We start from the raw sequence: 137,981 nt of genomic DNA on the forward strand, positions 1-137,981 counted from the left end.
GTCTGCACCATTTAGCATAGTGGTAGTGCCACTGCTAAGATAAGATTTTCCCTCCACAAAGATTGTGATTTGGTCAATCCTACCAATACAGACAAGTTCTCCCTTTACATTAGAGACCTGAGCCAGAGACTATTGCACAGAGGAGTACCAGGGAACAGATCTCAAAGTTTGTCTATTGATTTATTTAGCAATACCACACTGAGTAGCCCTTCCAGCCCATAGAGCCCCAAGCTAAAATAGCATCACTCTACACTACCATGGCATTGAATCTCAATCCTCCTGCCATTTCTGCGACCAATAGGTTTTTACCTCTTGTTGATTCCTTTCAAACCAACAGCAAATACAATCTAGTAAATGCCTTTTGGTACTTGGTCAGCTTAGTCAAACGTGATGTGACAGAACCACTCACAGTGATGAATAATGATGTCCCTGACCCAATGTACACTGTGTGATGTGACTGAACCACTCACAGTGACGGATAATGATGTCCCTGACCCAGTGTACACTGTGTGATGTGACGGAACCACTCACGGTGACGGATAATGATGTCCCTGACCCAGTGTACTCTCTGTGACTTTGCCACTCTGAGAGTTTCCTCTAACTGGTGTTCCATATGGAGAAATACTGATTCATTTTTTTGAGGCAGAAAGTAAACATAATCAACAGAAGGTTTTCTTGCCCAAACCTTTCTCTACCTCATGACATTTCATGAAATCATGAGTCAGTGTTGAGAATGCCCAGTGCTGTTCCCTTCCAAAAATACACCATTGGTGCATTTGACTTACTTCATTAATTTCCTACTCAACAGTAATTGGCAGATAAAATTACAACTTTGGCAGGTAGAGATTGCAAAAATAAGTTGGCAAGAAATTCCCCTTTAGTCACTAACACCAAATACATGTGAGAGTATTGACCACCTGCTACAATCACAATTGGTTCCAAGATTTTCAGGACTTGTGGGCTATGAGACTTGGCAAAAGATTGGGATTGATAGATGTTTAATCAATTGAAGTTTGAGAAGGAAGGAAGATTGAGCATAAGAACATTGAATAGCTGATTGATGGAGTCATTGGGATATCCAAGAACAGCTGGGCAAAAGAGATGGTACAATGCTGCTGGAAGTATGTTATCTATTTGTTGCAGACAATATGAGATCACATGGTCAGCTAGGGTTCAGCCAAGCACTAAATTTGTGACTATTCTGCTCCAGTGTGGAAAGTGGACAAAGAGAACTGTGGAATATGTCATCAAAGCACAGCATTTATGGCTGAACATCATAAAAGTAGTTAGACTCTAATGTGAAGATGTTAATGGAAAGGTGCTAGCAAACATCTGTTACTGCCTGGAAAATAAAACGATGTTCCACAGAGGTAGCTGACTTGAATCTACTTCAGTGAAGAACAGTAGCTATCAATAGGGCTGCTGTGTGTTAACAACTTTCATTTCCTGACACTATACCAAATTGTCTTCAATATCAAATATAAATAAGGATTATTAAACTTTGAACTTGCTCTGCTCCTCCACTCATGTAAAATAAAGAGAACTGAAATTTCATTTCCATGGACATTGAAAGACCGATATGCCTGGGTATGTACTGATCAACAAATAAAGACTTAATAGGCATAACTGAAATGGACTGAGAAGAGCTAGAAAAGAAAAGCCTGCCTTAGTAGACAGTAGCTGCTTTAAACTGAGGACTCTGCCTGTTGTCAGATTAATTTTCCATGCAGCTAATTCAACAATTCTTGCAATGAACTCCAAGAATTCATGAAATCTGAGAAAGGTAAATCATAATTTTTAAACCAGTTATCTTGCCAAAAAATGTGCTGCATTATGGTGCACAATGGTTCAGTAATCTCTTTATTAAAACCATCAACCCATTTTCAAACATATTTCCATTTGCTGTCATATCCTATTATCAGCAGATGACTCATTTAGAATTCAGGCAAATACTGCAGACAAATGCAGAGATCCATTCCTTACCTGAATTTTTACTCTGGGAAACCTACCATAAATTCCAGAAATGGTAAAGTATGAATTTCTCCCACATTGCCATCCAGTAACGGTAACCATCATGCTATACGGCTATTCACCAGCAAACGCAATCCACATTTTATTTCTGCTTCCATTCACAAGTATTAGGTCAGCACTTCTCAATGGAAATCACAGACTTATCATGGAGAACAGTGGCATTTCTCTTGAAATTATATTACATGTCCCAACATTCACATATGATACATGACTGAATTTTCAATACAGTATTTTTCAAAAGGACAATTGGGAAGCATATGCCTCGGAGAAGACATTGACACATACAACAGACCTGCTGGTATTCTTCATCTTGGATCCAAAGCAGCTGGCATTGAGTTTCTCCACCCTGAACTCTATCTGGTATAACTTTGCCCGTTCGCTTTAGGTGTCTATATTTTGTAGTATTAATATATAATGTGCATTTTATTGCTTTACCTGATTTTCTGTGCAATTGTGTTGAATTTTTTAAAGTTTTCATCCAGTTTTTACTTCAAACATGACTGAGTGTGATCTTCCATGACGTGGTCATATCATCTACCTGTACTCATTGCTTCCTTCTGCAGTTTACAATGCCCAGTAAGTAGCATCTGCAAAACTAGTGAGAAAATTTTCTTTTAAGTGTACGATATACCTGCAATAGATAGGTAGATACCCAACAAGTAATAATGGAAATATTTTACAAATCAGATTACAATCTTTTCATTTACTATCATTCTTTTCTACCTCCCACAGAATCGTCACTTTTTTTTAGTCCAGAATATTACTGAATAATTGTCTGAATTCAAACCTATACCTATGTTATTTCCAATACAGATGATTTAACATTCCAACATGAATGCTTCAGATGGTTCCCACTGTTTGTGTTACTGGAGCAAACAACCACAGTGGAAGATTCAAGTAGGGAGACCTGCATCCAGGAAAGAAATATTGCAATATTTATAACAAAAAAAATTCTGCCAAAATTATCAGACTCAATGTCAGAAACATATATATTATCATTGACATTTGACATGAAATTTGTTACTTTGTGGCAGCAGTACAGTGCAAAGATATTAAAATCTATCAATTATGAAAATAAATAAAAGTGTAAAGGAAGGAATAATGAGGTAGCATTCATGGCTTCACGGACTATTCATAAATATAATGGTCAAGGGAAAGAAGTTGTTCCTAAATTACTGAGTGTGGGTCTTCAAGTTCCAGTACCTCCTCTTTGATGGCAATAACAAGACGATGGCATGTCTTGAAAGATGAGGGTGCTTAATTATGAATACTCTCTTCTTGGTCCACCGTCCCTTGAAGATGCCATTGATGGTGGGGAGGGCTGAGCCCAAGATGGTTGAGTCTATAACTCTCTGTAGTCTCTTGCAATCCTGAGAATAGGAGGCTCCATACCAGGCTGAGATGCAACCAGTCAAAATGCTCTCCATTATATAACTGTAGAAATTTACTACATTCTTTGGTGACGTACCAAATCTTCTCAAATTCCTAATGAAATATAAATGCTGATGTGCCTTCTTCATGATTGCATCAATGTACTGAGCCCAGGATAAATCCTCAGAGTTGCTGAGGCCCAGGAACGTGAAGCTGTTTACCCATTCCACTGCCAACTTTAAATGGGAACTGGAGTGTGCTCATCCAGCTTCCCCGTCTTGAAGTCCACAGTGAAGTCCTTCATCTTGTTGCTGTTGAGTGCGAGGTTATTTTCACAACAAACCCCAACCAGCCAATCTAGAGTATCTCACTCCTGTAAGCCTCCAAGGATTCTACCAACAACACTGGTGTTATCACTGAATTTACAGTATAGATGGTATTTGAGTTGTGCTTAACCACACAGCATAGAGAGAGTAGAGCAGTGGACTAAGTGCACCTTCTTGAGTTGTGCCTGTGCTGATAGTGAAGAGGAGATATTACTACCTATCCATAATGACCGCGGTCTCTCAATAAGGTTGAGGATGCTGACGGCTCAGTTTTGAAACTTGATTATTAATATCGAGGAAATGATGGCGTTGAATGCTGACTTGTGGTTGATAAACAGACACCTAATTATCTTCATATTTTTGCTTTTGTTACATGCAAAGGATAATTCCATTTGAAATTATCACTCATATTTACGTATAGGCACTTTAATTGAACAAATGTATGCAGCTATCTATATAAGCACAGCTTGTTTTAATTACCAAAGGAATATGATGTAAAATTCAATACTATTCTGCACTAAATAAGCCACACATTTGTAAAGATAATCGGTAAAATACATATTTTATTTCTACAGATATTTTGAAGGGAATCACTATATTGCTTTCAATTTCCATTGGCACGCATGACTTGAATTCTTTACATTACCAACGAGGCAAACTTGTTCAGTGATGTAGTGCTGGCTTTTCAACACAAAATTTACCATAGTGTATCAAACACTCCCACAGGTTTTTCTGGGCAACCGGTTTAATTGTTTTAAAATGCACTGCAGATTTGTCTGACCTAATTAAATTTTGCAAATTAGTATGATCTGCTGATGCATTGAAGAAAAAGGATATTTTGAAAAAGATAATGCAAGTTGAATTTCAAAACTTTCACAAGGTTACAATGAAACTGAGCTCTGTGGTGACTGTAGTTTAAGTAATACCGGATCAATTTGGCTAGAAAATCCATAAGATACAGCACTCGGCACTAATTTAACCATTGACTTAGTGGGAATTTCATTCACACTAGGAAATTTGTTCCAGCATTAAGATCTTCAAAATTATGTCAATAGCAACACATTGCCAAATATTAATCTCTGGCATGATTTTCAGTCTCATAGGTCTAAAATCTGCTGTCAATTTTAATTACAAAACACATCAGTTTTCATTAAATTTGTTTTCCTAGAAATAATGAAATTAAAAGGCCTTAGGTTCGAGCTGTATACCACAGTAGTGCAGTGGTTAGCACGATGCTGTTACAGCTCAGGGTGTTGGAGTTTGGAGTTCAGTCCTGGCATTCTCTGTAAGAAGTTTGTTTGCCTTTGTACATCCTCCCCATGGAATGTGTGGCTTTCCAAGCATTTACAGTTTAATGTGTTGATTTATCAGTGTAAATTGTCCTGCAATTAGACTAGGGTTAAATCAGTGGGTTGCTGGTGGCATGGCTCGAAGGGCTGTTCCAAGTTGTAAATCTAAATAAATAAATAAACTGGCTAGGCTGCTCCACAATTCTGTGGTCCCACTGCTTACTCTAAAATCTCCACAGCACAGCATGAGCAGGTAAATTCTACAATTTTATTCAGGGGAACTTGCAATAAGATTATGACCTTCATGGGTCTTTTCAAAACAATGTTGTTTTAGCCCAAGTAAAAGTAGAAAAAATGGCTAAACTTTAACCAAACTTCATTGTTGCCAGATGTGAGGCCTATGGTAGCCATTCTTCCAGGCCTTATACACAACAGGGAGAATAAGAAAGGAGCTCAGATCTTCATTCCACACACTTCCCTTGACTGCTGATTATCTCAGCATCTGATTGGCCACAAGTACTGAATATAAGACCACAGAAACCTAGCAATCAAATTTGAATCAACTAATCATCCTTTGCATCTGATTCCCTTGTGTCTTTGCTGCTCCTGAACATTGTTTCAGGAAGTCTGCATTCTGGCAGGGGGATATCTATTAAGTTGTAGTGAAGGAAGCTACAGTTGGTCTTTGATTTGACTCCTGGCATCCTGGATCTAAAAAAGAGATTGACTTCAGGCTGGTACTGGTAGCAGCATTTTGGGATGATTGGCTAACAAGACAGGAGAAGAGAGATCTTAATGGGATAATAAGCATTGCCATCTTGAGATGGGCAGTAAAATGATGTTCCCCAGTTGCTGATCCTCCTGAGACAAGTGACTTGGCACTCCTAATAATTACTAGGAGAATGGATAGTTCGTCTGCTGTGACACCTGCAAAGGACTTTAAAAATTGAGGTTCTGAACCATGTGGGTGCAGCCTAAACTTCACTAGAGGCTGAGCCTCCAATGCAGCATTCAGAAGGTGGTCAAATTCTGCCTGAGCTGTGATGAAGACTGAGTCAAAGGTGCCAGACAGATCCTGATGGGTGGGTCAGCTAGTTGTCAATGGAACTAGTTACCAATTTAGACATAGAAGATATCGTCTACAGGCTCAGCATAAGCTGAGGTGGCAGCTGAACTCCTTTATGCAGCTTGTCTTTTCATGTGTACTTCATTAGCTTGACAATACACTGTAGCAATGTAAAAGGTGGACAAAATTGAAAAAGGTGAATACAAGACCGGATGTGTTATACTTAAATGTGCACTGTACACAGAATAAGATAGATGAAGTTGTCATACAGTTCCAGATTGGCATGTATGATGTTGTAGGCATCACTGAATCATGGCTGAAAGAACATTATTGCTGTGAGTTTAACATCCTAGGATACACATTATATCAAAAGGACAGGTAGGAAAGCAGAAGGGGTGGCATTATTCTGTTGGTGAAAAATCAAATCAAATCATTAGAAAGAGGTGACATAGGGTCAGAAGGTGTTGAACCATTATGGATAGAGCTAACAAACTGCAAGGGTATAAAGATTCTGATGGGAGTTGCATACAGACAGTAGTAAGGATGTGGTTTGCAAATTACAACAGGACATAGAAAAATCATGCCAAAAGGGCAACGTTACAATAGTCATGGGGAATTTCAACATAAAGGTAGATTGGGAAAATCAAGTTGGTGCTGGATTCCAGGAGGGGAGGATTTCTAGAATGTCTATGAGATGGCTTTTTAGAGCAGCTCGTGGTTGGGGGGATCAGCTATACTGGATTGGGTGTTGTACAATGAACCAGAATTGATTAGAGTACTTAAGGTAAAAGAATCATGAGGGGAAAGTGATCATAATATGATCAAATTCATCCTGAAATTTGAGAAGGAGAAACTAAAGTCATATGTATCAGTATTACAGTGGAGTAAAGGGAATTAGAGAGGCATGAGAGAGGAGCTGGTCAGAATTGATTGCAAAAGAACACTGGCAGGTATGACAACAGAACAACAATGACTGGAATTTCTGGAAGTAATTCAGAAGACACAGGATATATACATCCCAAAAAGGAAGAAGTATTCTGATGGCAAGATGACACAGATGTTGCTAACAAGAGAAGTCAAAGCTAACATAAAAACTAAAGCGAGGGCATATAACACAGCAAAAACTAGTGGAAAGTTAGAGGATTGGGAATCTTTCAAATACCAACAGAAAAGCAACTAAAAAGTCAATAAGAAGTTAAAATTGGAATATGAAAGTAAACCAGCAAATAATATAACAGAGGATGCCAGAAGTTTCTTCAGAAACATAAAGCGTAAAAGGGAGTGGAGAGTGGATGTCAACCACTGGAAAACAATGCTGGAGAGATAGTAATGTGGGGCAAGGAAATGATGAATAAACTGAATAAGTATTTTGCAACTGTCTAAACCGTGGAAGACACCCCAGAGTTTTGGAGAGATTATGGGGGTATTAGTAATAATTTTTCAAGAATCACTGGATTTTGGACTGGTTCCAGAAGAGTGGAAAACTGCAAATGTCATTCCACTCTTCAAAAAGTGAAAGAGGTTGAAGAAAGGAAATTATTGGCCAGTTAGTTAGGCGTCAGTGATTGGAAAGATGTTAGATTCGATTGTTAAGGTTGTGGTTTATGGGTACTTGGAGCCACATGATAAAATAGGCTGTAGTCAGCATGTAGTTAGTCCTGACGAAGGGTCTCGGCCCAAAACGTCGACAGTGCCTCTTCTATAGATGCTGCCTGGCCTGTTGTGTTCCACCAGCATTTTGTGTGTGTTGCTTGAATTTCCAGCATCTGCAGATTTCCTCGTGTTTGCTGTAGTCAGCATGGTTTCCCAAGGGAAAATCTTGCCTGATAATTCTGTTGGAATTCTTTGAAGAAGTAACAAGCAGTTGTAATAAGAAATAACAAGTGGTGTACTTGGATTTTCAGAAGGCCCTTGACAAGGTGCCACACGTGAGGCTGCTTAACAAGCTACAATCCCATGGTATTACAGGGAAGACTCCAGCATGGATAAAGCAGTGGCTGACTGGCAGGAGGCATAGAGTGGCAATACAGGGAGCTTTTTCTAGTTGGCTGCTGATGACTATTGGTATTCCACAGGGGTCTGTGTTGGGACCAACTATTTTTCCATTATATATCAATGATTTGGATGGTGGAATTGATGGCTTTGTTGCAAAGTTTACAGAAGATGCAAAGATAGGTGGAAGGGCAGGTGGTTTTGAGGAAGTAGAGAAACTTCAGATAACTTGGATAAAGAAGTGGCAGATGGAATACAGTGTCAGGAAGTGTATGGTCATGAACTTCGGCAGAAGAAATGAAAGAGTTGATTATTTTCAAAATGGAGCAAAAATACAAAAAAAAAATACTGAGGCAAAAAGGGACTTGGGAATCCTTGTACAGGATTCCTTAAAGGTTAGTTTGCATGTTGTGTCTGTGGTGAGGAAGGAAAATGCAATGTTAGCATTCTCAAATACAACAAAAATTTCTAACTTCATCACCCTTTCACAGGTAATGATTTCCAGACATATATATCATTCTCTAGGTGAAAAACGTTTCCTGGTCTCCCCTCTGATCCTTCTACCTATTCACATATCTCCTCTGCTGTATAGGCCCTACAGGTTCGTATACTCACTATCACCCTTGTACTGCCATTTTTCCCCTCAAAATGCATTGCCTCTCAATTCTTGAACCAACAGTTCTAATCCATTAAATACTCTCTATTTTAGTAGTAGCAGCCTGCCTGAGTCTAGAGCAAGATGTTCACAAATCTGATGCTGGATTTCAAACCAAACTATTAACAATTCCTTTCCTGCACAGATGCTGAATTCCACCAACAGTTATTTTCACTTCGGATCTCAGCACCTGCAATCTCTTGTGTCTTCATTTACAATTTTGTTCCCGATTTTTAGCATAATACTTTGAGCAGATATTTCAATATAATTTCAATGGCAGTCTGTAAATGCGGATCTGACATTTCCCAGAGAGGATAATTTTAATTCCGAGAGGTCATTTATTAATCTATTAATATTATGACTTAACCTGTCAATTTTACTACACCAGTATTTAATTTAGCTACCTAAATAACTATATTGTTTGTTGTTAAAGTGGTGTGGAGTTATAGAAAATTATTTAGACTTTGGAATGAATAATTTATGACATACTAATTTTCAAGAAAGAGATTTCTTCAATGCTCTGATTGAAGATGAGCAAGGGATTAGTTCCCAGTGTCCTGACCAGTTTTTAGACGAAATAACAAGAGTCCAGTTCACAGGCTCATTATTGTTTTTGAGACCTTCTTTTGTCAGATTGACTGCTCAGTCATCTACATTTTAACAACTACATTTCTTAAAGTCATTTCATTTTGAATCCTACACAGCATCCTGAGATTATGCTGGCATTTCTTCCTTATTTGTTAAATATTGAAATAATGTAAGATTCAACAGCAGAGCAAGAACTTTAAAAATACATACAATCAATCCATATGTATAAAACAAACTAAACAAGACAGTTATAATAATGTATTCTATAATGATGCATATTTAAAATAAACTGATTCTTTTCATAATGACCTTTCATTTTTTTTTATGCTGGAAATGAATAGATGACTATAAACAATTCCATGTGATGTAATCTCTATAAATATCAATGTAATTATATTAATTTCCATTTTCATATACAGGATCTCCAAATTCACATCAAGAAAATTGATAGAATGATACTAATTCAGAGGTTCAGAGAATCATACAACATAGAAAAAAATCTCTCTTCATCCAACTCATCCATGCCAGCCAAAATGCCTATCAATGTTTTTCTCAACTTCCTGCATTTGGCCCCTATCCCTCTAAGTCTTTCCTATCCTCACACTTGTCCAAATGTCTTAAAGATCATAATTTTACCTGCCTCCTCTGGCAGCTTGTTCAGTATATCTACCACTTGGTGAGTGAAAAACCTACCCCTAAAATCCCCTTTAAGTCTTACCCTTCTCACCTTAGACCCATGACCTCTAGTTTAAATGTTCCTACCCTGGAAAAAATAATGTAACTATCAACTCTGTACATGTCCCTCATAATTTTATAAACCATTATAACCTCAGCTTTCTATCCTCCAGAGAAGACAGCCAAGCCCTCCTGATCAGGCAACTTCCATGTGAATCTTTTCCCAACTCAATGCCCAGCCAATAAAGATATGTGTATCATATACTTCTTCAGCACTCTTTTGCCCTTCAAAGTTGCCTTCAAGGAACAATGTACTTATACCCTGAAGTATCACTGTTCAACAATACTTCTCAGAGCCCTGTCATTCTCTATATCTGTCCTACCCTGATTTAACTTCCCAAAATGAATCATTTTTACTAGTCTGAGTTAAATTTCATCCACTATTTCCTTGCACGCTTCCCCTGTTCCTGTTGTAACCTTAGTCACCTTCTCCACTGTCCCTAAGCCATCGATATTGGTGTCATCTACAAACTTACTAACCATGGCACCTGCATTTTCTACCAATTTCATTAATATGTGATGAACCAGCACTGATCTCTGAAAAACATCACTGAGATACAGTCCTTTACAAGCACTCTCATCCTCCAACCATGAAGCCAAATTTGTATCTAATCTGTTACCTTACCCTTGAATCTCATATATTCTAACCTTATGGAACAGCCAACCCTGCAGGACCTTCTCAAATCTGGAGAGGTAATTTCATTGGAGAATGTTTGCTGGATCCAACAGAAGAGTGTAGATTGTTGTAAGCTGCTAATAACTGTATCTCTCAGCTCGCAGGATGTCATTCTTTCCATTCACTGATATGAATAATTAGTAAACTGTAATGTGACTAAAAATGTGGTCAATAATTTTGTTGAAAATGATATTTTACAAAGTTGTACATGGTCTCAAAAATATTAATTTTAATTCACAGTGTTACGTATTCAGACAACAATAAATATATGAGTTCGGCAAGGGTTTCTTATAACAGACAACACGTTTATTAAACACAGAAAACAAACCCCCCTAAAAGTAAACAAACACTACCGTAACCGGGAACAGCTGCTGAGCGGCAGCCCAAACAGTTCTTAAAGTGATATTGCAAAAACAGTTCTTAAAAGTGGCATTGCCAAAAACAGTTCTTAAAAGTGGTATTGCCAAAAACAGTTCTTTAAAGTGGTATTGCCAAAAGTTCGATATGCTCACGGTCCACTTTAAAAAGGAGAGACTTTATAGGACGATTTAGGTTCTCTTTCACGTCGCTTGGCTCCGATCCCCGACGTTGAACTTCCCACGAAGAATTTACGAAACAGAACGGCTTAAAGGCACTGACCTTTCCTTCCTCACTATCCTTAATCCTTTCTGGTAAACCCAGGGATTAACACGAAGATAGTCAACGAAATCCTTCCAAATAAGGATCAAACAAAGGTCGCCCCCGTTTCACCATAGAAAGCGATTCTCCTCGATCCTTAACTTCCGAACTTCCAATCTTCACTCTCCACTAATTTTCTTCGAACTAGCAGAATCGTAAAGAACTTGCTGGCAATGACCTTTTAAACTTTAGGCATTAAATAAAAACTTCATCCTTCAACTAAACTGCGTCATAACTTAAAACACGCAGTGGCATGAAGTCAACCTGGCAAATCCAGCCACGAACTGCCCCTCCTCACAGGGTGGGGTCTACCTTTTATAACCTGTAAAAAAAACCATCACATGATCTCTACTGGTGGGAAAATGACGTCATTCCACCATCACAAGACCATCACCTCAAGTCCAGTACAGCTTCAACCCCAGTCACATGACAAGGGCACCACTGTCATGTGTCACGAGTACGTAACACCTCCCTCCAAAAAAACATTTTTAGTCTGACAAGAACAAAAATTTTTAACAATTGCTTACAAGAAAAACAAAGGTATAAATTTTATAACATATACAATAAACAACACCATCATATAACAGCTTATAACTCACAATACAGTAGGAGTGTTACAATTGAAAAAAAACACTCCATTAAAAAAAATTACAGTGTACATTCAACATCGAGATAGACAATCAGCAACCACATTATCTTTACCTTTAATATGAGTAATCACAATATTGTACTCTTGTAACATCAAACTCCAATTTAATAATCTTTTGTTTTTGTTTTTCATCTTACTCAGAAAAACTAAAGGATTATGATCAGTGTAAACAATAAGTGGTTTTTGAGTTGTACTAACATATACCTCAAAATATTCCAAAGCTAAAACAAGAGATAACAATTCTTTCTCTATTGTCGAATAATTTCTTTGATGCTTATTAAATTTCTTAGAAAAGTAAGCTACTGGATGATCAACCTCATCACCCTCATTCCTTTGCATTAATACTGCTCCCGTAGCCTCATCACTAGCATCCACAGCCAATGAAAAAGGTTTCCCAAAGTCAGGTGCCTTAAGCACAGGTTGTTGACATATCATTGTTTTCAATTTTTCAAATGCTTCTTGACAAGGCACTGACCATACAAACTTCTCATTCTTCTGCAGAAGGTTAGTTAATGGAAGGGCAACATTAGCAAAATTCTTACAAAATTTCCGATAATATCCTACCGTTTCCAAAAACCTTCTGAGAGTCTTTTTCCCCGTTGGACTGGGAATCTCTAAAATTCCCTGAACTTTTGCCTGAACAGGAGCTACCTTACCTTGACCCACAACATAACCAAGGTAAGTCACAGTGGCATGTCCAAATTCACTCTTAGCTAAATTAATAGTTAAGTTAGCTTTTGAAGGCTTTTCAAACAATTTCTCCATCGCAATAATGTGTGCTTCCCAAGTATCATTTCCTGTCACTAAATCATCAATATAAGCATCAGTATCTTTCAATCCCTGAATCACAAAGTTAATCATCCTCTGGAAAGTACCTGGGGCATTCTTCATCCCAAATGGAAGAACATTATACTCATATAACCCAGATGGAGTCACAAATGCAGAAATCTCTTTACCTCTGTCCGTTAATGGAACACACCAATACCCTTTCAATAAATCAATCTTTGTAAGGAACTTTGCTTTTCCAACTTTATCTACACAATCATCTACTCTAGAAATTGGATATGCATCTGTTTTCGTTACAGCATTCACCTTCCTATAATCTGTACAAAACCTAATACTACCATCTGGCTTTGGCACCATAACACACGGCGAACTCCAATTCGAGTTAGAATGTCTAATGATATTATTCTCTAACATATATTCAATTTCTTTCTCAGCAAGTTCACATTTTTCCATGTTCATCCTATATGGATGTTGTTTAATAGGTTTGGCATCCCCAACATCTACATAATGTGAAGCTATAGTAGTCCTTCACGGAACATCTGGAAACAACTCCTTATATTTAAAAATCAACTCCTTCATCTGTTGTCTCTGCTCTAACTGTAAATGTGCTAATTTTTCATCAATATTTTCCGGAATGGTTGAATTTGGTAATTTAACAGAAACAATGTTGGATTTAGAAAGAAAGTCAGATGAATCATCTATCATGTTCCTAGTTAAATCAAACTCACTCTCACTAACCACAACAGTCACAGTATCAGATTGTTTCTCAAAATATGGTTTCAACATATTTATATGGCAAAGTTGTGTTGACCTTCTACGATCTGGAGTTTTTACCATGTAATCCACATCATTGATTTTAGACACAATTTCATAAGGACCATGAAATCTAGCTTGTAAAGGATTTGTCTGCACTGGGAAAAAAACCAACACCTTATCTCCAGGCTTAAACATCCTCATCCTAGCTTCTTTATCATACCAAGTCTTCATTTTCTCCTGAGCCAACTTTAAATTTTCCTTAGCTAAGCTACAAGCTTTATGTAACCTGTCCTTAAATTTCAACACATAGTCCAACAAATTAGTGTGTACTTCCTTACTAATCCACTGTTCTTTCAATAAAGCTAAAGGTCCTCTAACTCTATGCCCAAACACAAGTTCAAATGGACTAAAACCTAAAGATTCCTGTACCGATTCCCTTACTGCAAATAAAAGTAAGTTTATACCCTCATTCCAGTCACTTTCATTTTCCACACAAAATGTCCTAATCATATTCTTGAGGGCAGAATGAAACCTCTCCAAGGCACCTTGCAACTCTGGATGTATGCAGACAAAGTGATTTGCTTAGCTCCCAATTTATAAACTATCTGTTGAAACAATCCAGACATAAAATTACTGCCTTGATCAGTTTGTATCTCCTTAGGCAGTCCAAAATAAGTAAAAAAATTTATAAGGGCCTTTGTCACAGTTTTAGCTTTTATATTCCTAAGTGGTACAGCCTCTGGAAACCTAGAAGAAGTACACATGATAGTCAACAAATACTGATAACCAGTTTTTGTCTTTGGTAATGGACCAACACAATCTACAATAACTTTAGAAAATGGTTCACCAAATGCTGGGATAGGTTGTAATGGAGCTACTGGTGTAACCTGATTTGGTTTACCCACAATTTGACAAGTATGGCACGTTTTACAAAACATCACCACATCTTTTCTTAGACCAGGCCAGTAAAAATGTTTTAAAATCTTGTCCACAGTTTTCCTTACCCCTTGATGTCCACCTAAAGGCACACCATGAGCTAAAGTCAAAATCTCATTTCGATAAACTTTTGGAACAACTACCTGGTAAACAACATTCCAATCCCCACTTGCAGGAATTGTAGGTGATCTCCACTTCCTCATCAACACTCCTTTTTCCAAGTAATATCCTACTGGTACCTTATCAATTTCACTATCTAGTAAAACCTGCTCTCTTAATTTTATAATCTCAGAGTCTCTATTCTGCTCCGCTATCATCTCCTTCCGAGACAAAGATAAATCTTTATAGTCAGACTTACTCCCAGAATCTTGTTCAAACAACGAAGATAAGAAAGTCTCTGACACATCTTCAAAACTCGAATCCTGAGTTGAACAGTCCTGAGTAACAACCTCATTCTGCACATCAATCTTTTTAGCCATAGCTCTAGTCACAACACAGGAAGAACCTGTGTTAGAATTCAACTCTGGTTCCTCTGACTCCATTGTCAAATGCACTTCAGGAAAAACTTGTCCACCTGCCAAGTCATTACCTAACAATAAAGAAATACCCTTCACAGGTAAGCTATGCTGTAATCCTACTTTAACAAATCTTGTAACTAACCCTGACTTTAAATTCACTTTATATAAATGTACAGGCATAAAATCACTTCCAACACCTCTTATGTAATTTACCTCACCAGTATCAGACTCTTCATTAAACTTCAACACACTGTCTAACATCAGTGATTGAGAAGCACCAGTATCCCTAAGGATTTTTATTGGCACCAGAGTAGATCCTTCCTTCAAGGATACAAACCCTTCAGTTATAAAATGATCATATCCCTTTCTAACTTGGTCGGACTCTAACAAAGCCTCATTTGTGTTTATCAAACCCTGTAACTTTACAGGTGCTTCAGTATGTTGCACACAAGCATCTGGAACTGCTTCCTTCTCTTTCTTTTTCAATTTGAAACAGTTAGCTATTACATGGCCAGGCTTCTTACAATAGTTACAAGTAAGACCAAACTGTCTTTCCTTCACAGGCTTTCGTTTCTCATCAACTTTCTCATTAACCTCTGATTTAATTTCAGATTTACCTGGAATCTCCATGTTATTTTTCCTCTTAAAATTTCTGCCCTGAGGAAATTTATCCTTATGGATTAAAACATACTCATCAGCTAATCTAGCACAGTCCTGCAATTTATCAGTATCCTTCTCATTTAAGTAAGTCCTTACTTCAACAGGAATGCTTCTTTTAAATTCCTCCATTAAAATCAGCTCTCTCAATGTATCATAGTCCCCATTTACATTTTTAGAAGAAACCCATCTGTCAAAACACATAGCTTTATCATAGGCAAATTCCACATAAGTTTTTTCCACAGACTTTTTCAAACTTCTGAATCTTTCCCTATATGCTTCTGGGACTAACTCATATGCGTTTAAGATATGCTTCTTTACAATATCATAATCAATTGCTTGCGCAGCTGTTAAAGCTGTGTAAACTTGTCGTGCTTTGCCTTTAATTACACTCTGTAACAACACTGACCATTTATCTTTCGGCCACTCTGACATCCGAGCAATAGTTTCAAAATGTTGAAAATACCTTTCCACTTCTGTTTCACTAAATGGAGGGACCAATTTAATTTCTTGACTAGCAACAAACGGTTTTTTAGAACCAGAAGACTGATTCCCAGACTTTAATTCCTCCATTGCATATGCAAATTCTCTCTTCTTTTGTTCCATCTCCAATTTACATCTCTCCAAATCAGCTTTACTTTGTTCCAATTTCATTTGTTCGATTTGCAACTGCATCTCCAGATTACTTATTTGAAACGACTCTAAAATTGATTCATCAAAAACACCCGAGACCACATAGTGTGACGCGATTTTTCTCTGTATCACAGCCTTAGATGTAGTCTGCAAAATACCTTTAAGTTGCAATCTACTAGCTATCTCAAACACCTCAGTTTTTTTCGCCTTCGCCAACACCCCCACAGCTGGCGAAGCCAGAAACTCATCAATATTCATTGCTGCTGAATACCACAACAAGCCAAACAAAAGAACCGAGTAATCCCCGTTTCCAAAACACCAATTTAAAAGTTAGCAAGCATTTAAACTCAAATGATTCAATCCCAGACGAGCCCCCATATTTAATGTTACGTATTCAGGCAACAATAAATATATGAGTTCGGCAAGGGTTTCTTATAACAAACAACACATTTATTAAACACAGAAAACAAACCCCCCAAAAGTAAACAAACACTACCGTAACCGGAAACAGCTGCTGAGTGGCAGCCCAAACAGTTCTTAAAGTGATATTGCAAAAACAGTTCTTAAAAGTGGCATTGCCAAAAACAGTTCTTAAAAGTGGTATTGCCAAAAGTTCGATATGCTCACGGTCCACTTTAAAAAGGAGAGACTTTATAGGATGATTTAGGTTCTCTTTCACGTCGCTTGGCTCCAATCCCCGACGTCAAACTTCCCACGAAGAACTTATGAAACAGAACGGCTTAAAGGCACTGACCTTTCCTTCCTCACTATCCTCAATCCTTTCTGGTAAACCCAGGGATTAACATGAAGATAGTCAACAAAATCCTTCCAAATAAGGATCAAACAAAGGTCGCCCCCGTTTCACCGTAGAAAGCGATTCTCCTCGATCTTTAACTTCCGAACTTTCAATCTTCACTCTCCACTAATTTTCTTCGAACTAGCAGAATCGTAAAGAACCTGCTGGCAATGACCTTTTAAACTTTAGGCATTAAATAAAAACTTCATCCTTCAACTAAACTGCGTCATCACTTAAAACACACAGTGGCATGAAGTCAACCTGGCAAATCCAGCCACGAACTGCCCCTCCTCACAGGGTGGGGTCTACCTTTTATAACCTGTAAAAAAAACCCATCACATGATCTCTACTGGCAGGAAAATGACATCATTCCACCATCACAAGACCAACACCTCAAGTCCAGTACAGCTTCAACCCCAGTCACATGACAAGGGCACCACTGTCATGTGTCACGAGTACGTAACAACAGATTAAGATCATTTGAATTCAAATTGACATTTAAAAGATCAATATTTAAAACATTTGTAGAAGTGGTGAGAAGTCTGCTGCTTTAAGAGACTGAGAAAAGAAAGAAGTGAAATGACAGCTGAAATGATTATATTTGAATCAACAATTACATTGATCAACTGCCTTTAAATAAAATAGATGAAAGAATGATCAAATTTTAACCTTAGGTGTTCTAACTATAAAGATTCCTGTTCTTGCGATTCACTGAGATCAAACCCAGCATGAATTATTGATGAAAGAAGTCAACAGACTCTAACCCTTGCATGTAATACCCACCAGAACTCATGCTGTGACTGTACAACTATTCTCTAACATGCCATTCACTGTAAATTTAGTGGTAGTGGCAGTTACAAGTATATTACTTTGCATTCCAATATCCTTTGGCCTTGTTGTAGTGTCTGTTTTGTTATGTGTGGCAAATATTGAAAATATGTTAACAATCAGTGCATTTACAAAGCATAGTAATTCTCTGACTGTTAAAACAAGATTTCCCATTACACAGAACAACCAGAGTAACATAATCTGAAGAATAACTTTAATATCTATTTGTAAATGAGATCATTTGAAGTTTTCTACATTAATTTTACACAATGGTTCACTGAACCCACAAACATTTTGAAGCCTCTTCCAATTGAGTATAGCAATTTGTAAGTTATGACAGTCTACAATAATTTTTCATGTTATTTAATTCATTGTATCTGAACTACACATTAACTGATTGTAATCCCAAATACTAATAGTGTAAAAACAACAGGCAGAAACACGAGTGTTTGGGGGAATAGAGAGGAAAATTTTAAGTGGGGAGAAAACTGCTAAGATCCCAAAAAAGGAATAGTGATTTTATTGCATGGTTACTTTTGGCTATGATTAATTATAATGATAGTTAAATACACTTTACAGTATTGTTTGTTGGTTCTTACTTAAAGTCAATTTTGTTACTTAATAGTTACTCTGAGTCTCTGAAATGTGAGTTGTTTTGAATAGATACTTGGAAATTTACCCTTTGAAGAGAGAGGAATCACAGGCCTTTTATGAGAATGGTACTGCGACATATTGAAAGATAAATTTGAGCCTTCCTGATGCCTTCCTCAACATCTTGGAATATGTTAATTAGACCAGCTTGAAAAAAGCCTCTAAATAATTATCATCAACGTATCACTTGTGGAACCAGATGAGCAACACACTGGACCACTTTTGCAGCACCATCAAGAGTGCTTACCATGCCTGACCACACCCGCACTTTGGAAAATCTGATCACCTGGTTGTATTTCTACTCTTTGAGTACAGGCAGAGACTGACAACTGCAGCTCCAGTAGAGAAGATCAAGAAGGCATAGACAAGGGAGGCTCAGGCGAGCTTACAGGACTGCTTTGAATCAGTGGACTGGACTCTATTCAGGGATTCATCTTTGAATCTGACTGCATATGTCACAGCTGTCACTAACTTCATTGAAACTTGTTGGGATAAGTGTGTATCTATGAGAGCATACCCAAATCAAAAGCCATGGATGAACCGGGAGATACATAGTCTGCTGAGGGCTCAATCTGTGGCATTCAAGATCCAGATGATCCAGGACTATATAAGAAGGCCAAGCACAAATTATGGAGAGAGCAAAAAAACAATTCCATTTGAGATTAGGTGGATAATCTGATGCCTGTCTGTTCTGGCAGAATTTTCAGGCAATTATGTCCTACATAGCAAAATCCAACTTCATGAATGTTTCACTCCCAGATGAGGTTAATGTCTTTTAAGCTCACTTTGAAAAGGAGAATAAAACAACCGCTAAGAGGACCCCTGCAGCACCTGAAGACCCCGTGATCTCTGCTCAGAGGCCAAAATCAGAATGTTTCCAGAGTGTGAACCATCACTAGGCAACAGGGCCCGACAGAAGACCTGAAAGGATTCTGAAAACTTGTGCCCACCAAATGGTGGGTCTGATCAGAGACATTTTTCATCTCTCATTGCTACAGCTGTAAGTTTCCACCTATTTCAAAATGGCAACAATCATACCAGTTCCCAAGAAGACCAGTGTGTGCGGTCTTAATGACTATTGTCCAGTGGCACTGACATCTACAGGGATTAAGTGCTTGTAGAGATTGATCATGGCTAGAGTCAACTGCGGCCTCAGAAAGGACCTGGACCCAATGCAGCTTGCTTGCAACCACAATAGGCCTACATCGGATGTGATCTCATTGACTCTTCATGTGGCCTTGGATCACCTGGACAATGCAAATATTTATGTCAGGCTGCTGGTTATTGATCATAGATTAGCGTTTAACACGTGCTTTCCTACAGGTCTGATCAAAGATCCAAAAACGGGGTCTCTGTACGATGCTCCGCAACTGGATCCTCAACTTCCTCCCTGGAAGACCACAGTCTGTGCGGATCGGAAATAACCTCACTGATAGTTAACATCAAGTATGTGTGCTTAGCCCGTTGCTTTAATCTCTATATACCCATGGCTCAATCATCACCTATAAATTTGCTGATGACACGATTATTGCTACCAGTATTTCAGATGCTGACAAGAAGGTATACTGAAGAGAGATACATCAGCTAGACCAGGGGTCGGCAACCCACGGCTCCGGAGCTGCATGCGACTCTTTCATCTCTGTGCTGCGGCTCCCTGTGGCTTTGGAAAATAAATGATGAGTATTTAATTAAAATGTATTTTATGTTAGTTTGTTAGTTTTTGAAATGTAATTCGGAATTTGAAGATTATGGTGATCTTGTACAATCTAAATAAAACGTGTTTTTTGTTGATATTAATATACGTCACCACTGCCAATGCCTGACACCCGCCAGTGCGCGATTTCTTTAATTTTTTGATCCAAGGTAGGCTAACTATCAAGATTTCTAAAAAAAGAAAAGTGACTGAAGAAAACAGAATGTTTAATGATACGTGGGCAGATTCATTTGCTTTCACTGCTGACGAGACTGGTTTACCGGTCTGCTTAATATGCAATGAGAAACTAGCAAACAACAAAAAGTCAAAAGTCGCAAGACATTTCCAGAATAAACACACAGCCTTCGCTCAAAAATATCCGGATGGAGATGAGAGTAAAAAAGCCGTTTTGGAACTGATGCGGAAGTTTAATCTGAGCAAAAATCATTTCAAGAAGTGGATGATCTCTGGAAAATCAACGACATATGCTAGTTTTGTTGCCGCTCAGGAAGTAGTCAGGCACGGGAAGCAGTTTACAGATGGTGAATATATAAAAGAATCTTTCATTATGATTTCAGAACATCTATTCACGGACTTTAAAAACAAGAGTGAAATTGTGCAGAAAATCAGGGATATGCCCCTCTCTGCAAAGACTATCAAAGACAGAACCATAAAAATGGCAGAAGGCATCACAAGGCAGTAAATTAAAGACATCAATTCAGCTGTGGCCTACTTGATTGCCTGTGACGAGTCTAAAGACAAAGGTGATATTGAACAAATAGCGCTGTTCTACCAGTATGTAAACTCTGCTTGGAGTCCTGTCGATCTTGGATCCACATATGTATGTGAGAAGGTGTTCTCCAACATGAACTTTATTAAAAACAAACATCACGCACGCCTCACAGATGACAGCTTGCGATCCTGTGTAAAGATGAAGGTGACGTCGTACAGCCCTGATGTGCCGACGCTGTGCGCTGAGGTCCAGGAGCAGAAATCCCATTAACCAAGTATGATAAATATTTTAATTGCCTATTATTTTACGTATATTCATATTTTCTCATTGTTCAGTGAAATAGTCCTTTTATTTTCAGGTTGACAGCTGGCTGACGTTATTTTTGGTTTGCTGCTGGCGGAAAATTTAAGTTCGGCGTTTTTCATAAATACAAGAAGGACTCAAATAGACATTGAGTATTTTACCTTCAACCCAACGTCTTTTTTCAGAGTTCAAAATGTTTTTGTTGCATGCAGAAATGTAATTTTGTTTTCTCTGCAGGAGTTCATCGATTTCATAAATGCAACACATTATAGTTTGTTTATACAGAGTATAAAGGCAAAAAAAAAATGTTGTATGCAGTGTTATTTCATTTTAAATGTCAAACTTGTTTTGTGGCTCCCAGTGTTTTCTTTTCTGTGGGAAACGGGTCCAAATGGCTCTTTCAGTGATAAAGGTTGCCGACCCCTGAGCTAGACGAATGGTGTCACAGCAACAATCTTGCACTTGTCATCAGTAAGACCAAAGAATCAATTCTGGACTTCAGAATGGTAAAAAGAGAGAACACATACACCAGTTCTCATAGAGGGATCAGAAGTGAGTGGGAAGGGTGAGCAACTTCAAGCTCCTGGGTGTCAGCATCTCTGGGGACCTATCCTGGACCCGATATATCGATACAGTTACAAAGAAGGCACAACAGTGGCTTTACTTCGTTAAGTTTGAGGAAATTTGGTACATCAACAAAGACATTCACAAATACCTACAGAGAACATTGTGACTGGCTGCATCACCATCTGGTACAGCGGGGGTGGGGGGGAACTATGGAGAATTGAAATAAGCCGCAGAAAGTTGTAAACTCAGCCAGCTACACCCTGGGCTCTTGCAACTCCAGCATTGAGGACATATTCAAAAGATAATGCTCAAGAGTGCAGCCTACTTCAGTGAGGACCCCCCAGGACATGCTCCCTTCTCATTGCTACCATCAGGGAGGAGGTACAAGAGTCTGGAGGCACACACTCAATGATTCTGGAACAGCTTCTTTCCCTCTCCTATCAGATTTCTGAATGGACATTGAACCCATGAACATCACCTCACTATTTTTTCTCTTTTTTTACACTACTTATTTAATTTACCTTTAAAAATATATACTGTATATGTACTTACCATAACTCACAGCTTTCATTATTATGTGTTGAAATGTATTGCTGCCGCATAACAACAAATTTCATGACATATGCCAGTGATATCAAATCTGAATCTGCTCCTGATTCTGATCTGGGTAGCAAAGGTGGAAAGGGGCTTTAGATGGGTCTGTAAATGTACAGCAAGAGGTCAAAGAGTAGAGGTCATGAGCATCCTTGCCAGGAGTGCAAGTCCTTTGTGAATACAACTAGTTTATTTGCTACAGAACATTATTTCATTTGGTGATCCCAAGTAAATAAATCAAACTTTTTCTGGCCTGTTTTGAATAGGCTTTGTTATTTTGTATATCAGATCCTTATTTGAGGAAGAAGGAACTATTTAGTGGCACACCTCATATTGTTATAAAATTCTCTGTGGCAAACTGATGGAGATTACAGTCTATCCAAGACAATTAGGATGAGATTTAGATAGTAACATTTGACTATAATTTGTCTTTATACCCTAAAACCTTAACTTTAGATTTAACTTGGAATTATATTGTATTTGAGAAACTCATTTTGACATAGTTTTGGAGTCTGCTTTTTAATTGGTTTCCATTAGAAAGAAAGCTTTATATTCTGCAAGAAAGATATAATGAAGGAAAAGGAGTATGCCTATTTAAGCAGCTCTGCTGGTGCAGTGACTTCAAGATGGCAGTGACTAACAGCAGTAACTAGAGTTAAGTTTCTGTTGTTGGCAGATTTCCCCCTATAATCTATCCCTTATCAATTCAGATTGACATGGCAAACTCAGATGCAAGCCCAATAGTGGAAAAGAAGGCCATAGTGAAATGGACAGACAAAGGGAACGTGTAAAATTTGTGCACTCTTATCACTAAGCCACGCATCATGTTGGAGGTGTTAATAATGTTTCGCAAAACAATGTGCCTGTCGTGACCAGTTTGAAAGTTTGCCACTGAGAATATTGGTACTAACGCCACATGTGCCAGGCTCCTCCGACCTGTAATATCCATAAGGACCATGGGTTTGCTGGCCTTACCACCCAAGAGAAGTAGCCAGTACTGGAGGACTCTGTAGGATGACTTTATCCCAGAGAAATTTAAGGGCAATGTATGGAGGAACCATGAGAGTCTCCTAGCCCCAACTCTGACTCTTCACTGGATATTTTGATATGTTGGTGACTGATAAGCAGTAGTTAAATCCAAGGTTAGGATCACCAGGTTTATTTGGGAGGATGTTGCATATGTGAAATTATCAGGCAAGCAGGAGAAGCATATGATTTGTGGAGAAGAAATTTGTCCTTGGTTAAATGCATTAAACACACTGTCTTGGCTCCTCTTTCATAATTAGGTTCCACTGAAATGACAGAAGTGGTAAAAAATCTCATATAAAATATGCTTTCAGTGTATCTGCTTTGCATGAGAACAAGTTTCTAAATATGTAACCCAAGATCAGTTGATGATACTTACTTAATATGGCCCTGGTTTAATCAAACCAGGACGTGGAAATGCGACCTCTGATGTTAATTCCACATTACAATGTTTGGAAGTGGCACACCTCCAGTGAAGCAGCAAGGTCTGCTCGAGCACATGTTATGTAAAGATTAGTTTAAATAACACAAATAAGGGAAGATGATATTCAAATTAATGGCAAGGTAGTGTAGTGGTTAGCACAACGCTTTACAATACAGGTGACCCAGGTTCAATTCCCACCACCGCCTGTAAGGAGTTTGAACGTCCTCCCCGAGACCATCTGGGTTTCATCTGGGTGCTGCAGCTTCCTCGCACGGTCCAAAGACGTACTGGTTGGTAGCTTAAATGGTCATTGTGAATTGTCCCATGATTAGGCTTACATTAAATTGGGGGATTGCTTGTCAGCATTGCTCGTAGGGCCAGAGGCTGCCATTCTGTGCTGTACCTCAATAACTAAAAATAAATTAATTAATCTATTAAAACATCATGGGTTTAGTTTTACTTTACCAAAGATAAATGAAATTAGAATTCTCAATATGTTCCGTAAGAATATAAAGAAAGACTGGTAATGAAAGAAAAGAAAACAGAATTTTCTGTCAGGCAGCATCTATAGGAAGAAGTAGGGTTGACGCTTCAGGCCGAGACCCTTCGTCAGGACAAACTGAAAGAAAAGATAGTATGAGTTTTGCAAGTGGGAGGGGGAGGGGGAGATCTGAACTGATAGCTGAAGACAGGAGGGGGAGGGATGAAGCTAAGAGCTGGAAAGTTGATTAACAAAAGGGATACAGAGCTGGCGAGGGAGAGGGTCATAGGACGGGAGGCCTAGGGAGAAAGAAAGGGGGAGGGGAGCACCAGAGGGAGATGGAGAGCAAGCAAGGAGTGATTGTGAGAAGGACAGAGAAGAAAAAAAAGAGCGAAAAGAAGAAAAAAGGGGGGGAGAAATAAATAAACAAACAAACAAACAAATAAATAAATGGATGAATGAATGAATGAATGAATGAATAAGGGGATGGAGTAAGAAGGGAGGGGGGGCATTAACAGAAGTTAGAGATGTCAATGTTCATGCCATCAGGTTGGAGGCTAGTCAGACAGAATACAAGGTGTTGTTCCTCCAACCTGAGTGTGGCCTCATTTCAACAGTAGAGGAGGTCATGGATAGACATATCCGAATGGGAATGGGATGTGGAATTAAAATGTGTGGCCACTGGGAGATCCTGCTTTCTTTGGCGGACAGAACCTAAGTGTTCAGCGAAATGGTCTCCCAGTCTGCGTCGGGTCTCACCAATATATAAACGGCCACACCGGGAGCACCGGACACAGTATACCACACCAGCCGACTCACAGGTGAAGTGTCGCCTCACCTGGAAGGACTGTCTGGGGATCTGAATGGTGGTGAGGGAAAAAGTGTAAGGGCAGGTGTAGCTTGTTCCATTTACGAGGATAAGTGCCAGGAGGGAGATCGGTGGGAAGGGATGGGGGGGACGAGTGGACAAGGGAGTCGCGTTGGGGGCAATCCCTGCGGAAAGCAGGAAGTGGGGAGAGGGAAAGATGTGCTTTGTAGTGGGATCCTGTTGGGAGGTGGTGGAAGTAATGGAGAATTATATGTTGGACCTGGAGGCTGGTGGGGTGGTAGGTGAGGACAAGGGGAACCCTATCCCGAGTGGGGTGGTGGGCGGATGGGGTGAGGGCAGATGTGCCTGAAATGGGAGAGATGCGTTTGAGAGCAGAGTTGATGGTGGAAGAAGGGAAGCCACTTTGTTTAAAAAAGGAAGACATCTCCTTCATCCTGGAATAAAAAACCTCATCCTGAGAGCCGATACAGCAGACAGAGAAATTGTGAGAAGGGGATGGCATTTTTGCAAGAGACAGGGTGGGAAGAGGAATAGTCCAGGTAGCTGTGAGAGTCTGTAGGCTTATAGTAGATATCAGTAGAGAAGCTGTCTCCAGAGATAGAGACAGAGAGATCAAAAAAGGGGATGGAGGTGTCCCACCACCAAGCACATCTTTCCCTCACCTCTTTCTGCTTTCTGCAAGGATCATTCCCTATGCGATTCCCTTGTCCATTCATCCCCCCCATCCCTTCCCACCAATCTCCCTCCTGGCACTTATCCTTGTGAGCGGAACAAGTGCTACACCTGCCCTTACACTTCCTCCCTCACCACCATTCAGGGCCCCAGACAGTCCTTCCAGGTGAGGCGACACTTCACCTGTGAGTCGGCTGGTGTGGTATACTGCGTCCAGTGCTTCTGGTGCAGCCTTCTATATGTTGGTGAGACCCGATGCAGACTGGGAGACCGTTTCGCTGAACACCTACGCTCAGTCCGCCAGAGAAAGCAGGATCTCTCGGTGGCCACACATTTTAATTCCACGTTCCATTCCCATTCTGATATGTCTATCCATGGCCTCCTCGACTGTCAAGATGAAGCCACACTCAGGTTGGAGAAACAACACCTTATATACCGGCTGGGTAGCCACCAACCTGATGGCATGAACATTGATTTCTCTAACTTCCATTAATGCCCCCCTCCCCTTCTTACCCCATCCCTTATTTATTTATTTGTTTGTTTGTTTGTTTGTTTGTTTGTTTATTCCCCCCCCCCTTTTATTTCTTCTTTTCTCTCTTTTTTTCTCCTCTGTCCCTCTCACAATCACTCCTTGCTTGCTCTCCATCTCCCTCTGGTGCTCCCCCCCACTTTCTTTCTCCCGAGGCCTCCCGTCCTATGATCCTCTCCCTCTCCAGCTCTGTATCCCTTTTGCCAATCAAGTTTCCAGCTCTTAGCTTCATCCCTCCCCCTCCTGTCTTTTCCTATCATTTTGGATCTCCCCCTCCCCCTCTCACTTTCAAATCTCTTACTATCTCTTCTTTCAGTTATTCCTGAAGAAGGGTCCCAGCACGAAACGTCGACAGCGCTTCTCCCTATAGATGCTGCCTGGCCTGCTGTGTTCCACCAGCATTTTGTGTGTGTTGCTTGAATTTCCAGCATCTGCAGATTTCCTCGTGTTTGTGAATTTTCTGTTAACGGGCTATAGATTTTTTTTGACATGTATTGGTACTCATTGAGGTTCCCCTCAGGCCAAAGGGGATTTGTTGTATCAGACATTAAAGTTACAGAAACAATATAACATCTTATTCAAGGAGATACTGAAAAAAAAAGGCTTTCATGGCATGAGAGAGGGAAAGAAAAAATGTGCAATTAATATTGATTTTTTAAAGATCACAACACGTAATCACAAGAAAGGTATCTGTAGACTTCAGTGGAACAAGCCAACAAAGGAATAAGTCACTGTTCAAAGGAGAAGAAACTGCAGAATTAACGGCAGAAATGAAAATTAACTAGCAATAGGTTCAGCCGAGAAACTCAGTCACTCATCTCCTCTTGCTTGATCTTTAATGAGTCTCCTAAGTATAATGGGCAGGGAGTTTGTGCCCAATGGGTTGATTCAATGGAGTGGGAGGTGAGTAAAGCTGACATCTTTTATTCTCACGCATATGTACTCCAGAGTCTCAAAGACAAATGTATCAATTGATTTGATCTTGACAGCACAATCTGGCTGAAACTGACTAGAGAAAAACTAAAATATTGTATTGTGGAACATTACAGGCAGGCCAAAATGTAAATCAATATCTGTGATCAGAAATATGATGAAACATTAGGATGAAAACTGCCCTCATCCGCTGTGCTGTCCACTAGCCCAAGTCGTCAAAGTGGACATGTTGAAATTCCACGTACCACACCCCTTTGTGATTGCTGTTGGAAGACTGTCCAATTGATTGTTTCTTTTCATACACAAATCCTGCTGGGCACACTTTAAAATGCTTCATGTGTCAAGAAATGGCGACAAAATTAGTGAGTGTATCCTGTAAATTTGTTGGTATAGCATTTTTTATTACATTATTTCAGTGATTTAAAATTAGAGCTTTCACAGATGGAGAGTTGAGCGGTTTAATTAAAATTCCTTTTTAATGATAATCTCATTTCCAATTCTACAATAAGATTGGACTGGACACATTAATGAATATACGTTGGTACAGGAAAAATAAATTGCGCTCCTCAATTATACTAGTTTGTAAAAGAATTTATGTTTGCAATAATGCAAATGATTTCAGGGTGAATTATAACTAAATTTAGAAAAAAACATTGTAATTTAAGGCACATTGTACATCTAAACTGAAAAAATGGGCCCAGATGTTCTGGAGGTTTAGTGTTATACAACATGGAAACAAACCCTTCAACCCATCTGGTCCATGCCAAGAAAAATGTCCCATCTAAACTAATCCCATTTGCCAGCATTTGGCCTATAACTTTCTAAACGTTTCCAATCCATGTGCCTGTCCAAATACAGTTGTTTTTATTCCAGCCTCAACAATTTCCTCTGGCAGCTGATTCCACATAAAGTACATTCCATAATTAGTGTAAAAATGTGTAATAAATAAGGTGCTCTACTCTAAAATGTTTAACACACATTTTCTGAGTAAAATGCTCCAAAACATATTGAGGAGAGAGTGAGAATACCTTACAAAATATACCACAAATCAGAAACAGCATATAGTCAGCTGGTCAGGCAGCAACAAGGACTAGATAAATATTTTGGACTAATTATCTTGTATCAGAAGTAAAACTGGATGAATTTATCTTGTTTTGAATTCGTTCTGTTATCTAGTCACACTATTTTCTGTTGGTTCATGCTAATTACTAATTGAAAACACAGTAGGCCCCGCGCAACACTGTTCTTCTACTGTGAAGACAATTATATTGATTTGCACAACCGGAAGAGTTCGCAATACTAGCGCACTCTGAAACTTTCCTGTTCAGTAACATTTTGCTTTCTTATTCTACGTATATTCTAAAAGCAGAAGAAAGTGTCCTCTGTTAATAATAAAAGTAGTTTTCAGACAAGGATCTGAAATATAAGGATGAAGCTCAAGTTCAATGCTAATTCCTCAATCTATTTCATCAACTCAGTCAATTAAGGACAGATGCAACTGTAATCTAAAAATATGTATTCTTTTTAGATAAATTTGAAACTAGAAATTTAAATGTAAAATATCTGTGGTAATTTTAAGAAACTTCTTATAAATTATTAATCCATTTCTAATACTTTTTTACAGCACTCCTCCGCAGATGTCACCTGTCAGCCTGAAGGTTCTGCGTGCTTCTGCTCCCACTCTCACTCCTCCAGTGTGAAGAATCACATGGCAGTTACTGCTGAGCAGCATTGGCGTTAACTATTTCTCAACAGACCCAACGTTCTGCAGAACGAGTCAGGTAAGGATGAAAAGGTGGTGTAGGAGGTGAGGCTGATGATGAAGCGGTGAAGATGTGATAGTGCCTTTGCAACTGTAGTTGTTTTAAAGTGGGCCAACGTGATGCTATGATAAGAGCGTAGAAGCAACATGTTAACAAAAATAACATATTCACATTTGAAATATCAAAGAACCAAAATAGCTGAAGATCTAAAACAAGTAGCAATTTGGTCATCATCGGTGGGTGGTGAACATTTCAGACTGCTTCAGATGCACGGTTTATATAGGGAAACTGAGCAAGGAAAACAGGTACAGATGATTGGAGAGGGGCGGGTTGGTGGTGGGAGGGGAGAGGTAAAACAAGCGGGTGATTGAATAGAGAACAGAAATAGAAGAGCACCACAAATTTGGGAGATCTCCTTAACAACACAAAGCTGTTGGTTTTTAGGAAGCATAGAATAAGTGGGTACAGTTTAGTCTCAGACAACACATACAATTTTCATAAGTGCAAGGTTTATGAAATTCATCAACCAGTAAAATCCATTTGACCATCGATGACATCACAGCAATGAGTCATGACTGATCATAGTTTAATTACACTAATGATACTTACTTTGTGTATAAATGCTCAGAACAGAGATTGTGACTTTGATGAATAACTCTTTTCCTGATTCCTCATGCTCTCTCTAACATAATGTAACACAGAAAACCCATCCTTGCAACCACAATAATATCCAACGCCTTGCAGGGAGTTGCCCTGTAGATATCCGCCCTTTTCACTTGATCACTGTAACAAGCCCAGTAAGGGACAAATTGGACCCAAAGCCAGGAAGGACGCTGGGGCCTGCATCATGCAGTCAAAGAGCTACATCCAGGAGGACCAGCCCCCACCTTTGGGCAGAATCCTCTGCTGAAGGGTGACTGAAGACCCACTATAATGATCCTTCCTCCATAATGTCTCTGACAGCAGCTGCTGATGAATGACATTCAGCTGCCGCTGTCACCCCACAGGAGAGGAGGTGGGAACAGCAAAGGGCAGCAGAATTAAGGGAAAGAAAAGATGGAAGGGTTGGAGGGGAAAGAGAGAGGCAAGAAATGAGCATATGGGGAGGTTGGTGAGGACCTGCTAACAATCCTGTATTCTGATGGGAAATTGCTATCAGTACAGGAAATCCTTTCCCCGGTGTAATTTTCCTAAACAAGTGCCCATCCTGAAGATATTAATTCTGGAACAGTCCCAACTATAAACATTCCTAATTGTATGCTTCACCTGCATGGTAGCTTTCAGTGAATTATACATACAGTAAGAATGTCCAGGTCTCTTTTGCCATCAATATTTCCCACTCTGCCACCATTTAAGAAGTCTGGACTTTTCAGACTGTGCACTGATCTGCGTATTTCACCCATCCACTTAAATCATCTACATCATCGTGAAACCTCTTTACATTCTGATCACAACATACAATTATCAGCAAGCTTAGAAGCAAAACATAAAACTAAAACTACTTGATAATCTTCAATATCTTACCTCAATGCATCCTTGATTTCCTTAACTTGGAACACCCCAGCCAGTTTGGATTGGCAACAACATCTCCTCCACAATCTACATCAGCCCCCTATGCTACCCACTTTACAACTGTGTGGCTAGGCACAGCTCCAATACCATATTCAAGTTTGCTGATGACACTACTGTTATAGACTGAATGAAAGGTGATGATGAATCACTACATAGGAGGGAGATTGAAAATCTGGCTGAATAGAGCCATAATATTTAGGGTCAAGATGATGCCAGTGAACAATGATTCCTCAGGCGACATTTTCTAGATAGTCAATCATTTCAGTTTTTCTACATCTTCTACTCATTCTTTTCACCTTAATTTTGTCTTTGAAACTATTTGAGCTTTTGATTTACAGTCTGTGGTTTGATTGAGTGAGATAGCGGTCTGCTGTCCCCAAGAAACCGCCAGGAAAGAGATGTGAGCACAAGCTACCACAAGAGAAGATCAGTGACAAGATGGGGGGCCATGATCGACTACAGTTCCCGCTGATAGAAGTGTTGAGGAAGATTGAAACGTCGAGGAAAATATGAAGGAGAGTGAGTGGTTATTGGAGAGGTCGCTGCAATGAGGGGTCACTTATTCATGTCACTGTCTCAGAGAGGCCGCTGATTTATGCTGCTGCTGCTGGTGGAGAGGCTGCTGGTTAGTGTCGCTGCCGGTGGAGAGGCTGCTGGTTTGTGTCGCTGCCTTGGAGTGGCTGCTGGTTTGTGTCGCTGCCTCGGAGAGGCTGCTGGTTTGTGTCACTGCCTGTGGAGAGGCTGCTGGTTTGTGTCACTGCCTTGGAGAGGCTGCTGGTTTGTGTCGCTGCCTCGGAGAGGCTGCTGGTTTGTGTCACTGCCTCGGAGAGGCTGCTGGTTTCTGTCGCTGCCTCGGAGAGTCTGCTGGTTTGTGTCACTGCCTTGGAGAGGCTGCTGGATTGTGTCGCTGCCTCGGAGAGTCTGCTGGTTTGTGTCACAGCCTCAGAGAGGCTGCTGGTTTGTGTCGCTACCTCGGAGAGGCTGCTGGTTTGTGTCACTGCCTCGGAGAGGCTGCTGGTTTGTGTCGCTGCCTCGGAGAGGCTGCTGGTTTGTGTCACTGCCTTGGAGAGGCTGCTGGTTTGTGTCGCTGCCTCGGAGAGGCTGCTGGTTTGTGTCACTGCCTCGGAGAGGCTGCTGGTTTCTGTCGCTGCCTCGGAGAGGCTGCTGGTTTGTGTCACTGACTTGGAGAGGCTGCTGGATTGTGTCGCTGCCTCGGAGAGTCTGCTGGTTTGTGTCACTGCCGGTGGAGAGACTGCTGGTTTGTGTCACAGCCTCGGAGAGGCTGCTGGTTTGTGTCGCTACCTCGGAGAGGCTGCTGGTTTGTGTCACTGCCTCGGAGAGGCTGCTGGTTTGTGTCACTGCCTCGGTGAGGCTGCTGGTTTCTGTCGCTGCCTCGGAGAAGCTGCTGGTTTGTGTCGTTGCCTCGGAGAGGCTGCTGGTTTGTGTCGCTGCCTCGGAGAGGCTGCTGGATGTGTCGCTGCCTCGGAGAGTCTGCTGGTTTGTGTCACTGCCGGTGGAGAGGCTGCTGGTTTGTGTCACTGCCTCGGAGAGGCTGCTGGTTTGTGTCGCTGCCTCAGAGAGGCTGCTGGTTTCTGTCACTGCCTCGGAGAGGCTGCTGGTTTGTGTCACTGCCGGTGGAGAGGCTGCTGGTTTGTGTCACTGCTGGTGGAGAGGCTGCTGGTTTATGTCACTGCCGTTGGAGAGGCTGCTGGTTTGTGTCACTGATGGTGGAGAGGCTGCTGGTTTGTGTCACTGATGGTGCAGAGGCTGCTGGTTTGTGTCACTGCAGGTGGAGAGGCTGCTGGTTTGTGTTGCTGACTCGGAGAGTCTGCTGGTTTGTGTCACTGCAGGTGGAGAGGCTGCTGGTTAGTGTCACTGATGGTGGAGAGGCTGCTGGTTTGTGTCACTGATGGTGCAGAGGCTGCTGGTTTGTGTCACTGCAGGTGGACGGGCTGCTGGTTTGTGTTGCTGACTCGGAGAGTCTGCTGGTTTGTGTCACTGCAGGTGGAGAGGCTGCTGGTTTGTGTCGCTGCCTCGGAGAGGCTGCTGGTTTGTGTCACTGCCTCAGAGAGGCTGCGAGTGTGTGTCACTGCCGGTGGAGAGGCTGCTGGTTTGTGTCACTGCTGGTGGAGAGGCTGCTGGTTTGTGTAGCTGCCGGTGGAGAGGCTGCTGGTTTGTGTCACTGCCTTGGAGAGGCTGCTGGTTTGTGTCACTGCCTTGGAGAGGCTGCTGGTTTGTGTCGCTGCCTCGGAGAGGCTGCTGGTTTGTGTCACTGCAGGTGGAGAGGCTGCTGGTTGGTGTCGCTGACTCGGAGAGGCTGCTGGTTTGTGTTGCTGACTCGGAGAGTCTGCTGGTTTGTGTCACTGCAGGTGGAGAGGCTGCTGGTTAGTGTCACTGATGGTGGAGAGGCTGCTGGTTTGTGTCACTGATGGTGCAGAGGCTGCTGGTTTGTGTCACTGCAGGTGGACGGGCTGCTGGTTTGTGTTGCTGACTCGGAGAGTCTGCTGGTTTGTGTCACTGCAGGTGGAGAGGCTGCTGGTTTGTGTCGCTGCCTCGGAGAGGCTGCTGGTTTGTGTCACTGCCTCAGAGAGGCTGCGAGTGTGTGTCACTGCCGGTGGAGAGGCTGCTGGTTTGTGTCACTGCTGGTGGAGAGGCTGCTGGTTTGTGTAGCTGCCGGTGGAGAGGCTGCTGGTTTGTGTCACTGCCTTGGAGAGGCTGCTGGTTTGTGTCACTGCCTTGGAGAGGCTGCTGGTTTGTGTCGCTGCCTCGGAGAGGCTGCTGGTTTGTGTCACTGCAGGTGGAGAGGCTGTTGGTTTGTGTCGCTGACTCGGAGAGGCTGCTGGTTTGTGTCGCTGCCTGTGGAGAGGCTGCTGGTTTGTGTCATGGCCTCGGAGAGGCTGCTGGTTTGTGTCACTGCCTTGGAGAGGCTGCTGGTTTGTGTCACTGCCTTGGAGAGGCTGCTGGTTTGTGTCACTGCCGGTGGAGAGGCTGCTGGTTTGTGTCGCTGCCGGTGGAGAGGCTGCTGGTTTGTGTCACTGCCGGTGGAGAGGCTGCTGCTTTGTGTCGCTGCCTTGGAGAAACTGCTGGTTTATGTCACAGCCGGTGGAGAGGCTGCTGGTTTGTGTCACTGCCGGTGGAGAGGCTGCTGGTTTGTGTCGCTGCCTAGGAGAGGCTGCTGGTTTGTGTCATGGCCTCGGAGAGGCTGCTGGTTTGTGTCACTGCCGGTGGAGAGGCTGCTGGTTTGCGTCACTGCCGGTGGAGAGGCTGCTGGTTTGTGTCGCTGCCGGTGGAGAGGCTGCTGGTTTGTGTCAATGCTGGTGGAGAGGCTGCTGGTTTGTGTCATGGCCTCGGAGAGGCTGCTGGTTTGTGTCACGGCCTCGGAGAGGCTGCTGGTTTGTGTCACTGCCGGTGGAGAGGCTGCTGGTTTGTGTCACTGCCTTGGAGAAACTGCTGGTTTGTGTCACTGCCGGTGGAGAGGCTGCTGGTTTGTGCCACTGCCGGTGGAGAGGCTGCTGGTTTGTGTCGCTGCCTAGGAGAGGCTGCTGGTTTGTGTCACTGCCTCGGAGAGGCTGCTGGTTTGTGTCACTGCAGGTGGAGAGGCTGCTGGTTGGTGTCGCTGACTCGGAGAGGCTGCTGGTTTGTGTCACTGCCTTGGAGAGGCTGCTGGTTTGTGTCGCTGCCTTGGAGAAACTGCTGGTTTGTGTCACTGCCGGTGGAGAGGCTGCTGGTTTGTGTCACTGCCGGTGGAGAGGCTGCTGGTTTGTGTCGCTGCCTAGGAGAGGCTGCTGGTTTGTGTCACTGCCTTGGAGAGGCTGCTGGTTTGTGTCGCTGCCTCGGAGAGGCTGCTGGTTTGTGTCACTGCAGGTGGAGAGGCTGCTGGTTGGTGTCGCTGACTCGGAGAGGCTGCTGGTTTGTGTCACTGCCTTGGAGAGGCTGCTGGTTTGTGTCGCTGCCTCGGAGAGGCTGCTGGTTTGTGTCACTGCAGGTGGAGAGGCTGCTGGTTGGTGTCGCTGACTCGGAGAGGCTGCTGGTTTGTGTCACTGCCGGTGGAGAGGCTGCTGGTTTGTGTCACTGTCTCGGAGAGGCTGCTGGTTCGTGTCACTGCCGGTGGAGAGGCTGCTGGTTTGTGTCTCTCCCTCGGAGAGGCTGCTGGTTCGTGTCACTGCCGGTGGAGAGGCTGCTGGTTTGTGTCACTGCCGGTGGAGAGGCTGCTGGTTTGTGTCGCTGCCGGTGGAGAGGCTGCTGGTTTATGTCAATGCCGGTGGAGACGCTGCTGGTTTGTGTCGTTGCCTTGGAGAGGCAGCTGGTTTGTGTCACTGCCGGTGGAGAGGCTGCTGGTTTGTTTCGCTGCCTCGGAGAGGCTGCTGGTTTGTGTCACTGCCGGTGGAGAGGCTGCTGGTTTGTGTCGCTGCCTCGGAAAGGCTGCTGGTTTGTGTCGCTGCCTCGGAGAGGCTGCTGGTTTGTGTCACTGCCTGTGGAGAGGCAGCTGGTTTGTGTCACTGTCTCGGAGAGTCTGCTGGTTTGTGTCACGGCCGGTGGAGAGGCTGCCGGTTTCTGTCACTGCCTCGGAGAGGCTGCTGGTTTGTGTCACTGCCGGTGGAGAGGCTGCTGGTTTGTGTTCCTGCTGGTGGAGAGGCTGCTGGTTTATGTCACTGCCGTTGGAGAGGCTGCTGGTTGGTGTCACGGCCGGTGGAGAGGCTGCTGGTTTGTGTCGCAGCCTCGGAGTGGCTGCTGGTTTGTGTCACTGATGGTGGAGCGGCTGCTGGTTTGTGTCGCTGCCTCGGAGACGCTGCTGGTTTGTGTCGCAGCCTCAGAGAGGCTGCTGGTTTGTGTCGTTGCCGGTGGAGAGGCTGCTGGTTTGTGTCACTGATGGTGGAGAGGCTGCTGGTTTCTGTCGCTGCCGGTGGAGAGTCTGCTGGTTTGTGTCACTGATGGTGGAGAGGCTGCTGGTTTGTGTCTCTGCCGGTGCAGAGGCTGCTGGTTTGTGTCACTGCCGGTGGAGAGGCTGCTGGTTTGTGTCACTGCCGGTGGAGAGGCTGCTGGTTTGTGTCGCTGCCGGTGGAGAGGTTGCTGGTTTGTGTCACGGCCGGTGGAGAGGCTGCTGGTATGTGTCACTGCCTTGGAGAAACTGCTGGTTTGTGTCAATGCTGGTGGAGAGGCTGCTGGTTTGTGTCGCTGCCTTGGAGAAACTGCTGGTTTGTGTCAATGCTGGTGGAGAGGCTGCTGGTTTGTGTCGCTGCAGCAGGAGCGGCTGCTGGTTTGTGTCACTGCCGGTGGAGAGGCTGCTGGTTTGTGTCACTGCCGGTGGAGAGGCTGCTGGTTTGTGTCACTGCCGGTGGAGAGGCTGCTGGTTTGTGTCACTGCCGGTGGAGAGGCTGCAAGTTTGTGTCGCTGCCTTGGAGAAACTGCTGGTTTGTGTCACTGCCGGTGGAGAGGCTGCTGATTTGTGTCACTGCCTTGGAGAGGCTGCTGGTTTGTGTCACTGCCGGTGGAGAGGCTGCTGGTTTGTGTCACTGCCGGTGGAGAGGCTGCTGGTTTGTGTCACTGCCGGTGGAGAGGCTGCAAGTTTGTGTCGCTGCCTTGGAGAAACTGCTGGTTTGTGTCACTGCCGGTGGAGAGGCTGCTGATTTGTGTCACTGCCTTGGAGAGGCTGCTGGTTTGTGTCACTGCCGGTGGAGAGGCTGCTGGTTTGTGTCACTGCCTTGGAGAAACTGCTGGTTTGTCTCACTGCCGGTGGAGAGGCTGCTGGTTTGTGTCGCTGCCTTGGAGAGGCTGCTGGTTTGTGTCACTGCCTTGGAGAGGCTGCTGGTTTGTGTTGCTGCCTCGGAGAGGCTGCTGGTTTGTGTCACTGCAGGTGGAGAGGCTGCTGGTTGGTGTCGCTGACTCGGAGAGGCTGCTGGTTTGTGTCACTGTCTCGGAGAGGCTGCTGGTTCGTGTCACTGCCGGTGGAGAGGCTGCTGGTTTGTGTCTCTCCCTCGGAGAGGCTGCTGGTTCGTGTCACTGCCGGTGGAGAGGCTGCTGGTTTGTGTTACTGCCGGTGGAGAGGCTGCTGGTTTGTGTCGCTGCCTCGGTGAGGCTGCTGGTTTCTGTCGCTGCCTCGGAGAGGCTGCTGGTTTGTGTCACTGCAGGTGGAGAGGCTGCTGGTTGGTGTCGCTGACTCGGAGAGGCTGCTGGTTTGTGTCACTGCCGGTGGAGAGGCTGCTGGTTTGTGTCACTGTCTCGGAGAGGCTGCTGGTTCGTGTCACTGCCGGTGGAGAGGCTGCTGGTTGGTGTCGCTGACTCGGAGAGGCTGCTGGTTTGTGTCACTGCCGGTGGAGAGGCTGCTGGTTTGTGTCACTGTCTCGGAGAGGCTGCTGGTTCGTGTCACTGCCGGTGGAGAGGCTGCTGGTTTGTGTCTCTCCCTCGGAGAGGCTGCTGGTTCGTGTCACTGCCGGTGGAGAGGCTGCTGGTTTGTGTTACTGCCGGTGCAGAGGCTGCTGGTTTGTGTCACTGCCGGTGGAGAGGCTGCTGGTTTGTCTCACTGCTGGTGGAGAGGCTGCTGGTTTGTGTCACTGCCGGTGGAGAGGCTGCTGGTTTGTGTCACTGCTGGTGGAGAGGCTGCTGGTTTGTGTCGCTGCCTTGGAGAGGCAGCTGGTTTGTGTCACTGCCGGTGGAGAGGCTGCTGGTTTGTTTCGCTGCCTCGGAGAGGCTGCTGGTTTGTGTCACTGCCGGTGGAGAGGCTGCTGGTTTGTTTCGCTGCCTCGGAGAGGCTGCTGGTTTGTGTCACTGCCGGTGGAGAGGCTGCTGGTTTGTGTCACTGCCGGTGGAGAGGCTGCTGGTTTGTGTCACTGCCTCGGAAAGGCTGCTGGTTTGTGTCGCTGCCTCGGAGAGGCTGCTGGTTTGTGTCACTGCCTGTGGAGAGGCTGCTGGTTTGTGTCACTGCCTCGGAAAGGCTGCTGGTTTGTGTCGCTGCCTTGGAGAGGCTGCTGGTTTGTGTCACTGCCTGTGGAGAGGCAGCTGGTTTGTGTCGCTGCCTCGGAGAGGCTGCTGGTTTGTGTCACTGCCGGTGGAGAGGCTGCTGGTTGGTGTCACGGCCGGTGGAGAGGCTGCTGGTTGGTGTCGCTAACTCGGAGAGGCTGCTGGTTTATGTCACTGCCGGTGGAGAGGCTGCTGGTTTGTGTCACTGTCTCGGAGAGGCTGCTGGTTGGTGTCACGGCCGGTGGAGAGGCTGCTGGTTGGTGTCGCTGACTCGGAGAGGCTGCTGGTTTGTGTCACTGTCTCGGAGAGGCTGCTGGTTCGTGTCACTGCCGGTGGAGAGGCTGCTGCTTTGGGTCACTGCTGGTGGAGAGGCTGCTGGTTTGTGTCACTGCCGGTGGAGAGGCTGCTGGTTTATGTCACTGCTGGTGGAGAGGCTGCTGGTTTATGTCACTGCCGTTGGAGAGGCTGCTGGTTGGTGTCACGGCCGGTGGAGAGGCTGCTGGTTTGTGTCACTGCCGTTGGAGAGGCTGCTGGTTTGTGTCACTGATGGTGGAGAGGCTGCTGGTTTGTGTCACTGATGGTGCAGAGGCTGCTGGTTTGTGTCGCTGCTGGTGGAGCGGCTGCTGTTTTGTGTCACTGCCTCGGAGACGCTGCTGGTTTGTGTCGTTGCCGGTGAAGAGGCTGCTGGTTTGTGTCACTGATGGTGGAGAGGCTGCTGGTTTCTGTCGCTGCCGGTGGAGAGGCTGCTGGTTTGTGTCACTGCCGGTGGAGAGGCTGCTGGTTTGTGTCACTGCCGGTGGAGAGGCTGCTGGTTTGTGTCACTGCCTTGGAGAAACTGCTGGTTTGTGTCACAGCCGGTGGAGAGGCTGCTGGTTTGTGTCGCTGCCTTGGAGAGGCTGCTGGTTTGTGTCACTGCCTCGGAGAGGCTGCTGGTTTGTGTCACTGCTGGTGGAGAGGCTGCTGGTTTGTGTCACTGATGGTGGAGAGGCTGCTGGTTTCTGTCGCTGCCGGTGGAGAGGCTGCTGGTTTGTGTCACTGCCGGTGGAGAGGCTGCTGGTTTGTGTCACTGCCGGTGGAGAGGCTGCTGGTTTGTGTCACTGCCTTGGAGAAACTGCTGGTTTGTGTCACAGCCGGTGGAGAGGCTGCTGGTTTGTGTCGCTGCCTTGGAGAGGCTGCTGGTTTGTGTCACTGCCTCGGAGAGGCTGCTGGTTTGTGTCACTGCTGGTGGAGAGGCTGCTGGTTTGTGTCACTGATGGTGCAGAGGCTGCTGGTATGTGTCACTGCCTTGGAGAAACTGCTGGTTTGTGTCAATGCTGGTGGAGAGGCTGCTGGTTTGTGTCGCTGCAGCAGGAGCGGCTGCTGGTTTGTGTCACTGCCGGTGGAGAGGCTGCTGGTTTGTGTCACTGCCGGTGGAGAGGCTGCTGGTTTGTGTCACTGCCGGTGGAGAGGCTGCTGGTTTGTGTCACTGCCGGTGGAGAGGCTGCAAGTTTGTGTCGCTGCCTTGGAGAAACTGCTGGTTTGTGTCACTGCCGGTGGAGAGGCTGCTGATTTGTGTCACTGCCTTGGAGAGGCTGCTGGTTTGTGTCACTGCCGGTGGAGAGGCTGCTGGTTTGTGTCACTGCCGGTGGAGAGGCTGCTGGTTTGTGTCACTGCCGGTGGAGAGGCTGCAAGTTTGTGTCGCTGCCTTGGAGAAACTGCTGGTTTGTGTCACTGCCGGTGGAGAGGCTGCTGATTTGTGTCACTGCCTTGGAGAGGCTGCTGGTTTGTGTCACTGCCGGTGGAGAGGCTGCTGGTTTGTGTCACTGCCTTGGAGAAACTGCTGGTTTGTCTCACTGCCGGTGGAGAGGCTGCTGGTTTGTGTCGCTGCCTTGGACAGGCTGCTGGTTTGTGTCACTGCCTTGGAGAGGCTGCTGGTTTGTGTTGCTGCCTCGGAGAGGCTGCTGGTTTGTGTCACTGCAGGTGGAGAGGCTGCTGGTTGGTGTCGCTGACTCGGAGAGGCTGCTGGTTTGTGTCACTGTCTCGGAGAGGCTGCTGGTTCGTGTCACTGCCGGTGGAGAGGCTGCTGGTTTGTGTCTCTCCCTCGGAGAGGCTGCTGGTTCGTGTCACTGCCGGTGGAGAGGCTGCTGGTTTGTGTTACTGCCGGTGGAGAGGCTGCTGGTTTGTGTCGCTGCCTCGGTGAGGCTGCTGGTTTCTGTCGCTGCCTCGGAGAGGCTGCTGGTTTGTGTCACTGCAGGTGGAGAGGCTGCTGGTTGGTGTCGCTGACTCGGAGAGGCTGCTGGTTTGTGTCACTGCCGGTGGAGAGGCTGCTGGTTTGTGTCACTGTCTCGGAGAGGCTGCTGGTTCGTGTCACTGCCGGTGGAGAGGCTGCTGGTTGGTGTCGCTGACTCGGAGAGGCTGCTGGTTTGTGTCACTGCCGGTGGAGAGGCTGCTGGTTTGTGTCACTGTCTCGGAGAGGCTGCTGGTTCGTGTCACTGCCGGTGGAGAGGCTGCTGGTTTGTGTCTCTCCCTCGGAGAGGCTGCTGGTTCGTGTCACTGCCGGTGGAGAGGCTGCTGGTTTGTGTTACTGCCGGTGGAGAGGCTGCTGGTTTGTGTCACTGCCGGTGGAGAGGCTGCTGGTTTGTGTCACTGCTGGTGGAGAGGCTGCTGGTTTGTGTCACTGCCGGTGGAGAGGCTGCTGGTTTGTGTCACTGCCGGTGGAGAGGCTGCTGGTTTGTGTCACTGCCTCGGAAAGGCTGCTGGTTTGTGTCGCTGCCTCGGAGAGGCTGCTGGTTTGTGTCACTGCCTGTGGAGAGGCTGCTGGTTTGTGTCACTGCCTCGGAAAGGCTGCTGGTTTGTGTCGCTGCCTTGGAGAGGCTGCTGGTTTGTGTCACTGCCTGTGGAGAGGCAGCTGGTTTGTGTCGCTGCCTCGGAGAGGCTGCTGGTTTGTGTCACTGCCGGTGGAGAGGCTGCTGGTTGGTGTCACGGCCGGTGGAGAGGCTGCTGGTTGGTGTCGCTAACTCGGAGAGGCTGCTGGTTTATGTCACTGCCGGTGGAGAGGCTGCTGGTTTGTGTCACTGTCTCGGAGAGGCTGCTGGTTGGTGTCACGGCCGGTGGAGAGGCTGCTGGTTGGTGTCGCTGACTCGGAGAGGCTGCTGGTTTGTGTCACTGTCTCGGAGAGGCTGCTGGTTCGTGTCACTGCCGGTGGAGAGGCTGCTGCTTTGGGTCACTGCTGGTGGAGAGGCTGCTGGTTTGTGTCACTGCCGGTGGAGAGGCTGCTGGTTTATGTCACTGCTGGTGGAGAGGCTGCTGGTTTATGTCACTGCCGTTGGAGAGGCTGCTGGTTGGTGTCACGGCCGGTGGAGAGGCTGCTGGTTTGTGTCACTGCCGTTGGAGAGGCTGCTGGTTTGTGTCACTGATGGTGGAGAGGCTGCTGGTTTGTGTCACTGATGGTGCAGAGGCTGCTGGTTTGTGTCGCTGCTGGTGGAGCGGCTGCTGTTTTGTGTCACTGCCTCGGAGACGCTGCTGGTTTGTGTCGTTGCCGGTGAAGAGGCTGCTGGTTTGTGTCACTGATGGTGGAGAGGCTGCTGGTTTCTGTCGCTGCCGGTGGAGAGGCTGCTGGTTTGTGTCACTGCCGGTGGAGAGGCTGCTGGTTTGTGTCACTGCCGGTGGAGAGGCTGCTGGTTTGTGTCACTGCCTTGGAGAAACTGCTGGTTTGTGTCACAGCCGGTGGAGAGGCTGCTGGTTTGTGTCGCTGCCTTGGAGAGGCTGCTGGTTTGTGTCACTGCCTCGGAGAGGCTGCTGGTTTGTGTCACTGCTGGTGGAGAGGCTGCTGGTTTGTGTCACTGATGGTGGAGAGGCTGCTGGTTTCTGTCGCTGCCGGTGGAGAGGCTGCTGGTTTGTGTCACTGCCGGTGGAGAGGCTGCTGGTTTGTGTCACTGCCGGTGGAGAGGCTGCTGGTTTGTGTCACTGCCTTGGAGAAACTGCTGGTTTGTGTCACAGCCGGTGGAGAGGCTGCTGGTTTGTGTCGCTGCCTTGGAGAGGCTGCTGGTTTGTGTCACTGCCTCGGAGAGGCTGCTGGTTTGTGTCACTGCTGGTGGAGAGGCTGCTGGTTTGTGTCACTGATGGTGCAGAGGCTGCTGGTATGTGTCACTGCCTTGGAGAAACTGCTGGTTTGTGTCAATGCTGGTGGAGAGGCTGCTGGTTTGTGTCGCTGCAGCAGGAGCGGCTGCTGGTTTGTGTCACTGCCGGTGGAGAGGCTGCTGGTTTGTGTCACTGCCGGTGGAGAGGCTGCTGGTTTGTGTCACTGCCGGTGGAGAGGCTGCTGGTTTGTGTCACTGCCGGTGGAGAGGCTGCAAGTTTGTGTCGCTGCCTTGGAGAAACTGCTGGTTTGTGTCACTGCCGGTGGAGAGGCTGCTGATTTGTGTCACTGCCTTGGAGAGGCTGCTGGTTTGTGTCACTGCCGGTGGAGAGGCTGCTGGTTTGTGTCACTGCCGGTGGAGAGGCTGCTGGTTTGTGTCACTGCCGGTGGAGAGGCTGCAAGTTTGTGTCGCTGCCTTGGAGAAACTGCTGGTTTGTGTCACTGCCGGTGGAGAGGCTGCTGATTTGTGTCACTGCCTTGGAGAGGCTGCTGGTTTGTGTCACTGCCGGTGGAGAGGCTGCTGGTTTGTGTCACTGCCTTGGAGAAACTGCTGGTTTGTCTCACTGCCGGTGGAGAGGCTGCTGGTTTGTGTCGCTGCCTTGGACAGGCTGCTGGTTTGTGTCACTGCCTTGGAGAGGCTGCTGGTTTGTGTTGCTGCCTCGGAGAGGCTGCTGGTTTGTGTCACTGCAGGTGGAGAGGCTGCTGGTTGGTGTCGCTGACTCGGAGAGGCTGCTGGTTTGTGTCACTGTCTCGGAGAGGCTGCTGGTTCGTGTCACTGCCGGTGGAGAGGCTGCTGGTTTGTGTCTCTCCCTCGGAGAGGCTGCTGGTTCGTGTCACTGCCGGTGGAGAGGCTGCTGGTTTGTGTTACTGCCGGTGGAGAGGCTGCTGGTTTGTGTCGCTGCCTCGGTGAGGCTGCTGGTTTCTGTCGCTGCCTCGGAGAGGCTGCTGGTTTGTGTCACTGCAGGTGGAGAGGCTGCTGGTTGGTGTCGCTGACTCGGAGAGGCTGCTGGTTTGTGTCACTGCCGGTGGAGAGGCTGCTGGTTTGTGTCACTGTCTCGGAGAGGCTGCTGGTTCGTGTCACTGCCGGTGGAGAGGCTGCTGGTTGGTGTCGCTGACTCGGAGAGGCTGCTGGTTTGTGTCACTGCCGGTGGAGAGGCTGCTGGTTTGTGTCACTGTCTCGGAGAGGCTGCTGGTTCGTGTCGCTGCCTTGGAGAGGCAGCTGGTTTGTGTCACTGCCGGTGGAGAGGCTGCTGGTTTGTTTCGCTGCCTCGGAGAGGCTGCTGGTTTGTGTCACTGCCGGTGGAGAGGCTGCTGGTTTGTTTCGCTGCCTCGGAGAGGCTGCTGGTTTGTGTCACTGCCGGTGGAGAGGCTGCTGGTTTGTGTCACTGCCGGTGGAGAGGCTGCTGGTTTGTGTCACTGCCTCGGAAAGGCTGCTGGTTTGTGTCGCTGCCTCGGAGAGGCTGCTGGTTTGTGTCACTGCCTGTGGAGAGGCTGCTGGTTTGTGTCACTGCCTCGGAAAGGCTGCTGGTTTGTGTCGCTGCCTTGGAGAGGCTGCTGGTTTGTGTCACTGCCTGTGGAGAGGCAGCTGGTTTGTGTCGCTGCCTCGGAGAGGCTGCTGGTTTGTGTCACTGCCGGTGGAGAGGCTGCTGGTTGGTGTCACGGCCGGTGGAGAGGCTGCTGGTTGGTGTCGCTAACTCGGAGAGGCTGCTGGTTTGTGTCACTGCCGGTGGAGAGGCTGCTGGTTTGTGTCACTGTCTCGGAGAGGCTGCTGGTTGGTGTCACGGCCGGTGGAGAGGCTGCTGGTTGGTGTCGCTGACTCGGAGAGGCTGCTGGTTTGTGTCACTGTCTCGGAGAGGCTGCTGGTTCGTGTCACTGCCGGTGGAGAGGCTGCTGCTTTGGGTCACTGCTGGTGGAGAGGCTGCTGGTTTGTGTCACTGCCGGTGGAGAGGCTGCTGGTTTATGTCACTGCTGGTGGAGAGGCTGCTGGTTTATGTCACTGCCGTTGGAGAGGCTGCTGGTTGGTGTCACGGCCGGTGGAGAGGCTGCTGGTTTGTGTCACTGCCGTTGGAGAGGCTGCTGGTTTGTGTCACTGATGGTGGAGAGGCTGCTGGTTTGTGTCACTGATGGTGCAGAGGCTGCTGGTTTGTGTCGCTGCTGGTGGAGCGGCTGCTGTTTTGTGTCACTGCCTCGGAGACGCTGCTGGTTTGTGTCGTTGCCGGTGAAGAGGCTGCTGGTTTGTGTCACTGATGGTGGAGAGGCTGCTGGTTTCTGTCGCTGCCGGTGGAGAGGCTGCTGGTTTGTGTCACTGCCTTGGAGAAACTGCTGGTTTGTGTCACAGCCGGTGGAGAGGCTGCTGGTTTGTGTCGCTGCCTTGGAGAGGCTGCTGGTTTGTGTCACTGCCTCGGAGAGGCTGCTGGTTTGTGTCACTGCTGGTGGAGAGGCTGCTGGTTTGTGTCACTGCCGGTGGAGAGGCTGCTGGTTTGTGTCGCTGCCGGTGGAGAGGCTGCTGGTTTGTGTCGCTGCCTCGGAGAGGCTGCTGGTTTGTGTCACTGCCTGTGGAGAGGCTGCTGGTTTGTGTCACTGCCTCGGAAAGGCTGCTGGTTTGTGTCGCTGCCTCGGAGAGGCTGCTGGTTTGTGTCACTGCCTCGGAAAGGCTGCTGGTTTGTGTCGCTGCCTTGGAGAGGCTGCTGGTTTGTGTCACTGCCTGTGGAGAGGCAGCTGGTTTGTGTCGCTGTCTCGGAGAGGCTGCTGGTTTGTGTCACTGCCGGTGGAGAGTCTGCCGGTTTCTGTCACTGCCTCGGAGAGGCTGCTGGTTTGTGTCACTGCCGGTGGAGAGGCTGCTGCTTTGTGTCACTGCCTCGGAGAGGCTGCTGGTTTATGTCACTGCCGTTGGAGAGGCTGCTGGTTGGTGTCACGGCCGGTGGAGAGGCTGCTGGTTTGTGTCACTGCCGGTGGAGAGGCTGCTGGTTTGTGTCGCTGCCTCGGAGAGGCTGATGGTTTGTTTCGCTGCCTCGGAGAGGCTGCTGGTTTGTGTCACTGCCGGTGGAGAGGCTGCTGGTTTGTGTCACTGCCGGTGGAGAGGCTGCTGGTTTGTGTCGCTGCCTTGGAGAGGCTGCTGGTTTGTGTCACTGCCGGTGGAGAGGCTGCTGGTTTGTGTCACTGCCGGTGGAGAGGCTGCTGGTTTGTGTCGCTGCCTTGGAGAGGCTGCTGGTTTGTGTCACTGCCGGTGGAGAGGCTGCTGGTTTGTGTCACTGCCGGTGGAGAGGCTGCTGGTTTGTTGCGCTGCCTCGGAGAGGCTGCTGGTTTGTGTCACTGCCGGTGGAGAGGCTGCTGGTTTGTGTCACTGCCGTTGGAGAAACTGCTGGTTTGTGTCACTGCCTCGGAAAGGCTGCTGGTTTGTGTCGCTGCCTCGGAGAGGCTGCTGGTTTGTGTCACTGCCTGTGGAGAGGCAGCTGGTTTGTGTCACTGCCTCGGAGAGGCTGCTGGTTTGTGTCACTGCTGGTGGAGAGGCTCCTGGTTTATGTCACTGCCGTTGGAGAGGCTGCTGGTTGGTGTCACGGCCGGTGGAGAGGCTGCTGGTTTGTGTCACTGATGGTGGAGAGGCTGCTGGTTTGTGTCACTGATGGTGCAGAGGCTGCTGGTTTGTGTCGCTGCTGGTGGAGCGGCTGCTGGTTTGTGTCACTGCCGGTGGAGAGGCTGCTGGTTTGTGTCACTGATGGTGGAGAGGCTGCTGGTTTGTGTCACTGATGGTGGAGAGGCTGCTGGTTTGTGTCACTGCCGGTGGAGAGGCTGCTGGTTTGTGTCACTGCTGGTGGAGAGGCTGCTGGTTTGTGTCGCTGCCTCGGAGACGCTGCTGGTTTGTGTCACTGATGGTGGAGAGGCTGCTGGTTTGTGTCGCTGCCGGTGGAGAGGCTGCTGGTTTGTGTCACTGCCTCGGAGAGGCTGCTGGTTTGTGTCGCTGCCTCGGAGAGGCTGCTGGTTTGTGTCACTGCCTTGGAGAAACTGCTGGTTTGTGTCAATGCCGGTGGAGAGGCTGCTGGTTTGTGTCACTGCCGGTGGAGAGGCTGCTGGTTTGTGTCACTGCCTTGGAGAAACTGCTGGTTTGTGTCAATGCCGGTGGAGAGGCTGCTGGTTTGTGTCGCTGCAGCAGGAGCGGCTGCTGGTTTGTGTCACTGCCGGTGGAGAGGCTGCTGGTTTGTGTCACTGCCGGTGGAGAGGCTGTTGGTTTGTGTCACTGCCTTGGAGAGGCTGCTGGTTTGTGTCACTGCCTTGGAGTGGCTGCTGGTTTGTGTCACTGCCTCAGAGAGGCTGCGGGTTTGTGTCACTGCCGGTGGAGAGGCTGCTGGTTTGTGTCACTGCTGGTGGAGAGGCTGCTGGTTTGTGTCACTGCCGGTGGAGAGGCTGCTGGTTTGTGTCGCTGCCTTGGAGAGGCTGCTGGTTTCTGTCACTGCCTTGGAGAGGCTGCTGGTTTGTGTCACTGCCTTGGAGAGGCTGCAGGTTTGTGTCGCTGCCTCGGAGAGGCTGCTGGTTTGTGTCACTGCAGGTGGAGAGGCTGCTGGTTTGTGTCACTGCAGGTGGAGAGGCTTCTGGTTTGTGTTGCTGACTCGGAGAGTCTGCTGGTTTGTGTCACTGCAGGTGGAGAGGCGGCTGGTTTGTGTCGCTGACTCGGAGAGGCTGCTGGTTTGTGTCACTGCCTTGGAGAGGCTGCTGGTTTGTGTCGCTGCCGGTGGAGAGGCTGCTGGTTTGTGTCACTGCCTTGGAGAGGCTGCTGGTTTGTGTCGCTGCCGGTGGAGAGGCTGCTGGTTTATGTCACTGCCGGTGGAGAGGCTGCTGGTTTGTGTCACTGCCGGTGGAGAGGCGGCTGGTTTGTGTCGCTGACTCGGAGAGTCTGCTGGTTTGTGTCACTGCCGGTGGAGAGGCTGCTGGTTTGTGTCACTGCCTTGGAGAGGCTGCTGGTTTGTGTCGCTGCCTCGGAGAGGCTGCTGGTTTGTGTCACTGCAGGTGGAGAGGCTGCTGGTTGGTGTCGCTGACTCGGAGAGACTGCTGGTTTGTGTCACTGCAGGTGGAGAGGCTGCTGGTTTGTGTCACTGCCGGTGGAGAGGCTGCTGGTTTGTGTCGCTGCCTCGGTGAGGCTGCTGGTTTCTGTCGCTGCCTCGGAGAGGCTGCTGGTTTGTGTCGTTGCCTCGGAGAGGCTGCTGGTTTGTGTTGCTGCCTCGGAGAGGCTGCTTGATTGTGTCGCAGCCTCGGAGAGTCTGCTGGTTTGTGTCACTGCCGGTGGAGAAGCTGCTGGTTTGTGTCACTGCCTCGGAGTTGCTGCTGGTTTGTGTCGCTGCCTCGGAGAGGCTACTGGTTTGTGTCACTGCCTCGGAGAGGCTGCTGGTTTGTGTCACTGCCGGTGGAGAGTCAGCTGGTTTGTGTCATAGCCTCGGAGTGGCTGCTGGTTTGTGACTCTATCGGTGGAGAGGCTGCTGGTTTGTGTCACTGCCTCGGAGAGGCTGCTGGTTGGTGTCACTGCCGGTGGAGAGGCTGCTGGTTTGTGTCACTGCCGGTGGAGAGGCTGCTGGTTTGGGTCACTCCCTCGGAGAGGCTGCTGGTTTGTGTCGCTGCCTCGGAGAGGCTGCTGGTTTGTGTCGCTGTCTCAGAGAGGCTGCTGGTTTGTGTCACTGCCGGTGGAGAGGCTGCTAGTTTGTGTCACTGCCTCGGAGAGGCTGCTGGTTTGTGTCGCTGCCTCGGAGTGGCTGCTGGTTTGTGTCACTGCAGGTGGAGAGGATGCTGGTTTGTGTCACTGCCTCGGAGTGGCTGCTGGTTTGTGTCACTGCCTCGGAAAGGCTGCTGGTTTGTGTCGCTGCCTCGGAGAGGCTGCTGGTTTGTGTCACTGCCTGTGGAGAGGCTGCTGGTTTGTGTCACTGCCGGTGGAGAGGCTGCTGGTTTGTGTCACTGTCTCAGAGAGGCTGCTGGTTTGTGTCGCTGCTGGTGGAGAGGCGGCTGGTTTATGTCACTGCTGGTGGAGAGGCTGCTGGTTTGTGTCACTGCCGGTGGAGAGGCTGCTGGTTTATGTCACTGCCGTTGGAGAGGCTGCTGGTTTGTGTCACTGCCGGTGGAGAGGCTGCTGGTTTATGTCACTGCCATTGGAGAGGCTGCTGGTTTGTGTCACTGCCGGTGGAGAGGCTTCTGGTGTATGTCACTGCTGGTGGAGAGGCTGCTGGTTTGTGTCACTGCCGGTGGAGAGGCTGCTGGTTTGTTCACTGCCGGTGGAGAGGCTGCTGGTTTGTGTCGCAGCCTCAGAGAGGCTGCTGGTTTGTGTCGTTGCCGGTGGAGAGGCTGCTGGTTTGTGACATTGATGGTGGAGAGGCTGCTGTTTTGTGTCACTGCCGGTGGAGAGGTTGCTGGTTTGTGTCACTGCCTGTGGAGAGGCTGCTGGTTTGTGTCTTTCCCTCGCAGAGGCTGCTGGTTTGTGTCACTGCCTCGGAGAGTCTGCTGGTTTGTGTCACTGCCTCGGAGAGGCTGCTGGTTTGTGTCACTGCCGGTGGAGAAGCTGCTGGTTTGTGTCACTGCCGGTGGAGAGGCTGCTGGTTTGTGTCACTGCCGGTGGAGAGGCTGCTGGTTTGTGTCACTGCCTTGGAGAAACTGCTGGTTTGTGTCACTGCCTTGGAGAAACTGCTGGTTTGTGTCTTTCCCTCGGAGAGGCTGCTGGTTTGTGTCACTGCCTTGGAGAAACTGCTGGTTTGTGTCACTGCAGGTGGAGAGGCTGCTGGTTTGTGTCGCTGCTGGTGGAGAGGCTACTGGTTTGTGTCACTGCTGTTGGAGAGGCTGCTGGTTTGTGTCACTGCCTCAGAGAGGCTGCTGGTTCGTGTCACTGCCGGTGGAGAGGCTGCTGGTTTGTGTCTCTCCCTCGGAGAGGCTGCTGGTTCGTGTCACTGCAGGTGGAGAGGCTGCTGGTTTGTGTTGCTGACTCGGAGAGTCTGCTGGTTTGTGTCACTGCCGGTGGAGAGGCTGCTGGTTTGTGTCACTGCCTCAGAGATGCTGCTGGTTTGTGTCGCTGCCTCGGAGAGGCTGCTGGTTTGTGTCACTGTGGTGAACTATGTGCCTGTCGGGACACGCCCCTGCTGACTGCTCCTGTGGCTCCTCCCACAGGCCCCTGTATAAAGGAGACCTGCGGCCTGAAGATCGGCCTCAGTCTCCAGGACCTTGTATGATGGACACTCACTCCTGGTTCCTTCTTCCAGTCAATAAAAGCCGATATCTCGCCTACGTCTCAGTGTGAGTTATTGATGGTGCATCAATTTTATTGACTGGAAGTTTTAAAACATGGAACCCGTTTTGCGTCCGGACCGGTTGGATTTGGACCCTCAAGACCCTGACGCGGCTCTCGCTTTTGAACACTGGCTTGCATGCTTCCAATCGTACTTGGCGGAGCTTCGTGCGACTGAACCCGCCGTTATGCACAGAATCCTACTCTCGAGGGTCTCCTCCAAAGTTTACTCCTTTATCCGGGACCTGCCGACCTACGAAGGGGCACTGGACGCCTTCAAACGACAGTACCTGCGGCCGGTGAACACCGTCTACGCAAGACATCGCTTAGCTACCCGGCAACAGCGGCCTGGCGAATCGTGCGCTGAGTTTCTCCGAGCACTACAGACACTCGTCCGAGCTTGTGATTGCAAGACGCTCATGGCAGAACAGCATGCGGAGCTGCTGGTGCGAGACGCCTTTGTGACGGGACTGAGGTCAGTGTACATGCGCCAGCGGCTGCTGGAGAACTCGGATCTTACCTTAAGCTCGGCGATAGAGAAGGCCAACGCTCTAGAAGCTGCGTGGCATAACGCCGACGCTGTCCAGTCGCGTGATTCCCCGCCGGTTTCGTGGACGCCTCAGACCCCGCCACCGCCGGCTCCCGGGAGCGAATTCGCCAACGCCGCCGCCAGTCGCGATTCCACGAGCTCCCCGACCCAGACCACGGCTGTGGCCCGTAAGAAACTCGTGCTTTGTTATTTCTGTGGCCAAAAGAAACATCCTCGACAACGCTGTCCAGCGCGAGAAGCGACCTGCTCCAGCTGCGGAAAGCGGGGCCACTTCGCCAAGGTCTGTAAGTCTCAACCTCGAGCGGAGTGCAGCGCTGCGGGTGAAACGTGGGGGCCGCCATCTTGCATGCCGGGATGTGGGCGGCCATCTTTGTCGACGTCAGCACGCCCCGCCCCCGATCCTCGGATGCTGACCGGGTACCCCGGATGTGGGCGGCCATCTTTGTCAATGTCAGCATGCCCCGCCCCCGACCCGCCGATGCTGACCGGGTACCCCGATGATCCAACTCTGGCCACTGTGACTCTCGACCAAAGCGCCCCACACCAGCTTGCAAGATCCATGATGGACATCCAGGTGGAGGGGCATTGGACTGGATGCCTGTTTGACACGGGCAGCACTGGGAGTTTTATTCACCCGGACACAGTGCAACGCTGCGGACTTGCAACGCGGCCGGTCAGTCGGAGGTTCCATTTGGCCTCTGGGTCGCAGTCCGCAGACATCCGGGCGGGTTGTGTAGCGACGTTGGTGGTGCAAGGCACAGAATATCGGAACTTTGAACTGCTGGTCATGCCTCAACTGTGCGCACCTGTGCTATTGGGGCTGGACTTCCAGAGCCATCTCGAAAGTGTGACTATGGTATACGACGGGCCCCTCCCACCACTCACTGTCAAGAATCCTCAGTTTTGTGGGACTTCTTCACATACCCCGCTACTGACCACACACACACACGGACACACACATCCCATCCAGAACCAGGCCAACAGCTGCGCTACCGACACTTGCAGCCTCTCCACTCTCAAGATCCCTCCCCCACCGCTGTTCGCCAACCTGACCCCCGACTGTAAACCTGTGGCAACCAAAAGCAGGAGGTACAGCGCGGGGGACCGGGCCTTCATTCAGTCGGAGGTGCAGCGGCTGCTCAGGGAGGGGATCATTGAGCCGAGCACAAGCCCTTGGAGGGCCCAGGTGGTTGTTGTTCGGACTGGGCAGAAAAATAGGATGGTGGTGGACTATAGTCAAACCATCAATAGGTTTACGCAGCTTGACGCATACCCCCTACCCCGCATCGCGGATATGGTCAACCAGATTGCTCAGTATAAGGTGTACTCGACAATAGATCTGAAATCCGCTTATCACCAGCTCCCCATCTGCCCAGAGGACCGCCCCTACACCGCCTTTGAGGCGGGCGGCCGGCTCTATCACTTCCTGCGCGTCCCTTTCGGTGTCACGAATGGTGTCTCTGTCTTCCAGAGGGAAATGGACCGGATGGTGGACCAGTACCAACTGCAGGCCACATTTCCCTATCTGGATAACATCACCATCTGTGGTCATGACAGGCCAGATCACGACGCCAACCTCCAACGGTTTCTCCAAGTGGCCGCAGCTCTGAACCTTACTTATAACAGGGACAAGTGTGTTTTTGGTACCACCCGCCTTGCTATACTTGGGTATGTCGTGGAAAACGGGGTTATTGGGCCTGATCCCGAACGTATGCGCCCCCTGTTAGAACTCCCTCTTCCCACCACCCTCAAGGCCCTCAGACAGTGCCTGGGGTTTTTTTCCTATTACGCCCAATGGGTCCCCCATTACGCAGACAAGGCTCGCCCCCTGGTCAAGTCTACCTCGTTTCCCCTCTCTGCTGAGGCCTGCGCGGCCTTCAACTGCATTAAAGCGGACATTGCCAAAGCTACGATGCATGCAGTGGACGAGACCGCTCCCTTCCAAGTGGAGTGTGATGCCTCCGATTTCGCTCTGGCTGCTACCCTTAATCAGGAAGGCAGAACGGTAGCATTCTTTTCTCGCACCCTCCAAGGCTCTGAAATTCGGCACTCCGCGGTGGAGAAAGAAGCCCAGGCCATAGTGGAGGCTGTTAGGCACTGGAGGCACTATCTTGCTGGCAAAAGATTCACTGTGCTGACCGACCAGCGCTCGGTTGCGTTCCTGTTCAGCAACCAACAGCGGGGCAAGATCAAAAATGATAAGATTTTGCGGTGGAGGATAGAACTCTCCACCTACACCTATGATATCCTGTACCGGCCTGGCAGACTCAATGAGCCCCCTGATGCCCTATCCCGGGGAACATGTGCTAGCACACAGCTCGACCAGCTGTACGCCCTTCATGCACAACTTTGCCATCCGGGGGTCACCCGATTTTACCATTTTGTGAAAGCTCGGAACCTGCCGTACTCCCTGGAGGACATCAGGACGATGACCAGGGACTGCCAAATTTGTGCCGAGTGCAAACCGCACTTCTACTGTCCTGACACGGCACAACTTGTCAAGGCCACCCGCCCTTTTGAACGCCTGAGTGTTGACTTTAAGGGCCCCCTTCCCTCCACTGACCGCAATGTCTATTTTCTCAGTGTTATTGACGAGTTCTCACGGTTCCCCTTTGCCATCCCCTGCCCCGACACCACTGCCACGTCCGTCATAAAAGCCCTGCGCCAGCTCTTCACTCTGTTCGGGTATCCCTGCTATATCCACAGTGATAGAGGGTCCTCCTTTATGAGTGAGGAGCTGCGCCAGTACTTGCTAGCTAGGGGCATTGCTACCAGTCGGACCACGAGTTATAATCCCCGGGGTAATGGCCAGGTGGAGCGGGAGAATGCCACAGTGTGGAAGGCCACACTTTTAGCCCTTAAGTCCAAAGGGTTGCCGGTCTCTCGATGGCAGGAGGTCCTCCCTGAGGCACTGCACTCTATCCGCTCTCTGTTATGTACGTCCACCAATGCCACCCCTCACGAACGCCTATTCTCTTTTCCCAGGAAGTCTGTCACTGGGACCACCCTACCAGTTTGGCTGACGTCCCCGGGGCCAGTGCTGCTCCGGAAACATGTGAGGAGCAATAAATACTCCCCGCTGGTGGAGAGGGTTCACCTTCTCCATGCGAACCCCCAGTATGCTTACGTGGTCTTACCTGATGGGCGGGAGGACACGGTCTCCATCCGCGACCTGGCACCCGCAGGTGCAGCAGACCACTACCCTGAAGGCTCTCCGGTAACTGTGAACACTGCACCAGAGGTGACACCGTACTCACCAGGCCCTACACAGACTCCTCACGACACTTGTATACCGGGCGTTTCGTACGCATTTATACCAGGCGCCTCGCACATGCATGAGGGATCACCGGCGCCTAGTGGGCAAGAACACGCGCAACCCCCGTCCCCTGTGCAATCGCCAATGTTGCCGGCACCTATGCGGTCACAGCCGGTGCTACGTAGATCGCAGCGACAGATTCGACCGCCTGCTAGACTTGACTTGTAAGAACCTTCGCTACATGAGGACTTTTTCAAACGAAGGGGGGGTGAATGTGGTGAACTATGTGCCTGTCGGGACACGCCCCTGCTGACTGCTCCTGTGGCTCCTCCCACAGGCCCCCTGTATAAAGGAGACCTGCGGCCTGAAGATCGGCCTCAGTCTCCAGGACTTTGTATGATAGACACTCACTGCTGGTTCCTTCTTCCAGTCAATAAAAGCCGATATCTCGCCTACGTCTCAGTGTGAGTTATTGATGGTGCATCAGTCACTGCCTCGGAGAGGCTGCTGGTTGGTGTCACTGCCGGTGGAGGGGCTGCTGGTTTGTGTCACTGCCTGTGGAGAGGCTGCTGGTTTATGTCTCTCCCTCGGAGAGACTGCTGGTTCGTGTCACTGCCGGTGGAGAGGCTGCTGGTTTGTGTCTCTCCCTCGGAGAGGCTGCTGGTTCGTGTCACTGCAGGTGGAGAGGCTGCTGGTTTGTGTCACTGCCGGTGGAGAGGCTGCTGGTTTGTGTCACTGCTGGTGGAGAGGCTGCTGGTTTATGTCACTGCCGTTGGAGAGGCTGCTGGTTGGTGTCACGGCCTGTGGAGAGGCTGCTGGTTTGTGTCGCAGCCTCGGAGAGGCTGCTGGTTTGTGTCACTGATGGTGGAGAGGCTGCTGGTTTGTGTCACTGATGGTGCAGAGGCTGCTGGTTTGTGTCGCTGCTGGTGGAGCGGCTGCTGGTTTGTGTCACTGCCGGTGGAGAGGCTGCTGGTTTGTGTCGCTGCCTCGGAGGCGCTGCTGGTTTGTGTCGCAGCCTCAGAGAGGCTGCTGGTTTGTGTCGTTGCCGGTGGAGAGGCTGCTGGTTTGTGTCACTGATGGTGGAGAGGCTGCTGGTTTCTGACGCTGCCGGTGGAGAGGCTGCTGGTTTGTGTCACTGATGGTGGAGAGGCTGCTGGTTTGTGTCGCTGCCGGTGGAGAGGCTGCTGGTTTGTGTCGCTGCAGCAGGAGCGGCTGCTGGTTTGTGTCACTGCCGGTGGAGAGGCTGCTGGTTTGTGTCGCTGCCTCGGAGACGCTGCTGGTTTGTGTCGCAGCCTCAGAGAGGCTGCTGGTTTGTGTCGTTGCCGGTGGAGAGGCTGCTGGTTTGTGTCACTGATGGTGGAGAGGCTGCTGGTTTCTGACGCTGCCGGTGGAGAGGCTGCTGGTTTGTGTCACTGATGGTGGAGAGGCTGCTGGTTTGTGTCGCTGCCGGTGGAGAGGCTGCTGGTTTGTGTCGCTGCAGCAGGAGCGGCTGCTGGTTTGTGTCACTGCCGGTGGAGAGGCTGCTGGTTTGTGTCGCTGCAGCAGGAGCGGCTGCTGGTTTGTGTCGCTGCCTTGGAGAGGCTGCTGGTTTGTGTCACTGCCGGTGGAGAGGCTGCTGGTTTGTGTCACTGCCTCGGAGAGGCTGCTGGTTTCTGTCACTGCCGGTGGAGAGGCTGCTGATTTGTGTCATAGCCTCGGAGAGGCTGCTGGTTTGTGTCACTGCCTTGGAGAGGCTGCTGGTTTGTGTCACTGCCTCGGAGAGGCTGCTGGTTTGTGTCACTGCCTTGGAGAGGCTGCTGGTTTGTGTCACTGCCTTGGAGAGGCTGCTGGTTTGTGTCACTGCCTCGGAGAGGCTGCTGGTTTGTGTCTCTCCCTCGGAGAGGCTGCTGGTTTGTGTCACTGCCGGTGGAGAGGCTGCTGGTTTGTGTCGCTGCCTCGGAGAGGCTGCTGGTTTGTGTCACTGCCTCAGAGAGGCTGCGGGTTTGTGTCACTGCCGGTGGAGAGGCTGCTGGTTTGTGTCACTGCTGGTGGAGAGGCTGCTGGTTTGTGTCACTGCAGGTGGAGAGGCTGCTGGTTTGTGTCACTGCCTTGGAGAGGCTGCTGGTTTGTGTCACTGCCTTGGAGAGGCTGCTGGTTTGTGTCGCTGCCTCGGAGAGGCTGCTGGTTTGTGTCACTGCAGGTGGAGAGGCTGCTGGTTGGTGTCGCTGACTCGGAGAGACAGCTGGTTTGTGTCACTGCAGGTGGAGAGGCTGCTGGTTGGTGTCGCTGACTCGGAGAGGCTGCTGGTTTGTGTCACTGCCGGTGGAGAGGCTGCTGGTTTGTGCCACTACCGGTGGAGAGGCTGCTGGTTTGTGTCACTGCCTCGGAGAGGCTGCTGGTTGGTGTCACTGCCGGTGGAGAGGCTGCTGGTTTGTGTCACTGGCGGTGGAGAGGCTGCTGGTTTGTGTCTCTCCCTCGGAGAGGCTGCTGGTTCGTGTCACTGCAGGTGGAGAGGCTGCTGGTTTGTGTCGCTGACTCGGAGAGTCTGCTGGTTTGTGTCACTGCCAGTGGAGAGGCTGCTGGTTTGTCACTGCCTCGGAGATGCTGCTGGTTTGTGTCGCTGCCTCGGAGAGGCTGCTGGTTTGTGTCACTGCCTCGGAGAGGCTGCTGGTTTGTGTCACTGCCTGTGGAGAGTCAGCTGGTTTGTGTCATAGCCTCGGAGAGGCTGCTGGTTTGTGACACTACCGGTGGAGAGGCTGCTGGTTTGTGTCACTGCCTCGGAGAGGCTGCTGATTGGTGTCACTGCCGGTGGAGAAGCTGCTGGTTTGTGTCGCTGCTGGTGGAGAGGCTGCTGGTTTGTGTCGCTGCCTTGGAGAGGCTGCTGGTTTGTGTCACTGCCTCGGAGAGGCTGCTGGTTTGTGTCACTGCCTTGGAGAGGCTGCTGGTTTGTGTCGCTGCCTCGGAGAGGCTGCTGGTTTGTGTCACTGCAGGTGGAGAGGCTGCTGGTTGGTGTCGCTGACTCGGAGAGACTGCTGGTTTGTGTCACTGCTGGTGGAGAGGCGGCTGGTTTATGTCACTGCTGGTGGAGAGGCTGCTGGTTTGTGTCACTGCTGGTGGAGAGGCTGCCGGTTTCTGTCACTGCCTCGGAGAGGCTGCTGGTTTGTGTCACTGCTGGTGGAGAGGCTGCTGGTTTGTGTCGCTGCCTTGGAGAAACTGCTGGTTTGTGTCACTGCCGGTGGAGAGTCAGCTGGTTTGTGTCATAGCCTCGGAGAGGCTGCTGGTTTGTGACACTGCCTCGGAGAGGCTGCTGGTTGGTATCACTGCCGGTGGAGAGGCTGCTGGTTTGTGTCACTACCGGTGGAGAGGCTGCTGGTTTGTGTCACTGCCTCGGAGAGGCTGCTGGTTGGTGTCACTGCCGGTGGAGAGGCTGCTGGTTTGTGTCACTGCCGGTGGAGAGGCTGCTGGTTTGTGTCTCTCCCTCGGAGAGGCTGCTGGTTCGTGTCACTGCAGGTGGAGAGGCTGCTGGTTTGTGTCGCTGACTCGGAGAGTCTGCTGGTTTGTGTCACTGCCAGTGGAGAGGCTGCTGGTTTGTGTCACTGCCTCGGAGATGCTGCTGGTTTGTGTCGCTGCCTCGGAGAGGCTGCTGGTTTGTGTCACTGCCTGTGGAGAGTCAGCTGGTTTGTGTCATAGCCTCGGAGAGGCTGCTGGTTTGTGACACTACCGGTGGAGAGGCTGCTGGTTTGTGTCACTGCCTCGGAGAGGCTGCTGATTGGTGTCACTGCCGGTGGAGAAGCTGCTGGTTTGTGTCACTGCCGGTGGAGAGGCTGCTGGTTTGTGCCACTGCCTGTGGAGAGGCTGCTGGTTTGTGTCGCTGCCTTGGAGAGGCTGCTGGTTTGTGTCACTGCCTCGGAGAGGCTGCTGGTTTGTGTCACTGCCTTGGAGAGGCTGCTGGTTTGTGTCGCTGCCTCGGAGAGGCTGCTGGTTTGTGTCACTGCAGGTGGAGAGGCTGCTGGTTGGTGTCGCTGAATCGGAGAGACTGCTGGTTTGTGTCACTGCAGGTGGAGAGGCTGCTGGTTTGTGTCGCTGCCTCGGTGTGGCTGCTGGTTTGTGTCACTGCCTCGGAAAGGCTGCTGGTTTGTGTCGCTGCCTCGGAGAGGCTGCTGGTTTGTGTCACTGCCTGTGGAGAGGCTGCTGGTTTGTGTCACTGCCGGTGGAGAGGCTGCTGGTTTGCGTCACTGTCTCGGAGAGGCTGCTGGTTTGTGTCGCTGCTGGTGGAGAGGCGGCTGGTTTATGTCACTGCTGGTGGAGAGGCTGCTGGTTTGTGTCGTTGCCGGTGGAGAGGCTGCCGGTTTCTGTCACTGCCTCGGAGAGGCTGCTGTTTTGTGTCACTGCCGGTGGAGAGGCTGCTGCTTTATGTCACTGCCGTTGGAGAGGCTGCTGGTTTGTGTCACTGCCGGTGGAGAGGCTGCTGGTTTATGTCACTGCCATTGGAGAGGCTGCTGGATTGTGTCACTGCCGGTGGAGAGGCTGCTGGTTTGTGTCACTGCCGGTGGAGAGGCAGCTGGTTTGTGTCACTGTCTCGGAGAGGCTGCTGGTTTGTGTCGCTGCTGGTAGAGAGGCTGCTGGTTTATGTCACTGCTGGTGGAGAGGCTGCTGGTTTATGTCACTGCTGGTGGAGAGGCTTCTGGTTTGTGTCACTGCCGGTGGAGAGGCTGCTGGTTCGTTCACTGCCGGTGGAGAGGCTGCTGGTTTGTGTCGTTGCCGGTGGAGAGGCTGCTGGTTTGTGACACTGATGGTGGAGAGGCTGCTGGTTTGTGTCACTGCCGGTGGAGAAGCTGCTGGTTTGTGTCACTGCCTTCGAGAGGCTGCTGGTTTGTGTCGCTGCTGGTGGAGAGGCTGCTGGTTTGTGTCACTGCCGGTGGAGAGACAGCTGGTTTGTGTCATAGCCTCGGAGAGGCTGCTGGTTTGTGACACTGCCTTGGAGAAACTGCTGGTTTGTGTCGCTGCCTTGGAGAGGCTGCTGGTTTGTGTCACTGCCTTGGAGAGTCTGCTGGTTTGTGTCACTGCTGGTGGAGAGGCTGCTGGTTTGTGTCACTGCCTCGGAGAGGCTGCAAGTTTGTGTCACTGCCTTGGAGAGGCTGCTGGTTTGTGTCACTGCCTTGGAGAGGCTGCTGGTTTGTGTCGCTGCCTCGGAGAGACTGCTGGTTAGTGTCACTGCAGGTGGAGAGGCTGCTGGTTTGTGTCGCTGCTGGTGGAGAGGCTGCTGGTTTGTGTCACTGCCTCGGAGAGGCTGCAAGTTTGTGTCACTGCCTTGGAGAGGCTGCTGGTTTGTGTCACTGCCTTGGAGAGGCTGCTGGTTTGTGTCACTGCCTTGGAGAGGCTGCTGGTTTGTGTCTCTCCCTCGGAGAGGCTGCTGGATCGTGTCACTGCCGGTGGAGAGGCTGCTGGTTTGTGTCACTGCAGGTGGAGAGGCTGCTGGTTTGTGTCGCTGACTCGGAGAGTCTGCTGGTTTGTGTCACTGCCGGTGGAGAGGCTGCTGGTTTGTGTCACTGCCTCGGAGATGCTGCTGGTTTGTGTCGCTGCCTCGGAGAGGCTGCTGGTTTGTGTCACTGCCTCGGAGAGGCTGCTGGTTTGTGTCACTGCCGGTGGAGAGTCAGCTGGTTTGTGTCATAGCCTCGGAGAGGCTGCTGGTTTGTGACACTACCGGTGGAGAGGCTGCTGGTTTGTGTCACTGCCTCGGAGAGGCTGCTGGTTGGTGTCACTGCCGGTGGAGAGGCTGCTGGTTTGTGTCACTGCCGGTGGAGAGGCTGCTGGTTTGTGTCTCTCCCTCGGAGAGGCTGCTGGTTCGTGTTACTGCCGGTGGAGAGGCTGCTGGTTTGTGTCTCTCCCTCGGAGAGACTGCTGGTTAGTGTCACTGCAGGTGGAGAGGCTGCTGGTTTGTGTCGCTGCTGGTGGAGAGGCTGCTGGTTTGTGTCACTGCCTTGGAGAGGCTGCTGGTTTGTGTCACTGCCTTGGAGAGGCTGCTGGTTCGTGTCACTGCAGGTGGAGAGGCTGCTGGTTTGTGTCGCTGACTCGGAGAGTCTGCTGGTTTGTGTCACTGCCGGTGGAGAGGCTGCTGGTTTGTGTCACTGCCTCGGAGATGCTGCTGGTTTGTGTCGCTGCCTCGGAGAGGCTGCTGGTTTGTGTCACTGCCTCGGAGAGGCAGCTGGTTTGTGTCACTGCCGGTGGAGAGGCTGCTGGTTTGTGTCACTGCCTCGGAGAGGCTGCTGGTTGGTGTCACTGCCGGTGGAGAGGCTGCTGGTTTGTGTCACTGCCGGTGGAGAGGCTGCTGGTTTGTGTCTCTCCCTCGGAGAGGCTGCTGGTCCGTGTCACTGCAGGTGGAGAGGCTGCTGGTTTGTGTCGCTGACACGAAGAGTCTGCTGGTTTGTGTCACTGCCGGTGGAGAGGCTGCTGGTTTGTGTCACTGCCTCGGAGAGGCTGCTGGTTTGTGTCACTGCCTCAGAGAGGCTGCTGGTTTGTGTCACTGCCTGTGGAGAGGCTGCTGGTTTGTGTCGCTGCCTCGGAGATGCTGCTGGTTTGTGTCACTGCCTCGGAGAGGCTGCTGGTTTGTGTCACTGCCTGTGGAGAGTCAGCTGGTTTGTGTCATAGCCTCGGAGAGGCTGCTGGTTTGTGACACTACCGGTGGAGAGGCTGCTGGTTTGTGTCACTGCCTCGAAGAGGCTGCTGGTTGGAGTCACTGCCGGTGGAGAGGCTGCAGGTTTGTGTCACTGCCGGTGGAGAGGCTGCTGGTTTGTGTCTCTCCCTCGGAGAGGCTGCTGGTTTGTGTCGCTGTCTCGGAGAGGCTGCTGGCTTGTGTCACTGCCTCGGAGAGGCTGCTGGTTTGTGTCGCTGCCTCGGAGAGGCTGCTGGTTTGTGTCTCTCCCTCGGAGAGGCTGCTGGTTTGTGTCGCTGTCTCGGAGAGGCTGCTGGTTTGTGTCACTGCCGGTGGAGAGGCTGCTGGTTTGTGTCACTGCCTCGGAGAGGCTGCTGGTTTGCTTCGCTGTCTCGGAGAGGCTGCTGGTTTGTGCCGCTGCCTCGGAGAGACTGCTGGTTTGTGTCACTGCCGGTGGAGAGGCAGCTGATTTGTGTCGCTGTCTCGGAGAGGCTGCTGGTTTGTGTCGCTGCCTCGGAGAGGCTGCTGGTTTGTGTCGCTGCCGGTGGAGAGTCTGCCGGTTTCTGTCACTGCCTCGGAGAGGCTGCTGGTTTGTGTGACAGCCGGTGGAGAGGCTGCTGGTTTGTGTCACTGCTGGTGGAGAGGCTGCTGGTTTATGTCACTGCCGTTGGAGAGGCTGCTGGTTGGTGTCACGGCCTGTGGAGAGGCTGCTGGTTTGTGTCGCAGCCTCGGAGAGGCTGCTGGTTTGTGTCACTGATGGTGGAGAGGCTGCTGGTTTGTGTCACTGATGTTGCAGAGGCTGCTGGTTTGTGTCGCTGCTGGTGGAGCGGCTGCTGGTTTGTGTCACTGCCGGTGGAGAGGCTGCTGGTTTGTGTCGCTGCCTCGGAGACGCTGCTGGTTTGTGTCGCAGCCTCGGAGAGGCTGCTGGTTTGTGTCGTTGCCGGTGGAGAGGCTGCTGGTTTGTGTCACTGATGGTGGAGAGGCTGCTGGTTTCTGTCGCTGCCGGTGGAGAGGCTGCTGGTTTGTGTCACTGCCGGTGGAGAGGCTGTTGGTTTGTGTCGCAGCCTCGGAGAGGCTGCTGGTTTGTGTCACTGCCTTGGAGAGGCTGCTGGTTTGTGTCACTGCAGGTGGAGAGGCTGCTGGTTGGTGTCGCTGACTCGGAGAGACTGCTGGTTTGTGTCACTGCTGGTGGAGAGGCGGCTGGTTTATGTCACTGCTGGTGGAGAGGCTGCTGGTTTGTGTCACTGCTGGTGGAGAGGCTGCCGGTTTCTGTCACTGCCTCGGAGAGGCTGCTGGTTTGTGTCACTGCTGGTGGAGAGGCTGCTGGTTTGTGTCGCTGCCTTGGAGAAACTGCTGGTTTGTGTCACTGCCGGTGGAGAGTCAGCTGGTTTGTGTCATAGCCTCGGAGAGGCTGCTGGTTTGTGACACTGCCTCGGAGAGGCTGCTGGTTGGTATCACTGCCGCTGGAGAGGCTGCTGGTTTGTGTCACTACCGGTGGAGAGGCTGCTGGTTTGTGTCACTGCCTCGGAGAGGCTGCTGGTTGGTGTCACTGCCGGTGGAGAGGCTGCTGGTTTGTGTCACTGCCGGTGGAGAGGCTGCTGGTTTGTGTCTCTCCCTCGGAGAGGCTGCTGGTTCGTGTCACTGCAGGTGGAGAGGCTGCTGGTTTGTGTCGCTGACTCGGAGAGTCTGCTGGTTTGTGTCACTGCCAGTGGAGAGGCTGCTGGTTTGTGTCACTGCCTCGGAGATGCTGCTGGTTTGTGTCGCTGCCTCGGAGAGGCTGCTGGTTTGTGTCACTGCCTGTGGAGAGTCAGCTGGTTTGTGTCATAGCCTCGGAGAGGCTGCTGGTTTGTGACACTACCGGTGGAGAGGCTGCTGGTTTGTGTCACTGCCTCGGAGAGGCTGCTGATTGGTGTCACTGCCGGTGGAGAAGCTGCTGGTTTGTGTCACTGCCGGTGGAGAGGCTGCTGGTTTGTGCCACTGCCTGTGGAGAGGCTGCTGGTTTGTGTCGCTGCCTTGGAGAGGCTGCTGGTTTGTGTCACTGCCTCGGAGAGGCTGCTGGTTTGTGTCACTGCCTTGGAGAGGCTGCTGGTTTGTGTCGCTGCCTCGGAGAGGCTGCTGGTTTGTGTCACTGCAGGTGGAGAGGCTGCTGGTTGGTGTCGCTGAATCGGAGAGACTGCTGGTTTGTGTCACTGCAGGTGGAGAGGCTGCTGGTTTGTGTCGCTGCCTCGGTGTGGCTGCTGGTTTGTGTCACTGCCTCGGAAAGGCTGCTGGTTTGTGTCGCTGCCTCGGAGAGGCTGCTGGTTTGTGTCACTGCCTGTGGAGAGGCTGCTGGTTTGTGTCACTGCCGGTGGAGAGGCTGCTGGTTTGCGTCACTGTCTCGGAGAGGCTGCTGGTTTGTGTCGCTGCTGGTGGAGAGGCGGCTGGTTTATGTCACTGCTGGTGGAGAGGCTGCTGGTTTGTGTCGTTGCCGGTGGAGAGGCTGCCGGTTTCTGTCACTGCCTCGGAGAGGCTGCTGTTTTGTGTCACTGCCGGTGGAGAGGCTGCTGCTTTATGTCACTGCCGTTGGAGAGGCTGCTGGTTTGTGTCACTGCCGGTGGAGAGGCTGCTGGTTTATGTCACTGCCATTGGAGAGGCTGCTGGATTGTGTCACTGCCGGTGGAGAGGCTGCTGGTTTGTGTCACTGCCGGTGGAGAGGCAGCTGGTTTGTGTCACTGTCTCGGAGAGGCTGCTGGTTTGTGTCGCTGCTGGTAGAGAGGCTGCTGGTTTATGTCACTGCTGGTGGAGAGGCTGCTGGTTTATGTCACTGCTGGTGGAGAGGCTGCTGGTTTGTGTCACTGCCGGTGGAGAGGCTGCTGGTTCGTTCACTGCCGGTGGAGAGGCTGCTGGTTTGTGTCGTTGCCGGTGGAGAGGCTGCTGGTTTGTGACACTGATGGTGGAGAGGCTGCTGGTTTGTGTCACTGCCGGTGGAGAAGCTGCTGGTTTGTGTCACTGCCTTCGAGAGGCTGCTGGTTTGTGTCGCTGCTGGTGGAGAGGCTGCTGGTTTGTGTCACTGCCGGTGGAGAGACAGCTGGTTTGTGTCATAGCCTCGGAGAGGCTGCTGGTTTGTGACACTGCCTTGGAGAAACTGCTGGTTTGTGTCGCTGCCTTGGAGAGGCTGCTGGTTTGTGTCACTGCCTTGGAGAGTCTGCTGGTTTGTGTCACTGCTGGTGGAGAGGCTGCTGGTTTGTGTCACTGCCTCGGAGAGGCTGCAAGTTTGTGTCACTGCCTTGGAGAGGCTGCTGGTTTGTGTCACTGCCTTGGAGAGGCTGCTGGTTTGTGTCGCTGCCTCGGAGAGACTGCTGGTTAGTGTCACTGCAGGTGGAGAGGCTGCTGGTTTGTGTCACTGCTGGTGGAGAGGCTGCTGGTTTGTGTCACTGCTGGTGGAGAGGCTGCTGGTTTGTGTCACTGCTGGTGGAGAGGCTGCTGGTTTGTGTCGCTGCTGGTGGAGAGGCTGCTGGTTTGTGTCACTGCCTCGGAGAGGCTGCAAGTTTGTGTCACTGCCTTGGAGAGGCTGCTGGTTTGTGTCACTGCCTTGGAGAGGCTGCTGGTTTGTGTCACTGCCTTGGAGAGGCTGCTGGTTTGTGTCTCTCCCTCGGAGAGGCTGCTGGATCGTGTCACTGCCGGTGGAGAGGCTGCTGGTTTGTGTCACTGCAGGTGGAGAGGCTGCTGGTTTGTGTCGCTGACTCGGAGAGTCTGCTGGTTTGTGTCACTGCCGGTGGAGAGGCTGCTGGTTTGTGTCACTGCCTCGGAGATGCTGCTGGTTTGTGTCGCTGCCTCGGAGAGGCTGCTGGTTTGTGTCACTGCCTCGGAGAGGCTGCTGGTTTGTGTCACTGCCGGTGGAGAGTCAGCTGGTTTGTGTCATAGCCTCGGAGAGGCTGCTGGTTTGTGACACTACCGGTGGAGAGGCTGCTGGTTTGTGTCACTGCCTCGGAGAGGCTGCTGGTTGGTGTCACTGCCGGTGGAGAGGCTGCTGGTTTGTGTCACTGCCGGTGGAGAGGCTGCTGGTTTGTGTCTCTCCCTCGGAGAGGCTGCTGGTTCGTGTTACTGCCGGTGGAGAGGCTGCTGGTTTGTGTCTCTCCCTCGGAGAGACTGCTGGTTAGTGTCACTGCAGGTGGAGAGGCTGCTGGTTTGTGTCGCTGCTGGTGGAGAGGCTGCTGGTTTGTGTCACTGCCTTGGAGAGGCTGCTGGTTTGTGTCACTGCCTTGGAGAGGCTGCTGGTTCGTGTCACTGCAGGTGGAGAGGCTGCTGGTTTGTGTCGCTGACTCGGAGAGTCTGCTGGTTTGTGTCACTGCCGGTGGAGAGGCTGCTGGTTTGTGTCACTGCCTCGGAGATGCTGCTGGTTTGTGTCGCTGCCTCGGAGAGGCTGCTGGTTTGTGTCACTGCCTCGGAGAGGCAGCTGGTTTGTGTCACTGCCGGTGGAGAGGCTGCTGGTTTGTGTCACTGCCTCGGAGAGGCTGCTGGTTGGTGTCACTGCCGGTGGAGAGGCTGCTGGTTTGTGTCACTGCCGGTGGAGAGGCTGCTGGTTTGTGTCTCTCCCTCGGAGAGGCTGCTGGTCCGTGTCACTGCAGGTGGAGAGGCTGCTGGTTTGTGTCGCTGACACGAAGAGTCTGCTGGTTTGTGTCACTGCCGGTGGAGAGGCTGCTGGTTTGTGTCACTGCCTCGGAGAGGCTGCTGGTTTGTGTCACTGCCTCAGAGAGGCTGCTGGTTTGTGTCACTGCCTGTGGAGAGGCTGCTGGTTTGTGTCGCTGCCTCGGAGATGCTGCTGGTTTGTGTCACTGCCTCGGAGAGGCTGCTGGTTTGTGTCACTGCCTGTGGAGAGTCAGCTGGTTTGTGTCGCTGCCTCGGAGATGCTGCTGGTTTGTGTCACTGCCTCGGAGAGGCTGCTGGTTTGTGTCACTGCCTGTGGAGAGTCAGCTGGTTTGTGTCATAGCCTCGGAGAGGCTGCTGGTTTGTGACACTACCGGTGGAGAGGCTGCTGGTTTGTGTCACTGCCTCGAAGAGGCTGCTGGTTGGAGTCACTGCCGGTGGAGAGGCTGCAGGTTTGTGTCACTGCCGGTGGAGAGGCTGCTGGTTTGTGTCTCTCCCTCGGAGAGGCTGCTGGTTTGTGTCGCTGTCTCGGAGAGGCTGCTGGCTTGTGTCACTGCCTCGGAGAGGCTGCTGGTTTGTGTCGCTGCCTCGGAGAGGCTGCTGGTTTGTGTCTCTCCCTCGGAGAGGCTGCTGGTTTGTGTCGCTGTCTCGGAGAGGCTGCTGGTTTGTGTCACTGCCGGTGGAGAGGCTGCTGGTTTGTGTCACTGCCTCGGAGAGGCTGCTGGTTTGCTTCGCTGTCTCGGAGAGGCTGCTGGTTTGTGCCGCTGCCTCGGAGAGACTGCTGGTTTGTGTCACTGCCGGTGGAGAGGCAGCTGATTTGTGTCGCTGTCTCGGAGAGGCTGCTGGTTTGTGTCGCTGCCTCGGAGAGGCTGCTGGTTTGTGTCGCTGCCGGTGGAGAGTCTGCCGGTTTCTGTCACTGCCTCGGAGAGGCTGCTGGTTTGTGTGACAGCCGGTGGAGAGGCTGCTGGTTTGTGTCACTGCTGGTGGAGAGGCTGCTGGTTTATGTCACTGCCGTTGGAGAGGCTGCTGGTTGGTGTCACGGCCTGTGGAGAGGCTGCTGGTTTGTGTCGCAGCCTCGGAGAGGCTGCTGGTTTGTGTCACTGATGGTGGAGAGGCTGCTGGTTTGTGTCACTGATGTTGCAGAGGCTGCTGGTTTGTGTCGCTGCTGGTGGAGCGGCTGCTGGTTTGTGTCACTGCCGGTGGAGAGGCTGCTGGTTTGTGTCGCTGCCTCGGAGACGCTGCTGGTTTGTGTCGCAGCCTCGGAGAGGCTGCTGGTTTGTGTCGTTGCCGGTGGAGAGGCTGCTGGTTTGTGTCACTGATGGTGGAGAGGCTGCTGGTTTCTGTCGCTGCCGGTGGAGAGGCTGCTGGTTTGTGTCACTGCCGGTGGAGAGGCTGTTGGTTTGTGTCGCAGCCTCGGAGAGGCTGCTGGTTTGTGTCACTGATGGTGGAGAGGCTGCTGGTTTGTGTCACTGATGTTGCAGAGGCTGCTGGTTTGTGTCGCTGCTGGTGGAGCGGCTGCTGGTTTGTGTCACTGCCGGTGGAGAGGCTGCTGGTTTGTGTCGCTGCCTCGGAGACGCTGCTGGTTTGTGTCGCAGCCTCGGAGAGGCTGCTGGTTTGTGTCGTTGCCGGTGGAGAGGCTGCTGGTTTGTGTCACTGATGGTGGAGAGGCTGCTGGTTTCTGTCGCTGCCGGTGGAGAGGCTGCTGGTTTGTGTCACTGCCGGTGGAGAGGCTGTTGGTTTGTGTCACTGCCTTGGAGAGGCTGCTGGTTTGTGTCACTGCCTTGGAGAGGCTGCTGGTTTGTGTCTCTCCCTCGGAGAGGCTGCTGGATCGTGTCACTGCCGGTGGAGAGGCTGCTGGTTTGTGTCACTGCAGGTGGAGAGGCTGCTGGTTTGTGTCGCTGACTCGGAGAGTCTGCTGGTTTGTGTCACTGCCGGTGGAGAGGCTGCTGGTTTGTGTCACTGCCTCGGAGATGCTGCTGGTTTGTGTCGCTGCCTCGGAGAGGCTGCTGGTTTGTGTCACTGCCTCGGAGAGGCTGCTGGTTTGTGTCACTGCCGGTGGAGAGTCAGCTGGTTTGTGTCATAGCCTCGGAGAGGCTGCTGGTTTGTGACACTACCGGTGGAGAGGCTGCTGGTTTGTGTCACTGCCTCGGAGAGGCTGCTGGTTGGTGTCACTGCCGGTGGAGAGGCTGCTGGTTTGTGTCACTGCCGGTGGAGAGGCTGCTGGTTTGTGTCTCTCCCTCGGAGAGGCTGCTGGTTCGTGTTACTGCCGGTGGAGAGGCCGCTGGTTTGTGTCTCTCCCTCGGAGAGACTGCTGGTTAGTGTCACTGCAGGTGGAGAGGCTGCTGGTTTGTGTCGCTGCTGGTGGAGAGGCTGCTGGTTTGTGTCACTGCCTTGGAGAGGCTGCTGGTTTGTGTCACTGCCTTGGAGAGGCTGCTGGTTCGTGTCACTGCAGGTGGAGAGGCTGCTGGTTTGTGTCGCTGACTCGGAGAGTCTGCTGGTTTGTGTCACTGCCGGTGGAGAGGCTGCTGGTTTGTGTCACTGCCTCGGAGATGCTGCTGGTTTGTGTCGCTGCCTCGGAGAGGCTGCTGGTTTGTGTCACTGCCTCGGAGAGGCAGCTGGTTTGTGTCACTGCCGGTGGAGAGGCTGCTGGTTTGTGTCACTGCCTCGGAGAGGCTGCTGGTTGGTGTCACTGCCGGTGGAGAGGCTGCTGGTTTGTGTCACTGCCGGTGGAGAGGCTGCTGGTTTGTGTCTCTCCCTCGGAGAGGCTGCTGGTCCGTGTCACTGCAGGTGGAGAGGCTGCTGGTTTGTGTCGCTGACACGAAGAGTCTGCTGGTTTGTGTCACTGCCGGTGGAGAGGCTGCTGGTTTGTGTCACTGCCTCGGAGAGGCTGCTGGTTTGTGTCACTGCCTCAGAGAGGCTGCTGGTTTGTGTCACTGCCTGTGGAGAGGCTGCTGGTTTGTGTCGCTGCCTCGGAGATGCTGCTGGTTTGTGTCACTGCCTCGGAGAGGCTGCTGGTTTGTGTCACTGCCTGTGGAGAGTCAGCTGGTTTGTGTCATAGCCTCGGAGAGGCTGCTGGTTTGTGACACTACCGGTGGAGAGGCTGCTGGTTTGTGTCACTGCCTCGAAGAGGCTGCTGGTTGGAGTCACTGCCGGTGGAGAGGCTGCAGGTTTGTGTCACTGCCGGTGGAGAGGCTGCTGGTTTGTGTCTCTCCCTCGGAGAGGCTGCTGGTTTGTGTCGCTGTCTCGGAGAGGCTGCTGGCTTGTGTCACTGCCTCGGAGAGGCTGCTGGTTTGTGTCGCTGCCTCGGAGAGGCTGCTGGTTTGTGTCTCTCCCTCGGAGAGGCTGCTGGTTTGTGTCGCTGTCTCGGAGAGGCTGCTGGTTTGTGTCACTGCCGGTGGAGAGGCTGCTGGTTTGTGTCACTGCCTCGGAGAGGCTGCTGGTTTGCTTCGCTGTCTCGGAGAGGCTGCTGGTTTGTGCCGCTGCCTCGGAGAGACTGCTGGTTTGTGTCACTGCCGGTGGAGAGGCAGCTGATTTGTGTCGCTGTCTCGGAGAGGCTGCTGGTTTGTGTCGCTGCCTCGGAGAGGCTGCTGGTTTGTGTCGCTGCCGGTGGAGAGTCTGCCGGTTTCTGTCACTGCCTCGGAGAGGCTGCTGGTTTGTGTGACAGCCGGTGGAGAGGCTGCTGGTTTGTGTCACTGCTGGTGGAGAGGCTGCTGGTTTATGTCACTGCCGTTGGAGAGGCTGCTGGTTGGTGTCACGGCCTGTGGAGAGGCTGCTGGTTTGTGTCGCAGCCTCGGAGAGGCTGCTGGTTTGTGTCACTGATGGTGGAGAGGCTGCTGGTTTGTGTCACTGATGTTGCAGAGGCTGCTGGTTTGTGTCGCTGCTGGTGGAGCGGCTGCTGGTTTGTGTCACTGCCGGTGGAGAGGCTGCTGGTTTGTGTCGCTGCCTCGGAGACGCTGCTGGTTTGTGTCGCAGCCTCGGAGAGGCTGCTGGTTTGTGTCGTTGCCGGTGGAGAGGCTGCTGGTTTGTGTCACTGATGGTGGAGAGGCTGCTGGTTTCTGTCGCTGCCGGTGGAGAGGCTGCTGGTTTGTGTCACTGCCGGTGGAGAGGCTGTTGGTTTGTGTCGCAGCCTCGGAGAGGCTGCTGGTTTGTGTCACTGATGGTGGAGAGGCTGCTGGTTTGTGTCACTGATGTTGCAGAGGCTGCTGGTTTGTGTCGCTGCTGGTGGAGCGGCTGCTGGTTTGTGTCACTGCCGGTGGAGAGGCTGCTGGTTTGTGTCGCTGCCTCGGAGACGCTGCTGGTTTGTGTCGCAGCCTCGGAGAGGCTGCTGGTTTGTGTCGTTGCCGGTGGAGAGGCTGCTGGTTTGTGTCACTGATGGTGGAGAGGCTGCTGGTTTCTGTCGCTGCCGGTGGAGAGGCTGCTGGTTTGTGTCACTGCCGGTGGAGAGGCTGTTGGTTTGTGTCGCAGCCTCGGAGAGGCAGCTGGTTTGTGTCACTGCCGGTGGAGTGGTTGCTGGTTTGTGTCACGGCCGGTGGAGAGGCTGCTGGTTTGTGTCACTGCCGGTGGAGAGGCTGCTGGTTTGTGTCAATGCTGGTGGAGAGGCTGCTGGTTTGTGTCACTGCCGGTGGAGAGGCTGCTGGTTTGTGTCACTGCCTCGGAGAGGCTGCTGGTTTGTGTCACTGCCTCGGAGAGGCTGCTGGTTTGTGTCACTGCAGGTGGAGAGGCTGCTGGTTTGTGTCGCTGCCGGTGGAGAGGCTGCTGGTTTGTGTCACTGCCTCGGAGAGGCTGCTGGTTTGTGTCACTGCCTTGGAGAGGCTGCTGGTTTGTGTCACTGCCTTGGAGAGGCTGCTGGTTTGTGTCACTGCCTCGGAGAGACTGCTGGTTTGTGTCACTGCCTTGGAGAGGCTGCTGGTTTGTGTCACTGCCTCGGAGAGACTGCTGGTTTGTGTCACTGCCTCGGAGAGTCTGCTGGTTTGTGTCGCTGCCTCGGAGAGACTGCTGGTTTCTGACACTACCGGTGGAGAGGCAGCTGGTTTGTGTCACTGCCGGTGGAGAGTCTGCTGGTTTGTGTCGCTGCCGGTGGAGAGGCTGCTGGTTTGTGTCACTGCTGGTGGAGAGGCTGCTGGTTTGTGTCGCTGCCGGTGGAGAGGCTGCTGGTTTGTGTCACTGCCTCGGAGAGGCTGCTGGTTTGTGTCACTGCCTTGGAGAGGCTGCTGGTTTGTGTCGCTGCCTCGGAGAGGCTGCTGGTTTGTGTCACTGCAGATGGAGAGGCTGCTGGTTGGTGTCGCTGACTCGGAGAGACTGCTGGTTTGTGTCACTGCAGGTGGAGAGGCTGCTGGTTTGTGTTGCTGACTCGGAGAGTCTGCTGGTTTGTGTCACTGCCGGTGGAGAGGCTGCTGGTTTGTGTCACTGCCGGTGGAGAGGCTGCTGGTTTGTGTCTCTCCCTCGGAGAGTCTGCTGGTTAGTGTCACTGCAGGTGGAGAGGCTGCTGGTTTGTGTCGCTGCTGGTGGAGAGGCTGCTGGTTTGTGTCACTGCCTCGGAGAGGCTGCAAGTTTGTGTCACTGCCTTGGAGAGGCTGCTGGTTTGTGTCACTGCCGGTGGAGAGGCAGCTGGTTTGTGTCACTGTCTCGGAGAGGCTGCTGGTTTGTGTCGCTGCTGGTAGAGAGGCTGCTGGTTTATGTCACTGCTGGTGGAGAGGCTGCTGGTTTATGTCACTGCTGGTGGAGAGGCTGCTGGTTTGTGTCACTGCCGGTGGAGAGGCTGCTGGTTTGTTCACTGCCGGTGGAGAGGCTGCTGGTTTGTGTCTCAGCCTCGGAGAGGCTGCTGGTTTGTGTCACTGCTGGTGGAGAGGCTGCTGGTTTGTGTCACTGCCGGTGGAGAGGCTGCTGGTTTGTGTCGCTGCCGGTGGAGAGGTTGTTGGTTTGTGTCACTGCCTTGGAGAGGCTGCTTGTTTGTGTCGCTGCCTCGGAGAGACTGCTGGTTAGTGTCACTGCAGGTGGAGAGGCTGCTGGTTTGTGTCGCTGCTGGTGGAGAGGCTGCTGGTTTGTGTCACTGCCTCGGAGAGGCTGCAAGTTTGTGTCACTGCCTTGGAGAGGCTGCTGGTTTGTGTCACTGCCGGTGGAGAGGCTGCTGGTTTGTGTCTCTCCCTCGGAGAGGCTGCTGGATCGTGTCACTGCCGGTGGAGAGGCTGCTGGTTTGTGTCTCTCCCTCGGAGAGGCTGCTGGTACGTGTCACTGCAGGTGGAGAAGCTGCTGGTTTGTGTCGCTGTCTCGGAGAGTCTGCTGGTTTGTGTCACTGCCGGTGGAGAGGCTGCTGGTTTGTGTCACTGCCTCGGAGATGCTGCTGGTTTGTGTCGCTGCCTCGGAGAGGCTGCTGGTTTGTGTCACTGCCTCGGAGAGGCTGCTGGTTTGTGTCACTGCCGGTGGAGAGTCAGCTGGTTTGTGTCATAGCCTCGGAGAGGCTGCTGGTTTGTGACACTACCGGTGGAGAGGCTGCTGGTTTGTGTCACTGCCTCGGAGAGGCTGCTGGTTGGTGTCACTGCCGGTGGAGAGGCTGCTGGTTTGTGTCACTGCCGGTGGAGAGGCTGCTGGTTTGTGTCTCTCCCTCGGAGAGGCTGCTGGTTCGTGTCACTGCAGGTGGAGAGGCTGCTGGTTTGTGTCACTGCCGGTGGAGAGGCTGTTGGTTTGTGTCACTGCCTCGGAGATGCTGCTGGTTTGTGTCGCTGCCTCGGAGAGGCTGCTGGTTTGTGTCACTGCCTCGGAGAGGCTGCTGGATTGTGTCACTACCTGTGGAGAGTCAGCTGGTTTGTGTCATAGCCTCGGAGAGGCTGCTGGTTTGTGACACTACCGGTGGAGAGGCTGCTGGTTTGTGTCACTGCCTCGGAGAGGCTGCTGGTTTGTGTCACTGCCTCGGAGAGGCTGCAAGTTTGTGTCACTGCCTTGGAGAGGCTGCTGGTTTGTGTCACTGCCTTGGAGAGGCTGCTGGTTTGTGTCACTGCCGGTGGAGAGGCTGCTGGTTTGTGTCTCTCCCTCGGAGAGGCTGCTGGATCGTGTCACTGCCGGTGGAGAGGCTGCTGGTTTGTGTCTCTCCCTCGGAGAGGCTGCTGGTTTGTGTCGCTGCCTCGGAGAGGCTGCTGGTTTGTGTCACTGCCTCGGAGAGGCTGCTGGTTTGTGTCACTGCCGGTGGAGAGTCAGCTGGTTTGTGTCATAGCCTCGGAGAGGCTGCTGGTTTGTGACACTACCGGTGGAGAGGCTGCTGGTTTGTGTCACTGCCTCGTAGAGGCTGCTGGTTGGTGTCACTGCCAGTGGAGAGGCTGCTGGTTTGTGTCACTGCCGGTGGAGAGGCTGCTGGTTTGTGTCACTGCCTCGGAGATGCTGCTGGTTTGTGTCGCTGCCTCGGAGAGGCTGCTGGTTTGTGTCACTGCCTCGGAGAGGCTGCTGCTTTGTGTCACTGCAGGTGGATAGGCTGCTGGTTGGTGTCGCTGACTCGGAGAGACTGCTGGTTTGTGTCACTGCAGGTGGAGAGGCTGCTGGTTTGTGTTGCTGACTCGGAGAGTCTGCTGGTTTGTGTCACTGCCGGTGGAGAGGCTGCTGGTTTGTGTCACTGCCGGTGGAGAGGCTGCTGGTTTGTGTCTCTCCCTCGGAGAGTCTGCTGGTTAGTGTCACTGCAGGTGGAGAGGCTGCTGGTTTGTGTCGCTGCTGGTGGAGAGGCTGCTGGTTTGTGTCACTGCCTCGGAGAGGCTGCAAGTTTGTGTCACTGCCTTGGAGAGGCTGCTGGTTTGTGTCACTGCCGGTGGAGAGGCAGCTGGTTTGTGTCACTGTCTCGGAGAGGCTGCTGGTTTGTGTCGCTGCTGGTAGAGAGGCTGCTGGTTTATGTCACTGCTGGTGGAGAGGCTGCTGGTTTATGTCACTGCTGGTGGAGAGGCTGCTGGTTTGTGTCACTGCCGGTGGAGAGGCTGCTGGTTTGTTCACTGCCGGTGGAGAGGCTGCTGGTTTGTGTCTCAGCCTCGGAGAGGCTGCTGGTTTGTGTCACTGCTGGTGGAGAGGCTGCTGGTTTGTGTCACTGCCGGTGGAGAGGCTGCTGGTTTGTGTCGCTGCCGGTGGAGAGGTTGTTGGTTTGTGTCACTGCCGGTGGAGAGGCTGCTGGTTTGTGTCACTGCTTTGGAGAAACTGCTGTTTTGTGTCTATCCCTCGGAGAAACTGCTGGTTAGTGTCACTGCCTTGGAGAGTCTGCTGGTTTGTGTCACTTCTGGTGGAGAGGCTGCTGGTTTGTGTCACTGCCGTTGGAGAGGCTGCTGGTTTGTGTCACTGCCTCGGAGAGGCTGCTGGTTAGTGTCACTGCAGGTGGAGAGGCTGCTTGTTTGTGTCGCTGCCTCGGAGAGACTGCTGGTTAGTGTCACTGCAGGTGGAGAGGCTGCTGGTTTGTGTCGCTGCTGGTGGAGAGGCTGCTGGTTTGTGTCACTGCCTCGGAGAGGCTGCAAGTTTGTGTCACTGCCTTGGAGAGGCTGCTGGTTTGTGTCACTGCCGGTGGAGAGGCTGCTGGTTTGTGTCTCTCCCTCGGAGAGGCTGCTGGATCGTGTCACTGCCGGTGGAGAGGCTGCTGGTTTGTGTCTCTCCCTCGGAGAGGCTGCTGGTACGTGTCACTGCAGGTGGAGAAGCTGCTGGTTTGTGTCGCTGTCTCGGAGAGTCTGCTGGTTTGTGTCACTGCCGGTGGAGAGGCTGCTGGTTTGTGTCACTGCCTCGGAGATGCTGCTGGTTTGTGTCGCTGCCTCGGAGAGGCTGCTGGTTTGTGTCACTGCCTCGGAGAGGCTGCTGGTTTGTGTCACTGCCGGTGGAGAGTCAGCTGGTTTGTGTCATAGCCTCGGAGAGGCTGCTGGTTTGTGACACTACCGGTGGAGAGGCTGCTGGTTTGTGTCACTGCCTCGGAGAGGCTGCTGGTTGGTGTCACTGCCGGTGGAGAGGCTGCTGGTTTGTGTCACTGCCGGTGGAGAGGCTGCTGGTTTGTGTCTCTCCCTCGGAGAGGCTGCTGGTTCGTGTCACTGCAGGTGGAGAGGCTGCTGGTTTGTGTCACTGCCGGTGGAGAGGCTGTTGGTTTGTGTCACTGCCTCGGAGATGCTGCTGGTTTGTGTCGCTGCCTCGGAGAGGCTGCTGGTTTGTGTCACTGCCTCGGAGAGGCTGCTGGATTGTGTCACTACCTGTGGAGAGTCAGCTGGTTTGTGTCATAGCCTCGGAGAGGCTGCTGGTTTGTGACACTACCGGTGGAGAGGCTGCTGGTTTGTGTCACTGCCTCGGAGAGGCTGCTGGTTTGTGTCACTGCCTCGGAGAGGCTGCAAGTTTGTGTCACTGCCTTGGAGAGGCTGCTGGTTTGTGTCACTGCCTTGGAGAGGCTGCTGGTTTGTGTCACTGCCGGTGGAGAGGCTGCTGGTTTGTGTCTCTCCCTCGGAGAGGCTGCTGGATCGTGTCACTGCCGGTGGAGAGGCTGCTGGTTTGTGTCTCTCCCTCGGAGAGGCTGCTGGTTTGTGTCGCTGCCTCGGAGAGGCTGCTGGTTTGTGTCACTGCCTCGGAGAGGCTGCTGGTTTGTGTCACTGCCGGTGGAGAGTCAGCTGGTTTGTGTCATAGCCTCGGAGAGGCTGCTGGTTTGTGACACTACCGGTGGAGAGGCTGCTGGTTTGTGTCACTGCCTCGTAGAGGCTGCTGGTTGGTGTCACTGCCAGTGGAGAGGCTGCTGGTTTGTGTCACTGCCGGTGGAGAGGCTGCTGGTTTGTGTCACTGCCTCGGAGATGCTGCTGGTTTGTGTCGCTGCCTCGGAGAGGCTGCTGGTTTGTGTCACTGCCTCGGAGAGGCTGCTGGTTTGTGTCACTGCCGGTGGAGAGGCTGCTGGTTTGTGTCGCTGCCGGTGGAGAGTCAGCTGGTTTGTGTCATAGCCTCGGAGAGGCTGCTGGTTTGTGACACTACCGGTGGAGAGGCTGCTGGTTTGTGTCACTGCCTCGGAGAGGCTGCTGGTTGGTGTCACTGCCGGTGGAGAGGCTGCTGGTTTGTGTCACTGCCGGTGGAGAGGCTGCTGGTTTGTGTCACTGCAGGTGGAGAGGCTGCTGTTTTGTGTCGCTGACACGAAGAGTCTGCTGGTTTGTGTCACTGCCTCGGAGAGGCTGCTGGTTGGTGTCTCTCCCTCGGAGAGGCTGCTGGTTAGTGTCACTGCAGGTGGAGAGGCTGCTGGTTTGTGTCGCTGCTGGTGGAGAGGCTGCTGGTTTGTGTCACTGCCTCGGAGAGGCTGCAAGTTTGTGTCACTGCCTTGGAAAGGCTGCTGGTTTGTGTCACTGCCTGGAGAGGTTGCTGGTTTGTGTCACTGCCGGTGGAGAGACTGCTGGTTTGTGTCTCTCCCTCGGAGAGGCTGCTGGATCGTGTCACTGCTGGTGGAGAGGCTGCTGGTTTGTATCTCTCCCTCGGAGAGGCTGCTGGTTCGTGTCACTGCAGGTGGAGAGGCTGCTGGTTTGTGTCGCTGACTCGGAGAGTCTGCTGGTTTGTGTCACTGCTGGTGGAGAGTCTGCTGGTTTGGTTCACTGCCTCGGAGATGCTGCTGGTTTGTGTCGCTGCCTCGGAGAGGCTGCTGGTTTGTGTCACTGCCTCGGAGAGGCTGCTGGTTTGTGTCACTGCCGGTGGAGAGTCAGCTGGTTTGTGTCATAGCCTCGGAGAGGCTGCTGGTTGGTGTCACTGCCTGTGGAGAGGCTGCTGGTTTGTGTCACTGCCGGTGGAGAGGCTGCTGGTTTGTGTCTCTCCCTCGGAGAGGCTGCTGGTTCGTGTCACTGCAGGTTGAGAGGCTGCTGGTTTGTGTCGCTGTCACGAAGAGTCTGCTGGTTTGTGTCACTGCCGGTGGAGAGGCTGCTGGTTTGTGTCACTGCCTCGGAGATGCTGCTGGTTTGTGTCGCTGCCTCGGAGAGGCTGCTGGTTTGTGTCACTGCCTCGGAGAGGCTGCTGGTTTGTGTCACTGCCTGTGGAGAGTCAGCTGGTTTGTGTCGCTGACTCGGAGAGTCAGCTGGTTTGTGTCATAGCCTCGGAGAGGCTGCTGGTTTGTGACACTACCGGTGGAGAGGCTGCTGGTTTGTGTCACTGCCTCGGAGAGGCTGCTGGTTGGTGTCACTGCCGGTGGAGAGGCTGCTGGTTTGTGTCACTGCCGGTGGAGAGGCTGCTGGTTTGTCTCTCTCCCTCGGAGAGGCTGCTGGTTTGTGTCGCTGCCTCGGAGAGGCTGCTGGTTTGTGTCACTGCCGGTGGAGAGGCTGCTGGTTTGTGTCACTGCTGCTGGAGAGGCTGCTGGTTTATGTCACTGCTGTTGGAGAGGCTGCTGGTTGGTGTCACGGCCTGTGGAGAGGCTGCTGGTTTGTGTCGCAGCCTCGGAGAGGCTGCTGGTTTGTGTCACTGATGGTGGAGAGGCTGCTGGTTTGTGTCACTGATGGTGCAGAGGCTGCTGGTTAGTGTCGCTGCTGGTGGAGCGGCTGCTGGTTTGTGTCACTGCCGGTGGAGACGCTGCTGGTTTGTGTCGCTGCCTCGGAGACGCTGCTGGTTTGTGTCGCAGCCTCGGAGAGGCTGCTGGTTTGTGTCGTTGCCGGTGGAGAGGCTGCTGGTTTGTGTCACTGATGGTGGAGAGGCTGCTGGTTTCTGTCGCTGCCGGTGGAGAGGCTGCTGGTTTGTGTCACTGATGGTGGAGAGGCTGCTGGTTTGTGTCGCTGCCGGTGGAGAGGTTGCTGGTTTGTGTCACGGCCGGTCGAGAGGCTGCTGGTTTGTGTCATTGCCTCGGAGAGGCTGCTGGTTTGTGTCACTGCCGTTGGAGAGGCTGCTGGTTTGTGTCATAGCCTCGGAGAGGCTGCTGGTTTGTGTCAATGCCGGTGGAGAGGCTGCTGGTTTGTGTCACTGCCGGTGGAGAGGCTGCTGGTTTGTGTCACTGCCTCGGTGAGGCTGCTGGTTTGTGTCACTGCCTTGGAGAGGCTGCTGGTTTGTGTCACTGCCTTGGAGTGGCTGCTGGTTTGTGTCGCTGCCTCGGAGAGGCTGCTGGTTTGTGTCACTGCCTCAGAGAGGCTGCGGGTTTGCATCACTGCCGGTGGAGAGGCTGCTGGTTTGTGTCACTGCCTTGGAGAGGCTGCTGGTTTGTGTCACTGCCTTGGAGAGGCTGCTGGTTTGTGTCGCTGACTCGGAGAGGCTGCTGCTTTGTGTCACTGCAGGTGGATAGGCTGCTGGTTGGTGTCGCTGACTCGGAGAGACTGCTGGTTTGTGTCACTGCAGGTGGAGAGGCTGCTGGTTTGTGTTGCTGACTCGGAGAGTCTGCTGGTTTGTGTCACTGCCGGTGGAGAGGCTGCTGGTTTGTGTCACTGCCGGTGGAGAGGCTGCTGGTTTGTGTCACTGCCTCGGAGAGGCTGCTGGTATGTGTCACTGCCTTGGAGAGGCTGCTGGTTTGTGTCACTGCCTTGGAGTGGCTGCTGGTTTGTGTCGCTGCCTCGGAGAGGCTGCTGGTTTGTGTCACTGCCTCAGAGAGGCTGCGGGTTTGTGTCACTGCCGGTGGAGAGGCTGCTGGATTGTGTCACTGCCTTGGAGAGGCTGCTGGTTTGTGTCACTGCCTTGGAGAGGCTGCTGGTTTGTGTCGCTGACTCGGAGAGGCTGCTGCTTTGTGTCACTGCAGGTGGATAGGCTGCTGGTTGGTGTCGCTGACTCGGAGAGACTGCTGGTTTGTGTCACTGCAGGTGGAGAGGCTGCTGGTTTGTGTTGCTGACTCGGAGAGTCTGCTGGTTTGTGTCACTGCCGGTGGAGAGGCTGCTGGTTTGTGTCACTGCCGGTGGAGCGGCTGCTGGTTTCTGTCACTGCCTCGGAGAGGCTGCTGGTTTGTGTCGCTGCCTCGGAGAGGCTGCTGGTTTGTGTCGCTGCCTCGGAGAGGCTGCTGGTTTGTGTCGCTGCCTTGGAGAGGCAGCTGGTTTCTGTCACTGCCGGTGGAGAGTCTGCTGGTTCGTGTCACTGCCGGTGGAGAAGCAGCTGGTTTGTGTCACTGCCTCGGAGAGGCTGCTGGTTTGTGTCGCTGTATCGGAGAGGCTGCTGGTTTGTGTCGCTGTCTCGGAGAGGCTGCTGGTTTGTGTCACTGCCTTTGGAGAGGCTGCTGGTTTGTGTCACTGCCAGTGAAGAGGCTGCTGGTTTGTGTCACTGCCGGTGGAGAGGCTGCTGGTTTGTGTCACTGTCTAGGGGAGGCTGCTGGTTTGTGTCGCTGCTGGTGGAGAGGCGGCTGGTTTATGTCACTGCTGGTGGAGAGGCTGCTGGTTTGTGTCACTGCTGGTGGAGAGGCTGCCGGTTTCTGTCACTGCCTCGGAGAGGCTGCTGGTTTGTGTCACTGCCAGTGGAGAGGCTGCTGGTTTATGTCACAGCCGTTGGAGAGGCTGCTGGTTTGTGTCACTGCCGGTGGAGAGGCTGCTGGTTTATGTCACTGCCATTGGAGAGGCTGCTGGTTTGTGTTACTGCCGGTGGAGAGGCTTCTGGTGTATGTCACTGCCGTTGGAGAGGCTGCTGGATTATGTCACTGCTGTTGGAGAGGCTGCTGGTTTGTGTCACTGCCGGTGGAGAGGCTGCTGGTTTGTGTCACTGCCGGTGGAGAGGCTGCTGGTTTATGTCACTGCTGGTGGAGAGGCTGCTGGTTTATGTCACTGTCTCGGAGAGGCTGCTGGTTTGTGTCGCTGCTGGTGGAGAGGCTGCTGGTTTATGTCACTGCTGGTGGAGAGGCTGCTGGTTTATGTCACTGCTGGTGGAGAGGCTGCTGGTTTGTGTCACTGCCGGTGGAGAGGCTGCTGGTTTGTTCACTGCCGGTGGAGAGGCTGCTGGTTTGTGTCGCAGCCTCGGAGAGGCTGCTGGTTTGTGTCGTTGCCGGTGGAGAGGCTGCTGGTTTGTGTCACTGTCTCGGAGAGGCTGCTGGTTTGTGTCGCTGCTGGTGGAGAGGCTGCTGGTTTATGTCACTGCCGGTGGAGAGGCTGCTGGTTTATGTCACTGCTGGTGGAGAGGCTGCTGGTTTGTGTCACTGCCGGTGGAGAGGCTGCTGGTTTGTTCACTGCCGGTGGAGAGGCTGCTGGTTTGTGTCGCAGCCTCGGAGAGGCTGCTGGTTTGTGTCGTTGCCGGTGGAGAGGCTGCTGGTTTGTGACACTGATGGTGGAGAGGCTGCTGGTTTGTGTCACTGCCGGTGGAGAGGTTGCTGGTTTGTGTCACTGCCTGTGGAGAGGCTGCTGGTTTGTGTCACTGCCGGTGGAGAAGCTGCTGGTTTGTGTCACTGCCTTGGAGAATCTGCTGGTTTGTGTCACTGCCTTGGAGAATCTGCTGGTTTGTGTCACTGCCTTCGAGAGGCTGCTGGTTTGTGTCGCTGCTGGTGGAGAGGCTGCTGGTTTATGTCACTGCTGGTGGAGAGGCTGCTGGTTTGTGTCACTGCCGGTGGAGAGGCTGCTGGTTTGTGTCACTGTCTCGGGGAGGCTGCTGGTTTGTGTCGCTGCCTCGGAGAGGCTGCTGGTTTGTGTCACTGCCTCGGAGAGGCTGCTGGTTTGTGTCACTGCCGGTGGAGAGTCAGCTGGTTTGTGTCATAGCCTCGGAGAGGCTGCTGGTTTGTGACACTACCGGTGGAGAGGCTGCTGGTTTGTCTCACTGCCTCGTAGAGGCTGCTGGTTGGTGTCACTGCCTGTGGAGAGGCTGCTGGTTTGTGTCTCTCCCTCGGAGAGGCTGCTGGTTCGTGTCACTGCAGGTTGAGAGGCTGCTGGTTTGTGTCGCTGTCACGAAGAGTCTGCTGGTTTGTGTCACTGCCGGTGGAGAGGCTGCTGGTTTGTGTCACTGCCTCGGAGATGCTGCTGGCTTGTGTCGCTGCCTCGGAGAGGCTGCTGGTTTGTGTCACTGCCTCGGAGTGGCTGCTGGTTTGTGTCACTGCCTGTGGAGAGTCAGCTGGTTTGTGTCATAGCCTCGGAGAGGCTGCTGGTTTGTGACACTACCGGTGGAGAGGCTGCTGGTTTGTGTCACTGCCTCGGAGAGGCTGCTGGTTGGTGTCACTGCCGGTGGAGAGGCTGCTGGTTTGTGTCACTGCCGGTGGAGAGGCTGCTGGTTTGTGTCTCTCCCTCGGAGAGGCTGCTGGTTTGTGTCGCTGCCTCGGAGAGGCTGCTGGTTTGTGTCACTGCCGGTGGAGAGGCTGCTGGTTTGTGTCACTGCTGCTGGAGAGGCTGCTGGTTTATGTCACTGCTGTTGGAGAGGCTGCTGGTTGGTGTCACGGCCTGTGGAGAGGCTGCTGGTTTGTGTCACTGATGGTGGAGAGGCTGCTGGTTTGTGTCACTGATGGTGCAGAGGCTGCTGGTTAGTGTCGCTGCTGGTGGAGCGGCTGCTGGTTTGTGTCACTGCCGGTGGAGACGCTGCTGGTTTGTGTCGCTGCATCGGAGACGCTGCTGGTTTGTGTCGCAGCCTCGGAGAGGCTGCTGGTTTGTGTCGTTGCCGGTGGAGAGGCTGCTGGTTTGTGTCACTGATGGTGGAGAGGCTGCTGGTTTCTGTCGCTGCCGGTGGAGAGGCTGCTGGTTTGTGTCACTGATGGTGGAGAGGCTGCTGGTTTGTGTCGCTGTCGGTGGAGAGGCTGCTGGTTTGTGTCGCAGCCTCGGAGAGGCAGCTGGTTTGTGTCACTGCCGGTGGAGAGGTTGCTGGTTTGTGTCACGGCCGGTCGAGAGGCTGCTGGTTTGTGTCATTGCCTCGGAGAGGCTGCTGGTTTGTGTCACTGCCGTTGGAGAGGCTGCTGGTTTGTGTCATAGCCTCGGAGAGGCTGCTGGTTTGTGTCAATGCCGGTGGAGAGGCTGCTGGTTTGTGTCACTGCCGGTGGAGAGGCTGCTGGTTTGTGTCACTGCCTCGGAGAGGCTGCTGGTTTGTGTCACTGCCTTGGAGAGGCTGCTGGTTTGTGTCACTGCCTTGGAGTGGCTGCTGGTTTGTGTCGCTGCCTCGGAGAGGCTGCTGGTTTGTGTCACTGCCTCAGAGAGGCTGCGGGTTTGCGTCACTGCCGGTGGAGAGGCTGCTGGTTTGTGTCACTGCCTTGGAGAGGCTGCTGGTTTGTGTCACTGCCTTGGAGAGGCTGCTGGTTTGTGTCGCTGACTCGGAGAGGCTGCTGCTTTGTGTCACTGCAGGTGGATAGGCTGCTGGTTGGTGTCGCTGACTCGGAGAGACTGCTGGTTTGTGTCACTGCAGGTGGAGAGGCTGCTGGTTTGTGTTGCTGACTCGGAGAGTCTGCTGGTTTGTGTCACTGCCGGTGGAGAGGCTGCTGGTTTGTGTCACTGCCGGTGGAGAGGCTGCTGGTTTGTGTCACTGCCTCGGAGAGGCTGCTGGTTTGTGTCACTGCCTTGGAGAGGCTGCTGGTTTGTGTCACTGCCTTGGAGTGGCTGCTGGTTTGTGTCGCTGCCTCGGAGAGGCTGCTGGTTTGTGTCACTGCCTCAGAGAGGCTGCGGGTTTGTGTCACTGCCGGTGGAGAGGCTGCTGGTTTGTGTCACTGCCTTGGAGAGGCTGCTGGTTTGTGTCACTGCCTTGGAGAGGCTGCTGGTTTGTGTCGCTGACTCGGAGAGGCTGCTGCTTTGTGTCACTGCAGGTGGATAGGCTGCTGGTTGGTGTCGCTGACTCGGAGAGACTGCTGGTTTGTGTCACTGCAGGTGGAGAGGCTGCTGGTTTGTGTTGCTGACTCGGAGAGTCTGCTGGTTTGTGTCACTGCCGGTGGAGAGGCTGCTGGTTTGTGTCACTGCCGGTGGAGCGGCTGCTGGTTTCTGTCACTGCCTCGGAGAGGCTGCTGGTTTGTGTCGCTGCCTCGGAGAGGCTGCTGGTTTGTGTCGCTGCCTCGGAGAGGCTGCTGGTTTGTGTCGCTGCCTTGGAGAGGCAGCTGGTTTCTGTCACTGCCGGTGGAGAGTCTGCTGGTTCGTGTCACTGCCGGTGGAGAAGCAGCTGGTTTGTGTCACTGCCTCGGAGAGGCTGCTGGTTTGTGTCGCTGTCTCGGAGAGGCTGCTGGTTTGTGTCGCTGTCTCGGAGAGGCTGCTGGTTTGTGTCACTGCCTTTGGAGAGGCTGCTGGTTTGTGTCACTGCCAGTGGAGAGGCTGCTGGTTTGTGTCACGGCCGGTGGAGAGGCTGCTGGTTTGTGTCACTGTCTAGGGGAGGCTGCTGGTTTGTGTCGCTGCTGGTGGAGAGGCGGCTGGTTTATGTCACTGCTGGTGGAGAGGCTGCTGGTTTGTGTCACTGCTGGTGGAGAGGCTGCCGGTTTCTGTCACTGCCTCGGAGAGGCTGCTGGTTTGTGTCACTGCCAGTGGAGAGGCTGCTGGTTTATGTCACTGCCGTTGGAGAGGCTGCTGGTTTGTGTCACTGCCGGTGGAGAGGCTGCTGGTTTATGTCACTGCCATTGGAGAGGCTGCTGGTTTGTGTTACTGCCGGTGGAGAGGCTTCTGGTGTATGTCACTGCCGTTGGAGAGGCTGCTGGATTATGTCACTGCTGTTGGAGAGGCTGCTGGTTTGTGTCACTGCCGGTGGAGAGGCTGCTGGTTTGTGTCACTGCCGGTGGAGAGGCTGCTGGTTTATGTCACTGCTGGTGGAGAGGCTGCTGGTTTATGTCACTGTCTCGGAGAGGCTGCTGGTTTGTGTCGCTGCTGGTGGAGAGGCTGCTGGTTTATGTCACTGCTGGTGGAGAGGCTGCTGGTTTGTGTCACTGCTGGTGGAGAGGCTGCCGGTTTCTGTCACTGCCTCGGAGAGGCTGCTGGTTTGTGTCACTGCCAGTGGAGAGGCTGCTGGTTTATGTCACTGCCGTTGGAGAGGCTGCTGGTTTGTGTCACTGCCGGTGGAGAGGCTGCTGGTTTATGTCACTGCCATTGGAGAGGCTGCTGGTTTGTGTTACTGCCGGTGGAGAGGCTTCTGGTGTATGTCACTGCCGTTGGAGAGGCTGCTGGATTATGTCACTGCTGTTGGAGAGGCTGCTGGTTTGTGTCACTGCCGGTGGAGAGGCTGCTGGTTTGTGTCACTGCCGGTGGAGAGGCTGCTGGTTTATGTCACTGCTGGTGGAGAGGCTGCTGGTTTATGTCACTGTCTCGGAGAGGCTGCTGGTTTGTGTCGCTGCTGGTGGAGAGGCTGCTGGTTTATGTCACTGCTGGTGGAGAGGCTGCTGGTTTATGTCACTGCTGGTGGAGAGGCTGCTGGTTTGTGTCACTGCCGGTGGAGAGGCTGCTGGTTTGTTCACTGCCGGTGGAGAGGCTGCTGGTTTGTGTCGCAGCCTCGGAGAGGCTGCTGGTTTGTGTCGTTGCCGGTGGAGAGGCTGCTGGTTTGTGTCACTGTCTCGGAGAGGCTGCTGGTTTGTGTCGCTGCTGGTGGAGAGGCTGCTGGTTTATGTCACTGCCGGTGGAGAGGCTGCTGGTTTATGTCACTGCTGGTGGAGAGGCTGCTGGTTTGTGTCACTGCCGGTGGAGAGGCTGCTGGTTTGTTCACTGCCGGTGGAGAGGCTGCTGGTTTGTGTCGCAGCCTCGGAGAGGCTGCTGGTTTGTGTCGTTGCCGGTGGAGAGGCTGCTGGTTTGTGACACTGATGGTGGAGAGGCTGCTGGTTTGTGTCACTGCCGGTGGAGAGGTTGCTGGTTTGTGTCACTGCCTGTGGAGAGGCTGCTGGTTTGTGTCACTGCCGGTGGAGAAGCTGCTGGTTTGTGTCACTGCCTTGGAGAATCTGCTGGTTTGTGTCACTGCCTTGGAGAATCTGCTGGTTTGTGTCACTGCCTTCGAGAGGCTGCTGGTTTGTGTCGCTGCTGGTGGAGAGGCTGCTGGTTTATGTCACTGCTGGTGGAGAGGCTGCTGGTTTGTGTCACTGCCGGTGGAGAGGCTTCTGGTGTATGTCACTGCCGTTGGAGAGGCTGCTGGATTATGTCACTGCTGTTGGAGAGGCTGCTGGTTTGTGTCACTGCCGGTGGAGAGGCTGCTGGTTTGTGTCACTGCCGGTGGAGAGGCTGCTGGTTTATGTCACTGCTGGTGGAGAGGCTGCTGGTTTATGTCACTGTCTCGGAGAGGCTGCTGGTTTGTGTCGCTGCTGGTGGAGAGGCTGCTGGTTTATGTCACTGCTGGTGGAGAGGCTGCTGGTTTATGTCTCTGCTGGTGGAGAGGCTGCTGGTTTGTGTCACTGCCGGTGGAGAGGCTGCTGGTTTGTTCACTGCCGGTGGAGAGGCTGCTGGTTTGTGTCGCAGCCTCGGAGAGGCTGCTGGTTTGTGTCGTTGCCGGTGGAGAGGCTGCTGGTTTGTGTCACTGTCTCGGAGAGGCTGCTGGTTTGTGTCGCTGCTGGTGGAGAGGCTGCTGGTTTATGTCACTGCCGGTGGAGAGGCTGCTGGTTTATGTCACTGCTGGTGGAGAGGCTGCTGGTTTGTGTCACTGCCGGTGGAGAGGCTGCTGGTTTGTTCACTGCCGGTGGAGAGGCTGCTGGTTTGTGTCGCAGCCTCGGAGAGGCTGCTGGTTTGTGTCGTTGCCGGTGGAGAGGCTGCTGGTTTGTGACACTGATGGTGGAGAGGCTGCTGGTTTGTGTCACTGCCGGTGGAGAGGTTGCTGGTTTGTGTCACTGCCTGTGGAGAGGCTGCTGGTTTGTGTCACTGCCGGTGGAGAAGCTGCTGGTTTGTGTCACTGCCTTGGAGAATCTGCTGGTTTGTGTCACTGCCTTGGAGAGGCTGCTGGTTTGTGTCGCTGCTGGTGGAGAGGCTGCTGGTTTATGTCACTGCTGGTGGAGAGGCTGCTGGTTTGTGTCACTGCCGGTGGAGAGGCTGCTGGTTTGTGTCACTGTCTCGGGGAGGCTGCTGGTTTGTGTCGCTGCTGGTGGAGAGGCGGCTTGTTTATGTCACTGCTGGTGGAGAGGCTGCTGGTTTGTGTCACTGCTGGTGGAGAGGCTGCCGGTTTCTGTCACTGCCTCGGAGAGGCTGCTGGTTTGTGTCACTGCTGGTGGAGAGGCTGCTGGTTTGTGTCACTGCCGTTGGAGAGGCTGCTGGTTTGTGTCACTGCCTCGGAGAGGCTGCAAGTTTGTGTCACTGCCTTGGAGAGGCTGCTGGTTTGTGTCACTGCCTTGGAGAGGCTGCTGGTTTGTGTCGCTGCCTCGGAGAGACTGCTGGTTAGTGTCACTGCAGGTGGAGAGGCTGCTGGTTTGTGTCGCTGCTGGTGGAGAGGCTGCTGGTTTGTGTCACTGCCTCGGAGAGGCTGCAAGTTTGTGTCACTGCCTTGGAGAGGCTGCTGGTTTGTGTCACTGCCTTGGAGAGGCTGCTGGTTTGTGTCACTGCCGGTGGAGAGGCTGCTGGTTTGTGTCTCTCCCTCGGAGAGGCTGCTGGATCGTGTCACTGCCGGTGGAGAGGCTGCTGGTTTGTGTCTCTCCCTCGGAGAGGCTGCTGGTTCGTGTCACTGCAGGTGGAGAGGCTGCTGGTTTGTGTCACTGTCGGAGAGTCTGCTGGTTTGTGTCACTGCCTCGGAGATGCTGCTGGTTTGTGTCGCTGCCTCGGAGAGGCTGCTGGTTTGTGTCACTGCCTCTGAGAGGCTGCTGGTTTGTGTCACTGCCGGTGGAGAGTCAGCTGGTTTGTGACACTACCGGTGGAGAGGCTGCTGGTTTGTGTCACTGCCTCGGAGAGGCTGCTGGTTGGTGTCACTGCCGGTGGAGAGGCTGCTGGTTGGTGTCACTGCCGGTGGAGAGGCTGCTGGTTTGTGTCACTACCGGTGGAGAGGCTGCTGGTTAGTGTCACTGCAGGTGGAGAGGCTGCTGGTTTGTGTCGCTGCTGGTGGAGAGGCTGCTGGTTTGTGTCACTGCCTCGGAGAGGCTGCAAGTTTCTGTCACTGCCTTGGAGAGGCTGCTGGTTTGTGTCACTGCTGTAGGAGAGGCTGCTGGTTTGTGTCACTGCCTTGGAGAGGCTGCTGGTTTGTGTCACTGCCTTGGAGAGGCTGCTGGTTTGTGTCGCTGCCTCGGAGAGACTGCTGGTTAGTGTCACTGCAGGTGGAGAGGCTGCTGGTTTGTGTCACTGCCGGTGGAGAGGCTGCTGGTTTGTGTCACTACCTCGGAGAGGCTGCTGGATCGTGTCACTGCCGGTGGAGAGGCTGCTGGTTTCTGTCTCTCCCTCAGAGAGGCTGCTGGATCGTGTCACTGCCGGTGGAGAGGCTGCTGGTTTGTGTCTCTCCCTCGGAGAGGCTGCTGGTTCGTGTCACTGCAGGTGGAGAGGCTGCTGGTTTGTGTCGCTGACTCGGAGAGTCTGCTGGTTTGTGTCACTGCTGGTGGAGAGGCTGCTGGTTTGTGTCACTGCCTCGGAGATGCTGCTGGTTTGTGTCGCTGCCTCGGAGAGGCTGCTGGTTTGTGTCACTGCCGGTGGAGAGTCAGGTGGTTTGTGTCATAGCCTCGGAGAGGCTGCTGGTTTGTGTCGCTGCCTCGGAGAGGCTGCTGGTTTGTGTCACTGCCTCGGAGAGGCTGCTGGTTTGTGTCACTGCCTGTGGAGAGTCAGCTGGTTTGTGTCATAGCCTCGGAGAGGCTGCTGGTTTGTGACACTACCGGTGGAGAGGCTGCTGGTTTGTGTCACTGCCTCGGAGAGGCTGCTGGTTGGTGTCACTGCCGGTGGAGAGGCTGCTGGTTTGTGTCACTGCCGGTGGAGAGGCTGCTGGTTTGTGTCTCTCCCTCGGAGAGGCTGCTGGTTTGTGTCGCTGTCTCGGAGAGGCTGCTGGTTTGTGTCACTGCCGGTGGAGAGGCTGCTGGTTTGTGTCACTGCCTTTGGAGAGGCTGCTGGTTTGTGTCGCTGCCGGTGGAGAGGCTGCCGGTTTCTGTCACTGCCTCGGAGAGGCTGCTGGTTTGTGTCACTGCCGGTGGAGAGGCTGCTGGTTTGTGTCACTGCCTTTGGAGAGGCTGCTGGTTTGTGTCACTGCCTCGGAGAGGCTGCTGGTTTGTGTCGCTGCCTCGGAGAGGCTGCTGGTTTGTGTCACTGCCTGGGAGAGGCTGCTGGTTTGTGTCGCTGCCTCGGAGTGGCTGCTGGTTTGTGTCACTGCCTCGGAAAGGCTGCTGGTTTGTGTCGTTGCCTCGGAGAGGCTGCTGGTTTGTGTCACTGCCTGTGGAGTGGCTGCTGGTTTGTGTCACTGCCGGTGGAGAGGCTGCTGGTTTGTGTCACTGTCTAGGGGAGGCTGCTGGTTTGTGTCGCTGCTTGTGGAGAGGCGGCTGGTTTATGTCACTGCTGGTGGAGAGGCTGCTGGTTTGTGTCACTGCTGGTGGAGAGGCTGCCGGTTTCTGTCACTGCCTCGGAGAGGCTGCTGGTTTGTGTTACTGCCGGTGGAGAGGCTTCTGGTGTATGTCACTGCCGTTGGAGAGGCTGCTGGATTATGTCACTGCCGTTGGAGAGGCTGCTGGTTTGTGTCACTGCCGGTGGAGAGGCTGCTGGTTTGTGTCACTGCCGGTGGAGAGGCTGCTGGTTTATGTCACTGCTGATGGAGAGGCTGCTGGTTTATGTCACTGCTGGTGGAGAGGCTGCTGGTTTGTGTCACTGCCGGTGGAGAGGCTGCTGGTTTGTTCACTGCCGGTGGAGAGGCTGCTGGTTTGTGTCGCAGCCTCGGAGAGGCTGCTGGTTTGTGTCGTTGACCGTGGAGAGGCTGCTGGTTTGTGACACTGATGGTGGAGAGGCTGCTGGTTTGTGTCACTGCCTGTGGAGAGGCTGCTGGTTTGTGTCACTGCCGGTGGAGAAGCTGCTGGTTTGTGTCACTGCCTTGGAGAATCTGCTGGTTTGTGTCACTGCCTTGGAGAATCTGCTGGTTTGTGTCACTGCCTTCGAGAGGCTGCTGGTTTGTGTCGCTGCTGGTGGAGAGGCTGCTGGTTTATGTCACTGCTGGTGGAGAGGCTGCTGGTTTGTGTCACTGCCGGTGGAGAGGCTGCTGGTTTGTGTCACTGTCTCGGGGAGGCTGCTGGTTTGTGTCGCTGCTGGTGGAGAGGCGGCTTGTTTATGTCACTGCTGGTGGAGAGGCTGCTGGTTTGTGTCACTGCTGGTGGAGAGGCTGCCGGTTTCTGTCACTGCCTCGGAGAGGCTGCTGGTTTGTGTCACTGCCGGTGGAGAGGCTGCTGGTTTGTGTCACTGCCTTGGAGAAACTGCTGGTTTGTGTCACTGCTTTGGAGAAACTGCTGTTTTGTGTCTATCCCTCAGAGAGGCTGCTGGTTTGTGTCACTGCCTTGGAGAAACTGCTGGTTAGTGTCACTGCCTTGGAGAGTCTGCTGGTTTGTGTCACTGCTGGTGGAGAGGCTGCTGGTTTGTGTCACTGCCATTGGAGAGGCTGCTGGTTTGTGTCACTGCCTCGGAGAGGCTGCAAGTTTGTGTCACTGCCTTGGAGAGGCTGCTGGTTTGTGTCACTGCCTTGGAGAGGCTGCTGGTTTGTGTCGCTGCAGGTGGAGAGGCTGCTGGCTTGTGTCGCTGCTGGTGGAGAGGCTGCTGGTTTGTGTCACTGCCTCGGAGAGGCTGCAAGTTTGTGTCACTGCCTTGGAGAGGCTGCTGGTTTGTGTCACTGCCTTGGAGAGGCTGCTGGTTTGTGTCACTGCCAGTGGAGATGCTGCTGGTTTGTGTCTCTCCCTCGGAGCGGCTGCTTGTTCGTGTCACTGCCGGTGGAGAGGCTGCTGGTTTGTGTCTCTCCCTCGGAGAGGCTGCTGGTTCGTGTCCCTGCAGGTGGAGAGGCTGCTGGTTTGTGTCACTGACTCGGAGAGTCTGCTGGTTTGTGTCACTGCCGGTGGAGAGGCTGCTGGTTTGTGTCACTGCCTCGGAGATGCTGCTGGTTTGTGTCGCTGCCTCGGAGAGGCTGCTGGTTTGTGTCACTGCCTCGGAGAGGCTGCTGGTTTGTGTCACTGCCGGTGGAGAGTCAGCTGGTTTGTGTCATAGCCTCGGAGAGGCTGCTGGTTTGTGACACTACCGGTGGAGAGGCTGCTGGTTTGTGTCACTGCCTCGGAGAGGCTGCTGGTTGGTGTCACTGCCGGTGGAGAGGCTGCTGGTTTGTGTCACTGCCGGTGGAGAGGCTGCTGGTTTGTGTCACTGCCGGTGGAGAGGCTGCTGGTTTGTGTCTCTCCCTCGGAGAGGCTGCTGGTTCGTGTCACTGCAGGTGGAGAGGCTGCTGGTTTGTGTCGCTGACACGAAGAGTCTGCTGGTTTGTGTCACTGCCGGAGGAGAGGCTGCTGGTTTATGTCACTGCCTCGGAGATGCTGCTGGTTTGTGTCGCTGCCTCGGAGAGGCTGCTGGTTTGTGTCACTGCAGGTGGAGAGTCAGCTGGTTTTTGTCATAGCCTCAGAGAGGCTGCTGGTTTGTGACACTACCGGTGGAGAGGCTGCAGGTTTGTGTCACTGCCTCGGAGAGGCTGCTGGTTTGTGTCACTGCCGGTGGAGAGGCTGCCGGTTTCTGTCACTGCCTCGGAGAGGCTGCTGGTTTGTGTCACTGCCGGTGGAGAGGCTGCTGGTTTGTGTCACTGCCTTTGGAGAGGCTGCTGGTTTGTGTCACTGCCTCGGAGAGGCTGCTGGTTTGTGTCGCTGCCTCGGAGAGGCTGCTGGTTTGTGTCACTGCCGGTGGAGAGGCAGCTGGTTTGTGTCACTGCCTGGGAGAGGCTGCTGGTTTGTGTCGCTGCCTCGGAGTGGCTGCTGGTTTGTGTCACTGCCTCGGAAAGGCTGCTGGTTTGTGTCGCTGCCTCGGACAGGCTGCTGGTTTGTGTCACTGCCTGTGGAGAGGCTGCTGGTTTGTGTCACTGCCGGTGGAGAGGCTGCTGGTTTGTGTCACTGTTTAGGGGAGGCTGCTGGTTTGTGTCGCTGCTTGTGGAGAGGCGGCTGGTTTATGTCACTGCTGGTGGAGAGGCTGCTGGTTTGTGTCACTGCTGGTGGAGAGGCTGCCGGTTTCTGTCACTGCCTCGGAGAGGCTGCTGGTTTGTGTCACTGCCGTTGGAGAGGCTGCTGGTTTGTGTCACTGCCGGTGGAGAGGCTGCTGGTTTATGTCACTGCCATTGGAGAGGCTGCTGGTTTGTGTTACTGCCGGTGGAGAGGCTTCTGGTGTATGTCACTGCCGTTGGAGAGGCTGCTGGTTTGTGTCACTGCCGGTGGAGAGGCAGCTGGTTTGTGTCGCTGCTGGTGGAGAGGCTGCTGGTTTATGTCACTGCTGGTGGAGAGGCTGCTGGTTTATGTCACTGCTGGTGGAGAGGCTGCTGGTTTGTGTCACTGCCGGTGGAGAGGCTGCTGGTTTGTTCACTGCCGGTGGAGAGGCTGCTGGTTTGTGTCGCAGCCTCGGAGAGGCTGCTGGTTTGTGTCGTTGCCGGTGGAGAGGCTGCTGGTTTGTGACACTGATGGTGGAGAGGCTGCTGGTTTGTGTCACTGCCGGTGGAGAGGTTGCTGGTTTGTGTCACTGCCTGTGGAGAGGCTGCTGGTTTGTGTCACTGCCGGTGGAGAAGCTGCTTGTTTGTGTCACTGCCTTGGAGAATCTGCTGGATTGTGTCACTGCCTTGGAGAATCTGCTGGTTTGTGTCACTGCCTTCGAGAGGCTGCTGGTTTGTGTCGCTGCTGGTGGAGAGGCTGCTGGTTTATGTCACTGCTGGTGGAGAGGCTGCTGGTTTGTGTCACTGCCGGTGGAGAGGCTGCTGGTTTGTGTCACTGTCTCGGGGAGGCTGCTGGTTTGTGTCGCTGCCTTGGAGAATCTGCTGGTTTGTGTCACTGCCTTCGAGAGGCTGCTGGTTTGTGTCGCTGCTGGTGGAGAGGCTGCTGGTTTATGTCACTGCTGGTGGAGAGGCTGCTGGTTTGTGTCACTGCCGGTGGAGAGGCTGCTGGTTTGTGTCACTGTCTCGGGGAGGCTGCTGGTTTGTGTCGCTGCTGGTGGAGAGGCGGCTTGTTTATGTCACTGCTGGTGGAGAGGCTGCTGGTTGGTGTCACTGCCGGTGGAGAGGCTGCTGGTTTGTGTCACTGCCGTTGGAGAGGCTGCTGGTTTGTGTCTCTCCCTCGGAGAGGCTGATGGTTCGTGTCACTGCAGGTGGAGAGGCTGCTGGTTTGTGTCGCTGACACGAAGAGTCTGCTGGTTTGTGTCACTGCCTCGGAGAGGCTGCAAGTTTGTGTCACTGCCTTGGAGAGGCTGCTGGTTTGTGTCGCTGCCTCGGAGAGACTGCTGGTTAGTGTCACTGCAGGTGGAGAGGCTGCTGGTTTGTGTCGCTGCTGGTGGAGAGGCTGCTGGTTTGTGTCACTGCCTCGGAGAGGCTGCAAGTTTGTGTCACTGCCTTGGAGAGGCTGCTGGTTTGTGTCACTGCCTTGGAGAGGCTGCTGGTTTGTGTCACTGCCAGTGGAGATGCTGCTGGTTTGTGTCTCTCCCTCGGAGCGGCTGCTGGATCGTGTCACTGCCGGTGGAGAGGCTGCTGGTTTGTGTCTCTCCCTCGGAGAGGCTGCTGGTTCGTGTCCCTGCAGGTGGAGAGGCTGCTGGTTTGTGTCACTGACTCGGAGAGTCTGCTGGTTTGTGTCACTGCCGGTGGAGAGGCTGCTGGTTTGTGTCACTGCCTCGGAGATGCTGCTGGTTTGTGTCGCTGCCTCGGAGAGGCTGCTGGTTTGTGTCACTGCCTCGGAGAGGCTGCTGGTTTGTGTCACTGCCGGTGGAGAGTCAGCTGGTTTGTGTCATAGCCTCGGAGAGGCTGCTGGTTTGTGACACTACCGGTGGAGAGGCTGCTGGTTTGTGTCACTGCCTCGGAGAGGCTGCTGGTTGGTGTCACTGCCGGTGGAGAGGCTGCTGGTTTGTGTCACTGCCGGTGGAGAGGCTGCTGGTTTGTGTCACTGCCGGTGGAGAGGCTGCTGGTTTGTGTCTCTCCCTCGGAGAGGCTGCTGGTTTGTGTCGCTGCCTCGGAGAGACTGCTGGTTAGTGTCACTGCAGGTGTTGAGGCTGCTGGTTTGTGTCGCTGCTGGTGGAGAGGCTGCTGGTTTGTGTCACTGCCTCGGAGAGGCTGCAAGTTTGTGTCACTGCCTTGGAGAGGCTGCTGGTTTGTGTCACTGCCTTGGAGAGGCTGCTGGTTTGTGTCACTGCCAGTGGAGATGCTGCTGGTTTGTGTCTCTCCCTCGGAGCGGCTGCTGGATCGTGTCACTGCCGGTGGAGAGGCTGCTGGTTTGTGTCTCTCCCTCGGAGAGGCTGCTGGTTCGTGTCCCTGCAGGTGGAGAGGCTGCTGGTTTGTGTCACTGACTCGGAGAGTCTGCTGGTTTGTGTCACTGCCGGTGGAGAGGCTGCTGGTTTGTGTCACTGCCTCGGAGATGCTGCTGGTTTGTGTCGCTGCCTCGGAGAGGCTGCTGGTTTGTGTCACTGCCTCGGAGAGGCTGCTGGTTTGTGTCACTGCCGGTGGAGAGTCAGCTGGTTTGTGTCATAGCCTCGGAGAGGCTGCTGGTTTGTGACACTACCGGTGGAGAGGCTGCTGGTTTGTGTCACTGCCTCGGAGAGGCTGCTGGTTGGTGTCACTGCCGGTGGAGAGGCTGCTGGTTTGTGTCACTGCCGGTGGAGAGGCTGCTGGTTTGTGTCACTGCCGGTGGAGAGGCTGCTTGTTTGTGTCTCTCCCTCGGAGAGGCTGCTGGTTCGTGTCACTGCAGGTGGAGAGGCTGCTGGTTTGTGTCGCTGACACGAAGAGTCTGCTGGTTTGTGTCACTGCCGGAGGAGAGGCTGCTGGTTTATGTCACTGCCTCGGAGATGCTGCTGGTTTGTGTCGCTGCCTCGGAGAGGCTGCTGGTTTGTGTCACTGCAGGTGGAGAGTCAGCTGGTTTTTGTCATAGCCTCGGAGAGGCTGCTGGTTTGTGACACTACCGGTGGAGAGGCTGCAGGTTTGTGTCACTGCCTCGGAGAGGCTGCTGGTTTGTGTCACTGCCGGTGGAGAGGCTGCCGGTTTCTGTCACTGCCTCGGAGAGGCTGCTGGTTTGTGTCACTGCCGGTGGAGAGGCTGCTGGTTTGTGTCACTGCCTTTGGAGAGGCTGCTGGTTTGTGTCACTGCCTCGGAGAGGCTGCTGGTTTGTGTCGCTGCCTCGGAGAGGCTGCTGGTTTGTGTCACTGCCGGTGGAGAGGCAGCTGGTTTGTGTCACTGCCTGGGAGAGGCTGCTGGTTTGTGTCGCTGCCTCGGAGTGGCTGCTGGTTTGTGTCACTGCCTCGGAAAGGCTGCTGGTTTGTGTCGCTGCCTCGGACAGGCTGCTGGTTTGTGTCACTGCCTGTGGAGAGGCTGCTGGTTTGTGTCACTGCCGGTGGAGAGGCTGCTGGTTTGTGTCACTGTTTAGGGGAGGCTGCTGGTTTGTGTCGCTGCTTGTGGAGAGGCGGCTGGTTTATGTCACTGCTGGTGGAGAGGCTGCTGGTTTGTGTCACTGCTGGTGGAGAGGCTGCCGGTTTCTGTCACTGCCTCGGAGAGGCTGCTGGTTTGTGTCACTGCCGTTGGAGAGGCTGCTGGTTTGTGTCACTGCCGGTGGAGAGGCTGCTGGTTTATGTCACTGCCATTGGAGAGGCTGCTGGTTTGTGTTACTGCCGGTGGAGAGGCTTCTGGTGTATGTCACTGCCGTTGGAGAGGCTGCTGGTTTGTGTCACTGCCGGTGGAGAGGCAGCTGGTTTGTGTCGCTGCTGGTGGAGAGGCTGCTGGTTTATGTCACTGCTGGTGGAGAGGCTGCTGGTTTATGTCACTGCTGGTGGAGAGGCTGCTGGTTTGTGTCACTGCCGGTGGAGAGGCTGCTGGTTTGTTCACTGCCGGTGGAGAGGCTGCTGGTTTGTGTCGCAGCCTCGGAGAGGCTGCTGGTTTGTGTCGTTGCCGGTGGAGAGGCTGCTGGTTTGTGACACTGATGGTGGAGAGGCTGCTGGTTTGTGTCACTGCCGGTGGAGAGGTTGCTGGTTTGTGTCACTGCCTGTGGAGAGGCTGCTGGTTTGTGTCACTGCCGGTGGAGAAGCTGCTTGTTTGTGTCACTGCCTTGGAGAATCTGCTGGATTGTGTCACTGCCTTGGAGAATCTGCTGGTTTGTGTCACTGCCTTCGAGAGGCTGCTGGTTTGTGTCGCTGCTGGTGGAGAGGCTGCTGGTTTATGTCACTGCTGGTGGAGAGGCTGCTGGTTTGTGTCACTGCCGGTGGAGAGGCTGCTGGTTTGTGTCACTGTCTCGGGGAGGCTGCTGGTTTGTGTCGCTGCTGGTGGAGAGGCGGCTTGTTTATGTCACTGCTGGTGGAGAGGCTGCTGGTTTGTGTCACTGGTGGTAGAGAGGCTGCTGGTTTGTGTCACTGCCGGTGGAGAGGCTGCTGGTTTGTGTCACTGCCTTGGAGAAACTGCTGGTTTGTGTCACTGCCTTGGAGAAACTGCTGGTTAGTGTCACTGCCTTGGAGAGTCTGCTGGTTTGTGTCACTGCTGGTGGAGAGGCTGCTGGTTTGTGTCACTGCCGTTGGAGAGGCTGCTGGTTTGTGTCACTGCCTCGGAGAGGCTGCAAGTTTGTGTCACTGCCTTGGAGAGGCTGCTGGTTTGTGTCGCTGCCTCGGAGAGACTGCTGGTTAGTGTCACTGCAGGTGGAGAGGCTGCTGGTTTGTGTCGCTGCTGGTGGAGTGGCTGCTGGTTTGTGTCACTGCCTCGGAGAGGCTGCAAGTTTGTGTCACTGCCTTGGAGAGGCTGCTGGTTTGTGTCACTGCTTTGGAGAGGCTGCTGGTTTGTGTCACTGCCGGTGGAGAGGCTGCTGGTTTGTGTCTCTCCCTCGGAGAGGCTGCTGGATCGTGTCACTGCCGGTGGAGAGGCTGCTGGTTTGTGTCTCTCCCTCGGAGAGGCTGCTGGTTCGTGTCACTGCAGGTGGAGAGGCTGCTGGTTTGTGTCACTGACTCGGAGAGTCTGCTGGTTTGTGTCACTGCCGGTGGAGAGGCTGCTGGTTTGTGTCACTGCCTCGGAGATGCTGCTGGTTTGTGTCGCTGCCTCGGAGAGGCTGCTGGTTTGTGTCACTGCCTCGGAGAGGCTGCTGGTTTGTGTCACTGCCGGTGGAGAGTCAGCTGGTTTGTGTCACTGCCTCGGAGAGGCTGCTGGTTGGTGTCACTGCCGGTGGAGAGGCTGCTGGTTTGTGTCACTGCCGTTGGAGAGGCTGCTGGTTTGTGTCTCTCCCTCGGAGAGGCTGATGGTTCGTGTCACTGCAGGTGGAGAGGCTGCTGGTTTGTGTCGCTGACACGAAGAGTCTGCTGGTTTGTGTCACTGCCGGAGGAGAGGCTGCTGGTTTATGTCACTGCCTCGGAGATGCTGCTGGTTTGTGTCGCTGCCTCGGAGAGGCTGCTGGTTTGTGTCACTGCCTCGGAGAGGCTGCTGGTTTGTGTCACTGCCTGTGGAGAGTCAGCTGGTTTTTGTCATAGCCTCGGAGAGGCTGCTGGTTTGTGACACTACCGGTGGAGAGGCTGCTGGTTTGTGTCACTGCCTCGGAGAGGCTGCTGGTTGGTGTCACTGCCGGTGGAGAGGCTGCTGGTTTGTGTCACTGCCGGTGGAGCGGCTGCTGGTTTGTGTCTCTCCCTCGGAGAGACTGCTGGTTAGTGTCACTGCAGGTGGAGAGGCTGCTGGTTTGTGTCGCTGCTGGTGGAGAGACTGCTGGTTAGTGTCACTGCAGGTGGAGAGGCTGCTGGTTTGTGTCACTGCCGGTGGAGAGGCTGCTGGTTTGTGTCTCTCCCTCGGAGAGGCTGCTGGATCGTGTCACTGCCGGTGGAGAGGCTGCTGGTTTGTGTCAATGCAGGTGGAGAGGCTGCTGGTTTGTGTCGCTGACTCGGAGAGTCTGCTGGTTTGTGTCACTGCTGGTGGAGAGGCTGCTGGTTTGTGTCACTGCCTCGGAGATGCTGCTGGTTTGTGTCGCTGCCTCGGAGAGGCTGCTGGTTTGTGTCACTGCCTCGGAGAGGCTGCTGGTTTGTGTCACTGCCGGTGGAGAGGCTGCTGTTTTGTGTCTCTCCCTCGGAGAGGCTGCTGGTTTGTGTCGCTGCCTCGGAAAGGCTGCTGGTTTGTGTCGCTGCCGGTGGAGAGGCTGCTGTTTTGTGTCTCTCCCTCGGAGAGGCTGCCGGTTTCTGTCACTGCCGTTGGAGAGGCTGCTGGTTTGTGTCTCTCCCTCGGAGAGGCTGCCGGTTTCTGTCACTGCCGTTGGAGAGGCTGCTGGTTTGTGTCGCAGCCTCGGAGAGGCTGCTGGTTTGTGTCACTGATGGTGGAGAGGCTGCTGGTTTGTGTCGCAGCCTCGGAGAGGCTGCTGGTTTATGTCACTGCCGGTGGAGAGGCTGCTGGTTTGTGTCGCAGCCTCGGAGAGGCTGCTGGTTTGTGTCACGGATGGTGCAGAGGATGCTGGTTTGTGTCGCTGCTGGTGGAGCGGCTGCTGGTTTGTGTCACTGCTGGTGGAGAGGCTGCTGGTTTATGTCACTGCCGTTGGAGAGGCTGCTGGTTTGTGTCACTGATGGTGGAGAGGCTGCTGGTTTGTGTCGCAGCCTCGGAGAGGCTGCTGGTTTGTGTCACTGCCGGTGGAGAGGCTGCTGGTTTCTGTCACTGCCTTGGAGAAACTGCTGGTTTGTGTCATTGCTTTGGAGAAACTGCTGTTTTGTGTCTATCCCTCAGAGAGGCTGCTGGTTTGTGTCACTGCCTTGGAGAAACTGCTGGTTAGTGTCACTGCCTTGGAGAGGCTGCTGGTTTGTGTCACTGCTGGTGGAGAGGCTGCTGGTTTGTGTCACTGCCGTTGGAGAGGCTGCTGGTTTGTGTCACTGCCTCGGAGAGGCTGCAAGTTTGTGTCACTGCCTTGGAGAGGCTGCTGGTTTGTGTCGCTGCCTCGGAGAGACTGCTGGTTAGTGTCACTGCAGGTGGAGAGGCTGCTGGTTTGTGTCGCTGCTGGTGGAGAGGCTGCTGGTTTGTGTCACTGCCTCGGAGAGGCTGCAAGTTTGTGTCACTGCCTTGGAGAGGCTGCTGGTTTGTGTCACTGCTTTGGAGAGGCTGCTGGTTTGTGTCTCTCCCTCGGAGAGGCTGCTGGATCGTGTCACTGCCGGTGGAGAGGCTGCTGGTTTGTGTCTCTCCCTCGGAGAGGCTGCTGGTTCGTGTCACTGCAGGTGGAGAGGCTGCTGGTTTGTGTCACTGACTCGGAGAGTCTGCTGGTTTGTGTCACTGCCGGTGGAGAGGCTGCTGGTTTGTGTCACTGCCTCGGAGATGCTGCTGGTTTGTGTCGCTGCCTCGGAGAGGCTGCTGGTTTGTGTCACTGCCTCGGAGAGGCTGCTGGTTTGTGTCACTGCCGGTGGAGAGTCAGCTGGTTTGTGTCACTGCCTCGGAGAGGCTGCTGGTTGGTGTCACTGCCGGTGGAGAGGCTGCTGGTTTGTGTCACTGCCGTTGGAGAGGCTGCTGGTTTGTGTCTCTCCCTCGGAGAGGCTGCTGGTTCGTGTCACTGCAGGTGGAGAGGCTGCTGGTTTGTGTCGCTGACACGAAGAGTCTGCTGGTTTGTGTCACTGCCGGAGGAGAGGCTGCTGGTTTATGTCACTGCCTCGGAGATGCTGCTGGTTTGTGTCGCTGCCTCGGAGATGCTGCTGGTTTGTGTCGCTGCCTCGGAGAGGCTGCTGGTTTGTGTCACTGCCTCGGAGAGGCTGCTGGTTTGTGTCACTGCCTGTGGAGAGTCAGCTGGTTTTTGTCATAGCCTCGGAGAGGCTGCTGGTTTGTGACACTACCGGTGGAGAGGCTGCTGGTTTGTGTCACTGCCTCGGAGAGGCTGCTGGTTGGTGTCACTGCCGGTGGAGAGGCTGCTGGTTTGTGTCACTGCCGGTGGAGAGGCTGCTGGTTTGTGTCTCTCCCTCGGAGAGACTGCTGGTTAGTGTCACTGCAGGTGGAGAGGCTGCTGGTTTGTGTCGCTGCTGGTGGAGAGGCTGCTGGTTTGTGTCACTGCCTCGGAGAGGCTGCAAGTTTCTGTCACTGCCTTGGAGAGGCTGCTGGTTTGTGTCACTGCCTTGGAGAGGCTGCTGGTTTGTGTCGCTGCCTCGGAGAGACTGCTGGTTAGTGTCACTGCAGGTGGAGAGGCTGCTGGTTTGTGTCACTGCCGGTGGAGAGGCTGCTGGTTTGTGTCTCTCCCTCGGAGAGGCTGCTGGATCGTGTCACTGCCGGTGGAGAGGCTGCTGGTTTGTGTCTCTCCCTCGGAGAGGCTGCTGGTTCGTGTCACTGCAGGTGGAGAGGCTGCTGGTTTGTGTCGCTGACTCGGAGAGTCTGCTGGTTTGTGTCACTGCTGGTGGAGAGGCTGCTGGTTTGTGTCACTGCCTCGGAGATGCTGCTGGTTTGTGTCGCTGCCTCGGAGAGGCTGCTGGTTTGTGTCACTGCGTCGGAGAGGCTGCTGGTTTGTGTCACTGCCGGTGGAGAGGCTGCTGGTTTGTGTCTCTCCCTCGGAGAGGCTGCTGGTTTGTGTCGCTGCCGGTGGACAGTCTGCTGGTTTGTGTCACTGCTGTTGGAGAGGCTGCTGGTTTATGTCACTGCCGTTGGAGAGGCTGCTGGTTTGTGTCGCAGCCTCGGAGAGGCTGCTGGTTTGTGTCACTGATGGTGCAGAGGATGCTGGTTTATGTCACTGCTGGTGCAGAGGCTGCTGGTTTGTGTCGCTGCTGGTGGAGAGGCTGCTGGTTTGTGTCACTGCCTCGGAGACGCTGCTGGTTTGTGTCGCAGCCTCGGAGAGGCTGCTGGTTTGTGTCGTTGTCTGTGGAGAGGCTGCTGGTTTGTGTCACTGATGGTGTAGAGGCTGCTGGTTTCTGTCGCTGCCGGTGGAGAGGCTGCTGGTTTGTGTCACTGATGGTGGAGAGGCTGCTGGTTTGTGTCACTGATGGTGCAGAGGATGCTGGTTTGTGTCACTGCCTCGGAGACGCTGCTGGTTTGTGTCGCAGCCTCGGAGAGGCTGCTGGTTTGTGTCGTTGCCTGTGGAGAGGCTGCTGGTTTGTGTCACTGATGGTGTAGAGGCTGCTGGTTTCTGTCGCTGCCGGTGGAGAGGCTGCTGGTTTGTGTCACTGCCGGTGGAGAGGCTGCTGGTTTGTGTCACTGCTGGTGGAGAGGCTGCTGGTTTGTGTCGCTGCCGGTGGAGAGGCTGCTGGTTTGTGTCACAGCCGTTGGAGAGGCTGCTGGATTATGTCACTGCCGTTGGAGAGGCTGCTGGTTTGTGTCACTGCCGGTGGAGAGGCTGCTGGTTTATGTCACTGCCGTTGGAGAGGCTGCTGGTTTGTGTCACTGCCGGTGGAGAGGCTGCTGGTTTATGTCACTGCCGTTGGAGAGGCTGCTGGTTTGTGTTACTGCCGGTGGAGAGGCTTCTGGTTTATGTCACAGCCGTTGGAGAGGCTGCAAGTTTGTGTCACTGCCGGTGGAGAGGCTGCAAGTTTGTGTCACTACCGGTGGAGAGGCTGCTGGTTTGTGTCACTGCCGTTGGAGAGGCTGCTGGTTTGTGTCACTGCCGGTGGAGAGGCAGCTGGTTTGTGTCACTGTCTCGGAGAGGCTGCTGGTTTGTGTCGCTGCTGGTGGAGAGGCTGCTGGTTTATGTCTCTGCTGGTGGAGAGGCTGCTGGTTTATGTCACTGCTGGTGGAGAGGCTGCTGGTTTGTGTCACTGCCGGTGGAGAGGCTGCTGGTTTGTTCACTGCCGGTGGAGAGGCTGCTGGTTTGTGTCGCAGCCTCGGAGAGGCTGCTGGTTTGTGTCGTTGCCGGTGGAGAGGCTGCTGGTTTGTGACACTGATGGTGGAGAGGCTGCTGGTTTGTGTCACTGCCTGTGTAGAGGCTGCTGGTTTGTGTCACTGCCTCGGAGAGGCTGCTGGTTTGTGTCGCTGCCTCGGAGAGGCTGCTGGTTTGTGTCACTGCCGGTGGAGAGGCTGCTGGTTTGTGTCACTGCAGGTGGAGAGGCTGCGGGTTTGTGTCACTGCCGGTGGAAAGGCTGCTGGTTTGTGTCGCTGCCTCGGAGAGGCTGCTGGTTTGTGTCGCTGCCTCGGAGAGGCTGCTGGTTTGTGTCACTGCTGGTGGAGAGGCTGCTGGTTTGTGTCACTGCTGGTGGAGAGGCTGCTGGTTTGTGTCACTGCTGTAGGAGAGGCTGCTGGTTTGTGTCACTGCCTCGGAGAGGCTGCTGGTTTGTGTCGCTGCCGGTGGAGAGGCTGCTGGTTTGTGTCACTGCCTCGGAGAGGCTGCTGGTTTGTGTCACTGCCTTGGAGAGGCTGCTGGTTTGTGTCGATGCCTCGGAGAGGCTGCTGGTTTGTGTCACTGCAGGTGGAGAGGCTGCTGGTTGGTGTCGCTGACTCGGAGAGGCTGCTGGTTTGTGTCTCTCCCTCGGAGAGGCTGCTGGTTTGTGTCACTGCAGGTGGAGAGGCTGCTGGTTTGTGTCGCTGACTCGGAGAGTCTGCAGGTTTGTGTCACTGCCGGTGGAGCGGCTGCTGGTTTGTGTCACTGCCTCGGAGAGGCTGCTGGTTTGTGTCGCTGCCTCGGAGAGGCTGCTGGTTTGTGTCGCTGCCTCGGAGAGGCTGCTGGTTTGTGTCGCTGCCTTGGAGAGGCAGCTGGTTTCTGTCACTGCCGGTGGTGAGGCTGCTGGTTTGTGACACTGATGGTGGAGAGGCTGCTGGTTTGTGTCGCTGCCGGTGGAGAGGCTGCTGGTTTCTGTCGCTGCCTCGGAGTGGCTGCTGGTTTGTGTCACTGCCTCGGAAAGGGTGCTGGTTTGTGTCGCTGCCTCGGAGAGGCTGCTGGTTTGTGTCACTGCCGGTGGAGAGGCTGCTGGTTTGTGTCACTGTCTCGGGGAGGCTGCTGGTTTGTGTCACTGCCGTTGGAGAGGCTGCTGGTTTATGTCACTGCCATTGGAGAGGCTGCTGGTTTGTGTCACTGCCGGTGGAGAGGCTGCTGGTTTGAGTCACTGCCGGTGGAGAGGCTGCTGGTTTGTGTCACTGTCTCGGGGAGGCTGCTGGTTTGTGTCACTGCCTGTGGAGAGGCTGCTGGTTTGTGTCACTGCCGGTGGAGAGGCTGCTGGTTTGTGTCACTGTCTCGGGGAGGCTGCTGGTTTGTGTCACTGCCGGTGGAGAGGCTGCTGGTTTGAGTCACTGCCGGTGGAGAGGCTGCTGGTTTGTGTCACTGCAGGTGGAGAGGCTGCTGGTTTATGTCACTGCCATTGGAGAGGCTGCTGGTTTGTGTCACTGCAGGTGGAGAGGCTGCTGGTTTGTGTCACTGCCGGTGGAGAGGCAGCTGGTTTGTGTCACTGTCTCGGAGAGGCTGCTGGTTTGTGTCGCTGCCTCGGAGAGGCTGCTGGTTTGTGTCACTGCCTCAGAGAGGCTGCGGGTTTGTGTCACTGCCGGTGGAGAGGCTGCTGGTTTGTGTCACTGCAGGTGGAGAGGCTGCTGGTTTGTGTCACTACCGGTGGAGAGGCTGCTGGTTTGTGTCACTGTCTCGGAGAGGCTGCTGGTTGGTGTCACTGCCGGTGGAGAGGCAGCTGGTTTGTGTCACTGCCGTTGGAGAGGCTGCTGGTTTGTGTCACTGCCGGTGGAGAGGCAGCTGGTTTGTGTCACTGTCTCGGAGAGGCTGCTGGTTTGTGTCGCTGCTGGTGGAGAGGCTGCTGGTTTATGTCACTGCTGGTGGAGAGGCTGCTGGTTTATGTCACTGCTGATGGAGAGGCTGCTGGTTTGTGTCACTGCCGGTGGAGAGGCTGCTGGTTTGTTCACTGCCGGTGGAGAGGCTGCTGGTTTGTGTCGCAGCCTCGGAGAGGCTGCTGGTTTGTGTCGTTGCCGGTGGAGAGGCTGCTGGTTTGTGACACTGATGGTGGAGAGGCTGCTGGTTTGTGTCACTGCCTGTGGAGAGGCTGCTGGTTTGTGTCACTGCCTCGGAGAGGCTGCTGGTTTGTGTCGCTGCCTTGGAGAGGCTGCTGGTTTGTGTCGCAGCCTTGGAGAGGCAGCTGGTTTCTATCACTGCCGGTGGAGAGGCTGCTGGTTCGTGTCACTGCCGGTGGAGAGGCAGCTGGTTTGTGTCGCTGCCTCGGAGAGGCTGCTGGTTTGTGTCACTGCCTCAGAGAGGCTGCGGGTTTGTGTCACTGCCGGTGGAGAGGCTGCTGGTTTGTGTCACTGCAGGTGGAGAGGCTGCTGGTTTGTGTCACTGCCGGTGGAGAGGCTGCTGGTTTGTGTCACTGCCGGTGGAGAGGCTGCTGGTTTGTGTCACTGCAGGTGGAGAGGCTGCTGGTTTGTGTCACTGCCAGTGGAGAGGCTGCTGGTTTGTGTCACTGCTGGTGGAGAGGCTGCTGGTTTGTGTCGCTGCCTCGGAGAGGCTGCTGGTTTGTGTCGCTGCCTCGGAGAGGCTGCTGGTTTGTGTCACTGCTGGTGGAGAGGCTGCTGGTTTGTGTCACTGCTGGTGGAGAGGCTGCTGGTTTGTGTCACTGCTGTAGGAGAGGCTGCTGGTTTGTGTCACTGCCTTGGAGAGGCTGCTGGTTTGTGTCGCTGCCGGTGGAGAGGCTGCTGGTTTGTGTCACTGCCTCGGAGAGGCTGCTGGTTTGTGTCACTGCCTTGGAGAGGCTGCTGGTTTGTGTCGCTGCCTCGGAGAGGCTGCTGGTTTGTGTCACTGCAGGTGGAGAGGCTGCTGGTTGGTGTCGCTGACTCGGAGAGACTGCTGGTTTGTGTCACTGCAGGTGGAGAGGCTGCTGGTTTGTGTCGCTGACTCGGAGAGTCTGCAGGTTTGTGTCACTGCCGGTGGAGCGGCTGCTGGTTTGTGTCACTGCCTCGGAGAGGCTGCTGGTTTGTGTCGCTGCCTCGGAGAGGCTGCTGGTTTGTGTCGCTGCCTCGGAGATGCTGCTGGTTTGTGTCGCTGCCTCGGAGAGGCTGCTGGTTTGTGTCGCTGCCTCGGAGAGGCTGCTGGTTTGTGTCGCTGCCTTGGAGAGGCAGCTGGTTTCTGTCACTGCCGGTGGTGAGGCTGCTGGTTTCTGACACTGATGGTGGAGAGGCTGCTGGTTTGTGTCGCTGCCGGTGGAGAGGCTGCTGGTTTCTGTCGCTGCCTCGGAGTGGCTGCTGGTTTGTGTCACTGCCTCGGAAAGGCTGCTGGTTTGTGTCGCTGCCTCGGAGAGGCTGCTGGTTTGTGTCACTGCCGGTGGAGAGGCTGCTGGTTTGTGTCACTGTCTCGGGGAGGCTGCTGGTTTGTGTCACTGCCGCTGGAGAGGCTGCTGGTTTATGTCACTGCCATTGGAGAGGCTGCTGGTTTGTGTCACTGCCGGTGGAGAGGCTGCTGGTTTGAGTCACTGCCGGTGGAGAGGCTGCTGGTTTGTGTCACTGTCTCGGGGAGGCTGCTGGTTTGTGTCACTGCCTGTGGAGAGGCTGCTGGTTTGTGTCACTGCCGGTGGAGAGGCTGCTGGTTTGTGTCACTGTCTCAGGGAGGCTGCTGGTTATTGTCACTGCCGTTGGAGAGGCTGCTGGTTTATGTCACTGCCATTGGAGAGGCTGCTGGTTTGTGTCACTGCCGGTGGAGAGGCTTCTGGATTATGTCACTGCCGTTGGAGAGGCTGCTGGTTTGTGTCACTGCCGGTGGAGAGGCAGCTGGTTTGTGTCACTGACTCGGAGAGGCTGCTCGTTTGTGTCGCTGCTGGTGGAGAGGCTGCTGGTTTATGTCACTGCTGGTGGAGAGGCTGCTGGTTTGTGTCACTGCAGGTGGAGAGGCTGCTGGTTTGTGTTGCTGACTCGGAGAGTCTGCTGGTTTGTGTCACTGCCGGTGGAGAGGCTGCTGGTTTGTGTCACTGCCGGTGGAGCGGCTGCTGGTTTGTGTCACTGCCTCGGAGAGGCTGCTGGTTTGTGTCGCTGCCTCGGAGAGGCTGCTGGTTTGTGTCGCTGCCTCGGAGAGGCTGCTGGTTTGTGTCGCTGCCTCGGAGAGGCAGCTGGTTTCTGTCACTGCCGGTGGAGAGGCTGCTGGTTCGTGTCACTGCCGGTGGAGAGGCAGCTGGTTTGTGTCACTGCCTCGGAGAGGCTGCTGGTTTGTGTCGCTGTCTCGGAGAGGCTGCTGGTTTGTGTCACTGCCGGTGGAGAGGCTGCTGGTTTGTGTCACTGCCTCGGAGAGGCTGCTGGTTTGTGTCGCTGCCTCGGAGAGGCTGCTGGTTTGTGTCACTGCCGGTGGAGAGGCAGCTGGTTTGTGTCACTGCCTGGGAGAGGCTGCTGGTTTGTGTCGTTGCCGGTGGTGTGGCTGCTGGTTTGTGACACTGATGGTGGAGAGGCTGCTGGTTTGTGTCACTGCCGGTGGAGAAGCTGCTGGTTTGTGTCACTGCCTTGGAGAATCTGCTGGTTTGTGTCACTGCCTTCGAGAGGCTGCTGGTTTGTGTCGCTGCTGGTGGAGAGGCTGCTGGTTTATGTCACTGCTGGTGGAGAGGCTGCTGGTTTGTGTCACTGCTGGTGGAGAGGCTGCTGGTTTGTGTCACTGCCGGTGGAGAGGCTGCTGGTTTGTGTCACTGCCGGTGGAGAGGCTGCTGGTTTGTGTCACTGCCGGTGGAGAAACTGCTGGTTTGTGTCACTGCCTTGGAGAAACTGCTGGTTTGTGTCTCTCCCTCGGAGAGGCTGCTGGTTAGTGTCACTGCAGGTGGAGAGGCTGCTGGTTTGTGTCGCTGCCTTGGAGAAACTGCTGGTTAGTGTCGCTGCCTCGGAGAGACTGCTGGTTAGTGTCACTGCAGGTGGAGAGGCTGCTGGTTTGTGTCGCTGCTGGTGGAGAGGCTGCTGGTTTGTGTCACTGCCGGTGGAGAGGCTGCTGGTTTGTGTCACTGCCTCGGAGATGCTGCTGGTTTGTGTCACTGCCTCGGAGAGGCTGCTGGTTTGTGTCTCTCCCTCGGAAAGGCTGCTGGTTCGTGTCACTGCAGGTGGAGAGGCTGCTGGTTTGTGTCGCTGACTCGGAGAGTCTGCTGGATTGTGTCACTGCCAGTGGAGAGGCTGCTGGTTTGTGTCACTGCCTCGGAGATGCTGCTGGATTGTGTCGCTGCCTCGGAGAGGCTGCTGGTTTGTGTCACTGCCTCGGACTGGCTGCTGGTTTGTGTCACTGCCGGTGGAGAGTCAGCTGGTTTGTGTCATAGCCTCGGAGAGGCTGCTGGTTTGTGACACTACCGGTGGAGAGGCTGCTGGTTTGTGTCACTGCCTCGGAGAGGCTGCTTGTTTGTGTCACTGCCGGTGGAGAAGCTGCTGGTTTATGACACTGCCTCGGAGAGGCTGCTGGTTCGTGTCACTACCGGTGGAGAGGCTGCTGGTTTGTGTCGCTGCCTCGGAGAGGCTGCTGGTTCGTGTCACTGCCTTCGAGAGGCTGCTGGTTTGTGTCGCTGCTGGTGGAGAGGCTGCTGGTTTGTGTCGCTGCCTCGGAGAGGCTGCTGGTTTGTGTCACTGCCTGTGGAGAGGCTGCTGGTTTGTGTCACTGCCGGTGGAGAGGCTGCTGGTTTGTGTCACTGCTGGTGGAGAGGCTGCTGGTTTGTGTCGCTGCCGGTGGAGAGGCTGCTGGTTTGTGTCGCTGCCTTGGAGAGGCTGCTGGTTTGTGTCACTGCCTCGGAGAGGCTGCTGGTTTGTGTCGCTGCCTCGGAGAGGCTGCTGGTTTGTGTCACTGCCGGTGGAGAGGCTGCTGGTTTGTGTCACTGCCTGGGAGAGGCTGCTGGTTTGTGTCGCTGCCTCGGAGTGGCTGCTGGTTTGTGTCACTGCCTCGGAAAGGCTGCTGGTTTGTGTCGCTGCCTCGGAGAGGCTGCTGGTTTGTGTAACTGCCTGTGGAGAGGCTGCTGGTTTGTGTCACTGCCGGTGGAGAGGCTGCTGGTTTGTGTCGCTGCCTCGGAGAGGCTGCTGGTTTGTGTCACTGCCGGTGGAGAGGCAGCTGGTTTGTGTCACTGCCTGGGAGAGGCTGCTGGTTTGTGTCGCTGCCTCGGAGTGGCTGCTGGTTTGTGTCACTGCCTCGGAAAGGCTGCTGGTTTGTGTCGCTGCCTCGGAGAGGCTGCTGGTTTGTGTCACTGCCTGTGGAGAGGCTGCTGGTTTGTGTCACTGCCGGTGGAGAGGCTGCTGGTTTGTGTCACTGTCTCGGGGAGGCTGCTGGTTTGTGTCGCTGCTGGTGGAGAGGCTGCTGGTTTATGTCACTGCTGGTGGAGAGGCTGCTGGTTTGTGTCACTGCTGGTGGAGAGGCTGCCGGTTTCTGTCACTGCCTCGGAGAGGCTGCTGGTTTGTGTCACTGCCGTTGGAGAGGCTGCTGGTTTGTGTCACTGCCGGTGGAGAGGCTGCTGGTTTATGTCACTGCCATTGGAGAGGCTGCTAGTTTGTGTCACTGCCGGTGGAGAGGCTGCTGGTGTATGTCACTGCCGTTTGAGAGGCTGCTGGATTATGTCACTGCCGTTGGAGAGGCTGCTGGTTTGTGTCACTGCCTGGGAGAGGCTGCTGGTTTGTGTCGCTGCCTCGGAGTGGCTGCTGGTTTGTGTCACTGCCTCGGAAAGGCTGCTGGTTTGTGTCGCTGCCTCGGAGAGGCTGCTGGTTTGTGTCACTGCCTGTGGAGAGGCTGCTGGTTTGTGTCACTGCTGGTGGAGAGGCTGCTGGTTTGTGTCACTGTCTCGGGGAGGCTGCTGGTTTGTGTCGCTGCTGGTGGAGAGGCTGCTGGTTTATGTCACTGCTGGTGGAGAGGCTGCTGGTTTGTGTCACTGCTGGTGGAGAGGCTGCCGGTTTCTGTCACTGCCTCGGAGAGGCTGCTGGTTTGTGTCACTGCCGTTGGAGAGGCTGCTGGTTTGTGTCACTGCCGGTGGAGAGGCTGCTGGTTTATGTCACTGCCATTGGAGAGGCTGCTAGTTTGTGTCACTGCCGGTGGAGAGGCTGCTGGTGTATGTCACTGCCGTTGGAGAGGCTGCTGGATTATGTCACTGCCGTTGGAGAGGCTGCTGGTTTGTGTCACTGCCGGTGGAGAGGCTGCTGGTTTGTGTCACTGCCGGTGGAGAGGCAGCTGGTTTGTGTCACTGTCTCGGAGAGGCTGCTGGTTTGTGTCGCTGCTGGTGGAGAGGCTGCTGCTTTATGTCACTGCTGGTGGAGAGGCTGCTGGTTTATGTCACCGCTGGTGGAGAGGCTGCTGGTTTGTGTCACTGCCGGTGGAGAGGCTGCTGGTTTGTTCACTGCCTGTGGAGAGGCTGCTGGTTTGTGTCGCAGCCTCGGAGAGGCTGCTGGTTTGTGTCGTTGCCGGTGGAGAGGCTGCTGGTTTGTGACACTGATGGTGGAGAGGCTGCTGGTTTGTGTCACTGCCGGTGGAGAGGCTGCTGGTTTGTGTCGCTGCCTCGGAGAGGCTGCTGGTTTGTGTCACTGCCGGTGGAGAGGCAGCTGGTTTGTGTCACTGCCTGGGAGAGGCTGCTGGTTTGTGTCGCTGCCTCGGAGTGGCTGCTGGTTTGTGTCACTGCCTCGGAAAGGCTGCTGGTTTGTGTCGCTGCCGCGGAGAGGCTGCTGGTTTGTGTCACTGCCTGTGGAGAGGCTGCTGGTTTGTGTCACTGCCTCGGACTGGCTGCTGGTTTGTGTCACTGCCGGTGGAGAGTCAGCTGGTTTGTGTCATAGCTTCGGAGAGGCTGCTGGTTTGTGACACTACCGGTGGAGAGGCTGCTGGTTTGTGTCACTGCCTCGGAGAGGCTGCTTGTTTGTGTCACTGCCGGTGGAGAAGCTGCTGGTTTATGTCACTGCCTCGGAGAGGCTGCTGGTTCGTGTCACTACCGGTGGAGAGGCTGCTGGTTTGTGTCGCTGCCTCGGAGAGGCTGCTGGTTCGTGTCACTGCCTTCGAGAGGCTGCTGGTTTGTGTCGCTGCTGGTGGAGAGGCTGCTGGTTTGTGTCGCTGCCTCGGAGAGGCTGCTGGTTTGTGTCACTGCCTGTGGAGAGGCTGCTGGTTTGTGTCACTGCCGGTGGAGAGGCTGCTGGTTTGTGTCACTGCTGGTGGAGAGGCTGCTGGTTTGTGTCGCTGCCGGTGGAGAGGCTGCTGGTTTGTGTCGCTGCCTTGGAGAGGCTGCTGGTTTGTGTCACTGCCTCGGAGAGGCTGCTGGTTTGTGTCGCTGCCTCGGAGAGGCTGCTGGTTTGTGTCACTGCCGGTGGAGAGGCTGCTGGTTTGTGTCACTGCCTGGGAGAGGCTGCTGGTTTGTGTCGCTGCCTCGGAGTGGCTGCTGGTTTGTGTCACTGCCTCGGAAAGGCTGCTGGTTTGTGTCGCTGCCTCGGAGAGGCTGCTGGTTTGTGTAACTGCCTGTGGAGAGGCTGCTGGTTTGTGTCACTGCCGGTGGAGAGGCTGCTGGTTTGTGTCGCTGCCTCGGAGAGGCTGCTGGTTTGTGTCACTGCCGGTGGAGAGGCAGCTGGTTTGTGTCACTGCCTGGGAGAGGCTGCTGGTTTGTGTCGCTGCCTCGGAGTGGCTGCTGGTTTGTGTCACTGCCTCGGAAAGGCTGCTGGTTTGTGTCGCTGCCTCGGAGAGGCTGCTGGTTTGTGTCACTGCCTGTGGAGAGGCTGCTGGTTTGTGTCACTGCCGGTGGAGAGGCTGCTGGTTTGTGTCACTGTCTCGGGGTGGCTGCTGGTTTGTGTCGCTGCTGGTGGAGAGGCTGCTGGTTTATGTCACTGCTGGTGGAGAGGCTGCTGGTTTGTGTCACTGCTGGTGGAGAGGCTGCCGGTTTCTGTCACTGCCTCGGAGAGGCTGCTGGTTTGTGTCACTGCCGTTGGAGAGGCTGCTGGTTTGTGTCACTGCCGGTGGAGAGGCTGCTGGTTTATGTCACTGCCATTGGAGAGGCTGCTAGTTTGTGTCACTGCCGGTGGAGAGGCTGCTGGTGTATGTCACTGCCGTTGGAGAGGCTGCTGGATTATGTCACTGCCGTTGGAGAGGCTGCTGGTTTGTGTCACTGCCTGGGAGAGGCTGCTGGTTTGTGTCGCTGCCTCGGAGTGGCTGCTGGTTTGTGTCACTGCCTCGGAAAGGCTGCTGGTTTGTGTCGCTGCCTCGGAGAGGCTGCTGGTTTGTGTCACTGCCTGTGGAGAGGCTGCTGGTTTGTGTCACTGCTGGTGGAGAGGCTGCTGGTTTGTGTCACTGTCTCGGGGAGGCTGCTGGTTTGTGTCGCTGCTGGTGGAGAGGCTGCTGGTTTATGTCACTGCTGGTGGAGAGGCTGCTGGTTTGTGTCACTGCTGGTGGAGAGGCTGCCGGTTTCTGTCACTGCCTCGGAGAGGCTGCTGGTTTGTGTCACTGCCGTTGGAGAGGCTGCTGGTTTGTGTCACTGCCGGTGGAGAGGCTGCTGGTTTATGTCACTGCCATTGGAGAGGCTGCTAGTTTGTGTCACTGCCGGTGGAGAGGCTGCTGGTGTATGTCACTGCCGTTGGAGAGGCTGCTGGATTATGTCACTGCCGTTGGAGAGGCTGCTGGTTTGTGTCACTGCCGGTGGAGAGGCTGCTGGTTTGTGTCACTGCCGGTGGAGAGGCAGCTGGTTTGTGTCACTGTCTCGGAGAGGCTGCTGGTTTGTGTCGCTGCTGGTGGAGAGGCTGCTGCTTTATGTCACTGCTGGTGGAGAGGCTGCTGGTTTATGTCACTGCTGGTGGAGAGGCTGCTGGTTTGTGTCACTGCCGGTGGAGAGGCTGCTGGTTTGTTCACTGCCTGTGGAGAGGCTGCTGGTTTGTGTCGCAGCCTCGGAGAGGCTGCTGGTTTGTGTCGTTGCCGGTGGAGAGGCTGCTGGTTTGTGACACTGATGGTGGAGAGGCTGCTGGTTTGTGTCACTGCCGGTGGAGAGGCTGCTGGTTTGTGTCGCTGCCTCGGAGAGGCTGCTGGTTTGTGTCACTGCCGGTGGAGAGGCAGCTGGTTTGTGTCACTGCCTGGGAGAGGCTGCTGGTTTGTGTCGCTGCCTCGGAGTGGCTGCTGGTTTGTGTCACTGCCTCGGAAAGGCTGCTGGTTTGTGTCGCTGCCGCGGAGAGGCTGCTGGTTTGTGTCACTGCCTGTGGAGAGGCTGCTGGTTTGTGTCACTGCCGGTGGAGAGGCTGCTGGTTTGTGTCACTGTCTCGGGGAGGCTGCTGGTTTGTGTCACTGCCGTTGGAGAGGCTGCTGGTTTGTGTCACTGCCGGTGGAGAGGCTGCTGGTTTGTGTCACTGCCGGTGGAGAGGCTTCTGGTGTATGTCACTGCCGTTGGAGAGGCTGCTGGATTATGTCACTGCCGTTGGAGAGGCTGCTGGTTTGTGTCACTGCCGGTGGAGAGGCTGCTGGTTCGTGTCACTGCCGGTGGAGAGGCAGCTGGTTTGTGTCACTGCCTCGGAGAGGCTGCTGGTTTGTGTCGCTGTCTCGGAGAGGCTGCTGGTTTGTGTCACTGCCGGTGGAGAGGCTGCTGGTTTGTGTCACTGCCTCGGAGAGGCTGCTGGTTTGTGTCGCTGCCTCGGAGAGGCTGCTTGTTTGTGTCACTGCCGGTGGAGAGGCTGCTGGTTTGTGTCACTGCCTCGGAGAGGCTGCTGGTTTGTATCACTGTCTCGGGGACGCTGCTGGTTTGTGTCGCTGCTGGTGGAGAGGCGGCTGGTTTATGTCACTGCTGGTGGAGAGGCTGCTGGTTTGTGTCACTGCTGGTGGAGAGGCTGCCGGTTTCTGTCACTGCCTCGGAGAGGCTGCTGGTTTGTGTCACTGCCGGTGGAGAGGCTGCTGGTTTATGTCACTGCCATTGGAGAGGCTGCTGGTTTGTGTCACTGCCGGTGGAGAGGCTTCTGGTGTATGTCACTGCCGTTGGAGAGGCTGCTGGTTTGTGTTACTGCCGGTGGAGAGGCAGCTGGTTTGTGTCACTGCCGTTGGAGAGGCTGCTGGTTTGTGTCACTGCCTGTGGAGAGGCTGCTGGTTTGTGTCACTGCCGGTGGAGAGGCTGCTGGTTTATGTCACTGCCATTGGAGAGGCTGCTGGTTTGTGTCACTGCCGGTGGAGAGGCTTCTGGTGTATGTCACTGCCGTTGGAGAGGCTGCTGGTTTCTGTCACTGTCTCGGAGAGGCTGCTGGTTTGTGTCGCTGCTGGTGGAGAGGCTGCTGCTTTATGTCACTGCTGGTGGAGAGGCTGCTGGTTTATGTCACTGCTGGTGGAGAGGCTGCTGGTTTGTGTCACTGCCGGTGGAGAGGCTGCTGGTTTGTTCACTGCCGGTGGAGAGGCTGCTGGTTTGTGTCGCAGCCTCGGAGAGGCTGCTGGTTTGTGTCGTTGCCGGTGGAGAGTCTGCTGGTTTGTGACACTGATGGTGGAGAGGCTGCTGGTTTGTGTCACTGCCGGTGGAGAGGCTGCTGGTTTGTGTCACTGCCTCGGAGAGGCTGCTGGTTTGTGTCGCTGCCTCGGAGAGGCTGCTGGTTTGTGTCACTGCCGGTGGAGAGGCAGCTGGTTTGTGTCACTGCCTGGGAGAGGCTGCTGGTTTGTGTCGCTGCCTCGGAGTGGCTGCTGGTTTGTGTCACTGCCTCGGAAAGGCTGCTGGTTTGTGTCGCTGCCTCGGAGAGGCTGCTGGTTTGTGTCACTGCCTGTGGAGAGGCTGCTGGTTTGTGTCACTGCCGGTGGAGAGGCTGCTGGTTTGTGTCACTGTCTCGGGGAGGCTGCTGGTTTGTGTCGCTGCTGGTGGAGAGGCGGCTGGTTTATGTCACTGCTGGTGGAGAGGCTGCCGGTTTCTGTCACTGCCTCGGAGAGGCTGCTGGTTTGTGTCACTGCCGTTGGAGAGGCTGCTGGTTTGTGTCACTGCCGGTGGAGAGGCTTCTGGTTTATGTCACTGCCATTGGAGAGGCTGCTAGTTTGTGTCACTGCCGGTGGAGAGGCTGCTGGTGTATGTCACTGCCGTTGGAGAGGCTGCTGGATTATGTCACTGCCGTTGGAGAGGCTGCTGGTTTGTGTCACTGCCGGTGGAGAGGCTGCTGGTTTGTGTCACTGCCGGTGGAGAGGCAGCTGGTTTGTGTCACTGTCTCGGAGAGGCTGCTGGTTTGTGTCGCTGCTGGTGGAGTGGCTGCTGCTTTATGTCACTGCTGGTGGAGAGGCTGCTGGTTTATGTCACTGCTGGTGGAGAGGCTGCTGGTTTGTGTCACTGCCGGTGGAGAGGCTGCTGGTTTGTTCACTGCCTGTGGAGAGGCTGCTGGTTTGTGTCGCAGCCTCGGAGAGGCTGCTGGTTTGTGTCGTTGCCGGTGGAGAGGCTGCTGGTTTGTGACACTGATGGTGGAGAGGCTGCTGGTTTGTGTCACTGCCGGTGGAGAGGCTGCTGGTTTGTGTCACTGCCTCGGAGAGGCTGCTGGTTTGTGTCGCTGCCTCGGAGAGGCTGCTGGTTTGTGTCACTGCCGGTGGAGAGGCAGCTGGTTTGTGTCACTGCCTGGGAGAGGCTGCTGGTTTGTGTCGCTGCCTCGGAGTGGCTGCTGGTTTGTGTCACTGCCTCGGAAAGGCTGCTGGTTTGTGTCGCTGCCTCGGAGAGGCTGCTGGTTTGTGTCACTGCCGTTGGAGAGGCTGCTGGTTTGTGTCACTGCCAGTGGAGAGGCTGCTGGTTTATGTCACTGCCATTGGAGAGGCTGCTGGTTTGTGTCACTGCCGGTGGAGAGGCTTCTGGTGTATGTCACTGCCGTTGGAGAGGCTGCTGGATTATGTCACTGCCGTTGGAGAGGCTGCTGGTTTGTGTCACTGCCGGTGGAGAGGCTGCTGGTTTGTGTCACTGCAGGTGGAGAGGCTGCTGGTTGGTGTCGCTGACTCGGAGAGACTGCTGGTTTGTGTCACTGCAGGTGGAGAGGCTGCTGGTTTGTGTTGCTGACTCGGAGAGTCTGCTGGTTTGTGTCACTGCCGGTGGAGAGGCTGCTGGTTTGTGTCACTGCCGGTGGAGTGGCTGCTGGTTTGTGTCACTGCCTCGGAGAGGCTGCTGGTTTGTGTCGCTGCCTTGGAGAGGCTGCTGGTTTGCGTCGCTGCCTCGGAGAGGCTGCTGGTTTGTGTCGCTGCCTTGGAGAGGCATCTGCTTTCTGTCACTGCCGGTGGAGAGGCTGCTGGTTGGTGTCACTGCCGGTGGAGAGGCTGCTGGTTTGTGTCACTGCCTCGGAGAGGCTGCTGGTTTGTGTCGCTGTCTCGGAGAGGCTGCTGGTTTGTGTCACTGCCGGTGGAGAGGCTGCTGGTTTGTGTCACTGCCTCGGAGAGGCTGCTGGTTTGTGTCGCTGCCTCGGAGAGGCTGCTGCTTTGTGTCACTGCCGGTGGAGAGGCAGCTGGTTTGTGTCACTGCCTGGGAGAGGCTGCTGGTTTGTGTCGCTGCCTCGGAGTGGCTGCTGGTTTGTGTCGCTGCCTCGGAGAGGCTGCTGGTTTGTGTCACTGCCTGCGGAGAGGCTGCTGGTTTGTGTCACTGCCGGTGGAGAGGCTGCTGGTTTGTGTCACTGTCTCGGGGAGGCTGCTGGTTTGTGTCGCTGCTGCTGGAGAGGCGGCTGGTTTATGTCACTGCTGGTGGAGAGGCTGCCGGTTTCTGTCACTGCCTCGGAGAGGCTGCTGATTTGTGTCACTGCCGTTGGAGAGGCTGCTGGTTTGTGTCACTGCCGGTGGAGAGGCTTCTGGTGTATGTCACTGCCGTTGGAGAGGCTGCTGGATTATGTCACTGCCGTTGGAGAGGCTGCTGGTTTGTGTCACTGCCGGTGGAGAGGCTGCTGGTTTGTGTCACTGCCGGTGGAGAGGCAGCTGGTTTGTGTCACTGTCTCGGAGAGGCTGCTGGTTTGTGTCGCTGCTGGTGGAGAGGCTGCTGGTTTGTGTCACTGCTGGTGGAGAGGCTTCTGGTTTGTGTCACTGCCGGTGGAGAGGCTGCTGGTTTATGTCACTGCCATTGGAGAGGCTGCTGGTTTGTGTCACTGCCGGTGGAGAGGCTTCTGGTGTATGTCACTGCCGTTGGAGAGGCTGCTGGTTTGTGTCACTGCCGGTGGAGAGGCAGCTGGTTTGTGTCACACCGTTGGAGAGGCTGCTGGTTTCTGTCACTGTCTCGGAGAGGCTGCTGGTTTGTGTCGCTGCTGGTGGAGAGGCTGCTGCTTTATGTCACTGCTGGTGGAGAGGCTGCTGGTTTATGTCACTGCTGGTGGAGAGGCTGCTGGTTTGTGTCACTGCCGGTGGAGAGGCTGCTGGTTTGTTCACTGCCGGTGGAGAGGCTGCTGGTTTGTGTCGTTGCCGGTGGAGAGTCTGCTGGTTTGTGACACTGATGGTGGAGAGGCTGCTGGTTTGTGTCACTGCCGGTGGAGAGGCTGCTGGTTTGTGTCACTGCCTCGGAGAGGCTGCTGGTTTGTGTCGCTGCCTCGGAGAGGCTGCTGGTTTGTGTCACTGCCGGTGGAGAGGCAGCTGGTTTGTGTCACTGCCTGGGAGAGGCTGCTGGTTTGTGTCGCTACCTCGGAGTGGCTGCTGGTTTGTGTCACTGCCTCGGAAAGGCTGCTGGTTTGTGTCGCTGCCTCGGAGAGGCTGCTGGTTTGTGTCACTGCCTCGGAGAGGCTGCTGGTTTGTGTCGCTGCCTCGGAGAGGCTGCTGGTTTGTGTCACTGCCGGTGGAGAGGCAGCTGGTTTGTGTCACTGCCTGGGAGAGGCTGCTGGTTTGTGTCGCTGCCTCGGAGTGGCTGCTGGTTTGTGTCACTGCCTCGGAAAGGCTGCTGGTTTGTGTCGCTGCCTCGGAGAGACTGCTGGTTTGTGTCACTGCCTGTGGAGAGGCTGCTGGTTTGTGTCACTGCCGGTGGAGAGGCTGCTGGTTTGTGTCACTGTCTCGGGGAGGCTGCTGGTTTGTGTCGCTGCTGGTGGAGAGGCGGCTGGTTTATGTCACTGCTGGTGGAGAGGCTGCTGGTTTGTGTCACTGCTGGTGGAGAGGCTGCCGGTTTCTGTCACTGCCTCGGAGAGGCTGCTGGTTTGTGTCACTGCCGTTGGAGAGGCTGCTGGTTTGTGTCACTGCCGGTGGAGAGGCTGCTGGTTTATGTCACTGCCATTGGAGAGGCTGCTAGTTTGTGTCACTGCCGGTGGAGAGGCTGCTGGTGTATGTCACTGCCGTTGGAGAGGCTGCTGGATTATGTCACTGCCGTTGGAGAGGCTGCTGGTTTGTGTCACTGCCGGTGGAGAGGCTGCTGGTTTGTGTCACTGCCGGTGGAGAGGCAGCTGGTTTGTGTCACTGTCTCGGAGAGGCTGCTGGTTTGTGTCGCTGCTGGTGGAGTGGCTGCTACTTTATGTCACTGCTGGTGGAGAGGCTGCTGGTTTATGTCACTGCTGGTGGAGAGGCTGCTGGTTTGTGTCACTGCCGGTGGAGAGGCTGCTGGTTTGTTCACTGCCTGTGGAGAGGCTGCTGGTTTGTGTCGCAGCCTCGGAGAGGCTGCTGGTTTGTGTCGTTGCCGGTGGAGAGGCTGCTGGTTTGTGACACTGATGGTGGAGAGGCTGCTGGTTTGTGTCACTGCCGGTGGAGAGGCTGCTGGTTTGTGTCACTGCCTCGGAGAGGCTGCTGGTTTGTGTCGCTGCCTCGGAGAGGCTGCTGGTTTGTGTCACTGCCGGTGGAGAGGCAGCTGGTTTGTGTCACTGCCTGGGAGAGGCTGCTGGTTTGTGTCGCTGCCTCGGAGTGGCTGCTGGTTTGTGTCACTGCCTCGGAAAGGCTGCTGGTTTGTGTCGCTGCCTCGGAGAGGCTGCTGGTTTGTGTCACTGCCTGTGGAGAGGCTGCTGGTTTGTGTCACTGTCTCGGGGAGGCTGCTGGTTTGTGTCACTGCCGTTTGAGAGGCTGCTGGTTTGTGTCACTGCCGGTGGAGAGGCTGCTGGTTTATGTCACTGCCATTGGAGAGGCTGCTGGTTTGTGTCACTGCCGGTGGAGAGGCTTCTGGTGTATGTCACTGCCGTTGGAGAGGCTGCTGGATTATGTCACTGCCGTTGGAGAGGCTGCTGGTTTGTGTCACTGCCGGTGGAGAGGCTGCTGGTTTGTGTCACTGCAGGTGGAGAGGCTGCTGGTTGGTGTCGCTGACTCGGAGAGACTGCTGGTTTGTGTCACTGCAGGTGGAGAGGCTGCTGGTTTGTGTTGCTGACTCGGAGAGTCTGCTGGTTTGTGTCACTGCCGGTGGAGAGGCTGCTGGTTTGTGTCACTGCCTTGGAGAAACTGCTGGTTTGTGTCACTGCCTCGGAGAGGCTGCAAGTTTGTGTCACTGCCTTAGAGAGGCTGCTGGTTTGTGTCACTGCCTTGGAGAGGCTGCTGGTTTGTGTCGCTGCCTCGGAGAGACTGCTGGTTAGTGTCACTGCAGGTGGAGAGGCTGCTGGTTTGTGTCACTGCCGGTGGAGAGGCTGCTGGTTTGTGTCACTGCCTCGGAGATGCTGCTGGTTTGTGTCGCTGCCTCGGAGAGGCTGCTGGTTTGTGTCACTGCCTCGGAGAGGCTGCTGGTTTGTGTCACTGCCTTCGAGAGGCTGCTGGTTTGTGTCGCTGCTGGTGGAGAGGCTGCTGGTTTGTGTCACTGCCGGTGGAGAGGCTGCTGGTTTGTGTCACTGCCTTGTAGAAACTGCTGGTTTGTGTCACTGCCTTGGAGAGGCTGCTGGTTTGTGTCGCTGCCTCGGAGATGCTGCTGGTTTGTGTCACTGCCGGTGGAGAGGCTGCTGGTTTGTGTCACTGCCTTAGAAAGGCTGCTGGTTTGTGTCACTGCCGGTGGAGAGTCAGCTGGTTTGTGTCATAGCCTCGGAGAGGCTGCTGGTTTGTGACACTACCGGTGGAGAGGCTGCTGGTTTGATTCACTGCCTCGGAGAGGCTGCTGGTTTGTGTCACTGCCGGTGGAGAAGCTGCTGGTTTGTGTCACAGCCTTGGAGAATCTGCTGGTTTGTGTCACTGCCTTCGAGAGGCTGCTGGTTTGTGTCGCTGCTGGTGGAGAGGCTGCTGGTTTATGTCACTGCTGGTGGAGAGGCTGCTGGTTTGTGTCACTGCCGGTGGAGCAACTGCTGGTTTGTGTCTCTCCCTCGGAGAGGCTGCTGGTTTATGTCACTGCCGTTGGAGAGGCTGCTGTTTTGTGTCACTGCCTCGGAGAGGCTGCAAGTTTGTGTCACTGCCTTGGAGAGGCTGCTGGTTTGTGTCACTGCAGGTGGAGAGGCTGCTGGTTTGTGTCGCTGCTGGTGGAGAGGCTGCTGGTTTGTGTCACTGCCGGTGGAGAGGCTGCTGGTTTGTGTCACTGTCTTGGAGAATCTGCTGGTTTGTTTCACCGCCTTCGAGAGGCTGCTGGTTTGTGTCACTGCCGGTGGAGAGGCTGCTGGTTTGTGTCACTGCCTTGGAGAAACTGCTGGTTTGTGTCTCTCCCTCGGAGAGACTGCTGGTTTGTGTCACTGCCTCGGAGAGGCTGCTTATTTGTGTCACTGCCTTGGAGAGGCTGCTGGTTTGTGTCACTGCCTCGGAGAGGCTGCTGGTTTGTGTCGCTGCCTCGGAGAGGCTGCTGGTTAGTGTCACTGCAGGTGGAGAGGCTGCTGGTTTGTGTCGCTGCTGGTGGAGAGGCTGCTGGTTTGTGTCACTGCCGGTGGAGAGGCTGCTGGTTTGTGTCACTGCCTCGGAGATGCTGCTGGTTTGTGTCGCTGCCTCGGAGAGGCTGCTGGTTTGTGTCACTGCCTCGGAGAGGCTGCTGGTTTGTGTCTCTCCCCCGGAGAGGCTGCTGGTTCGTGTCACTGCAGGTGGAGAGGCTGCTGGTTTGTGTCGCTGACTCGGAGAGTCTGCTGGTTTGTGTCACTGCCAGTGGAGAGGCTGCTGGTTTGTGTCACTGCCTCGGAGATGCTGCTGGTTTGTGTCGCTGCCTCGGAGAGGCTGCTGGTTTGTGTCACTGCCTCGGAGAGGCTGCTGGTTTGTGTCACTGCCGGTGGAGAGTCAGCTGGTTTGTGTCATAGCCTCGGAGAGGCTGCTGGTTTGTGACACTACCGGTGGAGAGGCTGCTGGTTTGTGTCACTGCCTCGGAGAGGCTGCTGGTTTGTGTCACTGCCGGTGGAGAAGCTGCTGGTTTGTGTCACTGCCTTCGAGAGGCTGCTGGTTTGTGTCGCTGCTGGTGGAGAGGCTGCTGGTTTGTGTCGCTGCCTCGGAGAGACTGCTGGTTAGTGTCACTGCAGGTGGAGAGGCAGCTGGTTTGTGTCGCTGCCTTCGAGAGGCTGCTGGTTTGTGTCGCTGCCTCGGAGAGGCTGCTGGTTTGTGTCACTGCCTCGGAGAGGCTGCTGGTTTGTGTCTCTCCCTCGGAGAGGCTGCTGGTTCGTGTCACTGCAGGTGGAGAGGCTGCTGGTTTGTGTCGCTGACTCGGAGAGTCTGCTGGTTTGTGTCACTGCCAATGGAGAGGCTGCTGGTTTGTGTCACTGCCTCGGAGATGCTGCTGGTTTGTGTCGCTGCCTCGGAGAGGCTGCTGGTTTGTGTCACTGCCTCGGAGAGGCTGCTGGTTTGTGTCACTGCCGGTGGAGAAGCTGCTGGTTTGTGTCACTGCCTTGGAGTATCTGCTGGTTTGTGTCACTGCCTTCGAGAGGCTGCTGGTTTGTGTCGCTGCTGGTGGAGAGGCTGCTGGTGGAGAGGCTGCTGGTTTGTGTCACTGCCGGTGGAGAGGCTGCTGGTTTGTGTCACTGCCTTGGAGAAACTGCTGGTTTGTGTCACTGCCTTGGAGAAACTGCTGGTTTGTGTCTCTCCCTCGGAGAGGCAGCTGGTTTGTGTCACTGCCTGGGAGAGGCTGCTGGTTTGTGTCGCTGCCTCGGAGTGGCTGCTGGTTTGTGTCACTGCCTCGGAAAGGCTGCTGGTTTGTGTCGCTGCCTCGGAGAGACTGCTGGTTTGTGTCACTGCCTGTGGAGAGGCTGCTGGTTTGTGTCACTGCCGGTGGAGAGGCTGCTGGTTTGTGTCACTGTCTCGGGGAGGCTGCTGGTTTGTGTCGCTGCTGGTGGAGAGGCGGCTGGTTTATGTCACTGCTGGTGGAGAGGCTGCTGGTTTGTGTCACTGCTGGTGGAGAGGCTGCCGGTTTCTGTCACTGCCTCGGAGAGGCTGCCGGTTTCTGTCACTGCCTCGGAGAGGCTGCTGGTTTGTGTCACTGCCGTTGGAGAGGCTGCTGGTTTGTGTCACTGCCGGTGGAGAGGCTGCTGGTTTATGTCACTGCCATTGGAGAGGCTGCTAGTTTGTGTCACTGCCGGTGGAGAGGCTGCTGGTGTATGTCACTGCCGTTGGAGAGGCTGCTGGATTATGTCACTGCCGTTGGAGAGGCTGCTGATTTGTGTCACTGCCGGTGGAGAGGCTGCTGGTTTGTGTCACTGCCGGTGGAGAGGCAGCTGGTTTGTGTCACTGTCTCGGAGAGGCTGCTGGTTTGTGTCGCTGCTGGTGGAGTGGCTGCTGCTTTATGTCACTGCTGGTGGAGAGGCTGCTGGTTTATGTCACTGCTGGTGGAGAGGCTGCTGGTTTGTGTCACTGCCGGTGGAGAGGCTGCTGGTTTGTTCACTGCCTGTGGAGAGGCTGCTGGTTTGTGTCGCAGCCTCGGAGAGGCTGCTGGTTTGTGTCGTTGCCGGTGGAGAGGCTGCTGGTTTGTGACACTGATGGTGGAGAGGCTGCTGGTTTGTGTCACTGCCGGTGGAGAGGCTGCTGGTTTGTGTCACTGCCTCGGAGAGGCTGCTGGTTTGTGTCGCTGCCTCGGAGAGGCTGCTGGTTTGTGTCACTGCCGGTAGAGAGGCAGCTGGTTTGTGTCGCTGCCTCGGAGTGGCTGCTGGTTTGTGTCACTGCCTCGGAAAGGCTGCTGGTTTGTGTCGCTGCCTCGGAGAGGCTGCTGGTTTGTGTCACTGCCTGTGGAGAGGCTGCTGGTTTGTGTCACTGTCTCGGGGAGGCTGCTGGTTTGTGTCACTGCCGTTTGAGAGGCTGCTGGTTTGTGTCACTGCCGGTGGAGAGGCTGCTGGTTTATGTCACTGCCATTGGAGAGGCTGCTGGTTTGTGTCACTGCCGGTGGAGAGGCTTCTGGTGTATGTCACTGCCGTTGGAGAGGCTGCTGGATTATGTCACTGCCGTTGGAGAGGCTGCTGGTTTGTGTCACTGCCGGTGGAGAGGCTGCTGGTTTGTGTCACTGCAGGTGGAGAGGCTGCTGGTTGGTGTCGCTGACTCGGAGAGACTGCTGGTTTGTGTCACTGCAGGTGGAGAGGCTGCTGGTTTGTGTTGCTGACTCGGAGAGTCTGCTGGTTTGTGTCACTGCCGGTGGAGAGGCTGCTGGTTTGTGTCACTGCCTTGGAGAAACTGCTGGTTTGTGTCACTGCCTCGGAGAGGCTGCAAGTTTGTGTCACTGCCTTAGAGAGGCTGCTGGTTTGTGTCACTGCCTTGGAGAGGCTGCTGGTTTGTGTCGCTGCCTCGGAGAGACTGCTGGTTAGTGTCACTGCAGGTGGAGAGGCTGCTGGTTTGTGTCACTGCCGGTGGAGAGGCTGCTGGTTTGTGTCACTGCCTCGGAGATGCTGCTGGTTTGTGTCGCTGCCTCGGAGAGGCTGCTGGTTTGTGTCACTGCCTCGGAGAGGCTGCTGGTTTGTGTCACTGCCTTCGAGAGGCTGCTGGTTTGTGTCGCTGCTGGTGGAGAGGCTGCTGGTTTGTGTCACTGCCGGTGGAGAGGCTGCTGGTTTGTGTCACTGCCTTGTAGAAACTGCTGGTTTGTGTCACTGCCTTGGAGAGGCTGCTGGTTTGTGTCGCTGCCTCGGAGATGCTGCTGGTTTGTGTCACTGCCGGTGGAGAGGCTGCTGGTTTGTGTCACTGCCTTAGAAAGGCTGCTGGTTTGTGTCACTGCCGGTGGAGAGTCAGCTGGTTTGTGTCATAGCCTCGGAGAGGCTGCTGGTTTGTGACACTACCGGTGGAGAGGCTGCTGGTTTGATTCACTGCCTCGGAGAGGCTGCTGGTTTGTGTCACTGCCGGTGGAGAAGCTGCTGGTTTGTGTCACAGCCTTGGAGAATCTGCTGGTTTGTGTCACTGCCTTCGAGAGGCTGCTGGTTTGTGTCGCTGCTGGTGGAGAGGCTGCTGGTTTATGTCACTGCTGGTGGAGAGGCTGCTGGTTTGTGTCACTGCCGGTGGAGCAACTGCTGGTTTGTGTCTCTCCCTCGGAGAGGCTGCTGGTTTATGTCACTGCCGTTGGAGAGGCTGCTGTTTTGTGTCACTGCCTCGGAGAGGCTGCAAGTTTGTGTCACTGCCTTGGAGAGGCTGCTGGTTTGTGTCACTGCAGGTGGAGAGGCTGCTGGTTTGTGTCGCTGCTGGTGGAGAGGCTGCTGGTTTGTGTCACTGCCGGTGGAGAGGCTGCTGGTTTGTGTCACTGTCTTGGAGAATCTGCTGGTTTGTTTCACCGCCTTCGAGAGGCTGCTGGTTTGTGTCACTGCCGGTGGAGAGGCTGCTGGTTTGTGTCACTGCCTTGGAGAAACTGCTGGTTTGTGTCTCTCCCTCGGAGAGACTGCTGGTTTGTGTCACTGCCTCGGAGAGGCTGCTTATTTGTGTCACTGCCTTGGAGAGGCTGCTGGTTTGTGTCACTGCCTCGGAGAGGCTGCTGGTTTGTGTCGCTGCCTCGGAGAGGCTGCTGGTTAGTGTCACTGCAGGTGGAGAGGCTGCTGGTTTGTGTCGCTGCTGGTGGAGAGGCTGCTGGTTTGTGTCACTGCCGGTGGAGAGGCTGCTGGTTTGTGTCACTGCCTCGGAGATGCTGCTGGTTTGTGTCGCTGCCTCGGAGAGGCTGCTGGTTTGTGTCACTGCCTCGGAGAGGCTGCTGGTTTGTGTCTCTCCCCCGGAGAGGCTGCTGGTTCGTGTCACTGCAGGTGGAGAGGCTGCTGGTTTGTGTCGCTGACTCGGAGAGTCTGCTGGTTTGTGTCACTGCCAGTGGAGAGGCTGCTGGTTTGTGTCACTGCCTCGGAGATGCTGCTGGTTTGTGTCGCTGCCTCGGAGAGGCTGCTGGTTTGTGTCACTGCCTCGGAGAGGCTGCTGGTTTGTGTCACTGCCGGTGGAGAGTCAGCTGGTTTGTGTCATAGCCTCGGAGAGGCTGCTGGTTTGTGACACTACCGGTGGAGAGGCTGCTGGTTTGTGTCACTGCCTCGGAGAGGCTGCTGGTTTGTGTCACTGCCTTCGAGAGGCTGCTGGTTTGTGTCGCTGCTGGTGGAGAGGCTGCTGGTTTGTGTCGCTGCCTCGGAGAGACTGCTGGTTTGTGTCACTGCCTTCGAGAGACTGCTGGTTAGTGTCACTGCAGGTGGAGAGGCTGCTGGTTTGTGTCGCTGCCTCGGAGAGGCTGCTGGTTTGTGTCACTGCCTTCGAGAGACTGCTGGTTAGTGTCACTGCAGGTGGAGAGGCTGCTGGTTTGTGTCGCTGCCTTCGAGAGGCTGCTGGTTTGTGTCGCTGCCTCGGAGAGGCTGCTGGTTTGTGTCACTGCCTCGGAGAGTCTGCTGGTTTGTGTCTCTCCCTCGGAGAGGCTGCTGGTTCGTGTCACTGCAGGTGGAGAGGCTGCTGGTTTGTGTCGCTGACTCGGAGAGTCTGCTGGTTTGTGTCACTGCCAATGGAGAGGCTGCTGGTTTGTGTCACTGCCTCGGAGATGCTGCTGGTTTGTGTCGCTGCCTCGGAGAGGCTGCTGGTTTGTGTCACTGCCTCGGAGAGGCTGCTGGTTTGTGTCACTGCCGGTGGAGAAGCTGCTGGTTTGTGTCACTGCCTTGGAGTATCTGCTGGTTTGTGTCACTGCCTTCGAGAGGCTGCTGGTTTGTGTCGCTGCTGGTGGAGAGGCTGCTGGTGGAGAGGCTGCTGGTTTGTGTCACTGCCGGTGGAGAGGCTGCTGGTTTGTGTCACTGCCTTGGAGAAACTGCTGGTTTGTGTCACTGCCTTGGAGAAACTGCTGGTTTGTGTCTCTCCCTCGGAGAGGCTGCTGGTTTATTTCACTGCCGTTGGAGAGGCTGCTGGTTTGTGTCACTGCCTCGGAGAGGTTGCAAGTTTGTGTCGCTGCCTTCGAGAGGCTGCTGGTTTGTGTCGCTGCCTCGGAGAGACTGCTGGTTAGTGTCACTGCAGGTGGAGAGGCTGCTGGTTTGTGTCGCTGCTGGTGGAGAGGCTGCTGGTTTGTGTCACTGCCTTGGAGAGGCTGCTGGTTTGTGTCGCTGCCTCGGAGAGGCTGCTGGTTAGTGTCACTGCAGGTGGAGAGGCTGCTGGTTTGTGACACTACCGGTGGAGAGGCTGCAAGTTTGTGTCACTGCCTCGGAGAGGCTGCTGGTTTGTGTCACTGCCTCGGAGAGGCTGCTGGTTTGTGTCTCTCCCCCGGAGAGGCTGCTGGTTTGTTCACTGCCGGTGGAGAGGCTGCTGGTTTGTGTCACTGCCTCGGAGAGGCTGCTGGTTTGTGTCACTGCTGGTGGAGAAGCTGCTGGTTTGTGTCACTGCCTTGGAGAAACTGCTGGTTTGTGTCACTGCCTTCGAGAAACTGCTGGTTTGTGTCTCTCCCTCGGAGAGGCTGCTGGTTTATGTCACTGCCGTTGGAGAGGCTGCTGGTTTGTGTCACTGCCTCGGAGAGGCTGCAAGTTTGTGTCTCTGCCTTGGAGAGGCTGCTGGTTTGTGTCACTGCAGGTGGAGCGGCTGCTGGTTTGTGTCGCTCTTGGTGGAGAGGCTGCTGGTTTGTGTCACTGCCGGTGGAGAGGCTGCTGGTTTGTGTCACTGCCTTGGAGAATCTGCTGGTTTGTGTCACTGCCTTCGAGAGACTGCTGGTTAGTGTCACTGCAGGTGGAGAGGCTGCTGGTTTGTGTCGCTGCTGGTGGAGAGGCTGCTGGTTTGTGTCACTGCCGGTGGAGAAGCTGCTGGTTTGTGTCACTGCCTTCGAGAGGCTGCTGGTTTGTGTCGCTGCTGGTGGAGAGGCTGCTGGTTTGTGTCGCTGCCTCGGAGAGACTGCTGGTTAGTGTCACTGCAGGTGGAGAGGCTGCTGGTTTGTGTCGCTGCTGGTGGAGAGGCTGCTGGTTTGTGTCACTGCCGGTGGAGAGGCTGCTGGTTTGTGTCACTGCCTTGGAGAGGCTGCTGGTTTGTGTCACTGCCTCGGAGATGCTGCTGGTTTGTGTCGCTGCCTCGGAGAGGCTGCTGGTTTGTGTCACTGCCTCGGAGAGGCTGCTGGTTTGTGTCTCTCCCTCGGAGAGGCTGCTGGTTCGTGTCACTGCAGGTGGAGAGGCTGCTGGTTTGTGTCGCTGACTCGGAGAGTCTGCTGGTTTGTGTCACTGCCAATGGAGAGGCTGCTGGTTTGTGTCACTGCCTCGGAGAGGCTGCTGGTTTGTGACACCACCGGTGGAGAGGCTGCTGGTTTGTGTCACTGCCTCGGAGAGGCTGCTGGTTTGTGTCACTGCCGGTGGAGAAGCTGCTGGTTTGTGTCACTGCCTTGGAGTATCTGCTGGTTTGTGTCACTGCCTTCTAGAGGCTGCTGGTGGAGAGGCTGCTGGTCTGTGTCACTGCCGGTGGAGAGGCTGCTGGTTTGTGTCACTGCCTCGGAGAGGCTGCTGGTTTGTGTCACTGCTGGTGGAGAAGCTGCTGGCTTGTGTCACTGCCTTGGAGAATCTGCTGGTTTGTGTCACTGCCTTAGAGAGGCTGCTGGTTTGTGTCGCTGCTGGTGGAGAGGCTGCTGGTTTGTGTCACTGCCGGTGGAGAGGCTGCTGGTTTGTGTCACTGCCTTGGAGAAACTGCTGGTTTGTGTCACTGCCTTCGAGAAACTGCTGGTTTGTGTCTCTCCCTCGGAGAGGCTGCTGGTTTATGTCACTGCCATTGGAGAGGCTGCTGGTTTGTGTCACTGCCTCGGAGAGGCTGCAAGTTTGTGTCTCTGCCTTGGAGAGGCTGCTGGTTTGTGTCACTGCAGGTGGAGCGGCTGCTGGTTTGTGTCGCTCTTGGTGGAGAGGCTGCTGGTTTGTGTCACTGCCGGTGGAGAGGCTGCTGGTTTGTGTCACTGCCTTGGAGAATCTGCTGGTTTGTGTCACTGCCTTCGAGAGACTGCTGGTTAGTGTCACTGCAGGTGGAGAGGCTGCTGGTTTGTGTCGCTGCTGGTGGAGAGGCTGCTGGTTTGTGTCACTGCCGGTGGAGAAGCTGCTGGTTTGTGTCACTGCCTTCGAGAGGCTGCTGGTTTGTGTCGCTGCTGGTGGAGAGGCTGCTGGTTTGTGTCGCTGCCTCGGAGAGACTGCTGGTTAGTGTCACTGCAGGTGGAGAGGCTGCTGGTTTGTGTCGCTGCTGGTGGAGAGGCTGCTGGTTTGTGTCACTGCCGGTGGAGAGGCTGCTGGTTTGTGTCACTGCCTTGGAGAGGCTGCTGGTTTGTGTCACTGCCTCGGAGATGCTGCTGGTTTGTGTCGCTGCCTCGGAGAGGCTGCTGGTTTGTGTCACTGCCTCGGAGAGGCTGCTGGTTTGTGTCTCTCCCTCGGAGAGGCTGCTGGTTCGTGTCACTGCAGGTGGAGAGGCTGCTGGTTTGTGTCGCTGACTCGGAGAGTCTGCTGGTTTGTGTCACTGCCAATGGAGAGGCTGCTGGTTTGTGTCACTGCCTCGGAGAGGCTGCTGGTTTGTGACACCACCGGTGGAGAGGCTGCTGGTTTGTGTCACTGCCTCGGAGAGGCTGCTGGTTTGTGTCACTGCCGGTGGAGAAGCTGCTGGTTTGTGTCACTGCCTTGGAGTATCTGCTGGTTTGTGTCACTGCCTTCGAGAGGCTGCTGGTGGAGAGGCTGCTGGTTTGTGTCACTGCCGGTGGAGAGGCTGCTGGTTTGTGTCACTGCCTTGGAGAAACTGCTGGTTTGTGTCACTGCCTTGGAGAATCTGCTGGTTTGTGTCTCTCCCTCGGAGAGGCTGCTGGTTTATTTCACTGCCGTTGGAGAGGCTGCTGGTTTGTGTCACTGCCTCGGAGAGGTTGCAAGTTTGTGTCACTGCCTTGGAGAGGCTGCTGGTTTGTGTCACTGCCTTGGAGAGGCTGCTGGTTTGTGTCGCTGCCTTCGAGAGGCTGCTGGTTTGTGTCGCTGCCTCGGAGAGACTGCTGGTTAGTGTCACTGCAGGTGGAGAGGCTGCTGGTTTGTGTCGCTGCCTCGGAGAGGCTGCTGGTTTGTGTCACTGCCGGTGGAGAAGCTGCAGGTTTGTGTCACTGCCTTCGAGAGGCTGCTGGTTTGTGTCACTGCCTCGGAGAGGCTGCTGGTTTGTGTCGCTGCCTCGGAGAGACTGCTGGTTAGTGTCACTGCAGGTGGAGAGGCAGCTGGTTTGTGTCGCTGCCTTCGAGAGGCTGCTGGTTTGTGTCGCTGCTGGTGGAGAGGCTGCTGGTTTGTGTCACTGCCGGTGGAGAGGCTGCTGGTTTGTGTCACTGCCTCGGAGATGCTGCTGGTTTGTGTCGCTGCCTCGGAGAGGCTGCTGGTTTGTGTCACTGCCTCGGAGAGGCTGCTGGTTTGTGTCTCTCCCTCGTAGAGGCTGCTGGTTCGTGTCACTGCAGGTGGAGAGGCTGCTGGTTTGTGTCGCTGACTCGGAGAGTCTGCTGGTTTGTGTCACTGCCAATGGAGAGGCTGCTGGTTTGTGTCACTGCCTCGGAGATGCTGCTGGTTTGTGTCGCTGCCTCGGAGAGGCTGCTGGTTTGTGTCACTGCCTCGGAGAGGCTGCTGGTTTGTGTCACTGCCGGTGGAGAAGCTGCTGGTTTGTGTCACTGCCTTGGAGTATCTGCTGGTTTGTGTCACTGCCTTCGAGAGGCTGCTGGTTTGTGTTGCTGCTGGTGGAGAGGCTGCTGGTGGAGAGGCTGCTGGTTTGTGTCACTGCCGGTGGAGAGGCTGCTGGTTTGTGTCACTGCCTTGGAGAAACTGCTGGTTTGTGTCACTGCCTTGGAGAAACTGCTGGTTTGTGTCTCTCCCTCGGAGAGGCTGCTGGTTTATTTCACTGCCGTTGGAGAGGCTGCTGGTTTGTGTCACTGCCTCGGAGAGGTTGCAAGTTTGTGTCACTGCCTTGGAGAGGCTGCTGGTTTGTGTCGCTGCCTTCGAGAGGCTGCTGGTTTGTGTCGCTGCCTCGGAGAGACTGCTGGTTAGTGTCACTGCAGGTGGAGAGGCTGCTGGTTTGTGTCGCTGCTGGTGGAGAGGCTGCTGGTTTGTGTCACTGCCGGTGGAGAGGCTGCTGGTTTGTGTCGCTGCCTCGGAGAGGCTGCTGGTTTGTGTCACTGCCTCGGAGAGGCTGCTGGTTTGTTTCGCTGCCTCGGAGAGGCTGCTGGTTTGTGTCACTGCCGGTGGAGAGGCTGCTGGTTTGTGTCTCTCCCCCGGAGAGGCTGCTGGTTCGTGTCACTGCAGGTGGAGAGGCTGCTGGTTTGTGTCGCTGACTCGGAGAGTCTGCTGGTTTGTGTCACTGCCAGTGGAGAGGCTGCTGGTTTGTGTCACTGCCTCGGAGATGCTGCTGGTTTGTGTCGCTGCCTCGGAGAGGCTGCTGGTTTGTGTCACTGCCTCGGAGAGGCTGCTGGTTTGTGTCACTGCTGGTGGAGAAGCTGCTGGTTTGTGTCACTGCCTTGGAGAATCTGCTGGTTTGTGTCACTGCCTTCGAGAGGCTGCTGGTTTGTGTCGCTGCTGGTGGAGAGGCTGCTGGTTTGTGTCACTGCCGGTGGAGAGGTTGCTGGTTTGTGTCACTGCCTTGGAGAAACTGCTGGTTTGTGTCACTGCCTTCGAGAAACTGCTGGTTTGTGTCTCTCCCTTGGAGAGGCTGCTGGTTTATGTCACTGCCGTTGGAGAGGCTGCTGGTTTGTGTCACTGCCTCGGAGAGGCTGCAAGTTTGTGTCACTGCCTTGGAGAGGCTGCTGGTTTGTGTCACTGCAGGTGGAGCGGCTGCTGGTTTGTGTCGCTCTTGGTGGAGAGGCTGCTGGTTTGTGTCACTGCCGGTGGAGAGGCTGCTGGTTTGTGTCACTGCCTTGGAGAATCTGCTGGTTTGTGTCACTGCCTTCGAGAGGCTGCTGGTTAGTGTCACTGCAGGTGGAGAGGCTGCTGGTTTGTGTCGCTGCTGGTGGAGAGGCTGCTGGTTTGTGTCACTGCCAGTGGAGAAGCTGCTGGTTTGTGTCACTGCCTTCGAGAGGCTGCTGGTTTGTGTCGCTGCTGGTGGAGAGGCTGCTGGTTTGTGTCGCTGCCTCGGAGAGACTGCTGGTTAGTGTCACTGCAGGTGGAGAGGCTGCTGGTTTGTGTCGCTGCTGGTGGAGAGGCTGCTGGTTTGTGTCACTGCCGGTGGAGAGGCTGCTGGTTTGTGTCACTGCCTTGGAGAGGCTGCTGGTTTGTGTCACTGCCTCGGAGATGCTGCTGGTTTGTGTCGCTGCCTCGGAGAGGCTGCTGGTTTGTGTCACTGCCTCGGAGAGGCTGCTGGTTTGTGTCTCTCCCTCGGAGAGGCTGCTGGTTCGTGTCACTGCAGGTGGAGAGGCTGCTGGTTTGTGTCGCTGACTCGGAGAGTCTGCTGGTTTGTGTCACTGCCAATGGAGAGGCTGCTGGTTTGTGTCACTGCCTCGGAGAGGCTGCTGGTTTGTGACACCACCGGTGGAGATGCTGCTGGTTTGTGTCACTGCCTCGGAGAGGCTGCTGGTTTGTGTCACTGCCGGTGGAGAAGCTGCTGGTTTGTGTCACTGCCTTGGAGTATCTGCTGGTTTGTGTCACTGCCTTCGAGAGGCTGCTGGTTCGTGTCGCTGCTGGTGGAGAGGCTGCTGGTGGAGAGGCTGCTGGTTTGTGTCACTGCCGGTGGAGAGGCTGCTGGTTTGTGTCACTGCCTTGGAGAAACTGCTGGTTTGTGTCACTGCCTTGGAGAATCTGCTGGTTTGTGTCTCTCCCTCGGAGAGGCTGCTGGTTTATTTCACTGCCGTTGGAGAGGCTGCTGGTTTGTGTCACTGCCTCGGAGAGGTTGCAAGTTTGTGTCACTGCCTTGGAGAGGCTGCTGGTTTGTGTCACTGCCTTGGAGAGGCTGCTGGTTTGTGTCGCTGCCTTCAAGAGGCTGCTGGTTTGTGTCGCTGCCTCGGAGAGGCTGCTGGTTAGTGTCACTGCAGGTGGAGAGGCTGCTGGTTTGTGTCGCTGCTGGTGGAGAGACTGCTGGTTTGTGTCACTGCCGGTGGAGAGGCTGCTGGTTTGTGTCGCTGCCTCGGAGAGGCTGCTGGTTTGTGTCACTGCCTCGGAGAGGCTGCTGGTTTGTGTCTCTCCCTCGGAGAGGCTGCTGTTTCGTGTCACTGCAGGTGGAGAGGCTGCTGGTTTGTGTCGCTGACTCGGAGAGTCTGCTGGTTTGTGTCACTGCTGGTGGAGAAGCTGCTGGTTTGTGTCACTGCCTTGGAGAATCTGCTGGTTTGTGTCACTGCCTTCGAGAGGCTGCTGGTTTGTGTCGCTGCTGGTGGAGAGGCTGCTGGTTTATGTCACTGCCGGTGGAGAGGCTGCTGGTTTGTGTCACTGCCTTGGAGAAACTGCTGATTTGTGTCACTGCCTTCGAGAAACTGCTGGTTTGTGTCTCTCCCTCGGAGAGGCTGCTGGTTTATGTCACTGCCGTTGGAGAGGCTGCTGGTTTGTGTCACTGCCTCGGAGAGGCTGCAAGTTTGTGTCACTGCCTTGGAGAGGCTGCTGGTTTGTGTCACTGCTGGTGGAGCGGCTGCTCGTTTGTGTCGCTCTTGGTGGACAGGCTGCTGGTTTGTGTCACTGCCGGTGGAGAGGCTGCTGGTTTGTGTCACTGCCTTGGAGAATCTGCTGGTTTGTGTCACTGCCTTCGAGAGGCTGCTGGTTTGTGTCATTGCCTCGGAGAGACTGCTGGTTAGTGTCACTGCAGGTGGAGAGGCTGCTGGTTTGTGTCGCTGCTCGTGGAGGGGCTGCTGGTTTGTGTCACTGCCGGTGGAGAGGCTGCTGGATTGTGTCACTGCCTCGGAGATGCTGCTGGTTTGTGTCGCTGACTCGGAGAGGCTGCTGGTTTGTGTCACTGCCTCGGAGAGGCTGCTGGTTTGTGTCTCTCCCTCGGAGAGGCTGCTGGTTCGTGTCACTGCAGGTGGAGAGGCTGCTGGTTTGTGTCGCTGACTCTGAGAGTCTGCTGGTTTGTGTCACTGCCAGTGGAGAGGCTGCTGGTTTGTGTCACTGCCTCGGAGATGCTGCTGGTTTGTGTCGCTGCATCGGAGAGGCTGCTGGTTTGTGTCACTGCCTCTGAGAGGCTGCTGGTTTGTGTCACTGCCGGTGGAGAGTCAGCTGGTTTGTGTCATAGCCTCGGAGAGGCTGCTGGTTTGTGACACTACCGGTGGAGAGGCTGCTGGTTTGTGTCACTGCCTCGGAGAGGCTGCTGGTTTGTGTCACTGCCGGTGGAGAGGCTGCTGGTTTGTGTCACTGCCGGTGGAGAGTCAGCTGGTTTGTGTCACTGCCTTAGAGAGGCTGCTGGTTTGTGTCGCTGCCTCGGAGAGGCTGCTGGTTTGTGTCACTGCCTCGGAGAGGCTGCTGGTTTGTGTCACTGCCGGTGGAGAAGCTGCTGGTTTGTGTCACTGCCTTGGAGAATCTGCTGGTTTGTGTCACTGCCTTCGAGAGGCTGCTGGTTTGTGTCGCTGCTGGTGGAGAGGCTGCTGGTTTGTGTCGCTGACTCGGAGAGTCTGCTGGTTTGTGTCACTGCCAGTGGAGAGGCTGCTGGTTTGTGTCACTGCCTCGGAGATGCTGCTGGTTTGTGTCGCTGCATCGGAGAGGCTGCTGGTTTGTGTCACTGCCTCTGAGAGGCTGCTGGTTTGTGTCACTGCCGGTGGAGAGTCAGCTGGTTTGTGTCATAGCCTCGGAGAGGCTGCTGGTTTGTGACACTACCGGTGGAGAGGCTGCTGGTTTGTGTCACTGCCTCGGAGAGGCTGCTGGTTTGTGTCACTGCCGGTGGAGAGGCTGCTGGTTTGTGTCACTGCCGGTGGAGAGTCAGCTGGTTTGTGTCACTGCCTTAGAGAGGCTGCTGGTTTGTGTCGCTGCCTCGGAGAGGCTGCTGGTTTGTGTCACTGCCTCGGAGAGGCTGCTGGTTTGTGTCACTGCCGGTGGAGAAGCTGCTGGTTTGTGTCACTGCCTTGGAGAATCTGCTGGTTTGTGTCACTGCCTTCGAGAGGCTGCTGGTTTGTGTCGCTGCTGGTGGAGAGGCTGCTGGTTTGTGTCGCTGCCTCAGAGAGACTGCTGGTTAGTGTCACTGCAGGTGGAGAGGCTGCTGGTTTGTGTCGCTGCTGGTGGAGAGGCTGCTGGTTTGTGTCACTGCCGGTGGAGAGGCTGCTGGTTTGTGTCACTGCCTCGGAGATGCTGCTGGTTTGTGTCGCTGCCTCGGAGAGGCTGCTGGTTTGTGTCACTGCCTCGGAGAGGCTGCTGGTTTGTGTCTCTCCCTCGGAGAGGCTGCTGGTTCGTGTCACTGCAGGTGGAGAGGCTGCTGGTTTGTGTCGCTGACTCGGAGAGTCTGCTGGTTTGTGTCACTGCCAATGGAGAGGCTGCTGGTTTGTGTCACTGCCTCGGAGATGCTGCTGGTTTGTGTCGCTGCCTCGGAGAGGCTGCTGGTTTGTGTCACAGCCTCGGAGAGGCTGCTGGTTTGTGACACCACCGGTGGAGAGGCTGCTGGTTTGTGTCACTGCCTCGGAGATGCTGCTGGTGGAGAGGCTGCTGGTTTGTGTCACTGCCGGTGGAGAGGCTGCTGGTTTGTGTCACTGCCTTGGAGAAACTGCTGGTTTGTGTCACTGCCTTGGAGAAACTGCTGGTTTGTGTCTCTCCCTCGGAGAGGCTGCTGGTTTATTTCACTGCCGTTGGAGAGGCTGCTGGTTTGTGTCACTGCCTCGGAGAGGTTGCAAGTTTGTGTCACTGCCTTGGAGAGGCTGCTGGTTTGTGTCACTGCCTTGGAGAGGCTGCTGGTTTGTGTCGCTGCCTTCGAGAGGCTGCTGGTTTGTGTCGCTGCCTCGGAGAGACTGCTGGTTAGTGTCACTGCAGGTGGAGAGGCTGCTGGTTTGTGTCGCTGCCTCGGAGAGGCTGCTGGTTAGTGTCACTGCAGGTGGAGAGGCTGCTGGTTTTTGTCGCTGCTGGTGGAGAGGCTGCTGGTTTGTGTCACTGCCGGTGGAGAGGCTGCTGGTTTGTGTCGCTGCCTCGGAGAGGCTGCTGGTTTGTGTCACTGCCTCGGAGAGGCTGCTGGTTTGTGTCTCTCCCTCGGAGAGGCTGCTGGTTGGTGTCACTGCAGGTGGAGAGGCTGCTGGTTTGTGTCGCTGACTCGGAGAGTCTGCTGGTTTGTGTCACTGCCAGTGGAGAGGCTGCTGGTTTGTGTCACTGCCTCGGAGATGCTGCTGGTTTGTGTCGCTGCCTCGGAGAGGCTGCTGGTTTGTGTCACTGCCTCGGAGAGGCTGCTGGTTTGTGTCACTGCCGGTGGAGAGTCAGCTGGTTTGTGTCATAGCCTCGGAGAGGCTGCTGGTTTGTTACACTACCGGTGGAGAGGCTGCTGGTTTGTGTCACTGCCTCGGAGAGGCTGCTGGTTTGTGTCACTGCTGGTGGAGAAGCTGCTGGTTTGTGTCACTGCCTTGGAGAATCTGCTGGTTTGTGTCACTGCCTTCGAGAGGCTGCTGGTTTGTGTCGCTGCTGGTGGAGAGGCTGCTGGTTTGTGTCACTGCAGGTGGAGAGGCTGCTGGTTTGTGTCGCTGCTGGTGGAGAGGCTGCTGGTTTGTGTCACTGCCGGTGGAGAGGCTGCTGGATTGTGTCACTGCCTCGGAGATGCTGCTGGTTTGTGTCGCTGACTCGGAGAGGCTGATGGTTTGTGTCACTGCCTCGGAGAGGCTGCTGGTTTGTGTCTCTCCCTCGGAGATGCTGCTGGTTCGTGTCACTGCAGGTGGACAGGCTGCTGGTTTGTGTCGCTGACTCGGAGAGTCTGCTGGTTTGTGTCACTGCCAGTGGAGAGGCTGCTGGTTTGTGTCACTGCCTCGGAGATGCTGCTGGTTTGTGTCACTGCCTCGGAGAGGCTGCTGGTTTGTGTCACTGCCGGTGGAGAGTCAGCTGGTTTGTGTCATAGCCTCGGAGAGGCTGCTGGTTTGTGACACTACCGGTGGAGAGGCTGCTGGTTTGTGTCACTGCCTCGGAGAGGCTGCTGGTTTGTGTCACTGCCGGTGGAGAAGCTGCTGGTTTGTGTCACTGCCTTGGAGAATCTGCTGGTTTGTGTCACTGCCTTAGAGAGGCTGCTGGTTTGTGTCGCTGCCTCGGAGAGGCTGCAAGTTTGTGTCACTGCCTTGGAGAGGCTGCTGGTTTGTGTCACTGCAGGTGGAGAGGCTGCTGGTTTGTGTCGCTGCTGGTGGAGAGGCTGCTGGTTTGTGTCACTGCCGGTGGAGAGCCTGCTGGTTTGTGTCTCTCCCTCGGAGAGGCTGCTGGTTTGTGTCACTGCCGGTGGAGAGTCAGCTGGTTTGTGTCATAGCCTCGGAGAGGCTGCTGGTTTGTTACACTACCGGTGGAGAGGCTGCTGGTTTGTGTCACTGCCTCGGAGAGGCTGCTGGTTTGTGTCACTGCTGGTGGAGAAGCTGCTGGTTTGTGTCACTGCCTTGGAGAATCTGCTGGTTTGTGTCACTGCCTTCGAGAGGCTGCTGGTTTGTGTCTCTGCTGGTGGAGAGGCTGCTGGTTTGTGTCACTGCCGGTGCAGAGGCTGCTGGTTTGTGTCACTGCCTTGGAGAAACTGCTGGTTTGTGTCACTGCCTTCGAGAAACTGCTGGTTTGTGTCTCTCCCTCGGAGAGGCTGCTGGTTTGTGTCACTGCCTCGGAGAGGCTGCAAGTTTGTGTCACTGCCTTGGAGAGGCTGCTGGTTTGTGTCACTGCAGGTGGAGCGGCTGCTGGTTTGTGTCGCTCTTGGTGGAGAGGCTGCTGGTTTGTGTCACTGCCGGTGGAGAGGCTGCTGGTTTGTGTCACTGCCTTGGAGAATCTGCTGGTTTGTGTCACTGCCTTCGAGAGGCTGCTGGTTTGTGTCGCTGCCTCGGAGAGACTGCTGGTTAGTGTCACTGCAGGTGGAGAGGCTGCTGGTTTGTGTCGCTGCTGGTGGAGAGGCTGCTGGTTTGTGTCACTGCCGGTGGAGAGGCTGCTGGATTGTGTCACTGCCTCGGAGATGCTGCTGGTTTGTGTCGCTGACTCGGAGAGGCTGCTGGTTTGTGTCACTGCCTCGGAGAGGCTGCTGGTTTGTGTCTCTCCCTCGGAGATGCTGCTGGTTCGTGTCACTGCAGGTGGAGAGGCTGCTGGTTTGTGTCGCTGACTCGGAGAGTCTGCTGGTTTGTGTCACTGCCAGTGGAGAGGCTGCTGGTTTGTGTCACTGCCTCGGAGATGCTGCTGGTTTGTGTCGCTGCATCGGAGAGGCTGCTGGTTTGTGTCACTGCCTCGGAGAGGCTGCTGGTTTGTGTCACTGCCGGTGGAGAGTCAGCTGGTTTGTGTCATAGCCTCGGAGAGGCTGCTGGTTTGTGACACTACCGGTGGAGAGGCTGCTGGTTTGTGTCACTGCCTCGGAGAGGCTGCTGGTTTGTGTCACTGCCGGTGGAGAAGCTGCTGGTTTGTGTCACTGCCTTGGAGAATCTGCTGGTTTGTGTCACTGCCTTAGAGAGGCTGCTGGTTTGTGTCGCTGCTGGTGGAGAGGCTGCTGGTTTATGTCACTGCTGGTGGAGAGGCTGCTGGTTTGTGTCACTGCCGGTGGAGAGGCTGCTGGTTTGTGTCACTGCCTTGGAGAAACTGCTGGTTTGTGTCACTGCCTTGGAGAAACTGCTGGTTTGTGTCTCTCCCTCGGAGAGGCTGCTGATTTATGTCACTGCCGTTGGAGAGGCTGCTGGTTTGTGTCACTGCCTCGGAGAGGCTGCAAGTTTGTGTCACTGCCTTGGAGAGGCTGCTGGTTTGTGTCACTGCAGGTGGAGAGGCTGCTGGTTTGTGTCGCTGCTGGTGGAGAGGCTGCTGGTTTGTGTCACTGCCGGTGGAGAGTCTGCTGGTTTGTGTCACTGCCTTGGAGAATCTGCTGGTTTGTGTCGCTGCCTTCGAGAGGCTGCTGGTTTGTGTCGCTGCCTCGGAGAGACTGCTGGTTAGTGTCACTGCAGGTGGAGAGGCTGCTGGTTTGTGTCGCTGCTGGTGGAGAGGCTGCTGGTTTATGTCACTGCTGGTGGAGAGGCTGCTGGTTTGTGTCACTGCCGGTGGAGAGGCTGCTGGTTTGTGTCACTGCCTTGGAGAAACTGCTGGTTTGTGTCACTGCCTTGGAGAAACTGCTGGTTTGTGTCTCTCCCTCGGAGAGGCTGCTGTTTTATGTCACTGCCGTTGTAGAGGCTGCTGGTTTGTGTCACTGCAGGTGGAGAGGCTGCTGGTTTGTGTCGCTGCTGGTGGAGAGGCTGCTGGTTTGTGTCACTGCCGGTGGAGAGGCTGCTGGTTTATGTCACTGCCGTTGGAGAGGCTGCTGGTTTGTGTCACTGCCTCGGAGAGGCTGCAAGTTTGTGTCACTGCCTTGGAGAGGCTGCTGGTTTTTTGTCACTGCCTTGGAGAGTCTGCTGGTTTGTGTCACTGCCTTGGAGAGGCTGCTGGTTTGTGTCGCTGCCTTCGAGAGGCTGCTGGTTTGTGTCGCTGCCTCGGAGGGACTGCTGGTTAGTGTCACTGCCGGTGGAGAGGCTACTGGTTTGTGTCACTGCCGGTGGAGATGCTGCTGGTTTGTGTCACTGCCTCGGAGAGGCTGCTGGTTTGTGTCACTGCCGGTGGAGAGTCAGCTGGTTTGTGTCATAGCCTCGGAGAGGCTGCTGGTTTGTGACACTACCGGTGGAGAGGCTGCTGGTTTGTGTCACTGCCTCGGAGAGGCTGCTGGTTGGTGTCACTGCCGGTGGAGAGGCTGCTGGTTTGTGTCACTGCCGGTGGAGAGGCTGCTGGTTCGTGTCACTGCCGGTGGAGAGGCTGCTGGTTTGTGTTGCTGCATCAGAGATGCTGCTGGTTCGTGTCACTGCCGGTGGAGAGGCTGCTGGTTTGTGTCCCTGCCGGTGGAAAGTACACTGAGTGTCTGCATTAGAGCCTGGTATGGAAATACCAATGTCCTTGAATGGTAAATCCAACAAAAAGTAATTGATACAGCCCAGTCCATCATGGGTTAATCCCTTCCCACCACCCTACCCATCCCCACCGTGTCGCTGAAAAGCAGCATCCATCAGCAGGGACTTCCACTTCTCAGTTCCTGCTCTTGTCTCACTGCTGCCATCAGGAATAAATTACCGGAGTCTGAGGACTCTCAATATTAGGTTCAGATACAACTGATCTGCCGGGAGAAAGGGGAAGTCTACGGCCCTAGATCGAATTAAATTGCAGAATCTTGTAAGATTATTCAGTTGCATCATAGGTACTAAGACATCTTCAAGTAGCAGTGTTTTAGGAATTTGGCGTCCATCACGAAGTATCTCCACCGCCAAGGGCATACTCTTTTCACACTGTTATCATCGAGAAGGATGTACAGAATCCTGAAAGCACTCACTCAGTGTTTCAGGAACAGCTTCTTCCCCTCTGCCAACAGATTTCTAAATAATGGACATTGAAACCATGAACTCTACCTCAATACTTTGTTATTTCCTGTTTCTTTCACTGCATATTTTAACTTAACTATTTAATAGACGTATATATACTGAATGTAACTCAGCTTTTCCTTTTTCAATATTTATTTATCATGTATTTCATTGTACTGCTGCTGTAAAGTTAACAAATTTCATGACATATGCCGGTGGTATTAAATCTGATTCTGAGTGTGAGTTATTACTCCTCAACCACCAAACCTTTGAACCAAAGGGGATAACTTCATTCAACTTCACTTGCCCCATCATTGAAATGTTCCCCCAACCTACGGACTCACTTTCAAGAACTCTTCATCTTGTGTTCTCATTATTTATTGCATATATTTATTATTATTATTATTATTATTATTATTATTATTATTATTATTATTATTATTATTATTATTATTATTATTATTATTATTATTATTATTATTATTTCTTTCTTTCTTTTTGTATTTGCACGGTTTTTTTTGTCTTATGCACACTGGTTAATCCCCCAAGTTGGTGTGGTTTTCATTGATTCAATTACGGTTATTATTCTACTCTGAATTTATTGAGTATGCCCAAAAGAAAATGCATCTCAGGGTTTTATATGATGACATATATGTACTTTGATAATAAATTTATTTTGAACTTTTGAAGTTTGAAATATGCTACTTCATCTCTTCAGCCAAATCACTTTATATAATTTATATTTTGAACAGCTGTGGCCCAAACAGGTTCTCTCTGATCCCTATTATACCTGACCAAGCATAACCAGCTAATGTGAGAAGCAACCATTTGTTCTCTCTGCTTTCTAACTGCCAACCAGTTTTCAATCCCTGCCAGTTTTCTGTTCCTAATTCTATGTGCTCTAAACTTATTTACAACTCATCTCTGTGGGATTATCAAAAACCTTTTGAAAACTAAATATACTCTCCTTTATCTATTTAGTCACATCTTCAAAGGACTCTGATGAATTTGTCAAATATGAATATTCTTTCTTAAATCCATGATAAGTCTGCTCAATTTTTTTCATTCTTTTCAATATGTTCTTCATTACAGATTTCCCAACTTTCCCTACAAGTAACATTCAGCTAACAGGTCACCGTGGTTTCTTGCGTTTATTTCTCATTCATTTTGTTAAATAGTGGGAATCACATATGTTATCTTCATAATTGCACAATATATTCTGAAACAGTTCATGCAAATTGAAAGGTAACAAATGTGATCCTGGAATCAGGAGAGTTTTGTGAAATAGTACGTGTACTACTTGACAAGTCCAAGGTTAGCGGGACTGTACTCTCCCATGCCATCACGATGGTTAACCGAGGATACTCACAGAAAGTTACAGATACCTTTGTGACACCAGGGACATGTGGAGCAGATGGTAAGGTATACAAACCGTAACAGATTACAAGTCCACCGTGCACATCAACAATAGCGGCATCTCCCTTTTTGAAAGGCTGACTGCCTTTTATGCATGATTTGATGCAATAAATGATATGACTGAAGAAAGCCCTCCTCTCTCCCCAAGGAACAAGCATCCTGTATGATGGCAGCCAAGATGAGGAGAACCTGAGCCAAGGTAAACCCATGCAAAGCTGCAGGGCTGCACAGCTTACCAGGTCAGCTGCTGATTGATTAATCTGTCCAGCTAACAGAGATCTTAATGGGCATCTTTAACATCTCTTTGCAACAGTCATCTGCCCCTGCAGGTTTCAAGGTACTCACCATCATTCCGGTGCCCAAGAGAGTGATGCTAACTGACCTAAATGATTACCGCTCCATGGCACTGACTTCAACTATCATGAAGTTCCTGGAGCAGCTAGTAAAGGGTCATTTAAAATCCCACCTTCTAGCCACAGTGGACCCTCACCAGTTTGCCTACAGCTAAAGAAAACAATAAAAAAGAGAATTTAAATAAACACGTAATATTAGCTTATATACATAGACTGATTGTGTGTACACAAAATAATGCTGGGTACCGCAGCATCTGTAAGTAAGGTGACTGTGACAGGAATTAATGAAGTAGTGGTGCTGGGGAGTGTGGTGGAGTGGATTAATGGATAGAGGTATTGGTCAGTCTGACGACTTGGGAGAATTTGGTGGTTCTGGCCTGGATGTTAAATGGCCTCTTCCCTGATGGGCTTGAGAGAAACAGTCCATAAACAGGATGGTTGGGTCCTTCATGATATTGCTGTCATTTTTCTGTATATACACGGCCTCGATGGTGGGTAGAATTGTGTCAGTGATGCATTGGGCAGTTTCAGAACACTCCTATAAGCTGCAGAACAGTTTCCGTACCATACAGTGATGCAGAATGTTAGGATGCTCTCACCTGTGCATCTGCAGAAGGTCATGAGTATTGTTGTACATAGACTCACTCTCCTCAGACTCCTCAGAAAGTGGAGGTGTTGGTGAGCTTTCTTGATGTGAACAATGTGTTCTGCGACTGTGAGAGTTCGTGCACTCCTATGAGATTGAAACTGCTCCTAGCAAATTCAGAAATTGGAGGTGCAAAGAGACCTGGGAGACCTAGTGCAGGATTCCCTAAGTACAGGAGGCAAATTCAACGTTGCATTCATTTCAAGAGGACTGGAACATGAATGATGT

This window comes from Hypanus sabinus, chromosome 14 (assembly GCF_030144855.1).
Source record: "Hypanus sabinus isolate sHypSab1 chromosome 14, sHypSab1.hap1, whole genome shotgun sequence".
Classification (NCBI taxonomy): domain Eukaryota; kingdom Metazoa; phylum Chordata; class Chondrichthyes; order Myliobatiformes; family Dasyatidae; genus Hypanus; species Hypanus sabinus.